The sequence below is a fragment of the Pinus tabuliformis genome, chromosome 9, assembly GCF_031772625.1.
Source record: "Pinus tabuliformis cultivar Carrire ecotype Pingquan chromosome 9, CPIR1, whole genome shotgun sequence".
NCBI classification, from domain to species: Eukaryota; Viridiplantae; Streptophyta; class Pinopsida; order Pinales; family Pinaceae; genus Pinus; species Pinus tabuliformis.
This window is the reverse complement of record NC_142307.1, coordinates 1,088,021,674-1,088,165,852: the sequence shown is the minus strand read 5'-3', so window position 1 is coordinate 1,088,165,852 and position 144,179 is coordinate 1,088,021,674.

Genomic DNA, 144,179 nt, shown 5'->3' with positions numbered 1-144,179 from the left:
CTCACTAACATCCCCTGTAGGACCTTGGGATCTGCCCAACAAGTCCTGCTTTCACTTCATTTTTGTAAAATACTAGGTCAAGCTTTGACTTTCTTCAATAAAAAGAAGCCACATTTCTTGTGTACAAAACATTTCTCCACAGTCCATTCACTTCTTATATCTAAGTTTTCTTTCATAAATTTAGCTTCATGCCCCTGCACTTCCACTCCAAAAAATCATATTAACTTCTAATTTATTTATTCACTTCACATTTTCGGGTTTTGGTTTAAATAGCTGATTAAACAAATAAACATTACCCCCAACACATAACCGCGTTAACCCATTAAACCCACATCTCCAAAGTTTTCAACCCCCTCCCGTCGGCATTTAAATATTATGTTAAACAGGCCCTCCTCCAGAGTTGCACGCCACCCTGATTGCCCCGTCCGCCATCGGATTTCCCACTCCCTAGATCTAAGGGTGGGCGGTCATTTTCATGCCCCAATCCGCCAGAGGTTAGCGTCCGAGGGATGGGTGGTTTCCCTGTCATACCCCCACCACGCGTCATCCTCTCAGCGTGTTCGGAGGCCCCCTCCCCAATACCGCTCAGGCCGAAAGGTGGTGCGGGAGGAAACTAGAAACCACCCTCCGCTGGATGGCATCAGCACCACGTCACCTCCACGTCAACCTGCTGCTCCCCCAAGTCAGTTGCCATGTCATCGCACCATACCCCTACCTGCCGGATGACATCATGCTGACGTCAACCCAAAAAAGCGCCAAAAGTGCCAAAGTCGCGAATTTTCATAAAAATAGGCCAATTCGACCGTTTTAGTTCATTTTTATTGGTCAAGTTTCGAGAGCTACGCATGCTGTTTTATGTCGTTTTACCACCAAAGTTCAAATTCAACCAATTGAGCCGCTGCCGCCTGCGATTTCGCCTGCATTGCTTGCCATTGTACCAGCTTAATTGCCCTCGGCGACTAAAAACTAGGTATTTGCCTAATTTTCACCTGTTTACCCTTGTTCTTGCCATTTTCTCCAGTTCACTCACTCGAATACCTGCAAATTCCCAAATTAAAGTCACTCATGTACCTAAATTCTACCTAAATTCACTAATAAATCTCCAGCTCAAAAGAAACTTTGTAAACATGTGCCCACTTACAATTTCACTATTGAAAACCATTTTTAAGCTTGTATTCCCGGCAAGAACTCCATAACAGCTCAGCATTATCCCCTTTGGCCACATTCCACTGCAAAAACTTCAGTAATTTGCCCAAAATAATCCCCATTCGTTCTGCAATTTTCCCTTACAGTCTTTAATCCATTGAATTCATCAGAGAAGAGAGAAGCCTTTCAAAACTTTGCAAATTTTCCTCTTTTATGATAGCTACAGACATTCAAAGCTATTTCCTCATTTGAACTTAGTTTGCAACTCCTTTTAAAATTTTCCCAAGTAGTTTTCCTCATCTGTTGTTGTTCTAAACATTATTCCAAGCTCAAGCTCGGAAAGACTTTAAAAATGGCCACTCCAATAGCTCTAAACATCACTCCTATGAACCCACCCAACAAAGAGCTTGAAGCAATGCCCCTAGCTGATAAAGATTACCTCATTCAAGATTTGGTTGGGGACAAGAATCACATGCAGACCTTCTGCCAGTTGAGAAACGATTTTTTAAACAAGTGTGACATGTATGGCATATGGGAGTCTAATTTGTCTTTTTACTTCCTCCCCTTTGTTAATATTTTTCCTGATATTATCCATCTATGTGCTGAGAACTATGAGCCAACTCAGAGAGCTGTCAAGTCTCCATCTAGGAGCATAATTTTTCATATTACTCCTGACTCTATCAACCAGATGTTAAACTTCAAACAGACTCAGCTATTGTTTCCTTTCTCAATGAACTACTTGCTGGATGAAGACTCCAAGCTCTCCAGCTCTGAGATTGCAAGAATTGCCAAGACATTCATGAGGGTAGACCACCAACCTACTGAGCCACCTCCATTCCTATATTTCAACTTTAATGAGGTGGGTAAGCTGCTTGTAATATGATCTCCTATTTGCTAGGTTTTAGAACAAGTGAGCACATTGATGAAACAATGTTGGTTCTATTATCTACATACAGCCCAGGACAACACCTGCTATCAAGTATAACTATGCCAAGTTCATAGCCAATAAAATGCATGACCAACTAGTGAAGCTGGATAGGGAGGGAATCTTCAAATACTCATCATATATCTATCATTTGTTCATGTATTAAAAGTCTGAATGCTTCCAATGCCCCATCAAAAAGTTGGATTCAAAGGGTGAAAGAAGGTTTGTTATCTTTTGGTCATCAGTTTTTCATGAGGTTCAAAACTCTCCATATTCCTATTGTGAGTTCATTGACCAATTTGTCTACCCAGTCTCTTGTCTCCTAATGAGAACTCCTCCTCCTAGATTATCAGGGCCCTTCGAATTTCTGACGCTGATTATTTGGATGAAGAAAATAAGCATTTAATCTCAACCTTTAAAGGTTTAGGCTACAAAGAAATGAGATTAAGAAAGCAATTCAGAAAGCTGAGAAAAGGATGTTATCTCATGAACCTAAAGCCTGAGATCAACCTGAGGGTGGCAGGGTTTTTCTTCCTTACATTCATGGAGTTACAGATAAGATTGCGAAAGTCCTAAGAAGGAAAAACATAAGCATGCAATTCTCAGCCCCTGGAACAATTAGGCAAAGTATGAGATCAGTTAAGGATAATATTGATAAACATCAACTTAAAGGGGTCTATAAAATCGATTGCTCATGTGGGAAAAGCTACATTGGTGAAACAGGTCGCTCCCTGCAGACCAGACTCAAGGAACATGGAGCTGATATTAAAAATGAAAGGTCTCGTTCTTCCGCCCTCGCAGAACACTCGTCGAAAACTAAGCACCATGTCTTCTTGGAAAACGCCGCCATTATCGCTAAGGAAGAGCAACACCATAAGCGAAAGATCAGAGAAGCTCTTGAAATTATCAAGCACCCGCATAATCTCAATAGAGACAATGGTATGGAGATTAGTGGAAGCTGGTTTCCCCTAATTAGAGAAAAATTAACCCGATATCAATATAATAATAATAATAATAATAATAATTAATAATTAATAATTAATAATTCTCCATTAATCTTTACAATATTATTTAATTAAGTTTTTAATTTAATCACCCTTATAAATTTCATATTATAAAATATATATATATATATATATACATACATATATATATATATATACATATATATATATATATATAATTTAATTTAATAATAATTATCATTAAATATTTATTCCTTCAAATAATTATAAAATTTATTAATAATCAATAATAATCAATATAATTAATTATTATATTAATATAATTAATTATTATTTTAATTATTATATGAATAATAATTAATAATAATTAATATAATAATTAATTATATTATTTTAATTATAATTATAATTATATTAATTATTTTAATATAATAATCAATTATATTAATATATTAATATAATAATTAATTATATTAATTAATAATAATTAATTATATTAACTAATAATAATTAATAATAATTAATAATAAATAATTAATATAATTAATTACTATATTAATATAATCAATTATTATATTAATCATTATATTAATAATTAATTATTATATTAATAATAATAATTAAAATAATTATAATCATTTCAACTAATTTTAATAATAATTTATATTATTGATTTGATATTACAAATATTACTAATTACTAATCATTATAATAATAATAATTGAAGAAATAATAATCGTTATTTTGATCATTTCAATTAATATTTCTATTACTAATTATTATATTAATAATAATAATTAAAAATGATTATAATCATTTCAAAATAATAATAATAATAATAAATAAATAAATAAATATATTAATAATAATAATAAAAAGTTATAATAATCATTTCAAAATAATAATAATAATAATAATAATAAATAAATAAATAAATAAATGGGGTAGCCGACTTCTCGAAAAATTGAGAGCCGACCTTCCCCTCTTTTCCCTCCTCATTTCTATTTAAACCCTAATAGTCTGCTCTTCTTCTATTAAGCATTCATGTTGTCCTGATGATGGATCCCGGTTGGGATTCGAAACGTTGGCAGAAAATGGTTCTTACTGTGGATTCTCCGGTGACTAAGTTGAAAATCATATGACATGCTGAAGATCTTGCAGCTGTCCAAGAATTACAAAATAGGTGATTGGTATCTCTACCAAAATCACACTGTCATTAGAATCTATGGCTGTGAGCTCTGTCCTTACAGGCTCCCAAGATATGTACCAATGAGACTTTTTGCCTTAGAATATTACAGGCAACTCATCAATTCAGATCTCACTCATTTTCATAGTGCCAAGAAGAAAGCTCGCCTGAAATTTAGAGACCATCTAGGTCCCTTTATTATGAACAAGAAAGAGGGTTGACAAGATGTTGACCAAATATTGGGGCAGAAGCTCAAGTTGAAAAGGAGTTTCTGGGGGGTTCCTTATGACCCGGATGGATTTATCAGTGCCAAAAGAGTTAAATATAGGCTGACAACATATGAGCATTGTAGAGTCCCACAAATTGAACAATATGCCAACCAAGATGAGTGGCTGGCAGGGACACTAGTTGAGGAGTTTACTCAATAAGAAATTATGGAGAAAAATGTCAAAGATTTAGAAAAAACTCTTGACTTGGATTCTTTTGACCAGGTAACTTTCAAACTGCCACAGCAAGTCGGAGAAGGTCCATCTATAGCTGTAGCTTCACAAGCTGCCCAACAACGGTCTACACCACCAACAGGTACAGCAAAAGGCAACGAGCTGATGGATGCAGAACAAGGAAAAATAACAGAACATCCTGCTACCTCAAAAGATCAGGGTCAAGGGCAGGCCCCTCCATAACAGACTGAGGCACTACAAGTGCCAACATTGCAAACTCCTGCTAATGAAGAATGAGGTAAGAAGAGAGACCGAGAAGACTCCACACCTGGTAGTGGGTCTACGCAGCAACCTGAAGCCAAGAGGCAAAGAGTTGATCCTCCAGTTGAGCAGGAAATTAGTGAAGAGATCCTAGAAAGTCCAAGGAGAGAAAGGGAAGCAAGCCAACACACACCTACTAGCTCTTTCCAGCAAGAGAAAGAGAGGCAGCATGGCATGGAGGTGTCCTCCTCAACATAACAGAGCAAGCGGCCACCTAGTATCAAAATTGCTTTCATGGAAATCAAGGCTCAAAATGAACTCTTAAGAGTACAATTATATGATCAGTTCCTCAAGGCAACACCTGCCAAACAACAAATATTGATGGCAGCTTATGATTTCAAAGAAGAAAAAATGATTCTTAGCCATTTCAAGCCGAATATACAGCAGCCACAGTAAGCTACAGATTATGTGAAGACAAATTTAGAGGTCCTTGTCAAGGACATTCACCCCATGGATCAAATAGAGTTGCACAAGCAAACAGGTGAGATGGTCTATGGAACTCTAGCAGATAAGGCCATGTTGGCCCATGAATTGAAGGAATCTTTGAAGAACACAAATACTCAGCTAGATTTGGAAAGAATGTCCTCCTCAGCCAAAGATAATAGAATAAAAACATTGGAGGACATTATTGTGGACCTAGGACATGATCCCAAGGACCCTAAGGGTGTCAGAGCCCTTATGAAAAAAGAAGAAGATGATATTACTGCCCTTAGAAAACAATTGGGGTTCCCTTCTACTATGCACCCTCAAACTGCAGAGCTGGTACAAGAAAAAGATGTTGAGGATATAATGGATCTACTGATGAGAATGAACCAAAGAATAATTCAGATGGAGAAAGAATTGGAAAGAGCAGTTCAAGGCAAGCAGGGAGAGTCGACCTCCCAGCCACCTCAAACAGTTCCAACTGATGTCCCTGTTCCTCTTACACAAGCAGCAGTGACCCCTCCTATCATCCCAGCATCCACAACAGCTTCATCCACCATAGATGCTACAGCAGCAACAACAACAGCAGCACCTGAATCTAGCATGAGCATGGATGAAATGATGAAAGTTGTTAAAGAGCTAGAACTTCAGGCAACAGAGGTAAAAGAGGCCAAAGAAAAGTTGGCCAAATTGGAAGTAAGCTACGATAAGTCCAAGGTGATAGTAGTTGAAAAAAAAAAGGGAAATTAAGGCCTTGAACGACAAAATAAAAGCCTTGGAGAAGGAGATTAATTTGGAAAAGACTCTAGCTGAAATAAAAAAGATTTTGTGGGCCAAAATTGGCCAATCAATCACTGGACAATGGAAATCGATCCAAACCATGCATGAACAGATAGAATTAATAAGCCTAGCTCAATTTGAGAATCAAAGGGCTAGAGCAGCATTAGGGAATATCCCTGAGCAGGCCAATAAAATGATTCATTTCCTGAATACTCATACCAAAGAAGAATTGGCAGCATTAGACATTAGTAACATGATAGATACTGTTCTGATAGCAAAAAAGGTGCTGACCCTAAGAAATTTTGTCCAAAGTATAGAAAGAAAGTGTCAGGAAATGCAGGCAGAAGTGGATGATGTCAAGCTAAAGCTTGCAGCATTGCAGAGCAGAGGATTTCCCAGCCTATTGACCAGTGCTAGAATACTGCTAACCTGTGAACAGTATGTTACCAGGATGAAGAATTATATTTCAAATCAGATTATAGCATCTTCAAGTTCCTCAGAAGAAGCGGGACCTCCATCTGGACAGCCTCTTTATGATAAATTAGAAAACATGTTTTTCATTGAGCATGAAATCAATCACTTGCTTGAGGTCCAGCCCAATTATTACAGATATACCGAGGCATATGAGACATTAATAAAGATACAAAGACATTAGCTACCTAGAGAAGATTGGTGCCAAGCAATGCTGGAAATTTTGCCCATGTAATCTCGGTCTTTTTTCTCTTCATTCAGCTTCAGATTTTGGTCAGCTACAGATCAACTACAGGTTAGCAAAACTGAGTAGCAGGCACCAGACAAAGCATGAAGACTACAGGCAGAGCAAGTCAAAGCAATGACTCAGCAAAGCATTGGGATAGCAGGCCCAAAAAACGCAAATTAAAAGCGCAGCCTTAGCCGACTCAGTTGATCCCAAAAGTCCAAATTTTCTGACAAAATGGACATCTAGCAAGCTAATACTTACTGCAACATTTAATTCTGCATTTACTTCCTTGGAAAAGTTGGTGATGTAATTTATTGCATGAAGACTCATCAACTAGATATTTTCTATCTCATTTTTGTATATAGACCTCCCCATAGAACATATTTGGGGTTGGTGATTTTTTCTCTAAGAGCTGCGCTGTAAATTTTCAGACTTTATAATACAAATGGCTGGTGAAGTTCATGATATCTGCACTCTCTGGATGTGAAAGTAATGAACTACGTTCTGCTACAGAATTCATGTGTTATTTAATGGAACGATAAGTTTTCCAAAACCATGTTTTGTCTTTTCTTTGTTTGCAAAATTTACATATATGTTTCATGATCTTAGAAATAGAGAAGAAGAATAGCTCAAGACTTGTTTGAATGCACCCTCTGCTCAATCTCTATTTCTAACTGTGTTTTCTTCAGAATTGGTCATAAATATGAATTCTTAATTGCTCATGTTTGCACTGATTCTTTCATTATGAATGCTATTTAGGAATTCTTAGTTGCTCCTAGATAATATTCTTACACTTTCCCTCTATCAGCATAGTGAAAGATCCTTGACTGCCTTTCATTCCCTGATTTCATGCCATCGATTCCCAGATTTGAAGAATTGTTCCATAGATGCCTCTTTGGCTCTGTAGCATTACATTTTTCCCAAGAAATACTTTCAGTAGTATACCATCATTGACTCCATTGGCCAATAGTCTAGATTGTTCTGAGACTGCATACCAGTTCTTCCTGAAATCATCATCCAACCAAATTTAAGACAAAACCCTGTACATCATAACTAGCCTAAAATTACTCCAAAACAAAGCTAAAACATAAAGAGAGAGCCCTCTCTGGTTGCAGGTAGGCTAGGACCTGCAGCTAAAAGATTGGTTAGTGGTTACCTTGGCCGTATTCCCTTAGGAGCCAGGGAACAACCTAAGTGATAACATCATTGGTGACTCCGCTGGGGAAGAACGAATTTTTGCAATTGCTGTCTATTCCTTAAAACTAGAGATGAAGCCTGAATGTTAGCTAGGAAGCCTTTGAAACTGTTCTTGCTCTGCATTTACAGGATTAAATAAAAGCTGCTTCAGTCAATCTTCATTCTAGTTTTAAGTTGTAAACAACTGTTCCAAAATTTGACCAATTTCTTTCTAATCTAAAACATTCCAAAAAAAATACCAAAAAACAAATTTGGAAGCTGGCTCCAAAGAAGAAAACTCGTTATACCAGGTTAAATCCTGACCTAGACCCTCAAACTGTTTTTGAAAATCCCAATTTAATACCAAAGATCCTTAGAAAACAGGAGGAACGAGAAGATTTTGCTGATTCAAGCCCTGAAAGAGTTCAACAAAACTATATTCCAACCCCCGCTAAAGCTTTAGCCCGTCCTCACATTTCTCCTACTTCTCCTTCTTCCTCATCCACCTCTCAAAGAAATTTCTCCGCACCTCCATCCACAACACATATTTCTGCTACTATCCTTGTTGTCCCAGCTGTTCCATTCCTTCCTGTTGTCCCATTTATCCCTATCAATATGGAAAATCGATATGCCCCTTTACAGCTACCTGCAAATCCAGGGGCTATGCCTCAGGATTATCAAAGTAAGATCACATATTTCGATGGAACTGGCTCTTACAGAGCCCAACAACACACTAAGAAAATGCAGGACTATTTTGAGAATTATGAGATAGACGATGATGACGTGAGAATGAAAATTTTTGTCCAATGTTTAACAGGTGAAGTAAGAACTTGGTTTAGAGCACTTGCTGCAAATTCCATAGCCAATCTAGATGCTCTTTACCGAACATTTCTCAACATATGGGAAAGGAAAAAGGATCCACTTCACATTTTATCTGAGTATGACACTATAAAAAGAGGCCCACAATAAACTATCCTAGACTATTGTGCAATATTCAACAATGTTTACAATGCCATTCCTCAAAACCTTAGACCTCCACTTGATTTAGCTTTGATGAAATTCCCTGATGGATTTGATTCTGACATGGCATACCAATTGAGGGAAAGAGGCCCTCCAAGCTTAGCGGACATGCAGAATATAGTTGTTAGTGTGGAGGCAAACCTAATTGCTAAAAGAAATAGGGCAAGAGCTGAAAGAAAAACTACGTTTAAAGAAGAACCTTCAGAATTTGAACAAAAGTTGGATGCAATCATCAAAGATATGGACAAACTTGGGGATAGGGTGGAAACCAATGAAAGAAAGTCATCATGGGAAGGTCAACCAAGTACTGCAAGAAGCCCAAACTTTAGAAAGAATCAAATCCAAATGTCGGAAGGCCTGGCCCTGATCAGAACATCAGACCTCCATTTCAAGAAAACTATGTCGAAGCCTCAACATCTAGTGAACCAACAGAGGACCCTCACATCAACTTGATGGGGTTGGACAGTGAACACCAAGTCTTTCTAAAACAAGAAGATCAAGAGGCCCATAATTTCAACCAATTTCAAACCAAATGAGGAGAGTCATTTGATTTTATAGAAGGTTATGATGCAACAATCTATGAGGTTCATAAACAGTACAAATTAAGAAGTAGAACCATAGATGTGCATGAACATACCAAACTAAAGGATACCAAACAGCCAAAGAAAGCAAAAGATAAAGTTTTCCTAACAGATCTCCCTGCCAGAACAGACTTAGATCCAAAAGAAGTCTCTGTTGAGGACATATCAGATGAACAACCCTCAAAAAACCAGCCATACACATCCTCTCCTCCAAAAGAAAATGGAACCAGTCCCCCTGAAAACAATTTAAAAACAGATTTGATTCAAGACAAAATTCAGCATGAGGAGAAATTCATTGAACATCCAACTGAAAAGGAAAAGTCTGTTGTCCATAATACAAAAGTGCAAATAGAAAAACCCTTTAATCTAGAAGTAGAAATTGGTAAGCTGAAAATAGCCATTCCTCTCTCTAAGTTGGCCAAACATGAAGTATATAGACAACAAATAAATAGGTCACTCCAAATACCAGACAATAGGGATGATGTAAATGTTTTAGATGATCAACCTGAATTACTTTTTGGTCCTAAGGTTAATGGAAAAACAGCGAATGGAGGAATTCCACCTTTTTATGTCAGTTTAAACATTCATGACAAGGTGTTACACAATGCAATGTTTGATTCAGGAGCTTCCCATAACCTAATGCCTAAATCTGTGATGGAAAGATTAGACCTGGATATCACAAGACCATACAAAGATTTGTTTTCATTTGATTCCAGCCAAGTCAAGTGTCTAGGCCTAATTAAATATTTGTGTGTGTCCTTGGTCCAATACCCAACCAAAACAATTCTGATGGATGTGGTGGTAGCTGATATTCCGCCCAAGTACGGTATGCTTTTATCAAGGTCATGGGGGGGCAAACTCCAAGGATCTTTGCAACTAGACATGTCCTATGCCATTATTTTGGTCTTTGGATAGCCAAAGAGATTATACCATGAAACACTAATGAAATATGTGGTGAGTAGTCAAGAAAAACCCCAAAACTTTCCCATCTATTCAATACATTCCGATATGGACTCATTCATTTTATATAATGCGGACATGTGTCCCAAAACTGATGTCAAACTCCTGATAACAGCACAACCAGAGGGTATGAATGAACAATCTACTACTCAAGATCAAAAAATGGCTAATGTGATTGATGTAATAAAGGGAAATGATACATCAAAAGACATACAAGATCCAAATCTGCCCATTGAACAAACTTCTAAAACTTTTAAGAGAATTCATAACCAAGAAATCTTATGGTACTTAGAGTTTGATGGCTCAGTAAACAAATTAGGAGCAGGGGCAGGGGTTTGGATACACAACATGCAGAATGACCATGCTGAAGGTCATGCATATAGGTTAAATTTCATATGCACAAACAATATGGCCGAGTATGAAGCCCTTTTGTTAGGTCTCAAACTCATCAAGAATCTAGGTGCAACCAAAGTCTCAATTCTAGGGGATTCATATCTGATCATATAGCAGATGAAGGGAAATTTTGTCACAAATGATCCTAGGTTGAGGGCTTACAGAGGGGCAGCCATGAAATACTTAACACCTTCTTAGAATCTCAGTTAACTAAAATTCCTAGAAAGCACAATTTACATGCACATAGCTTGGCAACCTTTGTTAGCACTTGCAAGCTACCATTTGAGCCCAACCACCATTTCACTGCTGAAATTAAACATAGGCCTATTGTCCCAGATAATGTAAAAAATTGGCAGATCTTTGAAAATGACACACAAATAAATAATTTCTTGACTTTGAAAGAGGAATTCTCCAGCATGAACATTGATACTAGTACTGTGGGTGATCAACAACAGACAGACAGAATTGAACAAAATATTTCAGCTGAAGCATCAAATCTAATCTTGCATCCAACAATTTTTGATGAAAAAAATTTACAAGAACTGAAGCAAACAGACCTTGATGAATTAGCTAAGGCAGAAGTTGAAGTAATTGAACTAAAAGACAATTTTCTGCCCACAGGCTTGACCCCGTTGGAGGATTTATTTGATTTGAATGATATTTCAAGGAAGCTGAAAATGCAACCACTGAATGTTGAAATTGAGGACTGCAACATTGGAACCTCAGAAAATCCCAAAATGGCAAAACTCTCCAAAGCCTTGCCTGCTAATTAGAATTTGAAATACATTGACTTGTTTAAGGAATTCCAAGATGTGTTTGCCTGGAGTTATGAGGACCTCATGTCCTATGATACCTCAGTCATCCAACATACTATACCTTTGAAAGAGAATCAAAAGCCTTTTAAATAGAAGCTTAGAAAGGTGAATCCCATCCTCCTTCCCTTGATTGAAAAAGAAGTTAAACGAATGTGTGAGGCTGGAATTATTGCACCTATGAGGTTCTCAGAATGGATTTCAAATCTGGTACCTACTAGAAAGAAAATGGGAGAGATAAGATTGTGTGTTGACTCGAGAAATTTGCATAAATTCTCTCTCAAAGACCATTACTCTTTACCAAAAATGGGTCATATCCTACAAAGGGTAGTGGGAGCCTCTAGGATCTCATTGTTAGATGGATTCTCAGGATTCAATCAGATTTTAGTCCACCCGGATGATCAAGACAAAACTGCCTTTACAACACCTTGGGGAACCTTTAAATATGTCAAAATGCCTTTTGGACTCAAAAATGCAGGGGCCACTTTTCAAAGAGCAATGGATATAGCCTTCTCCAAAGAAATCCATGATTTCCTAGTAATCTACCTTGATGATCTCACTACCTTTTCAAAATCAGACCAAGAACACTTAGAACATTTAAGGCAAGTGTTCCTAATTTTCAGAAAATATGGCATATCATTGAATCCAAAGAAACCATTGTTTGGCCTAGAGGAAAGCAAGCTCCTAGGTCACATAATCTCAAAATATGGCATTAGGATCGACCCGGACAGAACTCAAGCTATCCTTCAAGTGTCTCATCCAAGAAACATCAAAGAACTACAAGCTTTTCTAGGGAAGATTAACTTCTTGAGAATATTCATTCCTAATTTGGCCGAGCTCATAAGACTGTTAAATAATATGCTGAAGAAAGATTCTAAAGTAAAATGGACCATGGAAGCCAAACAAGCCTTTGAGGCCATCAAAACAGCCCTAACAAAAACACCACTCCTCACCAGCCCCAAGTTTGATAGAGATTTCATCATTTTTTCCTCTGCCTCTGAACATACAATTACTATTGTCCTATTGCAAAAAGATGACCAAGGGTGTGAGAAGCCCATTGCTTTCTTCAGCAAAGCTCTTAGATATGCTCCCTTAAAATATCAAATCATCGAAAAACAAGCATATTCCCTTGTAGAAGCCATCAAGGATCTCAGGGTTTACATTTTATACTCACATGTGATAGCCTATGTTCCAAATGCAGTGGTCAAGGACATTTTAACTCAAGAAGGAATTGAAGGCAAGAGGGGCAAATGGATTGCCAACATCTTAGAATATGACATTGAGATCAAGCCTAAAAAACTGATAAAAGGACAAGGGCTAGCCAAACTAATGACCGAAACCAATTTCCAAGCCCTTGACATCAATGAACTAGACAACGAAGAGGAGATGGCGACTCCACAGATCAATCAAGCCTTTTTACAATCTCCCTGGTATGATGACATATGTTTTGTATTGTTAAACCTGCAAGCTCCTCTAGGGTTGTCTAGGACAAAAAAGAGATTCTTGAAAATGAAGGCATCAAAATTATGCATCTTAGACAATGCCTTGTTTTGGAAAAATCATGAAGGTATTTTGCTTAGTTGTTTAACATTGAATGAAACTGACAAAGTTCTCAAGGAATTTCATGCAGGGGACTGTGGTGGACACTTGTACTGGAAGTCTATAGCTGATAAGATACTAAGGGTTGGGTTCTATTTGCCCTCCCTGTTTTCTGATGTGAAAAAATTTGTTGTCTCATGCCACAAGTGCCAAATCTTTGAAGGAAAAAGAAGGTTGTTACCTTTACCCCTCAAACCTATTTCAACTGAAAGACCATTCCAACAATGGGGTTTAGACTTCATTGGTGAAATTCATCCTTCCTCCTCTGGCCAACATAGGTGGATTTTGACTGCCACAGACTACTTTACCAGATGGATAGAAGCCATCCCTTGTAGGCAAGCCAATGACTCTGTTATCATGCAATTCTTAGAAACCAACATCTTGTCAAGGTTTGGCTGTCCAGAAAAAATTATTACAGACAATGTCGCTGCTTTCAAATCCAAAAATATGATCAAATTTTGCCATAAATACCACATTTCCTTGGGCCATTCCATAGCTTATTACCCTGAAGGTAATGGCCTAGCTGAGTCATCCAACAAAAGCCTCATAAACATCATCAAAAAAGTCTTGGAGGAGAACAAAAATAATTGGCATAAAAATCTAGTGAATGCACTATGGGCAGACAGATTAACCACTAAAAGATCTATTGGTACACGTCCATATGAACTGGTTTATGGAATGGAGGCAAGGTTCCCTTCATCTTTGGGAATCCCTGTAATCAAGTTGCTGCAATAAATACAAGCAGAGCCTAATGATATTAAAAGAAGGATCAATCAAACTATTCACTTGCAGCACACAAGAGAAGAAGTATATCAGAGAACCCAGATTCTACAAGACAAACTCAAAAATGTTTTTGACAAAAGAACAAAGGCTAAAGATTTCTTCATAGGAAACAAAGTGCTCAGATGGGATTCCAGAAGAGAGGATAAAGGGAAACATGGAAAATTCGATTTCCTATGGAAGGGACCATATGTTATTCATGTTGTACAAGGTAATAACACCTATTTTCTGAAGAGTTTGGATGGCACAAATACTCAAGAAGGCCCAGTCAACGGGAGAATGCTCAAACATTATTTTGATTCCTATTGATGAACACAACACAGCTGTATATTGTACATAAATATTTGTATTTCTAGCAGTTTTATTTACAGTAGATTGATAAGGAACCAAATGTAGCAAATTTTGAGGAAAAATCAGGGAACTGCACCATTTTGATATATATTTTGAGTCTATCATAAGAAATCAAGAAAATCACTTGGGAAGTATGAAGATGATGATAAATACTTAGAGAAACCAGCAAATACAGAGCTGTAATTTTGCACAGATCAGCTCATAAGTACTGCATACAGGATACAAAGGTTCAGTTTATTGGTCTCCAAGAGAAGGAAATTTCAGGCTACAGCAAGAATTGAAAAATAAGGCAATCTGACCTGCTGTTCTTGGCCTTTCACAAGGAAAGGCCATCCCAATGTGGAGCCACTGTTAGGTTCCAATATCAATAGGTTTCATTTTTCATGATTGACAGTGGAAGTGCCAAATATGTTCATCTTTGATGCTGAAAAGGTTCCATATTTTGTATAACAGATAGATGTGTAAATATTGTTGTTTATCACTTGATGGGTGTTCCAATAGTTCAATCTGGACCATTCCATGTTTAAATTGCTTGTTGTAGAATAGAGAAAGAATATCTGTCCAAACAGTTCAAGCTTGGCAGATGAGTAGCTAGATAGAGAATGTAAAGGAGCCCAACTGCTTAATCTGGGCCCTTGGAAGAGATAAGGGTAGATTTAGGTAGGAGGGCAGTCAAAAGAAAAGAGGATAATCAGGGTTTGCAAGTCTAAGTGCACCCATTCAAAAGGAAGAAAAAATGCTAGGTGTATTAGGCTGGGTAGGTAGTTTGAGGTTGCAGCAACAAGGTTTGGATCACCTTTGTATTGTCAAACAAGGTCCATCTCATCAATGACAGAAGTGTCAAAGCAGTTGTTTGGTGGCAGTACTTTGGAAGCATGTCTAATTCCCCTATTAGTCCCCCATAAATCACTCACTAACATCCCCTATAGGACCTTTGGATCTGCCCAACAAGTCCTGCTTTCACTTCATTTTTGTAAAATACTAGGTCAAGCTTTGACTTTCTTCAACAAAAAGAAGCCACATTTCTTGTGTAAAAAACATTTCTCCACATTCCATTCACTTCTTATATCTAAGTTTTCTTTCATAAACTTAGCTTCATGCCCCTGCACTTTCACTCCACAAAATCATATTAACTTCTAATTTATTTATATAGCTCCCTAACCTATGTTCCCACCCCTACTTCTACAAAAAATCATATAAAAACCCCCAAAAAATACTAAATATCCTACCCTATAGCATTATAGCTATGTAACATAGTTTTGGGAAATAATAGTCCATTTGGGACTATTATTAACCCTTCCGTGTCCTAAATCCAAAGTTAACTTAGCATTTCGTTAAGTTAATAACCTTCCCCCCCCCACTCATAAACCTTACCATTTTACCCTTCGCGCTTACATTTTCGGGTTTTGGTTTAAATAGCCGATTAAACAAATAAGCATTACCCCTCCCGTCGGCATTTAAATATTATGTTAAATGGGCCCTGCTCCAGAGTTGCACGCCACCCCGATCGCCCCATCCGCCGTCCGATTTCCCGCTCCCCAGATCAAAGGGTGGGCGATCATTTTCATGCCGCGATCCGCCGGAGGTTAGCGTCTGGGGGATGGGTGGTTTCCCTGCTGTACCCCTGCCATGCATCATCCTCCCGGCGTGTTTGGAGGCCCCCTCCCCAATACCGCTCAGGCCGAAAGGTGGTGCAGGAGGAAACCTGAAACCACCCTCCGCTGGATGGCGTCAGCACCACGTCACCTCCGCGTCAACCTGCCGCTCCCCCGAGTCAACTACCACGTCATCGCACCGTACCCTTACCCGCCAGATGACGTCATCCTCACGTCATCCCAAAAAAGCACCAAAAGCGCCAAAGTCCCGAATTTTCATAAAAATAGGCCAATTCGACCATTTTAGTTCATTTTTATTGGTCAAGTTTGGAGAGCTATGCACACTGTTTTATGTCGTTTTACCACCAAAGTTCAAATTCAACCAATTGAGCCGTTGCTTCCTGCGATTTCGCCTGCATTGCCTGCCATTGTACCAGCTCAATTACCATCGACGACTAAAAATCAGGTATTTGCCTAATTTTCACCTGTTTACCCTTGTTCTTGCCATTTTCTCCAGTTCACTCGGTTGAATACCTGCAAATTCCGAAATTAAAGTCACTCGTGTACCTAAATGCTACCTAAATTCACTGATAAATCTCCAGCTCAAAAGAAACTGTGTAAACTCGCGCCCACTTACAATTTCACTATTGAGAACTGTTTTTAAGCTCGTATTCCTGGCAAGAACTCCATAATAGCTCAGCATTATCCCCTTTAGCCACATTCCACTGCAAAAACTTCAGTAATTTCGCCAAAATAATCCCCATTCCTTCTACAATTTTCCCTTACAGTCTCTAATCCAGTGAATTCATCAGAGAAGAGAGAAGCCTTTCAAAACTCTGCAAATTTGCCTCTTTTATGATAGCTACTGACATTCAAAGCTATTTCCTCATTTGAACTTAGTTTTCAACTCCTTTGCAAATTTTCCCAAGTAGGTTTCCTCATCTGTTGTTGTTCTAAACATTATTCCAATGTCAAGCTCGGAAAGACTTTAAAAATGGCCACTCCAACAGCTCTAAACATCACTCCTATGAACCCACCCAACAAAGAGCTTGAAGCAATGCCCCTAGCTGATAGAGGTTACCTCATTCAAGATTTGGTTGGGGACAAGAATCACTTGCAGACCTTCTGCTAGTTGAGAAATAGTTTTTTAAACAACTATGACATGTATGGCATATGGGAGTCTAATTTTCCTTTTTACTTCCTCCCCTCTGTTAATATTTTTCCTGGGATTATCCGTCTATTTGCTGAGAACTACGAGCCAACTCAGAGAGTTGTCAAGTCTCCATCTGGGAGAATACTTTTTCATATTACTCCTGACTCTATCAACCAGATGTTAAACTTCAAACAGACTCAACTATTGTTTCCTTTCTCTATGAACTACTTGCTGGATGAAGGCTCCAAGCTCTCCAGCTCTGATATTGCAAGAATTTCCAAGACATTCATGAGGGCAGACCGCCAACCTACTGAGCCACCTCCATTCCTACATGTCAAATTTTATGAGGTGGGCAAGCTGCTTGTAGATATGATTTCCTCTGTGCTAGGTTTTAGAACAAGTGAGCACATTGATGAAACAGTGTTGGTTTTATTATCTGCATACAGCCTAGGACAGCCCCCTGTTGTCAAGTATAACTATGCCAAGTTCATAGCCATAAAATGCATGACCAACTAGTGAAGCTGGATAGGGAGGGAATATTCAAATATTCATCATATATCTATCATTTGTTCATGTATTACCAGTCTGAATGCTTCCAGTGCCCCATCAAAAAGTTGGATTCAAAGGGTGAAAGAAGGTCTGTTATCTTTTGGTCATCGTTTTTTCATGAGGTTCAAAACTCTCCATATTCCTACTGTGAGTTCATTGACCAATTTTTCTACCCATTCTCTTGTCTCCTAATGAGAACTCCTCCTAGATTATCATATGACATGCTGAAGATCTTGCAGCTGTCCAAGAATTACAAAATAGGTGATTGGTATCTCTACCAAAATCACACTGTCATTAGAATCTATGGCTGTGAGCTCTGTCCTTACAGGCTCCCAAGATATGTACCAATGAGACTTTTTGCCTTAGAATATTACAGGCAACTCATCAATTCAGATCTCACTCATTTTCATAGTGCCAAGAAGAAAGCTCGCCTGAAATTTAGAGACCATCTAGGTCCCTTTATTATGAACAAGAAAGAGGGTTGGCAAGATGCTGACCAAATATTGGGGCAAAAGAACAAGTTGAAAAGGAGTTTCTGGTGGGTTCCTTATGACCCATATGGCTTTATCAGTGCCAGAAGAGTTAAATATAGGATGACGGCATATGAGCAATGTAGAGTCCCACAAATTGTACAATATGCCAACCAAGATGAGTGGCTGGCAGGAACACTAGTTGAGGAGTTTACTCAAGAAGAAATTATGGAGCAAAATGTCAAAGATTTAAAAAAAACTCTTGACTTGGATTCTTTTGACCAGGTAACTTTCAAACTGCCACAACAAGTCAGAGAAGGTCCATCTACAGCTGCAGCTTCAGAATCTGCCCAACAACGGTGTACACCAGCAACAGGTACAACAAAAGGCAAGGAGCCGATGGATGCAGAACAAGAAAAAATAACAGAACAGCCTACTACCTTAAAAGGGCAGGGTCAAGGGCACACCCCTCCATAGCAGACTGAGGCACTACAAGTGCCAGCATTGCAAACTCTTGCTAATGAAGAAAGAGGTAAGAAGCGAGATTGAGAAGACTCCACACCTGCTAGTGGGTCTACACAGCAACCTGAAGCCAAGAGGCAAAGAGTTGATCCTCCAGTTGAGCAGGAAATTAGTGAAGAGATCCTAGAAAGTCCAAGGAGAGAAATGGAAGCAAGCCAACACACACCTACTAGCTCTTTCCAGCAAGAGAAAGAGAGGCCGCATGGAATGGAGGTGTCCTCCTCAACATAACAGAGCAAGCGGCCACCTAGAATAAAAAATGCTTTCATGGAAATCAAGGCTCAAAATGAACTGTTAAGAGTACAGTTATATGATCATTTCCTCAAGGCAACACCTGCCAAACAACAAAGATTGATGGCAACTTATGATTTCAAAGAAGAAAAAATGATTCTTAGCCATTTCAAGCTGAAGATACAGCAGCCACAGTCAGCTGCAGATTATGTGAAGACAAATTTAGAGGTCGTTGCCAAGGACATTCACCCCATGGATCAAATAGAGTTGCACAAGAAAATAGGTGAGATGGTCTATGCCACTCTAGCAGATAAGGCCATGCTGGCCCATGAATTGAAGGAATCTTTGAAGAACACAAATACTCAGCTAGATTTGGAAAGAATGTCCTCCTCAGCCAAAGATAACAGAATAAAAACATTGGAGGACATTATTGTGGACCTAGGACATGATCCCAAGGACCCTAAGGGTGTCAGAGCCCTTATGAAGAAAAAGGAAGATGATATTTCTGCCCTTAGAAAACAATTGGGGTTGCCTTCTACTATGCACCCTCAAACTACAGAGCTGGTACAAGAAAAAGATGTTGAGGATACAACGGATCTACTGATGAGAATGAGATGGAGAAAGAATTGGAAAGAGAAGTTCAAGGCAAGCAGGGAGAGTCGACCTCCCATCCACCTCAAACAGTTCCAACTGATGTCCCTATTCCTCTTACACAAGCAGCAGTGACCCCTTCTATCATCCCATCATCCACAACAGCTTCATCCACCACAGATGCTACAGCAGTGGCAACAACAGCAGCACCTGAATCTAGCATGAGCATGGATGAAATGATGAAAGCGGTTAAAGAGCTAGAAATTCAGGCAAAAGAGGTAAAAAAGGCCAAAGAAAGGTTGGCCAAACTAGAAGTAGGATACAATAAGTCCAAGGTGACAGTAGCTGAAAAAACAAGGGAAATTAAGGCCTTAAACAACAAAATAAAATCCTTGGAGAAGGAGATAAATTTGGAAAAGACTCTAGCTGAAATAAAAAAGATTTTGTGGGCCAAAATTGGCAAATCAATCACTCGACAATGGAAATCGATCCAAACCATGCATGAACAGATAGAATTAATAAGCCTTTCTGAATTTGAGAATCAAAGGGCTAGTGCAGCATTAGGGAATATGCCTGAGCTGGCCAGTAAATTGATTCATTTCTTGAACACTCATACCAAAGAAGAATTGGTAGCATTAGACATCAGTAAGAGGATAGATACTGTTCTGACAGCAAAAAAGGTGCTGACCCTAAGCAATTTTGTCCAAATTCTAGAAAGAAAGTGTCAGGAAATGCAGGGAGAAGTAGATGATTTCAAGCTAAAGCTTGCAGCATTGCAGAGCAGAGGATTGCCCAATCTATTGACCAGCGCTGGAAGACTACTGAGGCATGAACAGTATGTTACCAGGACAAAAAATTATATTTCAAATTAGATTACAGTATCTTCAAGTTCCTCAAAAGAAGCGGGACCTCCCTCTAGGCAGTCTCTTTATGATAAATTAGAAACCTGTTTTTCATTGAGCATGAAATCAATCACTTGTTTGAGGTCCCGCCCAATTTTTACAGATATACTGAGGTAGATGAGACATTAATAAAGATACAAAGACATCAGCTGCCTAGAGAAGATTGGTGGCAAGAAATGTTGGAATTTTTGCCCAAGTAATCTCGGTCTTTTTCCTCTTCGTTCAGCTTCATATTTTGGTCAGCTACAGATCAACTACAGGTCAGAAAAACTGAGTATGCAAGCATCAGACAAAGCATGAAGACAACAGGCAGAGCAAGTCAAAGCAATGACTCAGCAAAGCATTGGGACAACAGGCCCAAAAAATGCAAATTAAAAGCGCAGCCTTAGCCGACTCAGTTGATCCCAAAAGTCCAAATTTTCTGAGAAAATGGATAGCTAGCAAGCTAATACTTACTGCAACATTTAATTCTGCATTTACTTCCTTGGAAAAGTTGGTGATGTAATTTATTGCATGAAGACTCATTAACTAGATATTTTCTATCTCATTTTTGTATATAGACCTCCCCATAGAACGTATTTGGGGTTGGTGATTTTTTCTCTAAGAGCTGCGCTGTAAATTTTCAGAATTTATAATACAATTGGCTGGTGAAGTTCATGGTCTCTGCACTGTCAGGATGTGAAAGTAATGAACTGCGTTCTGCTACAGAATTTCTGTGTTGTTTAATGGAACAATAAGTTTTCCTAAACCATGTTTTGTCTTTTCTGTGTTTGCAAAATTCACATATATGTTTCATGATATTAGAAATAGAGAAGAAGAATATCTCAGGACTTGTTTGAATGCACCCTCTGCTCAATCTCTGTTTCTAACTATGTTTTCTTCAGAATTGGTCATAAATATGAATTCTTAATTGCTCATGTTTTCACTGATTCTTTCATTATGAATGTTGTTTAGGAATTCTTATTTGCTCCTAGATAATATTCTTACACTTTCCCTCTATCAACATAGTGAAAGATCCTTGACTACCTTACATTCCCTGATTTCATGCCATCGATTCCCAGATTTGAAGAATTGTTCCATAGATGCTTTTCTGGCTCTGTAGCATTACATTTTTCCCAAGAAATACTTTCAGCAGTATACCATCATTGACTCCATTGCCCAATAGTCTAGACTGTTCTGAGACTGCATACCAGTTCTGCCTGAAATCATCATCCAACCAAATTTAAGACAAAACCCTGTACATCATAACTAGCCTAAAATTACTCCAAAACAAAGCTAAAACATAAAGAGAGAGCCCTCTCTAGTTGCAGGTAGGTTAGGACCTGCAGCTAAAAGATTGGTTAGTGGTTACCTCGGCCATATTCCCTTAGGAGTGAGGGAACAACCTGAGTGATAACATTGATGATGGAGAGAACACCCACATATCGAATACAGATAGAGACTCAACCTCTCGATCAAGGCTCTAGGGGAGTGCGCTGAGGATATCAGGGGTGCAGATGAGGCCTAGGAGTAGGAGGACCTGGTAGAGATCAAGGACAAGTCATTTGCTATAATTTTGGAGTGCCATGACACTACGCATAGGAGTGTACAAGCCTCACATGCATGTCATGATGATACTGTACTCAGTTAGATCACTTGATAGAAGACTACCCTGTATTGATGGCTACGATGTAGGAGAAGAGGGCATAGCCTCAGTAGCCTACCTAGAACTTGTAGATGATGAGGGCTGAACCCCGCAAAGAAGATCCTAATGTCAATATCGTGTTGCAAATTGGAATGATGACTTGCGAGGATAAAGGAAAACAACATAAAGAAAGTGAATGGGTCCGCAAGGCTCCATAGAAAGAGGTTGGGTTTGATTTGGAGTGCGTGAAAGAAATGTTCATGGAACCGAAGAAAGGCTTCACTAAGGCCTCTATCTTAGGAAGTCAAGATAAGTTGTTTGAAGAAATGGACCCCTCCATGCTAACAACATTCTTGGATACCTGTATGAAGTTGCTACGCAATAGCAAGGCCATGGAAGTATTATAGGAGTTGAGAAATAAATGTGTTAGTAAATAAAATTCTCCTGAAGGACCTCACATAGTCAGAAAAATTGGTAAGCATAACACAAGAATAAGGCATGAGATGAGGCTCACCGTGCAAATAGGAGAATATGAAATGGACCAAGTTATTCTGGACCTTGGGTCGGATGCAAATGTCTTGCCTAAATAAACATGGGAGATAATGGAGAGACCTACGCTGCAGTGGTCTTCGATTCAATTGAGGATGGAAAATCAATATAGGATTATCCCCATGGGAAGATTACAGGGAGTGACAGTAGACATTGAAGGTGTGAGCGCGTTGGACGATTTTGAAGTGATAGAGATATTGGATGACAATGATCCCTACCCCACGCTCCTTGGGGTTGATTGGGCTATCAACATGAATGGGTTAATCAATCTGAAGAAATATACGATGTCATTTGAAAGAAAATCACTCCACGTGATAGTACCTTTGGACCTAGTAGAAGGACTGCGCTATACAAAACCAGTCCATAATTATGAGGAAAGCGATGATGATCTAGACCAAATCTATAAAATAACAGCACGAGATCAAGATTGGGTTAATTTGATAGCTTATGGATGCATTGCATGGGACCGTGAAAGTTCTTGTACATTAGATTCAGATGAAGAGTTGGAGCACTGGCAGAATAGGTTGCATAAAGTATCTACGTTGCATAGTAACATGATGACTAAATCATTGCATTTTGTATCATTGGAGGTAAGAAGTTTTCCTTATTATGATGGTCTAACTGACGTAGATAATTTTTTGGATGAATTTGAGACGGAAGTGCCTAAGAAGCATCGCTTCCAAGCACTAGATTTGGCATTGTGCGCTACACTTGCAAGGTGGTTGGGTATGCATAAAGACAATTTCGATGGATGGCACAAATAGAGAAAATTGATGAGATTGTAGTTTGGTTGCCCAAAAGTGCAACTAACAGAGAAATTGGATGGGAGGAATGATCCACATGATCACATAGCAAAATGGACCGATGTTTACGAAATGAAGATGCAACCTGAGCAGGTGCATTTATTCTGTCACACTTTGGATGTAATACCAATGAATAGGTACCTAGAAACAAATGTCTGCCATGGCACTGAAGAGTGGGACATTTTGAGACAGGTATTCCTGATGACATTCAACTTTGAATATGGGTTTGAATGTATTGACGAGGCATTGGAGGAGGTCAAGGCAGTGATCCTCAGAATACTGCAGGATCCTTTGGACTTGATTCAACTTGATTAGAGCACCAAACTGTGCCATGTGCTGGCATGCTATAATTTGACTACTAAAGAAGAAGAGGAGGATCCAAGGAACATTAACATCCCAGAGGCAGAAGGCTACCCAAAAGTTGAGGGGCCACAGATAGAGAATCCAGATATCACCGCGCCGCTGAAAACCCATCAGGTAAACATTAGCACAAAGTCAGAACCAAAATTTGTGAAGATAGGGGACTACTAGGATGATGCTATAGTGGATAAGGTCACTAAGTTGCTCTGTGAATATTAGGATTTGTTTCCCACAAAATTTTTGGGCTTGAAAGGTATCATCAACGATTTGGGAGTGATGAAAATAACTGTAAAACTGGATGTGAAGCCTATTAAGCAAAGGCCATATCGCCTTAATCCGAAATACAAGGAAAAGGTCTGTCTATAGTTGGACAAGATGCTTTTAGTAGGTATTATTGAACTGGTGGAGGAATCTAATTGGGTGAGTCCAATGGTAATTCAGGAAAAGAAGCAAAAGGATGAAATTAGGATTTGCGTAGATCTTAGGAAGCTCAACAATGCTTGCGTTCATGACCCTTTTCCAACTCTATTCATAGATCAAGTATTGGATAATGTTGGTGGGAAGGAGGCATATTTGGTCACTAATGGGTTCTTTGGATACCATCAGATAAAGATCGCTCCAAAAGACAGGAGTAATATGGCCTTCATGACTGAGTGGGGATGCTTTTAGTATACGATAATGTTTTTTGGGCTTAAAAAGGCATCAACGAACTTCTCACACGTCTTCATCGTGGCATTCAAAGAGTTCATTCACAAATTTTTGGAGGTATATTTTGATGATTGGATAGTGTTTGGATTGGTAAAGTTCCATGTATCTAGTTTTCTCTTGATGTTGGATACATGCCGAAGGTATAAGATCACGCTCAACTTGAAGAAATTCTTATTTTGCATCCCTTTCAGAATCTTGCTGGGTCATGTGGTCTGCAGACAAGGATTAATGGTGGACCCTACTAAGATCATGATTATAATTAATTTGGAGGCACCAAGAATTGTTAAATAGCTGCGTACAACACTAGGTCATACTGGATACTATTGGAAGTTCATCAAGAGTTATGCCCAGATTACCGCACCAATGGAAAAGTTATTAAAGAAGGACGCTACATTCTGTTGGGATGAAGAATGTTAGTGGAGTCTGGATGTATTGAAGGAGAAAATGGTCACCGTGTCGATCCTAGTCTTCCTAGATTAGAAGAAGGAATTTCATGTGCATGTGGATGCTTAATGTATTGCACTAGGAGTAGTACTAACACACGCCGGTGAAGGGGAATTGGATCACCCTATAACGTTTGCAAGCACGAAGTTTTCTAAAGACAAAAATAATTATTCGAAGACAGAGCATGAAGGATTGACTATGGTGTACGTGATCCAAAAGTTCGGACATTACTTTCTTGGCGGACACTTTAAGATGTATACAAACCATTCTCCATTAAGTAACTATTCAACAGCTCCATGTTGGGGGGGGAATATGTGGATTGTTACTATTGTTTCAGGAGTATTATTTTGAGGTAATTGTGAAGCTAGGACGATTGAATGCAGGGCCAGACCATCTATCGCACCCAATTTGGAGGAGGGGCTGCTTGACACGCAGATATTTTTGGTGCACGTAGAAGATAATCACTTTGCAGACATTATCCCCTTCCTGATTACGGGAATGGATCCAAGAGGATACATGAGTCAACAGAAGAAGGAATTGGTGGTGCATGTGACAAAATTTTCTGTTATTGCAGGCCACTTGTATAAGATGGGGTCGGACGAGGTACTGCGACGTTATGTGCTTGACTTTGAATGAAACAGTGTCCTAACTGAAGCTCACGGAGGAGCTAAGGGAGGCCATTTTGCAGGAAAATTAACAACGCAGAAGATTTAGGCATTGGGTTTTGGTGGCCATGTTGCATAAGGATTCCAAAGCATATTGTAGGGCATGCAATGGGTTGTGATGGCCATGTTCCATAAGGATTCCAAAGCATATTGTAGGGCATGCGATGCATGTCAGAGAACCGGAAGGCCATCACGGAGGGATGAGTTGCCTTTGAATCCGTAGGTATCATTGCAACCATTTGAGAAATGGGCAATTGATTTTGTAGGACCGATTCAACCTCCAGGCAAGAAGACAGGTGAACGGTATATCATCACCGTGACCGAGTATTTGACTAGATGGGTCAAGGCACAACCCATGAAGGACTAAACAGGGGCAACAATAGTGAAGTTCTTATTTGAATATGTGTTGACCAGGTTTGGTTGCCTGAAGATTTTGATGAGTGATCGTGGTATGCATTTCCTCAATGAAATGATAAACGCGCCAATAGAATAATTCCAATTTTATCATCATAAGAGTATTCCATACCATCCTCAGGCCAATGCGGTGGTTGAGAAATTTAATAAAATATTGGAGGGTGCATTGACAAAGTCTTGCAATGTGCAAAGGTATTATTGGGACATGCACGTATGAGCAGTATTATGGGCTTACAGAACTACTTGTAAGAAGCTTACTCATCAAACACCTATTAGGCAAGTCTATGGCGTAGAGGCTATGATGCCTATGGAATACATTTTGCCTAGTCTACGCATAACAACTTTTACAGCAATGGAGGAGCCTTAGAAGAAACGCTCGCACAACTAACAGAGCTTGAGGAAGATAGATTTTTTGTTGGATTCCATCAGTAGGTTCAGAAGGAACGTGAAAAGGCATGGCACGACCGGCGGATCAAACTGCGCACCTTCAAGGTAAATGATTTAGTTTTATTATATGACAGTAAGTTTGATAATTTTTCAGGAAAATTTCAGATGCATTGGCTGGGGCAATATATCATCAAAGAGATAACCAATGGTGGAGTAGTTCAGCTCATGAAATTGAATCAAGATCCATTTCCGGGAAAGGTAAATGGAAGGCGCTTAAAGCCATACATCGGGAATCTAGCCGAATGAATACATGACGGTAACACAATATTAACACTCCATGTAGCTACAAGGAGGCATGAGACTATAAACTAGATTGCCGGTTTGTAGAGATGAGCGATATGGGGTTTGCGTGAAATAGAAGGGTGTCACAGTACCAGAAGAAGCACTAAGACAGATGCGCTATAGGGGGGAGACCATGCAGCACAGCCAAAAAGTGATCATTAACATCATTGTTCATGATTTTACAGTGAGGAGATGGTTAAGAGGAGAGGGGGGGGCACATTTAAGGTTGAATTTAAGAATGAAATCTTTGAAAATCTGTTGCCAATCTAGAATTTATGAATAGATTTTTGGGTGAACGATCGAATTTTAATTTGAATTCACATATAAATGATGTGTGGCCATCCAACGAGAAACACTTTGCATCCTGAGAATTTATGTATTGAGCTATCGAGTGTTTATGAATCCTCAACTTTACGCAAATTTGGTCGCTGCCTCTATGTTTGAGAAGTTGTCTGAAGACACTCAGAAATTTATTCTTACCGCAATGTTTGGACCAGCAGAGACCGCTAGTACTAGGGAAGCTATCACCTCTAAGGGAGCTGCTCTAGACATTGTGAGTATGGAGGTCCCAACTATAGTGCTTATGGTGCCAAGGTCACCTAGGCCAAACTCTACGCTAGTGAGGGAGGTCCTAAACAAAAGAAATATAAAAAAAAGAATCTCGTGTCTGTGCGTGAGTCACCAAGGAAGCATGCTACTACATAGGCCTAGAGGAAAGAAAATCCGAGTGCGAAGGAGAAGGGGAAAGTGGTTTATCTGAAGGCTGAGGATGCTGTGGAAGATATAGACATTGAGGGGGTGGACCCTATATCTATGTTGACGAAGTATATCCCCCATGTAGGGGAAAAATGAAGGTCCTAAAGGACCCAGATGCAGGAAAATTCCTCCTCAAGACACCCCTGTTACTAGAGAACATCACCTTTGAATGTCCGTGCTTGGCGCAAATCCCACGTTTAAAGCTCGAAGATTGGGATTTAGCATACCACGAGCAGTTCCATCACCTTGTTACTGACACCTTCATGTAGAGGGTCTTCTACAAAGTGTCTAGTGTCACCACACTGGAGCATGTGGAATGGATTCATGGAGTAAACAAGTCAGGTTTGTTGAACCTGTTGTGTGTGTCCCACTACCACCGGTAAAATATAAACATGATTGTCATTAAACAGTTGTTGTGCCTGGTGCAAGATGGGTGCTTGTTGTTAAATGCGACGATCCCCATCACTGATATGTTAATCCATCAGATAACACTATTGCCACACTAAGGGTTAAATTCGGCCAAGGCATTTGGCAAAAAGACGAGCGAGCGTGACCTTGCTAAGAATATGAAGGACAAGTTTAAACTTGTGAAGAGGTGTTATAGACATATTTGGGCACATCAACCCAAAAATTATATGTCGATGTATTAGGGCTCATTCAACCCATAAAGGAGTTGTTTCATACCCTAAAGGAACATAGTCATCTGAATACATCATTCCCCAAAAGTTCCATCTGAGAAACCATCCAGAAATTGCCTAAATTGAACCATACCGACTGCTCGACTGGAAAAGTGCGATGCATACTGAATGGTACACTGCCAAGGTACAATGCATACTATTTAGGCCTTCTATAGGGTGTGATGGACGAGGATGGACAAATGTCTGAAATAGTTTTCTAAGTGGATGCTCATGGAATCTTTTAGAAACTTCCCCTGTGCCACTTGCCTCTCTGAACTCGCCCAAGGATGAATACGGGATATAAAACCATCTGTTATCTCTTTTCTTATGGAACCAATTGTAACAAGTAGAATGACACTAATCAAACCCCATGGATGACTCACACCCTTGCAAACATTTATAAATGGATCCCTCATCCAAGAGATATAGAGGCTGGAATGTTGTGAATTGCAGGTAAGTGTTGATAGTTTGTAATTGAAGAGAGAGCATTGTATTCTTGTTGGAATGATCTTGCTATTTCATGACGTGAAGAAGGATTGAAGCTCAGAGGATGATGCTGGATCAGGAAACTGGGTTTTAATTCTCCTTTCTATTAATAAAGCTCTTCAAGTTCTCCCATATGATTGTGCAATTGTGAATGTTATCATTTGTGAATGCTATCATTTGTTCATTATATATCTAATTATGTAATGTTTATGTTGTAATAGATCATGATGCTTTGACGATTCTTTGTTGTTGTACTTGTGCAGGTACTCTCCAAGCGTGTTAAGTATAGGGAGGAATTGCAGGATCTGTTAAAGGGGAGAGAGATCAAGCAAGGGATTAAGCGGAAGTTTCAGGTTGGTTCCATTATCTTTCTCTTATCTGTTACACATAGGATAAATCATTGAATTTATTTAAACTGTTGTTTCTAGGGTAGCTGCCAAACCTAGAGGGCTAGCATTCTTTAGGAATACTAGTTTTCCCAGAAACAAATTGGCGGCTCTGCTCGGGAATGAAAAAATGTTTTTTTGTTGTTATTGTTTGTTTTATGTTCAATTTGATAAACTATAGATAGAGTCTGAAGTCAGCCAGGTAGCCTTCGAACTGCTCTTGCTCTATAATTGCATAATAGATGAATGCTGCTTTAGTCAATCTCTAGTTTAGTTTATGAATTAAACATTTGACTTGTAAGCACACCTAGATTCCCTTTCGGTAGCTCAGTAATCTCTCAAGAAGTTCCATCATACTTTGCTCATCTTTGTCCATCAAAACCCACCTTAACTCATTAAAAACAGCTCCACATTTGAGCCAAAACCCATTTCAATTGCGCTCCCTAGACCATCGCACTATCTTCCATTGTGACTTAGTATGCATAGCACCTCCTGAGTGTAGTAAGTGCAATGCATCTCATATTCTGTGAAGCCTAGGTGTGATGATTGACTGAACTCTTTTTCCATCTAGAAATTGAGGGTTTTTTGACCTTGTTTTCAGTTTTGTTTGGTTGTTTTACTGCATATGAACAGTGCCTCTTTACTAAAGCTTACTTGCATCACTTAGATAAGCCTCAATTACATTAGGATTAGTCAATGTTTTTGTGTATTTGTTTCTCATTTATAATCCTTTGTCGAAAAGTTGTTTTAGTCGATTTGTTGCTTTGGTACAAAAAGTGTTGTAATTGTCGTTTTTTATCGAAAGGAGAAATGTCGTAAATTATTCCTTCCCTTGATAATCGATTGAACTTTTCTTGAAGCACTTGATTTTATTTGTTTACATTCAAAGTGTCGAAAGCATTTTTGTTCAAAATTGAAAAGTGTCATTTTTGAGTCTTCCTTTCTCTTTTGAAGAAGAAATTGTCGAAAATGTCATTTTGAGTGAAATATTTCAGATCTTTGCTGTATTTAGTTTTCCTTTTGGCATTTTTCACATTAAGGAGAACGAAAACAAATATATGCATTTGCATCTAGCATTTTTTTATTTGTGTGCGAAAAGATGATTTCTCGAAATGCACTAGTGTGTGCTCTTTGCTCTTTTCTTAAAAGCACTGTTATCTTCTTTCCCTATTAGCTAGGATTTTCATTGCTCAAATAAACAAAGATTGTTTATCATTGTAGATTGCATCTTAGGAATTTCAGATCATCATCAGGCGGTGAACCATTGAAAGGGAAACTCTAAGCAAGATCCACCTTAAAATAAATTTCAAAAGAACATAACAACGCTTTGGAACTTAACGCAACATATCTAAAGGTCTAGGCTAGTGACATGTTCCGGCGTCGTTAAAACTAGTGGCTATTGTTTTCATTGAAGGTTGGGTGATTCCTCCTCCTTGATACGACAAGTGCTAGCACATAATTGTGCTCCCCGTACCGTCGCGCATATATTGGGAGACCACAATAGGCTTAAATCCTTTATCCATAAGAAATTGAGTCTGCTGCATTATTGATCGCAATGCACTAAACACAACATTTGGGAAGATTGACTATTGTACATAAGTCCTTGGTAATTTATTTTTAATTTATCACCAAGGTGTATATTGCATTTTTGCAATTGGTTTGGTAATCCCTCTATCTAGATTTTCTAGAGTAGTCACTTTTGTTCCTTTTCAACTCTCTAAACGAAGAGGTCCATCTGAGCACTTGTCCTTTCAGGCTCATTAAAAATCGAAGGAGACTCGAGTCATCGTTAGTTTTTTATTGACTCTTAAAATCTGAAAAAGCAAAATTGTGTCCAAGCATCATTAAAATTATTTGAATTCAGAATAACATCATTTTCACCTTAATTTTGAGTTGATCAAATAATCTACAATCATGGAAGAAAGTCAATCTGGACAAAGCAGTCTCATCTAACTGAGTCCAATTCATCTAGTTTATTTGAAACTTTTGTTTCAACATCATAAAAGACTCTAGTTACTCTGATTATTTCTGGTACATATGACTTCATAGAAGAAGTTCCGTAGTTACAAGAGGACATTAGAACTAATCCTAATGTAACAGTAGACAGTTATGTCCCTAAAATGACTCCATCTAGAGCTGATCCAGAACCCATCTCAGTTCAAACCGAGGCTACATTTGAACCAGTAGTTGTTCAAGAACCTTCCTTTGAGACTAAAGTTCACTTACCTGAACATCTAGACATTGAGTTTCAGTATTTAGAAGGTGTCACCCATCCAGTACCTGTCACTAAAGAAGCTATACCTTCTTCGGCTCCAAAAATATTTTACGGACCTGATAGTCTACCTCTTCCACTTGGTTTGATTCCTATAGAAGATATAGCAGAGGATCCCCCATCTAGTACCCCATTTCATTTTGGAACTAGGATTCATTTGTACCCTTCTACTCCTGATTTTGGTTCTTTTAACCCTCCTTAATCACAAGTTCCTTTCGAATCACTTGGAAATATTTTCGATAGACTAAACATATTTGAGCAACCATCAACATCTAGGAATGTGTCATCTGATGCAGCTGCGGCAGAACCTCCTACTGCTATTCCTACAATGTTTTCTAGTACACCTGAGTCACATTTATACGGTACACCATCTATTCCAGCTAGTTATCAATCACTAGCTGGAGTCCACTCAGGGGCTAGTTCGGCACCATGTCTGCTCCTATTTGTTCATTCAGAGTCCTATTTGGTCTTTCTTATGTTTAAACTCAGCAATTTGATCCTGCATGCTAGTATCAATTTGGGCAAACCAGTTTTCAAAGACCGATATATCCTTTAAACATTGGACTGCCTCCATATGGAGAGCAATATTCCTTTTCACTGTTTCCTCTTAGGGAACAACCATATGAGAGTTTCCAACAATATTCAGGTCAAGTTGGAATTACATCTGGTGGTTGGATACCAATACTGCCATAAAAACCAAGGGTTGTATATCCAACGCAACAGATCCGACCTATGATGAATATTCTCACTACACCTGGTATTACGACTGTGTTGCAAGCACAAGCACAACCTGTTGTTCCTCAACCTCAACCTACTCCTTCCTTACAACCTCAAGTTTCAAGGTAGAAGACTCAAGTCTCTCAGGTTGTGATACAATAGCCACTTGTCTCTACGGATCAACCGCAACCTCAGGTTTGTGCTTCTTTATCTAGAATGACTTAGGCACCAACGGGTATTGTCAATCTACAACTTGGTCAATCCTGCAGTATTGGGCAACAGCAAATGGTCCAACAACCATGGCTGGCACAATATCAACAACCGCAATTCTAGCGAACCAACCTCAGTTTAGACTTGGCTTACAAGCTCATACTGGATTTGGTCAATATCAAGCCTACCAAGGACCTGGGAAACAAGGCTTTGAAGGTTATGGACAACCACATTTTCAAAACGGTTATCAACAACCACACTATACTGGTTATGTCCAACAACCTTATCAAAGTTTCCAGCAACAGATGTATTATGCTGGTATACAAAGACCTACTACTCAGGCGATTCCATCTTATCTTGGGTATGCTCCACCCAACCTGAACTAGTGATTGCCTTTTGTAGCAACTCTAGAATTACCAAATTTGAACCAGCTAACGAATGATCCAATTGCATACGCCCCTTGGTGGCCGGCGATTCCTCATAAAATCCCCTCTGATATTCCTAAGTTCAATGGAAATCCAAGTGAAGATCCATCGAATCACGTAATGAATTTTCATTTGTGGTGCTCATCTAACACTCTGAATGATGATTCAATTAGACTTCGCCTTTTTCAGAGAACACTCACTGGTCCAGCAGTGAAATGGTATATTGAATTTCCTAGATCTTTGTTTGATAACTTCACCATCCTTGCCACTACTTTTCTAACCCACTTTCAGTTGCCCATCAAGTACGAAACTGGAACAAAACTCCTTACCAATTTTAAACAGACCACATCCACTCACATATCTGATCATATTCATGAGTGGTGGCGTCATCATCAAATGGTAAAAACGTATGTTCCTGACCAGCTTTTAGCTAAGTGGTTTATTAAGTCCTTATTGCCATCTATCACTGAGGACATGGCGAAAGGTGGAGTTGTCACTAAAGAGAAAGTCATTGCTCATGCCCAATATTTAGATTTCATCTATACTCAATCTGACACACTATACGACAAAATTCTTGATGCTCCTAGACCATCTTTTTTTGTTCCACCCCTCCTAAATAGAATAGGGACTCTCATGCTGGTGACAGTGTGATTGGTGCCTCAAGCACGGAAACTACAAGAGGTCCATCTGGTCAAGCTATTGTTGTTTCTAGTCAAAATGAAAATGAAAATTCTATTGCCTCAGATATTAATGTCGTGTCATCTGACAAAGGAAAAAATCCAAAGCAACTAGGGGGCAAGAAGAAAGGGAAAAATAATAAGAAGAAACAAGAGAATTCCACTCCTGAAAAATCATCTGAAAACCCTACTGTGGCAAGGAAACCTCCTCGTTATCAATGTTTGATATGTAACAAGGAGCATTTTACGAGATACTATCCACTTTGATCTGAGGTTTCAAAACTTTTGAAGGCTTCGAATACCTCAGCGGTGTTGACTAATGTGTTTCCAAACCCATAAACTAATATGGTTGCTACCGATAATACTTCTGCATCCCAAGTGCTAATGCCATCCATCGCAAACAAGAAAAATGATGCTTTGGTATCAATAAGGAGTAAAGATTATGGGAATCCATCATCGTCAAACAACCAGGCTACTGATCAACCTAGTGCTTCGAAAACGACTTTTCCAGAAGTTGTTCCACCCATTATTCTTAAATTAACTATAAGGCCACCAAAGTGAGTCGTACATAAATTGACATTTAATCCTTGTGCTCGAGCTGCTTAGAATTATAATATAGTGGAGGATCTAGCTCAATCGCCATCCGTTATGTTGACACTTGAGGTATTGCAAAATTGTCCCTCCCGAAAGAAGACTTTGTTACCAGCACTAGGTGGGATCAATCCAACGGATTCCAATCTTGTGGCCTTTGATCATAAAGGATATACCCCATAGTTACCGGCCCAACTCGTTTTCCTTATATGGATAAAATCCCTCAATAAAAATGTTCATTGAACCATCATTGATGAGGGGGCATCTACTTGTATTATTTCGATGAGTTGTTGGAAAACTCTTGGTTCGCCACCCTTGTCATGATCACCAACAACATTAAAAGCATTTGATGGAAGAACGTACACTCCCTATGGGATTCTAAGTAGCTTGCAAGTTGAACTGGGGGCCAAGACAATAGAGATTGAAGTCGAGGTCATTGATGGACTCCTTGACTACAATATCTTACTAGGAAGGCCCTGGGTTTATGTTATGGCTGTCGTTGTGTCTATATATTTCAGAAAGATTGCATTTCCCTTCCAAGGTGGAATCACAATAGTTGACCAAATAACCTTTTTTGCTAACAGTTCACAAGCTACTAGAAGCATTCCATTGATCAATGGAAGTTCACAATCGCTTCAAAATGTTGGAGTAGGTCTCCTAAAAGACCCTTACTTAATGGGTACTTTTTCCCTCCCGTCTCCATCTAGTTTCGCGGAAGTGGTCACAGTAGAAACCTATCATATGATCTCTTCTACATCATCTGATTTTAAGAAGAGTTTCGACTATTTTGATAGTGAGGATCATTGCAAGGAGTTGTTGCCAAGCCCCATCGAAGCTTTGTAGCAATCAATTTTTTGGGCTTATATGGCAAATATGAGTCCACACTCAACAAGTGTTTGGGTAGATAGGTCTTTAGAATATGGTACCTCTTCTAATCCTTGGTCTCGTATACATTCTACAAATGAAGGAATCATCCAATCAATGATGATAGGAGAGATGCCATGGGAAGAATATCATCATCGTTCCCACATTCAAGATGACAATGAAGATTATTCAAATGACCTCAATCACCCTTCAATTGTTGATTTTTTATTAAATTCTGTAAATACAGTAGATTCCGAGCGAAATTTGTCCAACATGAAAGACACTATCGCAATTAATATTTCAACCAAACCTAATATTGTAGAGAATATTAACGTTGGCAAATCTTGTTCTCCATTAGAACTGGATAGCTACTGTTCTCTTTTTCATGAATTCAGAGATGTCTTTGCATGGTCATATGAAGAAATGCCAGGCATTGACTCGAGAATTGTTGAACATGAAATCAAGATGTATCCATATGTCAAACCAGTATGACAGTGGCTTTGACCTATTCATCGAAAGAAAGCCACTACCATTAAAGCAGAGGTTGAAAATTTTTTGCATGCTGGCTTCATTTACCAATCTCTCATTGATTGGGTATCAAATATTGTTCTTGTGATGAAAAAACAAGGAACGATTAGAGTGTGTATTGATTATAGGGATGTAAATCAAGCATGTCCAAATGACAACTATCCTACACCCTTTATCAACTAGATTATTGATGAATGTTCCAGATGCGAAATATTTTCATTCATGGATGGATTTTCGGGCTACAATCAAATCAATATCCGCCCACAGGACCAGTCAAAAACTGCATTTTTATGTCCATGGGGCACATTTGCATATCGTAAATTACCTTTTGGCTTGAAGAATGTAGGGGAAACATTTCAAAGTACAATGAACTATGCCTTACATGACATCAAACACATCATTCAACCATATCTTGATGATCTTCCTGCTCATTTGCGAAAATGGACTGATCATTCGCAGCATTTGAGAGCCATATTTTTACGTTGCCGACACTACAAGATACGACTCAATCCGCACAATTGTGTTTTTTGTGTTGGTTCTGGTCGATTGCTTGGTTTTGTGGTTTCTAAGGATGGAATTTGACTCAACCCATTTAAGGTTTAGGCAATCCTTGACATGCTTCCACCTTCAAATTTTCTTCAAATACAGAGACTCCAAGGGAAAGCTAACTTTCTGAGGAGGTTCATTCCACATTATGCTAAGCTTGCTAAAGGTTATACACGTCTTTTGAAAAAAGGGGTACCCTTCCATTGGGATAAGGTTGCACAAGCTTCCTTTGATGCTCTCAAAGATTCCCTGATAAAAGCATCATTAATGTATGCTCCTGACTATCAAAAAGACTTCAACTTGTATCTCGTCGCTGCAGATACAACCATCGCTATGGTTTTAGTGCAAGAACATGACAGAATTGAACATCGTATATATTATTTAAGTTGTAATCTTAATGATACAGAAAGCAAGTACTCTTATGTTGAAAATTTTGCTTTAGCAAGCATTCGAGCTGTATAGAGATTTCGACACTATGTACTCTTTCGCAAAACTACCATTGTGTCAGATTGCAACCCTATGACATAAATTTTGTCACATCAATTGCTGAGGGGAAAATATTTCAAATGGATAGCCATTTTGCAGGATTTTGATCTTGAATTCACCAAATCCAAATCAAAGAAGTCTCTTGTCTTTGCAAAGTTACTTTGCAACCTTCCCTCATCCTCTAACGATTTAACATCAAAAGCATCAATCGTGGATGAGACTCTGTTTCTGATATCATCAAGTGATCCGTGGTATAGGGATATATTGGTCTATCTCCAGACCCAAACTTTTAGGCCTAGCACCTCTCACTCTGAATAGCGACATACTTGATCCCAAGCCAAAGGCTATCTGATCATCAGTGACACACTTTACCATCATGGTGTCTATACGATTTTACGAAGGTGCCTCACACATGAGGAGGCCGAAAAAGTTTTGAATGATTGTCATTCAGGTGCTTGTGGGGGCATCTATTGGTTACGCTACTGCACAAAAAATATTACGAGCTGGTTACTTTTGGCCCACCATATTCAAATATTGCATAATTATAGTCAGAAGTTGCCATGCTTGTCAGATTTTTGATTGCAAAACCATATTACCACCTGCACCACTAAATCCAGTCGTTGTTGTTGGCCCATTCGCTAAATGGGGCATTGATTTCATGACATGTAACCCCACCTCGGCCAGGGGGTATGGGTATATTATAGTAGTTGTCGACTATTTTACAAAATGGGTCGAGGCAATGCCTACAATGAACAACAAGGGCGAAATGGCTACTCTTTTCTTTATCAATCATGTAGTTTCTAGATTTGGTGTACCACAAGCTATAGTCACAGTCATGGGTCATGTTTTTGCAATCACATGATAATCGAATTAACTACCAAAGTAGGACTACCCCATGATAGTTCTACTCCATATTATCCGTAGGCTAATGGAAAAGTTGAGGCAATCAATAAATTCCTTAAGCGCATGCTGTAGAGAATGATTGGAGTCCATAAAAGGAATTGGCATTTAATCCTGCACTTAGCTCTGTGGGCATATAGGACTTCGGTGAGAAATGTGACCAGATTTATGCCCTTTCAGTTGGTGTATGGTCTGGAAGCAGTCTTACCAATTCAGTGCGAAATCTCATCCCTCAAGCTTGCAATTGATCTGCTTCCCGAAACTTCTGAAGAAGAGGCTCGTTTCTTGGAATTAATCCATCTGGATGAAACTCGTCGTGATGCCGCGTTGGCTAATGAAGCACATAAGAAATGCATCAAGGCATAATATGACAAAAATGTCAAGCCTCGTGTCTTCTCAGAAGGTGATCTGGTCTTGCTTTATGATCAAGACCCTGACAAATTAGGAGCAGGTAAATTTGAACCATTATGAATGGGCCCTTACATTGTTAAACGTGTATTGACAAAAGTAGCCTATGAGCTAGTCCATTATGATGGGATTCCACTGTCGCATCCCTGAAACAAGTTGTATATTAAATGTTACTATGCTTGATCAAGTGTAGTAAACTCATTATAAATATATTTTCATTGCATTTTTTGAGTGTTTTCTTTTAGAGTTGTCATTTTGGTTAGGTAATACACTTCACATTTTTTGCAGATGTCAAACTTTTTGGAACCATTTTTTGTGTACGCTTTCACTTGGTTGTTTTAACCATTTTGAGGAATAGTTGCAATGAGTGGTCTTATTAGCTAGCCTCTTCACATAAATCAACATGTTTTGAGAAGTTCCAACATCACCGAAACCAATTGCTACCCTAGACACCACTTGTTCCTCAAAAATAGAGTCCTCTTTAAACCTTTTTTAGACTTGTTAAACATGAAAAGGTCGTCGAACGCTTGTCCTTTCCAGCTCGTTATAGTATTGGAAATGTCATCCCTCTTGTATTATTTTATCCTTTTTCAGACCTGAGGGATTACATTACGAAAAAGAACTTGTGGAGTTTTCTTTTCGTCCCTTTTCAAACTCTCTAAACATGAAAAGGACCGAGTTATCCTTGTCATTAAACTCATTAAAACAATAGCGATAGGTTTTCCTGAAGGGAAAATTATAGAACAAGCATATGTTATTCTCCTCAAGCTTGACAAAAATAAAGAGGTACTCGTCAGCAATCACTGTGGAAAAAGGGGAAAAACTTGAAGAATTTATGGTAGCAAGTCACTTTTGAACATGAAACTTTCACTTCATCTCCATTATTGAGTTGGGTTGGGTTATTCCATTCAACGGTTATCATACCATTGGTCTTTCATACCCTCCATCTTTTGGGCTTAACACTACCAATTCATCTCAGTGTCACTGACATGTTCAAGAGAGTCATTCAGTTGAGAAACCACCATCTAGTTAATGCCTCGTACACTACAATACCTTCAACCTTCATTTTTCATGACCACCATTCCTAAACCTTGCGTCGTCAACTCATTTTTCACCTTTAGAAATCATTTGCTTCGTTTCATGTCGTAGATGTGGGATACATCAAGGCGCTCCTACGACGAGTCGCTTCCTGTCGACATCAACTCATTATCCAAGAAGTTGACTTAGAAACAAACCTTTCAGTGCTTTGAAGCTTACATACATCAATGGCAAGTTTCTCACTTCCAGCGACAGGTTGACATCAATGGCCTTCGACCGAAAGATTTTGCTTGGTGTTCAACATTGTATCATATATTCACACCACATGAATTGTACTGTAGTACCTTGAGGATCATTATCATTATTGGTGATCCCTCTCGCGTCTGTTAACAACTCACATCATTGGCTGGTAATGAGGCAATGTCTTTCAATGTTCGACTTCAGAACATCTCTTCACATGGATTGACTTCTACATCGAGCGAATATTAAACAAGTTTGAAGACCCCGGATCTAATTTCATCCATCCGGGCTGCGCTATATTCATGGATATAAAAACATCAAATCTACAAAGGCTCTGCATAGAGGGTCATCCAAATCATGGATGATGACTCTATATCTAAAGAATCACCATTCTATATCTGCAGAAGACTATCTGATCTATGTACATGAAATTAAATTTATAAAGCTGAGCATGGGAATGCCTTCCTTAGCTAGATCATGAAAATCATATTATGATAATGTATTGTAACTGATGTAGGTCACCTTCCAGTTCGAAACTTTGGATCCTCATGATAAAGCATTTCACTCGACATGAGTATTTACGACCTCATGCTTTAGGGGCAACTGTTATAGACATATTTGGGCACATCAACCCCAAAATTATATGTCGATGTATTAGGGCTCATTCAAACCTTGAAAGAGTTGTTTCATACCCTAAAGGAACATAGTCATCTGAATACATCATTCCCCAAAAGTTCCATCTGAGAAACCATCTAGAAATTGCCTAAATTGAACCATACTGACTGCTCCACTAGCAAAGTGCGATGCATACTAAATGGTACACTTCCAGGGTGTGATTCATACTGTTTAGGCCTTCTATAGGGTGCGATGGGTGAGGATGGAAAAATGTCTGAGACAATTTGCTAAGTGGATGCTCATGGAATCTTCTAGAAACTTCTCCTGTGCCACTTGCCTCTCTGAATTCACCCAAGGATGAATAAGGGATCTAAAACCATATATTATCCCTTCTCTTATGGAACCAATTGTAACAAGTGGAATGACACTAATCAAACCCCATGGATGAATCACACCCTTGAAAACATCTATAAATGGATCCTTCATCCAAGAGATCTATAGGCTGGAATGTTGTGAATTATAAGTAAGTGCTGATAGTTTGTAATTGAGGAGAGAGCATTGTATTCTTGTTCAAATTATCTTCCTATTTCATGAGGGGAAGAAGGATTGAAGCTGGGAGGGTGATGCTGGATCAGACAACTGGGTTGTAATTCTCCTTTCTATTAATAAAGCTCTTCAAGTTTTCTCCCATATGATTGTGCAATTGTGAATGTTATCATTTGTGAATGAAATCATGTTTTCATTATATATCTGATTTTGTAATGTTTATGTTGTAATAGATCATGATGCTTTGACGGTTCTTTGTTGCTATACTTGTGCAGGTACTCTCCAAGCATGTTAAGTACGGGGAGGAGTTGCAGGATCTGTCAAAGGGGAGAGAGATCAAGCAAGGGATTAATCAGAAGTTTCAGGTTGGTTCCATTATATTTCTCTTATCTATTACACATAGGAGAAATCATTCAATTGCTTTAAACCATTGTTTCTAGGGTAGCTACCAAACCTAGAGGGCTAGCATTCTTTAGGAATACTAGTTTTCCCATAAACAAGAGGCAATGTGGGTACTCAGTTACTTCAATTACTGACCCCGCAGTATAGGTTGCCATGTAGATTCTGGATGGAAAGGTTATGAGAAAGTGGCGCATGGACGAGGTGCTGACCAGTGGTTTCACTAGTAGGACAATGCGTGGAGGGCGCACAGTTCAACTAGGCACACTACCTGTGTATTGAGTTCCTTGCAAACTGTAGAGAGCCACATGATGAGAGTAAGACATTCCACTATTCGTGGTTGTTGCTCTCGATAGTGCTCATCACATGGGATTTTCCCAAGGACAACCATTTTCCTCTATTGGAGAAAGATTTACCAGAAGCTGTGTAATTTGCATCTCTCTGGGCCATGAAAGAGACCGTGTGTGTCACAAAGAGCAAAGTATATTGGGTGCTGATGGAGGCAAGAATTCGCACAGAAATCAACCAAAATTCATGGTTGTCACCAACTATTTTTGAACAAATCTTAGTGTACATGGACTTCCACCATTTATACATCCAGGGAGGAAAGGATCCTAAGCAAAAGTGGTTCGACCTACTCTACCTTGCTATGGATGATTCTATTGAAGAGGTCATTAAGAACTCACCCACAGAGTGGCATTCTCCTTCCAACCTAGCTGCAGAGACTAGGAGGTCTGCAGAGAAGAAGGATAAGGACGTGGCCAAATAGAAGGTTCAGTAGTTGGCTAAGGAGTGCAAGAAAGAGGCCAAGGAGAAGGCACAGGTAGAAATGGAGCGCACTGCAAAGAAATAGGTAGAGCAGGAAGAGCGCAGCACTGAAAGAAGTCAGAAGTCTCCTTCAACCCAGGTAGAGGAGGAAGAGTGATTAGAGCAGGCTGGTGGTGAGCATCAGGAGAGAAATCCATTCCTAGTGAAGTGATACAGGGAGCAGGAAAAGGAAGGACCATGGAAGAAGACAAAATCCACCAAGTTGTCGCTAGATTCGATTACTTTGACGGATGGCGACCTGGATGAAATTGAAGATAAGGTTTGGGATACTACCATAGAACTGTTGCAGCAGTTTGAGCAGCGTCAAAAGTAGGCACTAAGAAACATCTAGATGGGTTTGCGTGAGCTATGGATCCGAATGACTAGAATCCAGGCAGGTGCAGGACAGAGAAGTGTTGCCTCAACAAGTTTGGCACCGGGAACCACACAAACCATAGAGATGGTTCGATCATTGGATCTCCAAGAAATCGCATTGGCTAATGGATATTTGAGTGCAGAAGTGGCTACTAATAAGGCTATTTTCAGCTCTTTGAATAATATTGGCCTTAACCTGGCTATGCTCCCTAGCAAGTTTCTTCACACACTGCAGGCAAGTGTGATAGCAGAGGTTAAGGCCCAGGAGTAGTGCGCGCTAAGCCAGATCAGAAAGTACAAAGTCAACAATGAATAGATGTTCGTGGAGAAATCAACAACACTAGAGGCCTAGAAGAAAGTTCAGGTGCAGAATGACCAGCTTGTAGCCATGGTGGCCGAGGCATTCAAAACAGTTCCAGAACTACATATCCCAGAGGAAGCACTGTTGGAGGTGAAGATCAGGAAGTTGGCTACAGGTGTGCGTGATGCCAAGACAAAAGTGGCCAAGGTTCAGTTTGAATTGAATCTGAAAATCATAGAGTTAGAGTTGAAGTCAAATCCTTCAACTTTGCCAGAGGTCAGAGGAAACCACGAAGCTACTGTGAAGGATGGAGTCGTAGTAGTGGATGCCGCGGTGGTGGATTGAACTCGCTCTTTGAGAAATCCATGGAGATAGTGATGACTCTGAAGGAAGATCCTAACCTATAGAGGCTAAATACAAAAGCCTTTCAATTACAACAACAGTATGATGAAGCGAGAGTGACGACGCACACCATCACTATAGCACACAGATTGTCCAAGTTGCACGAGGTGAAATAACTTCTTGAACAACTGGAAGAAGCGCAAAGGAAAGAGGTGGTCCTCAAGGCTAGATTGGGGCCTTGCATGGATGAGGACTACATTATCACCACCAACATTAAGGAGAAGTTGGTGAGCCTCCATACCATACAACAAAACATTAAGGAAGACAGTGCGGGACCAACAACAAAGTAGTTGGTAGAGAAAATCAAACAGGTAGCCACACAGAGCACGGTTGAGGTAGTAGTACCACAAGTAGAGTTGGGAGGTCTCTGTAGTAAGATCTTCATACCAGTAGAGTGACTCGAGGGTGAGTCATGATATTTGTGTTGGGGGCCTATTGGGAAAGGGTCCCCTAGGGTCATTTTTGGGGAAAAATCCGAAGTTGTGTTGTATAGAATGTAAAGTCTCCGTAAGTTGTGGTTGGGGAGTGCATAGATAGTAAAGTGTCATAAAGGGTTTTACCCTTATTTTATGAAAGTTGAGTCAGATTTTAAAGATCTACCATGGGCAGCAGACCATGGAATTATATCAAAAGGTGTGTCTTAGGATGTCTAAGAGAGTAGTATCAAGAATGAAGAATAATGTAATGAGTCAGTAGAGGAAAGAGCGAAGAAGTCTTATACAAAGAGAGGATCTACAGTTGTGTGTGGAAGGCCTAGAGTAGAGTCCGCAACTGAGTGCACGGACCCCTGTAGTTGAGTGTGCAGTGAACTATTGAGTCTGTAAGCAGAACTGAAGTATTCATAAAGAGATTTTTCTAGAAATTCATGTGTTTTGTCCATTTACTTCTAATATGAATGAATGTTCTTTTATGCTTTAATGAATGATGGGTTTATAAAGTAATATTGTATTGATGCACGAATTTACATAATTGATGTTGTTAACTGAACATACTTAATATTAACTATTTATGCAAAGCATATATTATTGCATGTTAAAGTTCTCAATGCTTAGGCCGATCTCAGTAAACATGGGAATAGGAGTAATCATAGAGGCATGCAAGTGGTTGATTCACCTATTTAGGGTCTGCAAAAGATAGTCATGGAAATTCATGAAGGTATATAGGTTGATTAAAGAAATTTATATCGATAAGCCCTAAAAGATTATCGATCTACATGAACGCAAGTTTAGGGCATAAACAACATTACACTATCTTTGGGTGTGGAAAATTGGTTCTAGCATCCCCCCATACTACTTTGGGTGAGACTTTAGTCCGCGCTACATGGATTGATGCCAAAAGGGCTAGTAGTGTAGGCATTTGTTTGGAAAAACTAACTTTGAACCTAGGTCAGGGCCCACTAAGTCAACAATGAGTGATCACAGTGGATCAAGATATTTATTTGACCAACCTAATATGAATGCCAAATAAGCTAGATGGTTTTCCATGCTCATTGAGTTTGACATTGAGATCATGTACATTAAGGGAAAATAGAACAGGGTTGCAAATGCTCTTAGTAGAAGAGTGCAGGTAAATCACATACCATATATGAATTCATATTGGATGGATTTATAATATCATATCTTATACGCAAGACAACGGGATGACAGGTATAGGGAGCATAGGTATAGGTTATAGTAGCAAGGTATAGTTGATCAGGATGTGGATTATCATCTCACGATAGATGGTTTGGTCAGATTTAGGGACAAGATCTATGTGTCAAACAACAGTGAACTAAAGAAGCTTATTTCGTGGGAATTTCATGTTAAGCCATATTTAGGCCATCTGAGGTATGAGAATACATTGAAAACTTTGAATAAGTTAACTATTGGAAGAATCTGAAGAAAGAGGTAGTTGAGTTCATTGCCAATTGTTTGGATTTTCAACAAGTAAAAGTAGAGTGCAAGCATCCGAGTGGTCTAGTACATCTAATTACTATTATAGAGTGGAAATGAGAGGCCATTTCCATCGCTTTAATTACAAGTTTGTCGAGAATATCTAGACAACATGATTCCATCATAGTTATGGTTGACAGGTTAACTAAGTTAGCTCACTTCATAGCGATTAAGTCTACTTATTCACCTAGTGAGGTAGCATAGGTATTCATTAGGGAGGTAGTGATATTGCATGGTATTCCTAAGAAGATTGTATCTGAGAGAGATGCCAAGTTCACTTCCAGGTTTTGGAAGGACTTGTTTGTAGGTTTGGGTATAGAGTTAGCCTTTAGTATAGCTTATCATCTGCAGGCCGATAGACAGATAGAGAGGGTCAACAAGATTTTGAAGGACATGTTGAGGATGTGTGTTATGCACTAGTAGAAGAGGTGGGAGGAGTATATTCTAATAATTGAGTTTTCTTACAACAATGGGTAGCAGGTGTTAGGGTCATATGATTCATAGGATCAAATGATGATTGAATGTTTTCTTTCAGTATATCCGTTTGTAAATAATATTCTATATTACAAATGATTTCCAATAAAAAAGATATATAAATAAAAATAAAAAATGAAAAGAGGGTATATATGTAAAAATTGGAATAGAGAAGGGAAAAAAGGATGAAAAGAACCCCATGAAAAAATAGAATTGAAAGTGATGCAAACTCAAATGCCACTACCAGATGATTTTTTTCATTTTATAGAATAGATTGATTGTTGTTTGTAGCTTGTTTAAAGTGCCACAACCCTGAGTCATTGTTTAGGTCATACAGTGTAATCATGAACAAACAAGTTTCAATTTATGCTAATTAGATTAGAGAATAAATTAGCCAAACTGTGTAATCTTGGCTAAAAATAGTTAGGTAGATTAGGTGAATAAATTGATCCAACAATTTAATCTAGATCAATCAATTACTAGGGTTAGGTTGCAGTTAGATTAGATGAGTTTCCTTTTTTTCTAAAAGAAAATGAAAATAAAACAAGGGTTGGCCCCTCTAAATGCACCCTTGGTTAGTAAAAATTTACCATAGCCTAGAGCAAAATGGAGATCAAAGAGGCGGACATAAAAAAAATTAATATTTTCAGTTGTCTTATGCTTGGCACAAAATATAAGTTTATCCAACCATGGATTTTTATCGGCGACTAGATTAACATTTCCCAGGGCCTTTTGCCCACCCCCCCACCACATCTATATTTATCGGTGGAGGGTGGGTCCGAAAAGGAGGTTTCCCCATTTGAGCCCATGCCTCCATGTCACTCCCTTGTTCTTTCACACCCACCCTCACCATATTGCATACTTCTCACAGCCCCCGTGAAAAGCCACCCCACCACCATTCCTTTCTGCCAACGTCCCCTGCACCTATTCTACCACCCCCTTCATGAAACCTGTCCCCCTATCCCCTAAACATTAAGTATTTATTCCCTTGCTTAAATTACCATTAATATCTCTAATGTCCTCGCAACTACAATGGACACTTTCTCAACCATAAAAACATCAGAATTTCTAGCATTTTTTTCCCTTCGATGTTTCTGAACTCTGAAGGTGTTAAACTTCACAAGTTACCCATTTGTCTGACTGGATATGAGCAAAGGACTACCAGTGGCCAAATCATTATCATCATTACAAAAAACTTTGGTTTTCAGGTTTTTCCGATCAATTCCCTAAATTCTCCTATCTTTTTGTTCCTCACATTTCTAGATATGGCTCCCAAAATTCCGACTACCACCAATTTTGAGAATCCCATGATTGACCTAGATCATCTTCCCTTGGTCGACTAAGATTATAATATCTCAGAACCATAGTGTGAATTTTATTTTTTCGAGTTTTAAAATTGGATCAAAGATCTTTATATTAACTAAAGAGATGAAATTTTCCTTTGGGAATCAAATTTTCCCCTCTACATGTTTCCCCAAGCACACTATTTTCCAAAATTCATCCTCAAATGCATAGTTATTACATATCAAATCAGAGATCCATTATATCCCCCACAGGTGAAATTTGGTTTGAAATTACTACTCATTCCATTCAACAGATGATGCACATTCTTCAAAATAGTGCCTCCACCCCTTTTACAATAGAAGCACTAAATGACTTATACCAAAAGCTAGATTTTTCCCGAAGAGCTAGAATTTTTTAGATTTTCCTACTTGAAGATACAAAGTTTCCTAAGAGAAACCCTCCCTATCCCTCTTTAATATTTCTAGAAATAGGCAAACACATCATATCAATTCTCTCCTACTTATTAGTTTACTACTCTGGTGAATGGGTCGCTAAACCCATCTTAGGTTTTCTGTGAATATTTTCCACTGAAGATAATCCCTTAGTTGTGTTTGATTTGGCCAATTTCTTACTGATAGGATCCATGAAGAATTCCTCAAACTCCAAACTGAAGGAATGTTCAAATATGCTTATGTTGTAATGTACCTATTTTTATTTTTCCATGTAGACAAATTCCCATTTGCAGTGCAGAAACTCAATGAGCAGGGGGAGCCACAATCAGTGATATTTTGGACCTCTATTTTATGAATAAATTTAGAAGAGTATACTTTCAAGGACTCCATAGGTGATTTTGTGCATCCAACGACTTGTTTATTGACCATTCAGAAAAAACCCAGGGTCATTCAAGAAATCTAGAAGATCTTAGAGTAAAAAAAGACAAGTGACTAGTACTTGTACCATAATTACACCAAAATCAGAGTATAAGGGTGTGAATTTCCACCCTATAGGCTACCCAGATACCTTACCATGAGAAATTTTACCTTGGAATACATCAGACAAATGATTAATTATGATGAAATCCATTTTATTAAATCCAAGAAAAAATAGCAATTCAGGATAAAAGCACAAGTTGGGCCATTTATTTGTAACAACAAGACAATACGACAAGAACTAGATGAAATTATAAAACAAATGAAATTTCCCCTAAGCTTTACGTGGTCATATGACCCATTTCAATTAATTCCAAAGCTTAGGATGGAGCAAAAGACTACACCATCTATGCATACTCAGAGACCAAAAATTGAAAAATATATGAACCAGGATCAGTGGAAAGAGAACACTTTACAAGAGGAAAAGGAGCAGATTCTACAGAGGACCACTTCACGTACTCATGTTCCTCAGGAAAAGACAGAGAAATGTCCAAGAAAAGAGGACTCACCTTCAATCACAGAGGTATCAGCCAAGGAGTTCAATATTTACACAAAGAAATACAGGAAGAATCCTACAACATGGTTTGCAGAACAAGAAGAAGAATAAGGACCAAATACAATAGTTATGAAAGGTCTACTCTATTAGACACATTCAGCGGATATATCTATAGGTTCCCCAACTTCATCATTTTTACAGGGCAATCCAGAAAATAGTCCAACATCATAAATTGTCAAGAAGCAGAAAGAATTAAATATTTTTGAGAAGTACAAAGAGATAAAGAAAAGAAATGAATCCCTTAAGCAACAACACCTACACAGTTTTGGAAAAAAACTTCCACCACTCAACATAGGCTCATGTCACCATTTGACATAGAAAAAGGGAGAATGTTGGTGAGATTCTTGCAAGCAGAGGTCCCCCATCCACAATAAGCAGTAGATTAATAAAAAAGAACATTTGAGTTTAACGCAAAGTATGCCCATCCTTTGGACCAGATGGACATTCATAGGAAAAATGGAGATATGGTTTACTCCTCATTCACACAGACTGCAATAACTGCTTCCAAATTGCAAGTATCTTTAGGTAACATTCAATCACAGCTAAAGCTTTAGAATATTTATTCTTTGGCTAAGGATAATAGCATAAAATACTTAGAAGATCTAGTTATTAAAGTAGGGTATGATCCAATCAACATAAAGACAGTGGAAGAAATCATCAAAAAGAAAAATGCTAAAATTGATTCTCTCATAAAACAACTAAAACGACCAGCTACTGAGGATCCTCAAGCTAAGGAGATGGGAGAATTTCAAAGTAAGAAGGAAAATATGCTCATGATCATCATGGAGCAGATTGTTGTGATAAAGGAAATGGAAGTAGAAATGGACAAACTCATCAAGGAGAAAGAGCTGATTTCTCAGCTTACTTTGGTACCTCTTAATGCAGTGCCTCTTGCATCAATACTTCAAACATGCCTTTCAACATCAGATACAATAGCAAGAGCATCCACCTCTAAACACCCCCTACTTCAACTACAAATTATTCTATCAAACTGGCCCAATCAATGGAAAATATGTTAATACAAGGAGAAGAAATCAAAAAGTTGCGAGAAGATGTAAAGGTCCTACAGCAACAGAACACTAGATATGAAAATTCTCTCGTAACAAAGCTATAGAAATCCTAGAGGTGTGGAGTACTGAAGAAGGTATGTTTTATTGATTATTTTGTCATCTTTTCTTTAAAGACTTATAATCCTTTTGCATTATGAACTAGGTAATTAATAAGAAAACATTGCAAAATCTATGAGAATTGTATGTAACGCAAGATAACTAATAATTGCCATTTTCTTATGCAGAAAAAAGGAAAAAAAGAAAGATTGCCGCCCCAAGGAAGAAGACAGAGCAGAGTTAATTGCTGTCCTTGTGGCAGGAAACCATATGAAAACACGACAATCCAAACTGAAGCATATCAGCCAAGGAAAGGAAAAGGAGATATCGAATCAGTGCAAGAAAATAAAGGGATAACTGGAATTAACAGTTTGGTGAATCCCTCAGGATCCTCTGATCCTGAGGGATCACAATCTTAACTATTTTTGCATCATTGGCATCTCCGCCCGGCTATTATAAAAGTGGCATCACTGCTAGCCCAAGGGAATGTTTTTTGTTACTTTTATGTAATTCCTCGTTGTATTCAAAACTTTGATCATCGACTCTCATGGAGAAGTGATCCACTGTAACTTTGTTTTAATGCTTTAATATAAATCTGGTTGCTATTCCATATTTGATCCTGGAATAATTTCAAGCGGTGTATCCCTGGGGGCTAAGGGCCCAGCCCTGGTGGAACACTTTCTCCTGTACCATTATCCTTAGTTCATGTGTGGTTTCCATTATCAGCTTTGATCGGTAATCTGGCGTGTTTTTTTATTTTATATCATAGCTCTGTTATATTTACAATATCGTTCTCTGTAACAAGAAGGTCGTGTTGTTAATTCTGACTTTATAACATATTGATTTTCGTTTAAGTCATTAATGTAAAATTACTGTTCTTTATAGAATGCTATTGATGTTCAATTGCAGAGTAACTGAGCTATAATATTCTTAAGCTGGTATTACTGTATTCATCTATGGTTTATACTTCATTACGATTGTTGTTCAATTGACATTGTTGTTCCATTATGAATTGCGATCGCTATCCTTTATAACTGAGATCAATATTTGTGGTATCAGAGTCCGATTACTGTTTCCTTTAATATCAGAGTGTGTTGTGTGTGTTATTCATTTTGGTACTGTATATTCACAATTGGCTCTAAGCGTTGTTCTATATTTCATTGCTAATTGGTTTCCATTCCATTTTGATTTGCTGTCCGATTTATTCTTAGAATACGGAGTGCTCTTTGATTCATGTAGGGTATGATTACTGCCTTCATTTTCTTAGAGAGACTAGTTGCAGTTTCATTTCCTAGTTGCTATTTCAATTATAGTTGCTGATCCATTTCATGTCATTTGCATTGCCATTGCATTGAATGATCCAAGGCTGTAGTGAGAATTGACATTTGTTGTCTAGTTCCTAGATTGACGATCTGTTACTTGATTGTCTTCAGTTACATCAGTTTACAGAGGGATGAGTTATTGTTATTATACCCTTGACTGATAATTTACTTAGTCTTCTGAATGCATGATTTAAGGCTTTAAAGTGCTTTGTTGTAAGTAGATTTTCTTTTAAGCATCTGTTTGCTCTTGTATTCTCTTGAGCACTATACTACTAGCATTACTCTGACAAATGACCGCCTCAAACTGAGTACACTCTTTGAGATAACAAATCCTTCCTGGATTGACAAGTTAATGTGAGGTAATTAGAGGTGAAAAACACCCTTTTTATGGCTCGACATTTTGGCGTCATTGCCGGGGAAGAGTGTAGCCATTTTTTTCCTTTCTAGAGTAGTGTAAGACCCCGTTAGGAAAGAACTGAGTTTTAAAAACTGAAGGTAAGAACCTGCGTGTGGAGTATGTAATAGCCCTGCTCCCCTGCCCGCTTTCCTGTAGATTTGTTGTTGTTTTGTTTGGGTAGAATCTAGCAGTTGATTTGTGTGCATGATTAAGCAGAAAAAGCCAGAAAAGAATCCCAAACCTCTATCCAAGCCTGATAAAGCAAAGGGGCCAGTGACCCTTGGCCAATCGACCTTTATAAACGAAATCCTTAAGAAAGCAGAATTCAGCCTTCAATAGGACCTAGAAAAGTTACTTCTGGACAACCTCCTAGTTCCCTTTAGGCCACAGGATCACCATCTATAGCCTTTGCTCAGGTTCATAGCCAAACTGAAGAGCAATATTTTCAAGAAATTGAAAATTCTAGCCTAATATCATTGTAGGAAAGGAACCTTAGCAATCTCTGTGAAGGAAGAGGAGAAATAGGAGAAGCTAAAGAACCAACATCTCCTCTTAGGATAATTCAGCCATTGAGCAGCCCAGATAAGGGAAGTGCTACAAAAATCATTCATAACGAAGTAGAAGAACCTAAATCTCCCCAGACCTTAGGCACTCTCATCATCCCAGATAAAGGAAGTGTTGTCGAGGCCATTCCCATTAGAGCCATTCCCCCTCAACAACCTAGGAATACCCTCCTAGATATCCCAGAAGGCTATTGGCATATATTTGACCAAATGACCCAGAATCAGCCTAACACCCAAACCTCTACACTGCAATACCCCATTGTGGATACTGCAGCTAATGCACCTATGAAAGAAATTCCTCTTCAGCATATCCCTACATTCCATGGCCTTACATCAGAAGATCCGCATGCATTCCTATTTGAATTTGATGTGCTATGTAGAGGATATGACTATACCACCGATCCCTAGAAACTAAAATTATTTCCCTCTACATTAAAAGGAGCTGCTTTAAGATGGTTTATGGGATTAAGTGGTGGTGTTATAAATAATTGGGATCAAATGAAAGAGTCTTTTCTAAAAAAATATCAGGACTATTGCAGGTATCGATAGTTAAAAGAAGAAATATTTCATATGGTAGCTAAACCAAATGAAACATTAGAAGAATATGTTGAACGTTTCTAGTATAATCTTCAAAGATATCCTTATGCATCATTACCCTTACCTAATAATGTATTAAAAATAGCATTAATTAGGGGAATGAATGAACAATGGATTGAGACATTAAACATTATGGTGAAAGGAGATATTTATCAGGAAAATTTTGCTGACATTATTGATTTATGTATCAGGAACTCGAGAGGTAGCACAAGGCTAAAACTAGCAGAACATGATCGATTTGTAAGAGATAATAGAACTTTTGTAGAAGGAGTAAATCATGCAGATACTGGAAATTTATTAGAAAATTTTAAAACTGACATATTGGCGACGCTGACAACACACCTTCATATTATGCAGGCCAAACAAAAGCAAGCAGAAGCATAACAGAATTTGGCAATCTTCTGTCCCAGATGCAAGAAGAAACACAACCATAAGGAGTGTCCACTAGATGCAGTTCAAGTTTGTGCCATTTGTACAAAAGACCACTCCACGGAGAGATTCCCCTCACTTCCTGGATTAAAAGCAGTATACAAGGAAGCAGAAGAAGAGCCAGAATCAATGTATCTACTTAATCAGTGCCGTCAATGGCAGCCGTGACAAATAGGTATGTTTTTAGAACCAGCTTCTTCTTTCCCGCCTCCGTAATATCATGCTCAACAATATAATTCAATTTGGAAAAATCAACCTCCTTTACCAAATTGGTCACAACAATCAATCCCTTCATCATCTCCATGGCCGAATCAAGAAAGCCAACCCAATTGGCAAAATTTTCCCTATACCCCACCATATTGGCAAAACAATATTTATCCACCACAATGGACCCCTCCTACTTCACAGAGTCAAAACTGGCAGACAAACTGGCAAAGACCAATGAATCAGCCAGTAGGAACCATCCCGCTCCCTCAACCTACACCGCTAGCCCTACAACAAAACCCCTAGTCTAACTTAAGGTCGCAACTCCCAGCCCAACCCAACCCCAATCCAAATAACAAACCGGTCCAGTCCATTCAAATAATCGAAACACCAGAGATAGGAACTGATCTAAAGGAGTGTGATGACCTTCAATTAAGATCTAGGCATATCATTGAAATAGAGGGAGATAAAAGAGTTTAAAATGAAAATCAGTTACCTATAGAACAACCATTACAAGAATAGGACGTGACTAGACAACAAATTCATGATCCAGCAACCACATCCTCTCCTCCATTCCCAGAATGCTTAATTATACCTCGACCTATAGAATATCCTGATTTTGACATTCTAGGAGAATTACGCAACCTGTACATAAAAATTCCACTCCTCCAAGCCATTCAAGACATCCCGATATATGCAAAGACTATCAAAGAATTATGTATAAAGAAACTAAGGAGGCAAATAACAAATAACCCAAAAGTCCAAGTAGTTGGAACTTTATTTGACCTATTATCAGGAAAAGAAACACCCGTTAAATACGAAGACCCAGGAAATCCAATAGTAACCGTACAAATTTATGGTCAAAACTTCTAAAATTCCTTAGTTGATCTAGGAGCTGCAATTAACATCTTAACAACCAATACTTGCCAAAAGCTGGGCATTACATCAGTGGAATCGACCTCCACTTTATTAGAAATGGCTGATTGATCTGTAGTTAGGCCAAAAGGCACCCTCCAAGATGTTATGGTATCCGTTGACTCCTGGGAGTATCTGGCCGATTCCTGATAATAAACCCCAAAAACTAAGTTGATGGACATCCATTTATCTTAGGCAGACCTTGGCTCACAACTGTCGATGCTTATATTGGCTGCCGACAAGGCAATATGACCATTACTAGGGGGGAAGATATTAAGAATCTAGCTTTATACCCCCTAGCACAGCCAAGTGTCACAATAATAAAAACTAACAAGCATCATGTATCATACCTCACCGAAAATATTATATCTCCATTAACCATACAAGAGGCCCCTCATTTCAAAGACCAAACAGAAGATGATGCCATTAATACTTTCATTAGCCAAGCTGAACCCAGATCCCACATACAATGTCACATGATAGAAGCAGCATTTGATAATGAAATAGAAGAGGACCCTCTTTAAGATACACACGATCAAACAATACCTACTACTTCTTTTTCACATAGAAAAATTGTAGAAATTGAGCTAGGAAAGACTTTAAGCATTAATGCCAACCTCTCTTCTGAACAAGAAAAGAAGCTCATCCAACTGTTGAGGAAATATAAAGAAGAATTTGCATGGGAATACCCTGATATGAAAGGAATCGATCCCCAGTTATGTACACACCACATTTACATAGAAAATGATGCGAGACCTGTTCTCCAACCACAAAGGAGACCTAATCCTCATCTAAAAGACGTTGTAAAAGCTGAACTTCAAAAACTTTTAGATGTTAACTTCATCTACCCTATCTCTGATAGTAAATCGGTCTCTCCACTTGTTGGGGTACCAAAGAAGAATGGAAAGTGGAGGATTTGTGTAGACTATAGAAAATTAAACAAAGCAACACAAAACTACCACTTTCCGCTTCCATTCATCGATCAAGTATTATACACTCTAGCAGGAAAGAAATTCTTTTCTTTCTTAGATGGCTTCAGTGGATACAATCAGGTTCAGATTGCTCCTGAAGACCAAGACAAAACCACTTTTACTTGTCCTTGGGGAACATTTACCTACAAAGTTCTACCTTTTGGCTTATGCAATGCTCCTTCCACATTTGAAAGAGCTATCCTCAGCATTTTTTCAGATCTAATAAATGAGGGGATCGAAATCTACATGGATGATTTTACACCATATGGAGATGATTTTGACCCAGCATTGGACACACTGGAAAAATTCCTGCAGCACTACATTGCCACCAGGCTTTGCTTAAGCCATGAAAAATGTTATATGATGATGACTGAAGGACTTATTCTAGGCCATTATATCTCAGCAGCTGGCATACAAGTAACCAGCCAAGATTCAAATAATTTTGCTAATTCCCACTCCTACCACTCAAACAGAGGTACGCAGTTTTCTTGGATTCTCTGGTTATTATAGAAGGTTTATAGAACATTTTTCACATATTGTTGCACCTCTATATGCACTGACAGGTAATGTTGACTTTCTTTGGACAAACAAATGTGACTGTACTTTTCAGGATCTGAAGAAGCTTGTGTCCACAACACCAGTCCTTCAAGGGCCAATTTGGGACCTGCCATTCCAAATTTCATCATATGCCTCAGACACAGCTATTGGAGCAGTCCTTGGGCAGGAAGAAGATAAAAAACCATATGCAATTTATTATATTAGCAAGAATTTATCCCCCACTGAATTGAATTATACTGTTACTGAAAAAGAATTTCTAGCTGTAATACATGCTATCAATAAGTTCAAGCATTACATTACTAGATATTTTGTTATCTTGTATACAGATCACTCTGCCATAAAATATTTAGCAAATAAACCAATCACAAATGGTAGAATAACTAGATGGCTGATTTTATTGCAGGAATTTGATATTACAATCAAGGACAGACATGGAAAAGAAAACGTTGTAGCTGACTTTCTCTCGCGAATGCCAAAACCAGTGGATGCAGCAGCAGTTCAAGATCAATTTCTAGATGAGCATTTGTTTGTTGTCACTGTTAAAACACCCTGGTATGCTGATGTTGCGAATTACTTAGCAGTAGGTAAATTACCAAAACATCTGACCCCCAATGAACGAAAATAGATTGTCAAGCAAAGTGCTCAATTTTCCTGGATTGGGGGCTACCTGTTCCATACAAGTGCAGATATGCACATCAGGAGATGTGTTCGCGAGGATGAAATTTTTTATATTTTGAAATCTTGTCACGACGGACCATGTGGCGGACACTTTTTCAATCTGAGAACTGGACATAAGGTGCTGCAAACAGGGTATTATTGGCCTACGATCTTCAAATATGCAAAGAAGTTCGTTCAAACTTATGACAGTTGTCAAAGAGCAGGACGCCCTGGTCAGTCCGACGAAATGCCCCTGAACCCACAACTGGTTATTGAACCATTCAAGCGATGGGCACTTGATTTTGTTGGTGCGATTAACCCATCCTTGAACCAGAACACATATATTCTGGTAGCAACATAATATGTCACCAAATGGGTTAAAGTAGAAGCATTGCCGAAAGCTACAGAGGATTCTGTCATACAGTTCCTGTTTCATATACTTGTGCGATATGGGCTTCCAAGAGACATAATTATAGATGGTGGACCACAGTTTGCTGGTAACAAGATTTCTACAACACTTAAAACCTATCATATCCAGCATAAAATTACTACTCCATACCACCCACAGGCAAACGGTCAAGTAGAAAGCAACAACAAAATAATAGAAGCAATATTGACAGAAACCATTACGTCACATAGATGCGATTGGGCTGCAAGACTACCAAAAGCCTTGTGGGCCTACAAAACAACATGGAGAAGCACTACCGGCTATTCACCATATCAATTGGTGTTTGGAAAGCAACCCATTTTTCCCATAGAATTCGAAATCCAAATACTGCGGACAACACAAGAAATCGTCTTAGATTTAAACGAGGCACAAATTAATAGATTACAACAAATCAATGAGCTAGATGAAATCAAGTTCTCTGCCGTCCAACACATTGCATTAATCCAACAACAACGAGCTAAATGGCATGACACTTTCATTAAAAATAAAGTCTTCTGCGAAGGAGATTGGGCACTCTTATATGATTCCAGGTTTCAGGATTTTCGCGGGAAACTTTAGACTCGGGTACATGATAAGGGCACCCTTACTCTAGTCACTATTGAAAAATCTGGACATACCTTTAAAGTAAATGGCCATCGAGTTCAATTATACCGCAAACCACTTACTCGCGAATCCTTTTACCAGGAACTACGCGAAGACTCCGATATGAAAATTGTACAGGAGGAGGAGAAATCTTCCTCACCTGTGATTCATTAAGTGATTCACCTATTCTTACACTTTGTACATAATTTCTTTGTTTTGTTAAATCAGTTTTTGTATATATTTTGTATTTGCATTTTTTTTTGTTCCTTTTTCAGAAGAAACAGTACTGTCGTTTTGCTGTACCTTTTCTAAAGGGACACCATTTGTGTGCACTTTTGTCGTTGTTGTTGTTCCCTTTCAAAAGGATAGCATTTTTGTTTGTTGTTCCTTTTTCAAAAAGAACAACACCTTTTGTTTTAGCCATTCCTTTTTCATTTTCATTTTGTTGCTCCTTTTTCAAAAGAACGGCATTCGAGTTTTTTTTGTTCCTTTCTAAAGGAGCAACACTTTTGATTTCTACTGTTCCTCTTCCAAAAGAATGGCATTTGAGTTTTCTGTTGTTCCTTTTCCAAAGGAACAACATTTTTTAATTTTGTTGTTCCTTTTCCAAAGGAATGACATTTGAGTTTTTGCTGTTCCTTTTCTAAAGGAACAACACTTTTGATTTTTGTTGTTCCTTTTCTAAAGGAACAATGGCATTTGAGTTTTTTACTGTTCCTTTTCCAAGGGAACATCACTTTTGATTTTTGCTGTTCCTTTCCCAAAGGAACGAGATTTGAGTTTTTTGTTGTTCTTTTTCCAAGGGAACAACACTTTTGATTTTTGTTGTCCCTTTTCCAAAGGAACAAAACTTTTTCGTTTTTGTTGTTCCTTTTCCAAAGGAACGAAAATTTTTAGCACTTGCGTTTCTACTGTTCCTTTTTCCAAAGGAACGACACTTTCAGTTTTTGTTGTTCTTTTTAGGAACAACACTTGTATTCTTTTGCCCTTCCTTTTTCAAACAATAACATTCTCATATTCCTTTTACTTATGCTTAAAGATACCTGTTGTTCCTCTTATTTCAAGTCTTTTGGAGCACAGCTATATACTCATGCAATGGATACAAAGCTAGAGCTTACTAAAATCAGCAAATTATATAAAATTGCTACTTTTACAAGAAATTGTTGTGAATTGACAAAGTGGAAAGAAGAAAGGACACAATTATTCATCACTTTTGTTGTCATTATCCTACTAATACTGACATGATTTGTCATCTTTATCATGCTGGTTCTTTTCAAATTCCCACAATCTTCTCTGATCATTATTAAGGAATAAGAACAAAGGGTTTATATTTTTCTATTGAGATGTTAAGACTTCTTCCACCATTCCTACTCTTAAGGAGGGCTGAACCACCCTTTGTGTATAAATAGGAAAGCATTTTTAAAGAAAAAAAGAAAAAAGAAAAAAGAAGAATGCTTTGTTTAGATGAATTTTCAAATGCAGGATAGGGGGTATCATTAAGAGCCAGCCTACCATGATCATAAGGAAGAAAGCGAAGTGGCATTCCCACTATGGCCACCACACCAGGGATATGATCCAAGAGGCATATCAGAAAAAATAAAAGAGTCCTTGGAACACAAGGTCTTATCACGAGCCGGCCTGCCCACCTTTCACTCCTTCTTAGTGAATGGCATTATGATTTAATTGGTTACCAAGCCAGCATAATGGCCTCCGTTGTGACATTGTATAGCACTTCCTAAGCATACACAAAGGATCATGGTTCCATGGGTTAAATAAACAACTCCGCCAAGGTTATGGACACCTGTCGGCAGCAGAGCTATGTTAATGGTATTGAAGTCACATTCTTTATACACTAATAACAATCATTAACACCCTTCTTTGTCTCATACCTTTGTAATCTGTCAAATAAGATTATGTATATCACTTCCCTGAACCATTAAACGCATGAAAAATCTATCATAACCAATCATGATAGAAAAGTCGATAATGACCGCATTAGACTAGTTGTGCACGTCAGCTGTCCTATCCTCCTAGCCTCACATCATATTATAGCATTCTCTTATTTGTTAAGAAATCCTATTATATGCCTCGATTTCGGTAACCTATTCCTTTTGTAAACATGGCATTTCCACATACATTGTTCCTTTGTGACTCTATACCAAGCAATTTTGGCACGTCGTTACCTCATTTGACGGCCGAGGATGGCCTATCACATTGCAGGGGGGAGGCTGACCTCATAATTTGCTGGCATACGTGTCACACTATCATTCAGCAAACTTTTACTTGGGAATAGCAAGGCTTAATGGTATCTCGTTTTTCAATTTGCATGCCTTGCTATCCCGAAGCTATTTCTACGTTATACTCTGCAGCAACTAGTAAGATTTGAATGAGTTTTGTTGTTTCATTATTTTCTCTATGTTTTTAACAGTTTGAACGACCCGCTGTTCCATTGTCTTCTCTGCGTTTTACAGTGAGCTAAAAGCATGGGAGGAAGGTCAATTCCAAAGAGAACCATAGGTATTGACTGTTTCTGACGCTCCACGGGAAATCCTGGCAAGGGCAGGATGGTTAGTCTATCTTAATCATTTATAGGAATCCAACGAGATCGTGGCAATAGAATTCTTGCAGAACTTGTAAGAATATCATTCCGCAGTAAGGGGAAAACATATAGAGGTCACCGAGGACGTAATTGCAAAGGTCTCGGGACTGCCAGCCACTGGACCTGTGTGGACTCTAAAGAAGGAGATACTACAAAAGATTATGAAGATCTTCTAGGATGAAGGCCAGAACCTGACAGTCAAAGGAAAGGGAGTCCTACTATCAGAATTAGGAGAGTCGTGGGTAGAATTGGCGAAGATCATCTAGAGCTACATCACCTGTGAAGGCAGGAAAGACGTGGTAAGACCACAACACCTTAAACTTTTAGCTGTATTAAAAGAGAAATGCTCTGTGAACCTACAGGCATTTTTAAATTCATTACTTCATGATGTTGCCTGAAGCATGAAAAAGTCACAACATGTAGAATCAGTAGTAAGTCACCATGGACTAATACAATTGATAGTTAGCCATAGTCTTACTCAGCAGTAGAGCAGCTGGGAAGAACTAATTGCTATGATAGATGGGGCACCGACTCCGCCAGCCCCAAAATGAAAACATACTGCCAGTACATCGGATAGACCATCAAAATGGAGGAAATCAGTTAGATTGGCGCGGATCAAAGGGAGGTTCGAAAATCCCCAAGGGAATACCAACCAACCTGTGGAGATAGATGACTCATGGGACGAGCGACCCCCACATTTGGAAGGAGAAGAGAATGAGAAATAATTGGGAGGAAATGAGTTAGGAGAAATAGAGGAAGAGATCGAGCAACCTGAGCAGGTGGAGGTGGAGACAGAGCAATGCGAAGAGAGTCCATTGCAAAATCCATTGCAAGAGGATGAGTTGGCCAAAATTCTGGCCAATATGGGCAAATATGCCCAACCTCTCAACCCGCTAGGCCTCCAGATTGAGGAAGAACCAAAAGAGCATTCTGCTCAGGATAAAAATGCACCCAAGGAATTGCGCAACGAGGAAGAAAATGAAGAGAATCATTATGTTCATGATGTAAGTATGATAGGAGAAGAAAATGATGAAGATATAGAAGGGGAACAATACACACCCAGCCAGACTACACCGGAAGAATTGTATGAAGAAGAAGGGATGGACAAAGAAGTTACCTAGGAAATAATAGAGCCAGCTATGGTTTCTACTCCTGAGCAACCTGAACAAAGCAGCGAAGGAGCACCCCAAGAGGAAAACCAGGGAATTGACCAAGATAACAGTCCAGGCCCGAGTAAACAGACAACTATTCCTTATAAAGAAATAGAAGAAATTAAACAATTATGAAAAGAACAACAAAGATTACTAAATGTGATAGCTCGACTTCGACAACAAATCAGGGTTTTGGGAATGAGCAAGAGAGAAAAAAGGACTTTAGGGGTAAGACATGCAACCAATCCGGTGAGACCCCCAAGAAAAAGGTTTGGAGGACTCATGAATAGCTTGCTGTTCAAAACCCTATTGAAGAACAGTCTCTTGTTCAAACCGTTGTTGAAGAACGGTTTGTTGTTCAAACTCTTGTTGAAGTGCAAACTGTCGTTCAAAAGCGAAAGGAACAACATTCCACTATTGCCCATGTTGAAGTGCAGATAGATGATATATTAGCCTGTGACAAAGAATTTCAGACAAAGGCACAGTCCTCTAAAGGAATGCAGACTATAAACACGAGCTGATGCAATAAGAAGATTCAAGTAAATCTTCCACTGGCCACTACTACCTAGGACAGTGATCCAAGTATAGTAACCCTACGAGAGGATTTGATGCAAGCTCAGAAAGCAGTAGAAAAACTCATGGAACAAACGGTTTCTAGAGAAAAGTATGAAGAATTACAACAACAGCTAAGGAATGTCAATTTATCCGAAAGCCAGGCCTTTGAAGGATGGCAGAAAGAACAAGAAAAAGTTGCCAAGGTAATTCATAGATTAGATGTAGTTATCAGACATATGGATACCTTATGCTCTTTGTACACTGACGTCCTACCATGTAGAGCCCCTACCAAGAATTATGCCTTGTTTTTAATGGAACGATATTTGCAATTGAAAATTAAGGCCGTCAAAGCAGGAGCCCCTATACAAATTAATACCATTGATGATTTTATAAATTGTTGTAAGCACTATGGAGTAAAGGTTCAAAGACTAATGTGTGAATTCTATTTGCATAATCTCGTATTAGAGTAGGAGATAGAGCAGAACCCCGACCCTTTCGTTGGGGATATCCAACTGTAGGCATTTGTTTCATTTGGAGTTAATAAAATCAAATGGCTTAAAGCCTATACTGCCTTCCAAAGACAAGAAAACTGATTAGACTTATGGGTAAGAGCTGAGCCTAGAGATCCATTACTGTTATGGAATAAACACAGGAGCCTCATGAGACCTCAAGGCATAGTTGATGCGTTAGGACCCATTCATACAACAATCAATCAGCAAGGGATAAAATACTTCTTTACCATTAAGGACCTTGCCATTGCAGCTGCTAAATTTTAATATCAAACCTCTAATTTGAACATCCAACTCAGGGAACCATTTAATTACAAGAACTTTAAGTTAGCCGCTGATCGTTTGAGCCTCTATGGTGAACTTATCTTGAGGGCAGGGCCATCTTGGTTAGGATATAGGTTTCAGAGTCCGATTATTTGGCACCCTGCACCTGGATACCAAGCCCTGTATGAGATGCCTGAGGGCCAGACATGCCATCTTTTTGAACACCTAGTTAGGCATCATGGCTATAGATCACCACATGAGATTCCGTCTCTAGCTTACTCTCTCACTGCCTTACATGTCAACTACAATGTTTTCATGAGGGCATGAAAAAGAGTAAGTAGGGGGGAGTGTGGAGTATTGAAGAAGGTATGTCTTATTGATTATTTTGTCATCTTTTATTTAAATACTTATAATCCCTTTGCATTATGAACTAGGTAATTAATAAGAAAACATGGCAAAATCAATGAGAATTGTATGTAACACAAGATAACTAATAATCTCCATTTTCTTATGCAGAAAAAGGGAAAAATGAAAGATTATCGTCCTAAGGAAAAAGGCAGAGTAGAGTTAAATGTTGTCCTTGTGGCAAGAAACCATATGCAAACACGACAATCCAAACTGAAGCATATCAGCCAAGGAAAGGAAAAGGAGATATCGAATGAGCGCAAGAAAATAAAGGGGTAACTGGAATTAACAGTTTGGTGAATCCCTCAGGATCCTTTGATCCTGAGGGATCGCAATCTTAACTATTTTTGCATCATTGATATCTCCGCCCAGCTGTTATAAAAAGGGGCAGCACTGCTAGCCCAAGGGACAGGTTGTTGTTACTTTTATGTAATTACACGTTGTATTCAAAACTTTTATCATTGACTCTCATTGAGATGTGATCCACTATAACTCTGTTTGAATGCTTTAAAATAAAGCTGGTTTTTGTTCCATCTTTGATCCTGAAATAATTTCAAGCAGTGTATCCCTGGAGGCTAAGGGCCTGGCCCTGGTGGAACACTTGCTCCTATACCATTATCTTTAGTTCATGTGTGGTTTCCATTATCAGCTTTGATCGGTAATCTAGCGTGTTTTGTTATTTTATATCACAACTCTGCTATGTTTACAATATCATTCTCTGTAACAGGAAGGTCGTATTGTTCATTCTGACTTTATAACGTATTGTTGTTCCTTTAAGTCATTAATGTAACATTTTCTTTCTTTTCCTGAATAAAGACTAATTTTATTAAGATAATAAAAGTATAGTACAATCAAGCTTGCATACAAGAAAAGCAGAGAAGCAAGGGAGCCGGAGGTGATAGGCTATCACCCTCGCTCCTTACAGACAGTCAAGGAAAGGGCCATAGAAAACACTGGAATACAAAAAAATAGAACTAAGCAGAGAAAGCTACCTGAAGGGGTTAGTTCCTCCCACACGGCATTTTTTTCCTTTTTTCTTGCCCGCTTTGATCCACCCAATGGAATTTTGCTAACAATTTGTAGACTATTCTGCACTGGCGGCGAAATATCCTTATCATAGTTTGAGGACAAAGATAAATGAGCACGTTTCTGAGAAATCTGAGGGTTAGAGGGGACCGCCGGACCGACCGAGGGAGTGTCCATCGGAATCTCATCATTTTGCATATCAGCTTCAGTTTCCTCATTATTCTGCACATCTGCTTCAAATTCCTCCTCATCTGAACTAGAGAAATCTAAATCGTCCAAAGGACGGGGAGGGTCAAAAGGATTCTAGCTCTTGGATTTGGGTTTGCGATTCAGACTCTTCTTTTTATTGATGAACTGGGAACATATACTCTGGAGATGCCCCATTTGATGACAATGGCGGTAGCAAAAGGCTGTGTTCTCGTAATCCAAGTGCCGAGTCCAGTGGAAATCTCCAAACTTGAGATTAATCTGATCCGACAGTCCTTCGCTGATATCTATTTCTGCACACAGTCTGCCGTAGGTGTAGAGAACATTTACCTTTCTTGAGGTATTTGTAGTCAGGTAGCTTCCTAAAGTATTTTCAATGGCGAAGAAGATAGAGAAATCCCAAAAATGAGCCGGAAGATTCGGGAGCCTGACCCAAATGGGAAGCTTGGAGATGACAACTGTAGAAGGGTCGAAGTCTGGAAACCAAGGGATGAGAAAAAGCCCAGCTGAACCCCAGAACCAAGGGCCTCCCATTAAGGCTTTCTAGTAGTCTTCATTTAAGTCAAAAACCACCAAGAAGAATCCTTTTGAACATAAGTAGATCTTGCATTTTTTAGTCCAAGAGGAATGGACCCATTGGTAAAGATCTGTTGTGCGAGGCCAAAGCCCATTAAATCTGCATATGAGTGCTGATTTTGCAAGTATCTAGTAGCGATTTTCAATCTCAGGATGAGATAGATTGATGGAGGGAATTTCCTCTGATTTGTCTACTATAAATGGCTTTGGAGCACCATTTGGTTGGGCTACCTTCGAAGAGAATTGAGGTTGGGTAGCGTCTTTGCGAGATGCATCTTTGTAAGAGAAAGAAGGGGCAGAGGAGGTCCGCCCAAAGGAACCACCTTTTAAACGGAAAGAAGCCCCAATAGAAGTGTCCTTATGAATGCTGTAAAAGGAGAGAGGAAGGGGATTCATAACTTGCATACCCTTATATAGCAATCTGAGGTAAGAGGAGGGGATCCCCAACTAGTGTTTGAGATTTTGCAGAAGGTCCTGCACCAGATCTATTTCTCGAACCCATTGCATCCTCATCTTGCCCAAGAGTTTGTCTTGGATCTAAAATGCCTGTGATTCTTCAAACAGATCTGGCTGTTTCAGGAGAGGAACCTCTGCAATCATATCTAGCGAGAGCGAGGAGCAGATCTGCTGCTTGCTAATGGCAGAGATGAGATCTGGATCAATCTGGTCGTGGAAATGGGATGAGGAGGAGACAGAGATCCATGGCTGAATCCTTGGCCTGCTGCTTTGGAATTTAAAATCAGCCCTGTTTGTTGCAGGAGAAAAGGGGCAGAGCGGATTCTTAGCATCACTCTCATTTTCTTGAGCTACAGGAGAAATGTCTGTGCACCGAATCACCATATCTGGGAATTTTGTGGAGCAGGTCTTCGATCTCTGACCATCGCCACAAAAATGCTCTCAGTCATCCACGTCGGGCTTCTCGAATTTGCAGGATTCGATCCTGGGGCTGCTGGACGCGGTGTTGTCGGTCTCGTCCAAGCACTAGAACCCGAGAGCTTCTGTGCATAAATGGAGCGCCTCCGACGTTTGGGAGTCCCTCTAGTCTTGAAGGAATCCATGTGATGTAGTGTAGTCGTAGAAAGCTTGGGTTTGCTGTCAGCCATGATCTTCTCGGTCCTCGAGGCAGTATGTTGAACCTCTTCTTATATGGTCAAATTGGATTCGTCATTAATGTAACATTACTGTTCTTTACAGAATGCTATTGATGTTAAATTGTAGAGTAACCAAGCTATAATATTCTTAAGTTGGTATTACTGTATTCATCTATGGTTTATATTGCATTACGATTGTTGTTCAATTGACATTGTTGTTCCATTATGAATTGTGATCATTATCCTTTATAACTGAGATCAATATTTGTAGTATCAGAGTTCGATTACAATTTCCTTTAATATCAAAGTGTGTTGTGTGTGTTATTCATTTCGGTACTGTATATTCACAATTTGCTCTAAGCATTGTTCTATATTTCATTGCTAATTGGTTGTCGTTTGATTTCGATTTGCTGTCCGATTTATTCTTAGAATAAGGAGTGCTCTTTGATTCCTGTAGGGTACGATTATTGCCTTAATTTTCTTAGAGAGACTAGCTGCCGTTTCATTTCCTAGTTGTTGTTCCATTTCCTGTCATTTGCATTTCCATTGCATTGAACGATCTGAAGTTGTAGTGAGCATTGACATTCATTGTCTAGTTCCCAGATTGATGATCTGTTCCTTGATTATCTTCAGTTACATCAATTTACAGAGGGATGAGTTATTTTTACTATACCCTTGACTAATAATTTACTTAGTCTTCTGAATGCATGATTTAAGGATTTAAAGTGCTTTGTTGTAAGTAGATTTTCTTTTAAGCATCCGTTTACTCTTGTATTCTCTTGAGCACTATACTACTAGCATTACTCTAACAAATGACCGCCTCAAACTGAGTATACTCTTTGAGATAAGAAATCATTCCTGGATTGACAAGTTAATGTGAGGTAATTAGAGGTGAAAAAGACCCTTTTTACATCTCGACAAGAGGCTGACCCAAAGAATGCAATAGATAGAGAAGGAAATTTCCATGGGTAATACCCTAGCCCAGGTTAAGGAGAACATCTAGAAAGGGATAAACAAAGCCATGAAAGAAATATGGCCACCTATACAAATAAAAGAGCTGTTGGGTGAAAAACAAAGTGAAGTTGCAGAGCTCCTTAAGTTCCTCAATTTGAAAAACATGCAGGGTCTAGAAGAACTAGAGATTGAGGACACGAATGAGATAATACTAAAGGTAAAAATGGTGCTAACTAAAAGAAACTTAATCAGGCATCTGGAAGAAATTTTTCAGGTTATGTACACAGGTGTACAAAGGTTCTTCAACAAATTAGAAGTCCTCTGAAAAAGGAACTTCCCAATTTACTAGTGATAAATGACAAGCTCAACACATGGCCAGGTTACAACCATAAATTGATGACAATTGCTAAAGATGGTACTAAGTTCATAGGAGTGAAAGGCAACATAATAGGGAAAGCATTTTTAGAATCACTGACATATGATTTAGACATCGAGTATGAAATCAAGCACATATTTATTTCCAAGCCAACTTTTGCCAAATATACTGAGGTGGACGAGGTCTAGAGAAATTTACTCAAGATATCTATCCCTAGTGAACAACGTTGGGATAAATTGTGCGAGTTATTGGACTGAGAATATTATTTTGTTTTTCCAACACAAGGCCAACAACGCAGTAGAAATTTGAGGGCTAGATATTCAGCAGTTCCACAAAGCTAGGGCCACTAATCTAAGCAGTTTTAATTTTCCTATATTTTGTAACAAATAGATAGAATTGGTTTTAGAAATTCCTAAAATACATCCTGATCAAGTTTGATAGGATATTTTGTAAATAAACTTATACATACTTCTCTTTTTGAAGTATTAAGGGTTTAGTTTTGCATTCCAGAAAACTATTGTACTTTTTCCATTTGATGGGTTGATCAATAATAAAAGGGACATTTTTCACAAGATTCACGTGTTGGTCTATTTGGTGAAGTGCTTGTCTCACTTTATATGTGTTTAATTCTTTGTTTCCATACTTATGTGTTCTTAAATCTAAATTATTTTACAGAAAGTTGATGAACATAATTTGTTGAAAGATACACTTTGATACTGGTTGTGGATAATTTAAATGTTTTCCTATGATATTAAGTTAAATAATTATTAACTTCTCTTTTGCTTAATTGAACTTATTTCTTGTATTCCATTACATTTCATTTGAATCTAAAAGATATAGTTAGTTCAGCTACCTTGCCCTCTGAAACTCTGTTGAAAATATGAGACATATCCATGTTAAGTTTGTAGACTCCATAGCCCAATGGAAGTTTTAGGAATTTAATCAACCAAACCAATTTTAAAATCAAACTTTGAACTCTCATAAATAGTATAAAATACAAATACAACCAAGTTAAATATGAAAGAGAGATCCCTCTCTGAAGCTGGCAGGGATAGATCCCAACTTCCATGTGGATTTTTGGTTACCTCTGTGGTTTCTTTCACAACCTTGGAAATTAGAGAGATAACATTCTAGCGACCATACTAGGGACATCAATCCTTCATTTCATTTCTGCAAAATTAACTTCCCGAGTTCATAAAAAAATATTTCAAGAAAAATTAATGATCCAAATTTTAGAAATAAAGGATTGTATGTTGTAAACTATGTAAATAATCAAGTGGTGTCTCTCACATTTAAGATCTGTATCCAAAAAGGATTTATACCAGATCTCATCCTGATCCATAACCCCCCAAAATTTTAGATGATCTTGAAAAGCTAGTAAGGAAAATAAGTTTAGTTGAAATTCAAGGATGTAATAGTCCCCTTTCTAGGGAAAATTCTCTTCCAGAAAAGTCCGTTACCATACAAGACGTTTAGTTTGACTTACCATTTGAATATAGTCTATTGAGGACCAAATGTGAAAGTTTTTTTGATCAAACAATAATTGATAAATCTGTAATCCAACCCTATAAATATGTAGGTCCGTTTTTTGAACCAAATTTTGATCATAAAGCCCTCCAGAACTTTGACAAGTTACAAGATCTTGTATCAATACTTGATCAAGTTGTACATCAAGCCTATATTTAGCAATTTGTTTAACTTTCAACTCTCACTATTGCAACATATTCTCTTACTTCCCAATCCATTCATTATACATCAATTAGTCCCACCCCTTCTGTAATATCCACCACTTCTCCAATAGTATCACAAAAAGTGACCCAACCTATCCCAAGAACCCCTACATCTTTACCTCCCATAAGACCACACATTATTCAACCCAACATGGCTTCTCATTATGTTCCCTTGATCTTACATGGGCAGTTGCATCCTATGCCCCAATATTATCAAACCAGAATTCCTCAGTTTGATGCTACTGGTGCTATCAATGCACAACAACCTATAGATAAGATGAACAATTTATTTGATCTTCAGGAAGTGGATTAAAATTATGTAAAGGTGAGCCTTTTTTCCTAGAGTTTGGTTGGAGGGGTAAGAAAATGGTTTAAAAATTTAACAATAGTTACTATAGATGATCTTGATGCCTTTCATTAGACTTTCTTAAATAGGTGAGAAACCAAAAAGAATCCTCTTTAGATTCTGAATGAATATAAAAACCTAAAGAGAGGATCTAATGAGGCTATGGAAGGATATTGTGATAGGTTTAATAAAGTTTATAATGCAATTCCACCTGTTATTATACCTCCCCCAGGCTTGGACCTTATACATTTCCTTGAAGGATTTGATGTGGATATGGCATATCAGCTAAAAGAAAGAGACCATACTACCTTAGAGGAAATTCAGGCTAATTCCCTTAAAGTCCAGGCTAATTTATTAGCTAAAAAAGAAACATAAAAACTGAAAGAAGGGTTACTATAAAAGAGGAACCCTCATCTCCTTGTTCATCTAATTATAAAATATATAGTCTACTTAGAACCATGGAGAAGATAATGGATAGGATAAGTATAGATGATAGGGATCCTCCTAGAGAAAACCAATATACCCCGCAAGTCAAAAATCATAATTTTAGGAACAACCCACCCCATATCAAACAAAGAGACCAAACAGATCCAAATCAGTAGGTTAGACCTCTATTTCATGAGAAATATACAAACGATGGGGTAGAAATAGTTGAATACATGAATGATAAACAAATCAACTTAATGGGAGTAAATGACAATAATTCTACATTTCTTACTCAAGAGGAATAATAACTTTTCCTACTATCATAGGATGGAATAGATCCCGAGGAATCATAAGAGTATAAGAAATTTTTTGAAAATGCAATTATGGAAGTTCACAAGAAATATGATCTAAGGAGTAGGAAAACACCTGATACTACCAATAAAAAGGTAGTTGATACACCTCAAAAGAAAAACCTTGACATTCTTGCTAAAAATAATGTTGAGGCTCCAACCCAAAAAGGATATGATATTGTATTCAAACCAACTCAAACTGATAATCCCTCCACTAGCCATCAAAGAGATATTTCCCAAAAGAACTTTGTTGAAAAATAAGACACCATCAATTTAAACAAAACTCAAACATCATTCAGTATAGAACATGAATTGGAAAAGCTTAAAATATCCATTCCTCTAACAAAACTTATGAACAAAACTGCATACAGATTGCAAGTAATGAAAGCCTTAAGTATAGAAGAAGATACAGATACAATCAATGTATCTGATGATCAACCAGAAATATTGTTTGGGCCTGAAGTCAAAGGTAAAATCCAAGATGGAGATGTAAGTCCTTTTTACATTAGCTTAAACATTCATGATAAAATTTTACATAACGCAATGCTTGACAAAGGGATCTCCCACAATCTCATGCCTAAGGTTTTCATGGAAAAATTGGTATTAGATATCACTATATGATACAAGAATTTGTATTCATTTGATTCAAGTAAAGTAAAATACCTTGGGCTTATTGAGGATTTGTGTGTCAACTTAGTGAAAATACCATCCAAGAGCTTGGTAATGCACATAGTTGATGCTGACAAACCCCCTAAATATGGCATGTAACTGTCTCACTCATGGAGAGCTAAACTCCAAGGAACCCTCCAAATGGATATGACCTATGCTAAAATTCCAGTGTTTGTTTAAAATAGGAGACTATACAAGGAAAAATTTATCAAAGTTATGGTTACTAGTTAGGATAAACCCCATAATTATCCCTTATATTCGTTCCATTTAGACCTTGATTCTTTTATTTTGTATAATGATGCAAATATACATGAAACAATTCCCAATGTAGAAACTGAGTTGTGTTAGATTGAGGATTCCAAAATAGATATCAGAGAACATGATAAACAAGATGAACCTTTATGGAATTTAGGTTTTGATGGGGTTGTTAGTAAAGAAGTGTTGGGCACGTTATCCCCTAAGGGAAGTTTTGGGGCTTGAAGCCTAGGTTTTGGTCAAAATATGTAAATCCGATGTAAAGATTCCACATTTGGTGGGCGTAGAGCGTGAGATTGTAAATGAGTCATAGGGTTATTTGCCCTCAATTTTGTAATGTAATGTCGGCTTTAGAGATCTACCCATGGTCCACAGACCATGGGATTGTATAAATAGAGCGAGGCTCTAAGTTGTAAAATTAGAAGGAGAGATAATGGAATGAATGAAGGATGAATAATTGAGTCTTATCTAAGCGTAGAGTCGTGTCTTGGGTTGTAGAGTAGGAGAAGGCTCTGTAGCTGAGTGCGTATAGGCCTAGTAGTTCGCAGCTGAGTGCACGGACCCTTGCAGCTAGGTACATAGGGTGAGTCAAGTATGTAACCATTGGAGAAGTAATAAAGAGAAGTTTCATATGATTTCTGTGTATCTTTTTCCTGTTTTTTGCATTGAACGTATTGGGTATAAATTGCAATTTCACTGTTTATATGGTGCACAAACTTATATGATTGTGTTTATTAATTGAATATAAAATAAATTATCTATTTACACGAAGTTAACCAACAGTTATAAGAAGATAAGTAAGATCCGTGGTGTAACTTGGGGAAATAGCATAGATCACTACCTTAGTAGCACGAAAGCACCTCAGCCACTAGTTATGGTTTCACTAAGGAAACTATAATAGATCACGAAGGTCTCGCAGGTCAGGATAGTGTGCGAAGTGACCTACGTGAAGGTATTCACAATTGGACTAAATCAACCACTCAGGCATCTCCAAGGTTTAGAAACTTTGTTCCAACATTCCCCCATACTACTTCGGGTGAGACTTCAATCCACACACCCCAGACTGTTACCGAAAGGGCTAGTAGTGTAGGGATTTGTTTGGCTAATTAAATTTGAACCTAGGTCAGGCCCCCTCAAGCCAACAAATGCTTCGATTGCTAGGACCAGAATCTGCATAGAGATGTCTGATGTTGTATTGTTGGAACCCGATTAAGAAGGAAATTGAAGGTTGGTTGGATAGGAGGATTCATGAATTCACGACACAGGAGAATAAGAATCTGCGACTAAAAAAGAAGAGTGGTTAGACTACTACCTATACATAGAAATCCACGAAATCTTTTTCACATCTTTCCCTACTGAGCTGTATAAGTGGATCGAGAAGCTAGTAGATAGCCAAGGAAGGTGGAAACTCGATAGTCCTATTGTGTGGACCCCGGAGTTGATGTGCAGATTAGAAGCATCGGAGGATAAGATCACTTGCACTGTTAATCACTGGCTCAATCAAATTATAGGAGGATTCATTATTGAGTTCATGTTAGAGACTACAGTTAGCTACAATGAGGCAGAGCGACACTTTCTCAAAGGACCGCAAGGTAAGTACATAAAGTCTCTGGATACTTGGATTAAAATGTTATTGTGTGAAAAGAGGGTTATGAAATTACCTTGATGTTCAGAGGTACACGAAGCGGAAAATCCTACAGAAACTAAGGAAGTAAGGGACCAGATAATAGCTCTTTGACTTCACCTCCATGAGGGGACAAGGAAGAGCTCACGAAGGTCCCTCCACGAAGTGTGATCCATTTGATAAGGTAGAGGATTCCGCACATACCAACCCCCACCCACACCACCACCAGCTACACCACCATCACCTCCATCTTCACCTGTACCACCTCTACGACCACTGTGAGTCAATATGGAAAGCACGATAAAGTTGCAAGTGTTCAAGGGAATGGGAAATGAGGATCCAAACCAATTTTGGTTTGTCATAAGAGTTGTATCGGAAGTTCAGGGAGTGACATATGATAATATAAAGAAAGCACCATTGGTCAGCACTCTGCAACACTATGCGCTGACCTAGTATATTAAGCATTCTAATGACAATCCAAATGCAGCAATCACAAATATCCAAGTAGTGCTAAACATAGAATTTAGTAGGCCGAAGTCTGAAGCATAGTCGATCATTGGGTTCAAAGAAATCATGTTTGTTAAGATTAGGTATGTTCTATTCTAGAGCAATTTATTTAAATTTTCACAGTTAGCAATCACATCGGCATTACGATAAACTGCAGATAGAACATAAATATAAAACGTAGAAGACAAGCCAAGACAAGAGGACACAAGATGTGGCGCGAGCCAGGGACAAACCCCACAATGTGTGGGGAAACCCTTTGATCAATTCTTCTTTTATCTTCAAAGTTCAGCAGAGAAAGAGAGAGAGAGAGATAGTACAACTACAATAGAAGTCAACACTTTGACTTGTCTAGATCTAAGCATAGATCATCTCCTATAACGACGAGATCAGTTGAAGACATTCTGCTTCAACTGATACTTATCATCGCGCTGCATCTCGTCCTCTAGTTGCACTACTGCATATTTCCCCATGCTGTTGTCCAGGTACATGATCTTTCTCAGACTAATGTGCATCATTATCATGTTGCTGCCCCTGCTAATGTATCATTGGGCTGCCCATGCACATGATTTCATAGTGCTGCCCATCATGCTGCTGCCCATGCTTCATGTATTCGTAGCACAGCCCATCTATAGTATATCATGTTGCTGCGCAAGACTGCATTATATATATGTGCCCAGATCATACAACGTTATTGCCCAGATCATAGATGTTGCTCATAGATATACTGAGATCATCATTAGCCTTCTCTGATTTATTCATCCGAAGATATTTCCTTCAGGTTACAGGTATGCCAAGTATCACATATTTCATCATTATGTCAAGACAGTCATATATATATATATATATGTGTGTAAGACTGAGATAATCACTTAACGTGATCTCCATTTAGCTGAGATAGTGTTAGTGGTTTCCTAGATAACATGATGTTGAGAGAGTACCCATATACATTTATGTACATGTGCTTAGGCTGTTTAGAAGATAGGTCCGAAGTGATGTTTCTGTAGTATGGGTTGGAAGGGTTTGATTTTCATCCTCATTACTTCACCAAAACCCTTATCATATATGCTTAACCGAGATAGTATTCTTACGAAATACTGAATCTACAACTTGACACCAAGAACCTATACTCACCCGAGATCAGCGTCATTCTTCCTGCAGTGCAGATTTGCTCCCATGCGAGGTCTTGACTGCACCTCTTCCATTGCTTGACTGTGGCTCTTCCATCTACGGTGGTTTCTCTTCTATGCCTGCGGCTCTATATAACTGTGGTTATGACTGCGGATATCAACATTTCATAATTACAAGTGTCATATATGACCTGCGTTCCATAAATAACAGTGTTGCAATACTGCGGGTGCGTTCCAACTGCGGGTTCCATATATGACCTGTGTTTCATAAATAACTGCGTATATATATATTGTCGCGTTGAGTCATTGCCCGTGAATCTTGGTGCATTGTATTGCGTATATATATCCAATGCATAGGTTTTCTACGTCCGTATATAATCTAACTCCATGTTTCTGGACAACGGTTCTCCCTTGACTACGTTCATTACTACGAGTAAGGGTTTCTGGATAGCGGTGTTGTATTCATTAATTGACTATGAGCTTCAGGACAGCATATGTATATAACTGTGTTCCATCCATGCTGTATTCCTTATCTTACTGCAGCTGACGGCGTATATATATATATATATATATATATATATATATATATATATATATATATATATATATATATATATATATATATATATATATATATATATATATATATATATCATATGAACAACGTGTAAGGGTAACTTCATAACTGCATATTAATAACTTTATGTCCTGCGTTCAGCATAACTGTGTGTAAGGGTTTCCATGACAGCGTATTGACTGCATCTACTTCTATCCCTGCGCCTTAAGTCATAGATTACTCATGATTGTGTTCTCCATTAGGGCATCGTAGATATTAGGGCACTCCTTTTAGATCTCTTCTCCATCAAACCCAAAACAGGATGAAGAGAGATCATGAGAGATTGAGTGTGTCGAATGACTTAAAGTCTTCTTCTATTTATACTAAAACAAGGATGATGAATATACAGGTTGGTTGGGCTTCTAGAGGCTACATAAGAGATGGTCGGCTTGATAATAATTACATAAACAAAATGAATTCATATCTCCATAAATACTTATCAGAATCAGATGATCTTTGGATCAATACTACACCTCTCGACGAGAGGGATCCAGTAAAAATATCAGCTTCCATAAATAAGCCAACCCACATGGAGTTTGGCCCTAGTTGCCAATTTAACACTCCCTCTCAACAAGGGAGAACTCCATCTGGTGATCCATATGTCCAACTGTACTATCTCGACCACTAGTGCCTTGCACTGCTCTGCCTAGCTCTGTTGGCTCGGCTCTGCTCTGCTCAGCGCTGCTGGCTCTGCTAGCTCTGCTCTGCTCAGCACTGCTGGCTCTGATGGCTCTGCTCTGCTTAGCTCTACTGGCTCTGCTCTACTCAGCTCATCTCTGCTATCTTTGCTCTGCTCTGCTCAGCTCTGCTGGTTCGGCTCTGCTCTGCTCAGTGCTACTAGCTCTGCTAGCTCTGCTCTACTCAGCGCTGCTAGATCTACTGGATCTGCTCTGCTCAGCTCTACTGGCTCGACTCCGCTCTTCTCAGTGCTGCTGGCTCTGCTAGCTCTGCTCTGCTCAGCGCTGCTGGCTCTGCTCTGCTCTGCTCATCTCCGCTGAACTATGAAGAAGAAGAATTAATCGAGAACGAGTCATATCATTCGCCACTGACCTGAAGTCAGTCTCAGAGTGCATACCACTAGTCGTAGACCAGTCTCAACTGACCCGAAGTCAGCTTCATAGTAAGTACCACTCCTACCACTGGTCCTAGACCAGTATCGCAGTCTCAGAGAGTGTACCACTGGTCCCAGACCAGTCTCAACAGACCCGAAGTCAGCGTCATAGTATGTACCACTCTCACTGGTCCTAGATCAGTACTGCACTGACACGAAGTCAATCTCGGAGTATGTACCACTGGTCCGAGACCAGTCTCAGCCGACCCGAAGTCAGCGTCATAGCATGTACAACTCCTACCACTGGTCCCAGACCAGTATCATTGATCCCAGATCAATGGAGGACATCCTAGCGTAGGGAGTACGGTAGATACAACGATGCGTCCATCGGTACTACTATGGTCCCTAACTTCATTTCCCTGCTCATTGATCAGATGAGAGGTACATCCCATGAGTCCCAGACTACATGGGTAGGATGCCTCGATAGGAGAACTTAATCAATCCTGTCCTCACAGGAGAACACATCAATCCTACTACAATCGCCATGGAGAACACATCAATCCAGGCTGCCATGGAGAACACATCAATCCAGGCCTCACAGGAGAACACATCAATCCTGCTACAATCGCCATGGAGAACACATCAATCCAGGCCTCACAGGAGAAATAATCATCCTGCTACACAAGAGATCGAATCATCTTGTCCCACAAGAGAGCGAATCATCTTGTCCCACAAGAGAGTGAATCATCTTGTTTCAGTGCGCACCACCAGGGGAGGGTGAGTCGCCCTATGGTCGTATGTCGCTCCAATAGAACTGCAAGCCCCCTAAAGCTCCTAGAGCTCAATGTATGCAACATGCAGGACCCTTTTACAAAGGTCACTCGACGACTCCAAGTCGTTCGGGAAAATCACAAATTTGATGTTTCCTCAGGGCTCTGTCCTATACATCATCTCAGTATGATGGAGCCTCCTTGATCATCGACTTACCATATCCCAGATAAGGCAGTAATTGATGTCTATCTGCTGGAGCAATTGTCAAATACGGGATTCCTCAATAATCGAATCCCATCTCTGGTTGTCAGAGAGATTCACAGTGGTATTCATCATGTGTACAAACAGCTTACTGAAGAGCTTCAGCAACCAGACTGCCTCACTGAAGGCCATACTATCAGCAATGTATTCTGCCTTGGTGATTCTCAGAGTCACCGACTTGTGCTTGCTGCTCATCCAGGATATCAAGGCAGATTCCAAACAGCACTGAGAAGTGCTCTAGTGATCCTCCATACTTCTTGCCCACTCATCATTCAAATAATCATGTGGTTTCATATTTCCGGCAGTGTATCTCAATTCATGAGAGATTGTGCCCTAAAGATATCTTAGAAGATTCTTGGCACCAATCTAGTGAGGCTCAACCAAATATGATCTCACCATGCTAACTGCAACACAGATGTCCGGACGGAGGTTCTTCAAGAATATCAACGCGAATGAGTTTATGAAACTCAGAGGCATTTCCCAAATCTGTTCCGACATCATTACCATATAACTTCTGAAAGTTAAGATCCTCGAGGCAGCCACAAGCTTGTAGCTTATCTTCTCACATTCAGAATCGAACTCCCTCTATCTTCTATAAATGAGAGGGTCTGCACCTGTTAGACATAGGTGCCGGTACAAGAGGTTTATCATCCACAACCTTCGAGTAATGGTTTGGATCGGTTTCACTCCTAGTGAATCTCAGTTGCATTAGACAGCTATCAATCCTCTCATACTATGCCTGAGGTGTTTTCCTTGAAGCCATAGAGGGCTTTCTTCCACCTGTATACATGAGATTCCTTGATCATGATTCTCAAACTCCTCGGGTTGTTCCAAACCTGTGAACCTGCTGCATGAGGGGAATGGTCCCCTTATAATATTTTCCTTCGGTATTTTTCAGATATGTACCTTCATGCTTCTTTTTGAATTCAGGCATCCTAGACACCATCTGAGTCATAGACCTCTGGTGTTGAGTCAATGGACATGGTCCCCAGTGGACTTCCTGCAACTTGATACAACCCTAAACTCAAAAACATCTTTAAAAGATCTATGTTCAAACACGTATCTTTCCATCGATAAGTGCCACCCTGTAACCTTTGACTCCCATTTCCGAGATGGACATCAAGTTCGATCAGGTACATAAAAGAGATTTTGGGGTTCCTTGCTTTCGTGGAAGAGTCAACCATTTCCTTGATGACCTGCATTACCAGTCACTCTTTTGATCATTGAAGATGTCCCAGGAATGATTTTTATCTTCATCAAGAGATGAGTCTCTGCCATTCAGACACTTCTTTTCATAACAACCGAACTTATTTCAACAAGGCATCCGCCTTTCCTTCCACCCTTAGATCCGAACTTCCCAATGAAGTGATTCTAAGATGGACCATCAGAATCTTCCGCTGCGCCATTCTGATAACATTCTCTTCTTTGACTTCACCCTAGGTGAATTATGAGGAACCCATTGATCCTTCTGTCTTGTCCCAACTGTCTTTGGTGATTGCTCTTTCACTCCTGCTTGGGCATTGTCTTCACCTCAGCTCTGATACCATGTTAAGATTAGGTATGTTCTATGCTAGAGAAATTTATTTAAATTTTCACAGTTAGCAATCACATCAGCATTACGATAAACTGCAGATAGAACATAAATATAAAACGTAGAAGACAAGCCAAGACAAGAGGACACAAGATGTGGCGTGAGCCAAGGAAAAACCCCACAATGTGTGGGGAAACCCTTTGATCAAATCTTCTTTTATCTTCAAAGTTCAGCAGAGAAAGAGAGAGAGAGAGAGATAGTACAATTACAACAGAAGTCAACACTTTGACTTGTCTAGATCTAAGCATAGATCATCTCCTATAACGACGAGATCAGTTGAAGACATTTTGCTTCAACTGGTACTTATCATCGCGATGCATCTCGTCCTCTAGTTGCACTACTGCATATTGCCCCATGCTGCTGTCTAGGTCCATGATCTTTCTCAGACTAATTTGCATCATTATCATGCTGCTGCCCCTGCTAATGTATCATTGGGCTGCCCATGCACATGATTTCATAGTGCTTCCCATCATGCTGCTGCCCATGCTTCATGTATTCGTAGCACAGCCCATCTATAGTATATCATGTTGCTACCCAAGACTGCATTATATATATGTGCCCATATCATACAACGTTATTGCCCAGATCATAGATGCTGCTCATACATATACTGAGATCATCATTAGCCTTCTCTGGTTTATTCATCTGAAGATATTTCCTTCAAGTTACAGGTATGCCAAGTATCACATATTTCATCATTATGTCAAGACAGTCATATATATATGTGTAAGACTGATATAATCACTTAACGTGATCTCCATTTAGCTGAGATAGTGTTAGTGGCTGCCTAGATAACATGTTGTTGAGAGAGTACCCATATACATTTATGTACATGTGCTTAGGCTATTTAGAAGATAGGTCCGAAGTGATGTTTCTGTAGTGCGAGTTGCAAGGGTTTGATTTTCATCCTCATTACTTCACCAAAACCCTTATCATATATGCTTAACCAAGATAGTATTATTACGAAATACTGAATCTACAACTTGAAACCAAGAACCTGTACTCACCTGAGATCAGCGTCATTCTTCCTGCAGTGCGGATTTTCTCCCATGCGAGGTCTTGACTGCACCTCTTCCATTGCTTGACTGCGGCTCTTCCATCTACGGTGGTTTCTCTTCTATGCCTGTGGTTCTATCTAACTGTGGTTATGATTGCGGCTATCAAAATTTCATAATTACAAGTGTCGTATATGACCTGCGTTCCATAAATAATAGTGTTGCAATACTACGGGTGCGTTCCAACTGCGGGTTCCATATATGACCTGTGTTTCATAAATAACTGCGTATATATATATATTGCCGCGTTGAGTCATTGCCCGTGAATCTTGCTGCGTTGTATTGCATGCATATATCTGATGCATAGATTTGCTGCATCCGTATATAATCTAACCGCGTGTTTCTGGACAACAGTGCTCCCTTGTCTACGTTCATTACTGCGAGTAAGGGTTTCCGGATAGCGGTGCTGTATTCATTAATTGGCTGTGAGCTTCAGGACAACATATGTATATAACTGCGTTCCATCCATGCTGTATTCCTTATCTTACTGCAGCTGATGGCGTATATATATATATATATATATATATATATATATATATATATATATATATATATATATATATATATATATATATATATATATATATATCATATGAATAGCGCGTAAGGGTAACTTCATAACTGCATATTAATAACTTTATGTCCTGCGTTCAGCATAACTATGTGTAAGGGTTTCCATGACAGCGTATTGACTGCGTCTACTTCTATCCATGCGCCTTAAGTCGTAGATTACTCATGACTGCATTCTCCATTAGGGCATCGTAGATATTAGGGCACTCCTTTTAGATCTCTTCTCCACCAAACCCCAAACAGGATGAAGAGAGATCATGAGAGAGTGAGTGTGTCGAATGACTTAAAGTCTTCTTCTATTTATACTAAAACAAGGATGATGAATAGACACGTCGATTGGGCTTCTAGAGGCTACATAAGAGCTGGTCAGATTGATAATAATTACATAAACAAAATAAATTCATATCTCCATAAATACTTATCGGAATCGGATGATCTTTGGATCAATCCTACACCTCTCGACGAGAGGGATCCAATAAAAGTATCAGCTGCCATAAATAAGCTGACCCACATGGAGTTTGGCCCTAGTTTCCAATTTAACAATGTTGCTACCATGTGAAACTCCTTGGGAGTTGGATCAGAGGTTGAAGTGTATGATTCATGAAGCTAATATGAATCTGACGGATGGACATCGTGAATGGTTTATAGCATCACTAATGCCACATTTGAGGAGTGTGCTATCACAACAGAAGTTAACGACTCAGGAAAAGGCCTTAGAGATTGTAATGAGGCTGCATGAGACTCCGATGCAGGATCCTAGCTTGGGATTTCAGCAGATCCACACGTATTTGAGAATATTATGCCTTGAGATGCAGGGTCTGAAATAGGACATAACAGCTCGACCAGAAGTGTGTGAAGGGGTGTGGTGCATAAAATGCAAGGGTCAATGTCATGATTAGGACCACTGCCTGGTTTTCATGAATTACCTCGCGGGAGGAGGACCGATGCCATTAATACTGGAGACACAAGTAGGACCTAGCACAACGCTTTCTTTGTGGTGTGTGATTTGTCAAATAGGAGGGAAACACGCTATGAACAACTGCCATGTGTTACAAAAGTATGTGAAAAATTCGCAACAATTGTTCTGTAATTTTTGTGGGTTGGTGGGACACGATGAGTGCACTTATAGGAGTTATGAGTTGATGATGGATAGAACTCCCACCTATAGAGTTTAGGCTAAATCATGGCCCCTAGACCTGAATGCAAGGGTGGAGCAAATTGATTTCAGGGGCGCGGATGAGGCCAAGGTGGAGGAGGACCTGGAAGAGGTCAGAGACAGCTGATATGCTACAATTGCAGAGGGCTAGGACATTACTCCTGTGATTGTACGAACCCAACGCATCCATCATGTATGTATTGTACTTTGTTTGATCATGAGATGGAATATTGTACTATGCTGATAGCTAGGATATGGGACAAAGGAGCGCTACCGCCTCCCCCGACTCAGAACCTATAGATGATGAGGTTTGAGCCATGCAAGGAAGATCTGAATGTGAACATTGTGCTTCAAAGTGGAGTCATGACGAGTGATGACAAAGGAAAATAACCTGAAGATAGTACTTGGGTTCACAAAGCTCTGACAAAAGAAGAAGAGTTTGATTTGGAGCGCGCTAAGGAAACCTTCATGGAAGCTAAGAAGAGGTTCGTTGATGCCTCCACTTCAAGAAGCAAAGATAGAACGGAGCCAGAGATGTACCCATATATGCTCATGACATTCCTGGAAATGTGCATGAAGTTACTGTGTGATAGTAAAGTTGTAAAAGGATTACAAGAACTCATTAACAGATGCGCTGGGACTGCACCATGAGAACTGCGTGTAGTACAGAAGATTGGAAAGCATAAGATAGGGACGGGAAGAGAAATGAGGTTAACCACAGAGATTGGAGAATATGAGATGGACCAAATAAATTTGGATTTAGGATAGGATGAAAATGTTCTATAGAAGTAGACATGGGAGCACATGGGAAGGCCTGCGCTGCAATGGTCTCCTATTCAGCTGCGAATGGAAAACCAACAAAATATAATACCCATTGGGCAATTGCAGGTAATCAATATGGATATTGAGGGAGCAAGCACGCTAGCAGACATTGAAGTAATAGATATTGTTGATGAAATCAATCTCTACCCCGCACTCTTAGGAATTGATTGGACCACTGACATGAACGAGGTGATTAATCTGAAGAAGCGCAAGTTGATTTTTTAGAAAAGGTATTTGCACATAGTTATACCCCTGGAGCCTGCTGAAGGATCGTACTGTACAGATATGGTGCGTGACTATGAAATCAATGATGATTTGGACTGCATCTACAAGATAACAGCATGAAACCAGGACTTAGTGAATCCCAACATGGATGGGTGGATCTGATGGGAGCGCAAAGGGTCCTGTACATCAGATTTTGATGAGGAGATAGAGAGATGGCAGAACTGGTTACATGAGGTAACCACAATGAACTGTAATATAATGACAAGATCATTGCACTGTGTATTGACATAAGTGAGGGATATGCCTCCTTATGATGGGTTAAGTGAGATATATACTTTCTTAGATAAGTTTGAAAGGGATGTGCCAGAAAAGCAACGTTTCCAGTCCTTGAATTGGGTACTGCGCGCTACACCACGAGGTGGTGGGGTACCCACAAAGGGAGCTTTGAGGACTAGCGCGGATGTAGAAGGATGATGTGCACATGGTTTGGGAAGCCTAAGATGCGACTAATGGACAAGTATGATGGACAGGATGATCTATGCGCACACTTGACCAAGTGGATGAAGGTTGATGCAGAAAAGCCACAACCTGAGTGGGTTCACCTGTTCGGTCCTACCCTAGATGTTATACCCATGAATTGGCATGTAGAAACGGAGCTCCACCATGGGACAAGTGAAAGGGATATCCTGCGTGGAGGGTTCATGATAACCTTCAATTTTGAGGATAGATGGTGGGGCAACATTTATGAAGTGCTACAAGAGGTGAAAGCAACTATCTTTAGGATACCAAAGGAGCTGGTAGAATCAATTCAGCCTGAATGGGTGTTGGCTTCTTTGGGCTTGACCCCAGTTCAGAAGAGTTATTTAGCTAAACAAATCGTGTAGCTACCGGCCCTTTCGGTAACAGCCCGCGGAGCGCAGACTGTGGTCTCACCTGAGGTAGCAGGGGAGGGTGCTGGAACTAGGTTTCCACACCATATGGATGTCTAGATGTGTACTGGAGGGTTTGTGCACTGGTCTATAACTCTGCGCTTCTTGGCCTTCACGCTGATCCAGGGTGATTATAATTTTCTCATTCATGTACTATTCTACTTGAAGGAAGTAGTTATGATTCAGAACTATTCAACAGGGTCTTTAAGCAAACTTTTGACTAATATAATTTATTTGCATACAAAATGAACCAATATTCGCATACATTCATCACATTTGCATTAACTAGATATAGAAAGGTAAACCATAAAGACAAATGCACGATAATACAGAATTACAGAAACAAACTTATCTTTATTATTATTCTTCACCAATACATCCAGATTTTCCCTACGCACTTAGCTACAGAGCCTCTACCTACTACGTAAGCCTCGACTTGGACTTACAAACACTTTTAGACTATCTTCTTTAAGAACCCATTACATCTCATATTCCAAAAGAACTGCCTTTCCCTCATAGAGCCATGATCTATTTATACCCTTTCTTGGCCCACGATCCCTACGCAGGTTAACTCTATTTACATTACTTTTTATTATTTTTGGGTGGACTACCCTTTGAATTAATCTATTATACTTCGCGCTCTGCATATTGCGGAATTTTTACAATATCTAAATCTTATTTCTTGGACTTTCTTCCCCAAAACCCTTACGCGGGACCTCCGCTACCCAACAGTCCCCCAACACAATCATGGTGACTCATCCCAAGTCACTCGTCAGTGCAACTAGACGCTCTGCCTTGTCTTCACAGTTTTCCTCCCCGTGAGTGATGATCGTCATCTTGGTACTCCTTCCTTTTCTTCTGCAATGCTTCATTCGTCTCCTTCTTCAGTGTTTCTACCACATCTCGCAACTGATGATGCTCATTCTGCTCTGCTCGGTTAACATAGAACACCCCCTTTGAGGATTTTAGCACGAGCGGGGAAGCCACCTACGGGACTACCCAGTACTAGCGCAGCCATTTCCGACCTTCGTTTCCTCCCTTCGCATCATCCGCTACAGCTTGTGTTACAATTTTGCAAGACCGTGGCTACTCTCCGCAAGATCCCAAACTTCAAGGGACATCAGAGACGACTTATTAAGTGCATATCTACCCATGGTCCCCATTTTTCCAGGCTTTCATTGTTCTGTTGTAGTGCACCAGCCTGCCCCTGGGCAAGGCGACGACTTCCAGACCAATTCTGCTCGGTGTTCCCTCCTTTTCGGTACATCTCCTACTGGTGATGCTGCAGTTGTCACTCCCCTACTCCTTAGAGAGTCCTGCCTCACCATTTGCCAAATTACTACCTTCGGGTGCATGAATTGTGCATGTATAATGAACAGCTCCATCGATGTTTTCAAACTATAGGCCACCGAGTGGACTTCCCTTGATAATTTATAAGCCATGTGAAACTCAAATGTAGTGATTGTCGCTCGTTTCCATGCATGTAATCGTCCCATGTGGAATTGGTGGCCTTTTGTTCCATATCTGGCTCGTACTATATCTCTTAATGTTCTGCCACCCTCTCCATTTTTCCATATTGCCGACATCTTGGCATGAATAGTGATGCTAACGGTCCTCTCTAGATTGGTTCATGTGGTAACGTCGTCCCTTGGACACTGCTACAATTGGGGGGGAAATGCTTCACCAAACTGGCTTTTTGCAGCCTTGTTTATAGTCCCACTCCTTCTTTCAACTACTTGGGGTGTTGATACTGTAGTGTCCACCCTTAATCAGGTGTTCACATCACTGATGCATCATTGTAGTGTCCCTACTAGCCTAAGTTGCGAGCACTGCCTAGTCACTTGAGTAGCCATTTTTGCACTCCAAAGATGTGTGCACAGACATGACAACAGGGTCCTAACTCGATTGTCCCTGTGCGATCCGACTTGCCTTGGGTGCAAAGGGGTTACACTATTGTGCGTGTCATGGTGTGACATTCTGTTGAATCCATTCCCACATATCACTCTTTGGTCTTTCGACATTATGCAAGGTCTGCAGCTATCTGGCTTCCTCTGAGTGTTCTTCCATCACTGACTCTAGATCCATTTAGGTCATGATATTCACAATTTCCACGAGGTTTGTGTCACTGGATGATTGTGATGTGGGCTACCCCTTTATTTCCTGTGGATGTTGCCATCGGCCACTAGCGACCCACTTCGCTTTAGGCTGCTTCGCTTAGCTCGTTGGGCCGATTGTTCCTGCACCTGTCCGCGACCTCCATGCTTTCTCCTTTTCTTTAGTATGACTACCCTTTTTGCTAAAGGGAAGGTCATTTGGGGAGCTATCGTAGACAATATCGGTGCACCTAGTTGCAATCTCACTGGGGCAACCAATTTTTCAACTTCCTTTGCAAATGGTTCTTTAGCTCCCATTGCAACCATCCGATTGCAATTTAATGTGGTTAGTTCATGCAGGCGGTTCTGCCATTGTTCAATCTCTTCATCTGAATCCGACGTGCAAGAGCTATCGCGGTCCCATGAGAGTCGACCGTCCACTGTTGGATTCACCCTGTCCCGATCTAGTGTCGTGAGTTGATAGATACAGTCCAGTTCCCCATCATTGTCGTCATTGTGCACAGGTTCAGTATAGCGTGTGGCTTCAGCTGGGTCTAATGGAATTACTACTCGAAGAGAATTCTTTTATAAGATCATTTTTCATTTCTTAAGGTTGATGATTCCATTCATATTTGTTTCCCAATCTATCCCTAGTAACGCTGGATATGGATTACTGTCATCCACAATTTCAATGACCTCAAAATTTGCTTGCGTGCTGGCGTCGTTGATGTCTATATAAACCCCTTGTAGCCTTCCCATAGGTATAATCTTTTGTTGGTTGGCCATTCGTAATTGGATTAGGGACCATTGCAGCATAGGCTTGTACATGCATTCTCAGGTTTGCTTTGGTAGGAGATTTGCATTGGACCCCAGATCTAACACGACCTGATCCATCTCATAGTCACCAATCTAGATGGTCAGTCACATCTCCCAACCGGTACGTAAAACCTGTTTGCCCAATTTACAGATTAGGCACGGTTCGTCTACCCCATCACATCTATTTATTAATTCTTGTAACCCTTTTACCACATTAACATCCCTTAGGATCTTCATATAGGTTTCTAAGAAGGTAGTTATCAAAGATTGTTCCTGTTCCAATTCTGGTTGCACTTTACTACCTGAAGTTGATGCTTCTGCAAAATTTTTCTTAGCCTCCAAAAATGTTTCCTTTGCTTGCGCAAATCGAATTCTGGTTGTTTTACAAGAGTCTTCTGAACCCACATATCCTCTTCCAGCTTCTTCCCCTATAGTTGCGTCGCTACTGAGCATCATGTTTATGTTAGCGTCTTCAGTGTGGGGTTTGGCTTTAATCATCTAGACATTCTGCGTGGGACTGGATGGGAGCACTCCTTTTTCTCGTAATTGAGCTATCAATGTAGGAAAATCGACTGCATCTTGATCAAACTAGTAGCATGACGAACAACACGCCTTATTTGTATTCACGTAATTTCGAGTGTAATGTCACTGTTCACCACAATTATAACAGATCAATTGTCCACGACCCCGTCCGGGCCCCCATCCCCCACAGCCCCATCCGCACATCAGGAATCCCTTGCATGCAGATGGTGCAGCCAGGTCCTATCCGTGCGTTTCTATTTACATCATATACATATGAGGTCGATCCATCAACATGCGGCAATCGCTTTCCTCGTGACCCATCATTCTACAGAAGTTACAAAATAAGTGTTGAGGGGGTTGTCGTAAGTTTGTCAATAAGTGGCAAATGTCTGTGGCATGATTTCCTCCTACCTAGAAAATTGCACACCCAAGTACAAGCAAATCACTTGTCCTTGCTTGTACCTCCACCTTTAATAGCATCAGGCATCCTTCTGTCAGGTAGTTCAAGAAAACCAGAAAATGGTCCCTATCATCCGTTTGGCTCTTACATTTGATACAGCCTACCTCCGAGCATACCTTTGGTTAGGAAATTCTTCTGTGCTTCAGACTCCACACTTCCAAGCTCATGTTTTGAAGTTTCATGTGGATTTGCTGAACTCCCAACCCTGGGTCTAGTATTTGGGTCACATGTAACCTCATTGTTGTTTCCAATGCCTCGGCTTGGGTTGAGATCTTATGTTGTAACAAAGCCATCCTCAACTGGGGCATCAAGGACACCACAAACCACGTGCAATGCTACCCATCTGTTAAAGTCATGTTAGCTTCGTGAATAGTATTTTTCAATCTCTGGTCTAGATCCCACAGAGTTTCGCCAAGCAACATTTCTATCTCCTTGAATCCAATGACCGACTGGGCTTCAAACTTTGGCCAACCAAACTCTTTATTTAGTGCATCCTAGATTGCTGCTATTCCCTCACCTGGATGGTTGGTTGAGTATTTTATATACCATGTTAGCATGCAGTATTGTAGTGCACTGACCATTGTAGCCTTCTTGATGTTTTCATCTATTATACCTTTCGTATCCCATAAAGATTTTATCATAAACAAGAACTGACTTGGCTCTTCATTCCCTACACCCTAGAATGTTGGTACCTTGATTGCAGTCGCCATCCCAGCCTTTGGTGGTGGAGGAGGTCGCGAAGGTGTTGGTGTGGATGGAATCGACAGGGGTGAAGCTGGTGGTGGTGTAGATAGAGGTCGTATCAGTAGGAAGCGTTCTTTAATCAATCGAACTGCACTCCTTGGTGAGAACCTAGCAAGATACTCCTCACTTTCCCGTGAGATAGAAGCCAACAGACTGTTTTCTACTTCTTTTTTTCTTCGATAACCCTTTCTGCTCCATGTTCCCGCAGACATCAGTACATGCACAAAGACTGTTTCCCAAATAACAACATCTTAATCCAAGTATTCAATGATTTGATGCACCTAACCCACGGTCCTTGGAGAAAGTGCCTTTCTGCTTCAATGTAACTTACAGTTGTATCTATCACGAATTTAGTGATAAATCCCCCAATGATCTGATCTAACCAGTGGTCTATTGCGCGCTAGTCTATCTTCGGTGGCTTCCAGCATTCGCACTAGTTCTGGAGTCCACACTATTGGCTGGTCCAACCTGCACCTCCCCACGCTATCAACTAACTTCACGATCCACTCATATAATTCTATCGGGAATGTTATGAATAAGATCTCATGTATGTCCATGAATATATAGCAATCCAACCATTGTTCCTCTGATATCCACAAATTTCTATTTTCTTGAATCGTGAACTTGCGAAGCTTCAGATCCCACCAATCTTCGAGTTCTTTCTTCATAGGATTCCAATATTCCCACATTAGACACCCATTAGGAAGATCCCTGTCCCGGCAACGGAACCATTTGTTGGCTTGTTTGGGCCTAACCTAGGTTCGGAAGAGTTACTTAGCCAAAAAAATCCCGTACCTACCGGTCCTTTCGGCAACAGCCCGTGAAGCGCGGACTGAGATCTCACCCGAGGTAGTAGGGGAGGGTGTTGGAACCAAGTTTCCACACCCTAGGGATGTCTAAATGTGTATTGGAGGGTTCACAAATTGGTCTATAACTCTGTGCTGCTTGGCCTTCACGCTGATCCAAGGTGATTATAATTTTCTCATTCATGCACTATTCTACTTGAAGGAAGCAGTTATGATTCAAAACTATTCAATAGGGTCTTTAAGCAAAATTTTAACCAACATAATTTATTTGTACACAAAATGAACCCAGATTCGCATACATTCATCACATTTGCATTAACCAGATATAGAAAGGTAAACTGTAAAGACAGATGCATGATAATAAAGAATTACAGAAGAAAACTTATCTTTATTATTATTCTTCACCAATACATATAGATCTACCCTACGCACTCAGCTGCAGGGGTCCGTGCACATAGTTGCAGACTTTCCAGGCATCTGTGCACACAGCTAAAGAGCCTCTTCCTACTACCTAACCCTTAACTTGGACTTACAGACGCTTTCAGACTATCTTCTTTAAGAACCCATTACATCTAATATTCCAAAAGAACTTCCTTTCCCTCATAGATCCGTGCTCTATTTATACCCTTTCCTGGCCCGCGATCCCTGCACAGGCCGACTCTATTTACATTACTTTTTATTATTTTTGGGTGGACTACCCTTTGACTCAATCTATTATAATTCACACTCCGCATATTGTGGAATTTTTACAATATCTAAATCTTACTTCTTGGGCTTTTTGCCCCAAAACCCTTACGCGGGACCTCCGCTACCTAACAATGGGCTACTTAGCTGAGCTACACGCTGCAATGTTATAATGTAAGTGCTGAAGAAGAAGACAAAGATCTATGGAAAATTAACATTCCCCAAACAGAAGGCTATCAGAGGTTCAAGGACCATAGATTGAGAAACCTGACATAACCACGTCGGTAAAAACGAAGCAAGTGAACATTGGTACAGAGACCGAACCTAAGTTTGCAACGCTCGACGACTACCGGGACGACGCAATGGTGGATAAGATCAATGAGCTATTCCATGAGTACCAGGACATATTCCCGACCAAATTTATGGAATTAAATGGAATCATCAGAGATTTAGCAATGATGAGGAGCACATTAAAACACGACGTGAAACCAGTTAAGTAGAGGCCTTACCGCTTAAATCTGAAATACAAGGAAAAGGTCTGCCTAGAACTAGAAAAAATGCTCACAGCCCGAATAATTGAACTGGTGGAAGAATCTGATTCGGTAAGTCCAATGGTGGTTGAGGAAAAGAAGCAGAATGATGAGATAATAATATGCATGGATCTTAGAAAATTGAATGATGCTTGTGTGAATGATCCATTCCCAACTCCATTCACAGATGAGGTGTTGGACAATGTAAGTGGGAAGGAAGCATATTCTTTCACTAACGGGTTCTCAGGGTACCACTAGATCAAAATCACGCCGGAAGATAGGAGTAAGAAAACCTTCGTGACTGAGTGGGGTTGATTTCAATACACTGTCATGCCATTTGGGTTGAACAATGCGCTAAACATCTTTTCGAACGTGGTTGTTGCAACATTCAAGGAATATATTCACAAGTTCTTGGAGGTTTGTTTTGATGATTGGACTGTATTTGGGCTGGTTAAGCACCATGTAGCGAGCTTATGCTTGATGCTGGATACTTGCCGAAGATACCAAATCACACATAACCTCAAGAAGTGTATGTTCCTAATTCTTTTTGGGAACCTATTGGGACATGTGGTTTGCAAACAGGGACTGATGGTAGATCCCGTGAAGATTGTGGTGATTTTGAATTTGGAAGCACCGCGAAGTGTGACACAACTGTGTGCTACTATGGGACATACAGGGTACTATAGGAAGTTCATCAAAAGCTATGCCTAGATCACCGTGCCAATGGAAAAGATGTTGAAAAATATGCCACGTTTTGCTGGAACGATGACTGTAACAAAAGCCTGGATGTATTAAAAGAAAATATGGTCACTGCGCCAATTCTGGTCTTCCTAAACTAGGAGGAAAAGTTTCATGTCCATGTTGACGCGTCGAGTATAGCACTGGGGGTAGTATTAACACAGGAGGGTGGAGAAGGCTTGGATCGCCCTATAGCGTTCGAAAGACATAGATTATCTAAAGCAAAAAATAATTATTCCACCACTGAATGCGAGGGATTGGCTATGGTGTATGCGCTCCAAAAATATCGGCACTACTTGCTAGGGGGACACTTCAAAATATACACAGATCATTCTGTGCTGAAATACTTGGTCAATAAGCCCGTGTCAGGAGGGTGCATATGCGAATGGATTTTATTGTTCCAATAATATGATTTTGAAGTTGTTGTGAAACCTGGACCATTGAACGCACGACCTAATCACCTGTCGCGCATTGATACATGATAGGAACCTACTAGTCTGGAGGAAGGATTACCTGATGCACAACTCTTTGTAGTGCATGTAATGGATGGAATTTTTTAAGATATAATCCACTTTCTCATGACTGGAATTGTGCTGAAAGAGTACTCCATCCAGTAGAAGAAGGAACTAGTGGTGCGCATGACATATTTCTCTGTCATTGTGGGGCACCTATATAAAATGGGGAATGATGAGATACTATGAAGGTATGTACCTGAATTTGAATGAAGCAATATCCTCGCAAACACTCATTGGGGTGCTGCGGGAGGACATTATGCAGGGAGAGTGACCGCAAAAGATTTTTCGTGCAGGGTTGTGGTGGCCGACCCTTCATTAGGATCCAAATGCACATTGCAAGGCTTGTGATATATGTCAAAGAACAGGTAAACCATTATGGAGGGGTGAGATGCCTTTGAATCTACGAATGACGTTGCAACCCTTTGAGAATTCGGCTATCAACTTCGTAGGACCTATCAAACCTCAAGGAAAAATGAGCATGGGATATATTATCACTGTGACAAAATACCTAACTCGTTGGGCAAAAGTGTAGCCAGTAAAAGATTGCATGGTCACAAGAGCTACAAAGTTTTTTTTTGAACACATATTGAGACGATTTACATGTCTGAAGATCTTGATGAGCAACCATTGTACACATTTCCTAAACGAGATGATCAACGCACTAACACAAGAGTTTCAGGTGTATCATCAGAAAATCACACCGTATCACCCACAAGCTAATAGGATAGTAGGAGCGTTTAAAAAAGTACTGGAGACTACACTGACCAAGGTATGCAATGCACAGTGAAGTGATTGGGACCTACACGTACGTGCAGTATTATGGGTTTATAGGATGACATGTAAGAAACTAACGGGACAGACACCTTTCCAGCTAGTCTATGGAGTGGAAGCCATAATTTCGATGGAATACATCGTGCCTAGTCTGCGCATAGCAGTGCTCACAGGCATGACGGACCATGGAGCCCTAGAGGAGAGGCTCGCATAGTTGGAGGAACTTGAGGAAGAATGATTTTTGGTTGGCTTTCACCAACATGTACAAAAGAAGTGCGAAAAGGCCTCGCACGATCGACATATTAAGTTGCGCACCCTCAAGGTGAACGATTTGGTTTTATTATATGATAGTAAGTTTGATAAATTCCCAGGAAAACTCAGAATGCATTGACTGGGACCGTATGTTATTAAGGAGGTCACTGACAGAGGTGCGGTGCAGTTGGTAAAGTTAAATGGAGAACCTTTCCCAGGAAAATTGAATGGTAGTCAGTTGAAGTCATACATAGGTAGCCTGGCTATTTGACTATCCGATCAAAGCATAGTCTTAGCACGCCAGGCAGCTAAAAGGAGGAGTGGGACTATAAACAAGAGCAGGGCAGCAGTTCAGCTACAACAGTCTCTAAATAGCGCATTCAGGAAGTACAGTAGGCGGCTACTCAGTGTGACGCCTATCTTGCAGTGGTCCAGGCAGAGTTGGATGGTCTTCGCACGAAGATCTCCACACCAACAGAGTGACTCAAGGGTGATTCACAATGTTTTTGTTGGGGGTCTGTTGGGCACAGGATCCCCCAAGGGAATTTTTGGGGCTTAAAGCCCAGATTTTGGTCAAAATATGTAAATCTGATGTAAAGACTCCGCATTTTGTGGGTCTGAAGTGCGAGCTTGTTGTTACACTAAAATTTGTCACCATGACTATTTGCAGTCAGTATGGCTCCATCAATAACCATACTGTCCTCCTTGGCAAGTCTTATACCTCTGCTCCTCATGTCAAACTCCAAAAAAGAGAGAAAGCCTTTAAAAATCAATATAACTCTGGTTCCGCACTTTCTCTTACTCTTATCTGCGTGTACGCACCTCAAGTACATAATACCTGCGTACTTTTACGCTCTGTCTGTAAAGGGGTGGGTGCGTACCCCTGTAAAATTCAAGAGGCGCAAGTTTTACTTCAAAAAACTTACTTGCGGTCGAATCTAGAGCATTCTAGAAGATGGTTTGACGTGGATTGAGCACCTCCATATGGTTCATGCATCCCAATGAAAGAGGAACTTATCCCATGAAGACGGGAGCTATCCCTTCTAAAGAGGGGCTTATCCCATTGATGGTGGACCTGTTTAACTTCCTCCAAAGCATTATAAATACAGGCATTGGGCCAGAAGAAAAAGAGGTTGAAAGCTGAACATTCCTAAGGGTAGATGCTGCTGAAATTAGGACTCCCTTATAGAGCTTGAGAGGAGAGATTCCAATCCTTTCTTAGCTTCATTTGGAAGTGGGTGAGCTGATCAAAGTAGAGGAGAACTCTTGCTGGACCCTGGGAGGGACCTGCACAACACCAAGGCACTGGTTGTAAGGTTTCTTTTGTTTCCAATTAATACAATTAAGTTCATTTTTCTCAACAAATTGTTATATATAATTTGTTTCATAAACTCCTTGGTCTTTATGATGAATATGTTTTATTATATGAGTTATTCAGGTGCTATGTAATTATTTGCTTGTTAGTGAACGTAGGCTTCAAGGAGAAGGAGCTCATCTGGATCGGAGAGGCTTGGCTGCTACAAACAACGTTGGACTAAAGGTAAGCCTTAAACACCTGGTTGCTTTTATTTTAAATGCATATTTAGGGAAAGATAGTGCTTTATTGTTTTTTTTGTCACTAGAAAAGCCTTGTTTTCTAGGGAGTTCGGTTTTGTCCGCAAAATCGACTCTTTCCGCATGACACTTGTAAATGAGTCATAGGGTTGTCTGCCCTCAATTTTGTAATGTAATGTCGACTTTAGAGATCTACCCATGGTCCACAGACCATAGGATTATATAAATAGAGTGAGGCTCTAAATTGTAAAATTAGAAGGAGAGTCGATAGAATGAATGAAGGATGAAGAATTGAGTCTTATCTAAGTGTAGAGTCGAGTCTTGGGTCATAGAGTATGAGAAGTCTCTACAACTGAGTGCGCAAAGGCATAGTAGTCCGCAGATGAGTGCACGGACCTTGCAGATGAGTGTGCAAGGTGAGTTGAGTCTGTAAGCATCAGAGAAGTAATAAAGAGAAGTTTCATATCATTTCCGTGTATCTTTTCCCTATTTTTGCATTGAATGTATTGGGTATAAATTGCAATTTCATTGTTTATATGGTGCAAGAACTTATATGATTGTGTTGATTAAGTGAATATAAGATAAAGTATCTGTTTACGTGAAGTTAACTAATAGTTATAAGAAGATAAGTAAGATTCATGGTGTAACTTGGGGAAATAGCACAGATCACTACCTTAGTAGCACAAAAGCACCTCAGCCCCTAGTTGGTTACGTGAAGGGAATTATAACAAACCGCGAAGGTCTCACAGGTCAGGACCATGAGCAAAGTGACCTACGTGAAGGTATTCACAGTTGGACTAAATCAACCCCTCAGAAATCTCCAGGGTGCGGAAGTTTGGTTCTAGTATCCCCCGATACTGCTTCAAGTGAGACTTCAATCCACGCACCGTGGGTTGTTGCTGAAAGGGCCAGTAGTGTAGGGATGTGTTTGGCTAATTAACTTCAAACCTGGGTCAAGCCCCCTCAAGCCAACAAGAAGGATCAGGGGCAGGCATATGGGTTTCAAATTCACAAATTCGTCATTCAGAAGGAAATTCATATAAGCTAAATTTTCAATGTACTAACAACATAACCAAGTATGAAGCCTTAATTTTAGGGTTGCAACTTTTAAAGAAGCTAGGTGCCAAGAGAATTTCAATTCATGGAGATTCTAAAGTAATTATAAAATAGATTAAAGGGGAATATTATGCCAAACACCCAAGGTTGAGGGCCTATAGGAACATTGTTTTCGATTTTTTGGAATCCTTCATTGAGTATAGCCTAGTGGTGGTCGCTAGAGGTCAAAACATCCTAGCTGATGGTATTGCTAATTCAGCTAGTACCTGTAAAATGCCATATCGTCCTAGTCACCAATATATTGTTGAAGTAAACAACAAACCTTTTGTATCAGACAATATTAGATACTGGAAAGGAAACGATGCAAAAATTGAATGTTTTTTATAGTCAAAAGATGAGTTTGAGTCTGCTAATATAGACACAGAAGTTTACTTAGAGGATATTGTACATAATGGTGTGACTAAATTAGAGTTGAAAGAAACAGATCAAGAAAAAGGAATAAAATTTTTTAGAGTTGAAAGACAACGTTTTAACTAGAGGATTAGCCCCCTTAGAGGATTTATTTGACTTTAATGACATAGCCAAAAATCCTAAAATCGAACCTACTGGAGCTAAACTTGAAGAATGTAACATTGGAACTGACCAAGAACCCAAGATGCTTAAATTATCCAAATCTATAACCCCCACTAGAAAAGAAAAAGTACATAAGATTTTTCAAAGAGTTCATACATGTGTTTTCATGGGGTTATGAAGATTTTAAATCCTATGACACCAACATTATACAACATAAGATTCCCTTAAAAGAAGATCACAATCCTTTCAAGCAGAAACTAGGGAGAATCAAACCAAAGCTTATGCCTCTAATTGAAAAAGAGGTCAAAAGAATATATGATGCCAAGTTTATAGTGCAATTGAGATATTATAAATGGGTATCTAATTTAGTTCCAACTAGGAAAAAGACTGGAGAAATTAGACTTTGTATTCATTTATGAACTCTTAATAAATCCTCCCTGAAGGATAACTACCCTTTGCCTAATATGGATCATTTTTTGTAGAAGGTGGTTGGATCTAGTCTAATTTCTCTTTTAGATGGCTTTTCTAGTTACAATCAAGTCCTAGTACATCGTGAAGAACAATAAAAGATAACATTTACTACTACTTGAGTAACTATCATGTATGTGATACTTACTCATGAATTTCTTGGGGCCACGCACTATCCATTTAAATGTATCAGAACCCTTTCCATATCCTTCCATCTATAGTTTTAGATTTTTAAATGTAGTTAGAATTCATACATTCAACCTCTGAAAAAATATTTAATTTCCTACATCACAATATTCCCATATATTATTTTTTAAATACACTTATAAAATAAATAATATCGTTACTTGTTGTTTTAGCCAACTAGTAAAATAATGGGTGTGGAGTTTCTGCAATAGAGCTTCATCTTTTTTCATTTGGGTAATTGAGCTGGCAATCTCCATTTTGTGCATCCTAATTCAACAATTATGGACAATAGATATGGTGGTTAATGTTTTTTGGTAAAATATGAATAAAATATTTTGAAAGGTCAAATATGTTAATCTATCCATGGATCTATATTTTGTTAAACCATAAGCAAACAAATAAAAAATTACAGGCCAAATATGTTACTTACTCTATCCATGGATCAACTTTGTTTGTGTGAAATAGAACCCACCTATGGGCTTGTTCCCAACTAATTTCATCCTGTTTTGAAGGAATTGGAGCAGATAATGGCTTTCCATAAAGGATAACTTCTTCAACTTCCTCATCCCACACTTCATTTTGACCATGTGTGGATCCAATAGCTTCCATACCTTCCAAGTATCCTCCACAAAACGTTATTGATTCCTCCACAGTATAGCTTTCAGCAATGTGCATCATTCAAGCCTATTTTTGTTCTTAAAATAACTCTTGTATACTTTCATGTTCCTAGAAAATGAACAAAATAGAATTAGGTAATGTCCAAAGCTTTCAAAAAAATTCATCTTGTTGTTGTGATTGATAAAAGGTAATGTTTCACGTACTTATCAAAGGGGTACATCCATTTATATGCAACCATGCCACAATATCGAAGCTCACGTACCAAATGTACATTAAAATGCAACATTATATCGAAGAATGAAGGAGTAAAGTATTTTTCAGGAAAGCACAATGTCTCGATAATATCATTTTTCAACTTGTCAAGACTCTCTACTGAAACTGATTTTGCACAGATTTTCCTATAAAAGTAACAAAGCTTACAAAGCGTCTTTCAGACAACAATTGGCAACACATGACGCAAAGCTACTCGAAGGAGTTGTTAAATTAGAACATGGAAATCATGTGCTTTCATACCATGGAACTTAAGATCTTCCATAGATATATAATTTTTGGGATTAGAGTTGTAACCATCTGGCACCTTTAACATGAAAAGAACATGAGATAGGGTTTGTTTATCTTTCTTTGAAAGAGTATGTGGTGCAGGTGGAAGGAATATTTTTTTCCAATAACTTTTGGCCATAGTGTTTTCCTCAAACCCATTTTTTGCAAGTCATCACGTGATTTTTTTCCATCTTTGGACTTCCCTTTTATATCCAAAAGAGTTCCAAAAATTCTTTCACACACATTCTTCTCCATGTGCATTACATCTAAATTGTGGCATATCGAGAGTTTCTACATTTCAAAACATCAAGAATATCATAACAATATTTAATAAGGACAAATAGATAAACATTAAATTCAACTAAGACATATAATCATAATGAGGTCAACTAAGCAAGTTGCATCTAATAATCAGGCATGGTTGATGGGTCTACATAACTCCCAATATGGTAGATTGAATAGAATTGATTGTTTCTTCCACACCCCAACATCAGCTTTTCCACCTATTTTATTGTTTCTTTTCCTTTTATTTGATTCAATCTTCCCCCAAATTGATTCCTTTCCTTTTGTTTTCTTCAAAATATTTGATACTTTTACAAGTGGAGGGGCATAACTATTCTCCAGCTTATTTTCTATACTTGTAATAGAAAGAAGCAAAACATTTCAATGACATTTTTGTCACTTCAGAAGAAACCTCCACATACTAAGGCAATAGGACAATCCATGTCACTAAAATACTCTCCATCTCATAATCTACATCTCAAATATGGAGAACGAGATCTCAACCAAGTCATCATATTTTTGAGAGACCTCCCATATTAATTTGTTTGAGTAAGCAAGATGGAGAATCTTCACTCATTAGTGTCCAGCAAGCAAATAAAAAATAAAAAATTGAACTTACTCAATTTCCAATCCTTTAACAACCTAAGCAGGTAAATTACTAATCAATTACATATCTTAAGCTGCATTTCACAATTTATGTGCCTCTTTAGACACCGTCTTTCTTGGTGTACTTTGAATTCCACGTGCATATGTTTTAAGTCCATATTATGACTATGTTAGTCACTTTTAGCATAATCCTAACATAATATAAGTGAGATTCAATGTGCACATTTTACTTATCTGAGCCACCCGAGACTAGTTCCCATTATGATTTTTCACTTTAAGGGCAAGTTATATAGGGCTGTTACTTTGTTTGACCATCATAGGCTACTCAAGAGGTACTTTCAAGTACATCTAGGAAACTATTGTAATTCAATTTGCTATTGTAGAGCAACCTTTACTACATGAAATTTGTCATCAAGCATATAGCTTCTTAGAGAATTTATTTGATCATTTCAACTTGTGTATCATATTTTGTCTATTTCTTCAAACATGTGACAACTATCAAATCTAAAAAATCCTTCTAGTATAACTCTCTAAAATTTAGTTGTCGTCATCTTTGTCTTTATGAAAACAAAGTTATGGATCAATGCAACATGTAGATCCATGTGCATACAATAATTTGTGCTATCATGAAACAGATATGAAGACATGTGCTTGACCTCCAAATTGTTCATTTTACCTTGTAGCTTTTACATGAAAAATGAAATCAATATTCTCTATGCCAATACAGATGTAGGAAGAAAAAATCTTAATGAAGCTAGTAAAAAAACCTTCTTATAGAATTATCTACAATAGGCATGTTTCATACTCTGGATAATCTCTCAATGAAAATTATCTTATATTCTCTTATAGATGATTATAGACTAGTACAATGGCTTAACTTTTATGTATTAGAAGGTAGCCGATGTTGCATGTTTATCAGAATTTGAATCATGGGATTCATCCTACAACTAAATTAACATCAATTTTATCTAAAATCAAAATCAAGAAAATGCTTTATAGAAGCAGTAGCTACATTGTAGCTGTTTTTTGCAACCCACACTATGGTAAATAAAATAAAATTAATTGTGGATGCATAAGTAGCTAAGATGGTGTTTAAAATAATTAATGAAAGTTTTCATAATGGAAAAGAGACCATATTTGTCTTAGAAGGCACCTCACACATGGATCATTGACCTCCAAGTCATTCCAATGCAATTGAAGGTCATTAGTATAATGACAAGGAAAGTTTCAAGGACTCGTTCCCTTGCTTTTGAGTAAAGGATTTTATAGAATGGTAATAAAATTACAGATTTGGAAAGAGGTTTTTTAGCTGCTTTAATAGCCTCTATTTTAGCCTAAAGCCTTGATGCAAATTAATTCATACTTGGGTTGTGGCTAGTCTGGAAAATACTACAAACTTGTTCAATGAAGACATGCTAGTATGGTGCTGCCATGCTACTGCCTTTTACACTAGCAACTAGAAAAGAGATATGCCTAGAACATGTGATGAATGGTCAGGATTATGAGGTCCTTACTCCTAAGTCCTGACCAGTCATGTTTCTTCTTTTTGAAGCTTAAGGAGCCATGAGTAAACAGTCCCATTGATGCCAAGTAATAAAGCAATGATCCAAGTTCTTTGACAAGAAAATTCGTGCATATCCATGTGAGATGGTAAAAACCGCCATTTTTCCCTTTTAAAGGATCCTTATTTATGTTTCATATCATTGTAGTAGTGACAAGGACATTGCCTTGTTTGCAACAAGAAAAATTTCTCATTGATGATAAATTGACAAAGATTTTCTTACCTCAGAGATGTCGTTGTGCAGGCATGGCATGTTATAGAAATAGTCTTCTAGCAGGAAAGGATCACAAGGATCCTTGATGAGAAGGTTCTTCAATATATGGAAGAATCTTGGAAAGAATATATTCCAGTAGAAGTTTATGGATGTAGTATGGAATTTTATGGAATGAAGAATCAACGAAGTTTAATAGTTTATTTGCACCATGAAGGCATAGTTGAAGTATTTTATCATCTTGAGAAAGGAGCCTCATCATAGACATTTTCTTCAAAATAAGAGGTAGTTCATGAAAGAAGTGGACTAGATGACAAAATGAAGGAAAGATGTATGCACATCTTTAGATAAGAGCTCTTATTTAGAAAGTAGAATTCATGTATTTAGAGATATGGTAGAAGAGTTAGACGCAAGAAAATGTATTTGGAATCATATGCATGATATGTCTTGGTTAAATACTAGATGAAATAAGGACTCTTCCATATGGGTGCTCGATGTATAGAAGCATGACAGTTGTGCATAAAACTTGGTCATATTGATCAACATCCAATATGGTCTCTTGAAAATGGAAATGATCCATGATAACTTCAGAGGGAGATGCAAAGACCTTGATGGATACGATGTTCAATCTTACTAATTGACACGCTTCAGGAACATATTGATTGATGTTTTCAATCTAAGGAACATGGAAAATGGAACTCTAAGTATTATGTGAAAATAAACCAAGTAAATGGATGTTGATCTTAGAGGAACGAATTAGTAGTATTTGATATCATGACTAAATGTTTTTATGATTTGGTAACTCTAATATTGATGGTTTTTTTGAGATGTGATGTGGCTACATGTTGTAGGAGTACATGCTAGAAAGATAACACTTGAGATAATATATCTGTAGTTGTTTGGATTAAATCTTAAGAAATGCAAACTCAAGTTTTCTAAAATTAGAAACCTTGGATGCTTGAGCTAATTCATACCCATATTCTAGAGAAACAAATCACTTAAATTACGCTATGATTGGATGGGTTTGTGGAGCAGTGTGAATTGGAGAAAAGTTCTCTTACTCCTAACCATACAAATTCATGCTATGCATCATAGTGCATGGCATATCTTCAATCTAATATGTTTAAAGCCATGTATGATGTAACTATCCAGCATAACAAAGTTGTCATTTCAAAGGACCAAAACAAGAAAACTTGTTGATTTCTTACTTGACATAACTTGCAGAACTTAAATAATTGGTTGTCTTTGTTAATGAAATGATGTTTTTATTTATTTCCAAGTGAATTACTAACACATGCTAGACAGTTTCAAGGCATGATAGGCATGCTAGGATGTGCCAGTGCCAAGGTGTGGCATGAATGCATGCTAAGGAGTCTGAGGGCCAAGTGCAAGGGAAACACAAGGGATCACTCATTTCAAATTATTGGAAATGAATTGCCATCAAGTTCTAGGTGTGCTAAGGAAGGAGTGAAAAGGTATGCTAGCCATTGCCAAGGCATCATAAGGGAGAACTAGGTCAAAATGCTTGGAAATGAACAAATAAGATTGTAGTGTGCCAAGGAGTGTCAATGAATTTCAGGTTTCCCAAGGACGAAGTGTGTTAGGAGAAGTTCAAAATAGGAATTGTAGGAGGCAAGCCTATTGTTGTGATAAGGTGTGTACAAAGTAGTTTTAGACAAAGGGATAATTTGGGTTGGGCACAATATTGTTTTGTCAATGACTTGTTGGGTTCCCAACTCGCAAAAAAATGAAGTCTATCAATGAGAGCATGACAACTAGGGAGTGCCAAGGTGTTCCAGGGAATGTGAGGACGTACTAACACATGCTAGATAGTTCCAAGGTATTTTAGGCATTCCAGGACATGCCAAGTGCTAAGGCATGCTGAGAAGTTCCAGGCACCAAGGTGTGGTGCCAACACATGCTAGGGAATGTTAGGGCCAAGTTCTAGGGAAACACAAGGGAGCAGTAGTTTCAAATGCATGGAAGTGAATGAATAAGAGTGTGAAAGAGGGTGTTAACTAGCAAGTACGAGGTGTGCTAAGTGTCAGGGAGTGCTAGGATGTTCTAGGGAGTGCCAAAGCATTCCAAGGACTGCACGATATGCTAACACGTGCTACATAGTTTTAAGGTATTGTTAGGTGTGCCAGGTGTTATGGAATGTCAAGATGTAAATTTTTATGTTTAGTTGTTTAATTTTATGACCACAGTTGGATGTGAGCATTGTCTTTGTAGCTTGTTAAGCTTGATAAGTTGAAATTCTACATGAGTAGCCTAAGAAGAGTTATAGGAAGTTCTTAGGTGAATAAGGCATAGTATAGTTGTAGTAATTGTAACTTGGTCAAGTTGTTGTTATAGTCAAGCTGTTATAGTTGAGGGAGGATTTTTTTGGGTTCTCGTGTTGCAAAAAATGTAAGGGTAGGTGTGAGGGCATGATAGCTAAGTGTTGAGTGCGGGATCCCGCAAGGGTAGTTTTGGGTCTTGGAGCCAATATTTTGGTCCAATTTTGTAATTCCAATGTAAATATTCCACATTTTGTTGGCACAGAGCACGTAGATGTTAACGAGTCATAGGGTTGTCCGCCCTTATTTTGATAATGTAAAGTTGGATGTAGAAGATCTATAGAGCTAAGCTCTAAGTAGTTGGAAGCATAATATATGGATAAAGATTGATGATGTATGGGAGATAACTCTAAAGTAGAAGTCTAAGTTTTGGGTCACAACATAGGTAGAGGCTCTGCAGCTGAGTGCACAGAGGCCTAGAAGTCCGTAGTTGAGTGCACATGGTGAGTCGAGTCTATAATCATCTAGAATTATCAATAAAGAGAAGTATTCTACAATTTCTGTGTCTTTATTTCCTGTCTATGCATCTAATATATTGGGTATGAATTTCACTTCTAATGCTTATATGATGCGTGAATGTGTATAATTGTATTGGTTAAGTGAACACGAGAAAGAACATATGTTTACATGAAGCTAACTAAAATGTGTTAATAAGATAAGTAAGATACTTAGCATAGTTGGGAAAATATCATAGTTCGTTGCCCTAGCAACGCGAAAGGACTTCAACCCCTGATTATGGCTGTGTGAAACTGATTGTAACATTTCGCGAAGGTACTGAAGGGTAGAGTAGAGGGATAAGAAACCTACATGAAGGTAGGTATAGTTGGGATAAATCGACATCAAATCAATCTCAAGGGTGCGGAAAATTGGTTCTAGCATCCCCCCATACTGCTTTAGGTGGGACTTCAGTCCGTGCTCCATGGGCTGATGCCGAAAGGGCCAGTAGTGTAGGGATTTGTTTGGCTAAGGAACACCGAACCTGGGTCAGGCCCTCCTCAAGCCAACAAATGGTTCTGTTTCCAGGATCAGAATATACATAAGAGATGTGTCATGTTGTATCACTAGAATCCAACTAAGAAAGAAATCGAAGGCCGGTTGGATAGAATAATTCACGAGTTCACGGCTCAGGAAAACAGAAATCTGTGACTATCAAAAGAATAGTGGCTAGACAACTACCTACATACAGAGAACCATGAAATATTTTTTGCGTCCTTCCCTACTAAGCTATACGAGTGGATCGCGAAGCTAGCAGATAGCCAAGGAAGGTGGAAACTTGACGGTCCTATTGTGTGGACCCCAGAGCTAGTGCGAAGGTTGGAAGCATTGGAGGATAAGATTGCACGTGTCGTCGATCATTGGCTCGATCACATTATAGAAGGATTTTTTACTGAGTTTGCGGTTGACACCTCAGTCAGCTGTGTCGAGGAAGAGCGATGCTTTTTCAAAGGACCGCGAGGTAAGTATGTAAAATATTTGAATACTTGGATTAAAATGTTGTTGTGTGAAAAGTGGGTTATGCAACTACCTTCATGTTCGAGTCTACATGAAGCAGAATAATTTGCAGAAACGAAGGAAATAAGGGTCAAAAGCATATCCCCTTGATTTTACCTCCGTGAGGGGACAAGGAAGGGATCACGAAGGTCTCTCCATGAAGTGTTATTCATCTAATAAGGCAAGGAATTCCACGAATACCACCTTCACCCACACCATTGTCAACTTCTCTGCCATCAACTCCAACTTCACCTGTACCGCCTCCACCATCATAGCGATTCAATATGGCGAACACAGTGAAGTTGCCTTTGTTCAAAGGCTTGGGAAATGAGGACCTGGACCAATTCCAGTTCATAATGAAGGTTGTATGGGAGGATCAAGGTGTTACAAATGACCATATAAAGAAAGCAACACTTTTTAGCGCCCTGGAGGATCGCGCGCTAGCCTAGTATATTAAGTACTCCAACGATAACCAGATTGCAAAAGTAGCAGACATCGAAGCAACACTGAATAGGGAATTTAACAGGCCTAAATTTGAAGCCCAATCGATTGTTGGATTCAAATAGATCATGATGCTACCAGGCGATATGCCTTGGGAACTAGATCAGAGGCTGAAATGTACAATTCGCGATGACAATATGAATTTGATGGATGGACAGCGTCGCGAGTGGTTTGTAGCTTCGCTACTACCACACTTAAGGAGTGTGTTGTTGCAGCAGAAGATAAAAACTCAGGAAGAGGCCTTGGAGATTCCATGAGACTGCATGAGACCCTAATGCAAGATCCTAATATTGGAGTTAAGTAGATCCACGTGAAACTGAAGAATCTGTGCCTTGACATGTAAAGATTGAAGCAGGACAAGACGGTTCAACTAGAAGTGTGCGAGGAAGTATGCTGCTTGAAATGCAAGAGTCAGGGTCATGACAAGGACCACTGCCTAGTCTTTACAAATTACCTTGCAGGAGGAGGACCGATGCCTTTAAGGCCAAAATCTCCTGCAGGACCTAGAATGACACCTACTTTGTGGTCCGCTATCTGTTAAGTAGCCGAAAAACATGCCATGAATAATTGCCACTTGTTACAAAAGTATACACAAACTCCGCAACAGTTGTTTTGTAACTTTTGTAGATCGGTGGGACATGACGAGTGTACTTACAAGAGCTATGAATTGACGATGGATAGACCGATTGCCTACAGAATTGAGGCTGAAATTCGACAACATGACCAGAATGCATGGATGGCACGAATAAGGTTTCAAGGGCACGGAAGAGACTGAGGTGGAGGAGGACTTGGTAGATGTTGCAGATAGTTGATTTGCTACAATTGCGGATTGCCAGGACACTATGCCCGTGATTGCACTAATCCAATGGGCCTGACATGCGAGTATTGCACATTGTTTGATCATGAAACAAAATATTGTCCTATGCTAATAGCCACGATACGGGACAAAAGAGAACTACCACCTCCCCCAACTCAGAACCTACAGATGATGAGGTCTGAGCCACGTGAGGGAGATCCGAACGTAAATATAGTGCTTTGAAGTGCAATCGCAATGAGAGATGACAGGGGAAAACAACCAGAAGACAGCACCTAGGTTCACAAAGCCTCGATGAAAGAGGTTGAGTTTGATTTGGAGTGTGCTCAAGAAACCTTCGTGGAAGCTAAGAAGAGCTTTGCTAAGGCCTCCACCTCACGAAGCAAAGATAAGCCTGAGCCGGAGATGGACCCCTCTATGATCACTACTTTCTTGGAAACCTGTATGAAGTTACTGCGTGACAGTAAGGTTGTGAAAGGGTTACAAGAACTCATCAATAGATGTGCTGGGACCACACTAGGAGAACCACACACAGTCTAAAAGACCAGAAAGCATAAAAAAAGGACGGGGCATGAAATGATGCTCAGTACGTAGATCAGAGAATATGAGATGGATCAAATCATTTTGGATTTGGGATCAGATGCGAATGTTTTACCGAAAGAGACATCAGAGTGAATGGGATGACCTGTGCTACAGTGGTCTCCAATTCAGCTGAGGATTGTGAATCAGTAGAAAATAATACCCATGGGGCTACTGTAGGGAGTGACCATGGATATTGAGGGAGTGAGCACGCTGGAGGATTTTGAAGTAATAGAGATTTTTAATGACAATAATCCCTACCCTGCACTCCTGGAAATTGACTAGGCTACTCATATGAATGGGGTAATCAACCTGAAGAAGCGAAAGATGATATTTGAGAAGAAATCACTGCGCATAATAATACCCATCGATCCTATTGAGGGATCACGATATATAGAACTAGTCTGCGAATATGAGAGTAATGATGATCTGGACTGCATCTACAAGATAACAATGTGAGACCAAGACTGGGTGAATCCCACCATGAATGGGGGGATTACATGGGAGCATGAGAGTTCCTACACTTCGAATTCTGATGAAGAAGTAGAACAATGACAGAATCAATTACACAAAGTAACTACGTTGAATTGCAATATGATGACCCGGTCGCTATGCTGTGTGTCGTCGAAAGAGATGAATCTGCCTACTTATGATGGTCTAAATGATTTAGATACCCTCTTGTATGCATTTGAAAGGGAGGTGTTGGAAAAGAAACACTTCCAAGCCTTGGACTGGGTACTGCGCGCTATGCCGGTAATATGGTGGGGTCTGCACAAGGGGAGTTTTGATGATTGGTGTGAATGTAGGAGAATGATGCGAGTACGATTTGGGAAGCCTAAAATGCAACTGATAGATAAGTATGATGGGCAGGATGATCCGCGACACATCTGGAAAAGTGCATGCATGCCTATGAAGAAAAGCCCCAACCTGAGCAGGTTCACCTGTACTCCGCACTAAAGTACCTGGTCAATAAGCTTGTGTTGGGGGGTAAAATTTGCAGATGGCTCTTATTATTCCAAGAATAAGATTTTGAGGTTATTGTGAAACTTGGATGATTGAATGTGGGACCCGACCACCTGTCGTGCATTGAGACAGGGGAGGAACCCAGTAATTTGGAAGAAGGATTACCTGATGCGCAGCTCTTTGCTGTGTGCATTGTGGATGGACATTTTGAAGATATAATACACTTCCTAACAACTGGAACTATGCCAGAAGGATACTCTATCCAACAAAAGAAGGAATTAGTGGTGTGCCCAATTGACTTCTCCATCATTATTGGGCATCTATACAAGATGGGGAATGATGAAATACTGCGAAGGTATGTACCTGAGTTTGAATGAATTAGCATCCTTGCAGACGCTCATGGGGGCACCACTGGAGGAAATTATGTAGGGAGGGAAACCACGCAGAATATTTTATGTGCAAGATTGTGGTGGCCAACTCTTCATCAAGATTCAAAAGAATATTGCAAGGCGTGTGATGTATGTCAATGAATAGGTAAGGCATCACGAAGGGATGAAATGCCTTTGAATCCACAAATGACATTGCAACCTTTCAAAAAGTGGGCCATAAATTTTGTAGGACCTATTCAGCCTCAAGGAAAGACATGTGCGAGATACATTATCACTACTTCGGAGTACTTGACTCATTGGGTAGAAGCGTAATTGATCAAGGATTACACAAGCACAACAGCCGCAAAGTTTCTATTTGAACATATACTGACACGATTTGGATGTCCAAAGATATTGATGAGCGATCATGGTACACACTTCCTGAATGAGATAATCAGCGCACTCATGGAGGAATTTTAGGTGTATCACCAGAAGAGCACACCTTATCACCCGTAGGCTAATGGAATAGTAGAAGCGTTCAACAAAGTACTGGAAACCGCACTAGCCAAGGTATGCAATGCTTAATGAAGTGATTGAGACCTACACATACCTGCAGTATTATGGGCTTAATGGACAACGTGCAAGAAGCTAACGGGACAGACACCCTTTAGGCTAGTATACGGGGTTGAAGTTGTGATGCCTATGGAATATATCATGCCTAGTATATGCATAGTAGTGCTCATAGGTATGATGGATCACGGGGCCCTCGAAGAGAGGCTCGCACAGTTGGATGGGCTGGAAGAAGAGAGTTTTTTGGTTGGATTTCACCAGCAGGTCCAAAATAAGCGTGAAAAGGCATGGCACGATCAACATATTAAGTTGCGCACCTTTAAGGTGAATGATCTGGTGTAGTTGTATGATAGTAAGTTTGATAAATTCCCCGGAAATTTTAGGATGCACTAGTTAGGGCCGTATATTATTAAGGAGATTACCGACGGAGGTGTGGTACAACTGGTCAAGTTAAATGGAGAACCCTTCCCAAGAAAGGTGAATGACAATCACATGAAGCCATACGCCAATGATCTGATGATGTGACTATATGGAAGTGGCACAATCTTAGTGCCCTAGGCAGCTGAAAGGAGGCCTGGGACTATAAACTACACTTCTCGGGAGCTGCGCAATGTCAGGACTGCGCAAAGAAGTGAAGTGTCACAGGGTCTACAACAGAGCGAATATAGCTGTGCTGGTGCAGGTCTGCCAGAAAGTAATCGTTGAAGTCACTATTCATGATTTGACGGTTGGTTTCAGGCCAAATGGAGCAAGCGACAGGCATTTAATGCGCAATTTATGGGTTAGATTCTTGAGAATGTGCCACCAATCTAATACTAACAGGCCAAATGTGGGAGGAACAATCAAATTCAAATTCAAAAGGCCTTAAAAATTATAAGTGGCTGTCTAGCGAAAAACACTTGGCATTTTGAGAAATGAGTTGTTGCGCTATCAATTGTATATGGACTTGTTGACCTTTGAGTCTTTGAGAGAAAGTTCAGTGTTTGAAACATTTCCAAAGGAGACATAGGACCTTTTAGTGAGACTGATGTTGACACCCACAAAAGAGGCCTAGGAAATTACCGAAGTAGAAGCCCCATAGAGCACCAGAGTGATAGTAGAGGTCCCTAAATCACCTTGCACACTGAGACCTAAGAAGGATAAGCAGGCCATGATCGTGGTGTTCATCTCACCTAGAAATCCACAGAGGACCAAGCTCACCTTGGAGGAAAAGGGAAAGGCCATTAATCTAGATGCTGACAAGGAGGAATGTGAATAAGTCCTTGTAGAAGAGGAGGACGAAGAGATGGAAGTTGAAACCCAGGGTGCAGACCCTATTACCTGGTTACCTGAATATGTTCCTTCGCACAATGGAAAAGCTAATGTACCAAAGGACATAGATGAGAGCAAGAGCTCTTTGTAAACTCCACTGCTCCCAAACGATATTGTTTTTGAGGAACTACACTTAGGGTGGGTTCCTGGTTGGAAGTTTGAAGATTGGGACCTCACAGACCATGAGAAGTTCCCACATTTAGCGACTGAGAAGCTAATGCGCTAGAAGATGGACATGATGGACATAATGATTGAATTGGAGCAACACAAATGGCTCAAAAGTGTATAGAAATCCGTATTGCTAAATTTTATCTGGGTGCCGCATTACCACCGCACCCTAGTGACCGTCTTTGTCATCAGGCAGCTGCTCTACTTGGTGCATGATGGGTGCTTATGGCTGGAGGAGCCCATCCCCATCACAGGCCATCTGATTCATTGGATTACATTGCTACCTTAGTCAGGAGAAGATCCGACCAACATTTTAGATGGAAAAGGTGACAAGTTGGCCCTCACCGAAGCGATGAAGAAGAAGTTCAAGCTCGAGAAGAAGAAGCAAGGGTATGCCATCTCCAGCATTAACAACCCTGCAGTCAAGTTTGCGACACCAATATTGGTAGGGAAGGTGATTCGGAAGTGCCACACAGATTAGGTGTGCACACCAATGGTTGGACTAGTGGCCCAATGCGTAGAAGGAGCCCAGTTCAACTGGGTGAACTATCAATGAAGCAAGTTCCTTGCGAACTTTCACGAGGCAGGGAGCAGGGCAACAAAATTCATTATGCATGGCTCGTGCTATCAATAGTACTGGTGCCATGGGAGTTGCTCAAAGATAGATAATTCCCTTCAGTCATGCCAGACCTTCCAGAGGCACCGAAGTACGCTTCGCTGAGGGTGACCAAGGATGCGCAACATATCAAAGAAAGCAATATTTTTTGGGTATTAATGGAGATGAATATCTGGATGGGGATTAATCACAAGCCATGGTTATCACCCACAGTCTGCAATAGTTTGTAGATTTCAAAGTAGACTCCCGCCATGTCTTCATCGGGGCATGCAAGGACCCTACAAAGACATGGCATGATTTACCATACTTGGCGACTCACGATGTGATATTCGCAATCCTTAAGCCTTGGGTGCTGGAGTGGTGCGCTCCATATGGCTCTGTTGTGGAAATAGATAAGTCCACTGCACAGTGCAACAAAGAAGAAATAAAACTTCGAATGGTGCAGCTGGCTGAGAAGCGAAGGAAGGAGGAAGTAGCAGCTAAGACCCAGGCAGTGCGCGACGCTACAAAGTGGGCCGAACAACAATAGAAAATAGGGGAATAAGAGCATGAAGGACAGAAGTCACCTTCGCTCGAACCATAAAAAGACACAAAACAAGGTGGCGCGGACCTGTAGACAACATCCACCCAACTCAAGCATCCACAACCACGAGAGAAGATAGTGTCGCGAAAGAAAACAAAAGCATCAAAAACATTGTTTGACCCAATCACCCTCACTGAGGGGGATTCGCACAATATCTGTGAAACGATGAGGATGTCATCGCGGAGGCCCTCCAGTAGTTTGAGGAACAAAAATAGTTGGTATTGGGAGATCTTTGGACATAGTTGCAGGAGTTGTAGGTTCGCATTCCACAGGCTGGCACAGTGTCCACTAGCCTCACAGTCGACACTGCAGTTGCCGAGGAAATGTTGCGCACAAGGGTGACCAACATGATAGTGCTACTAGATTGGGCACTTACTAGAGAGAAGGAGGCTAACAGAACCATGGTGAGCAGTTTGAAAGGGGTAGGGTTGAACAGGGCTGCACTCCCTTGGGAGACACTCTACCTCTTATAGGATGGAGTCAACACAAAACTTCTGGCCAGGGAGAGTCGTGCTCTATAGGTAATGACCGAGTAGTGCATCAACATTGAGCAATTGTGCCTGCAGTGCAATGAGGTAGTGGAACAAAACAAATAGATAATGTAGGTTGTAGAGGAAGCCTGCCAGATGGTCTCGAAGTTGGACATTCAGGTAGAAGAACCAGTGGAGGCGTGCATCCATAGATTAGCCACAGGGGTGTGCAACTTAAGAGCAGAGATGGCTAGGGTTCAGCTGGCACTGAACCTTCAAATCGCAGAACTTCAGTTGAAGGCTCAACCTTCAACTCCACTAGGGGTCAGAGAGTAATGTACCACCACAGTTATGACAACAATCATGATGATTGACAGTGCAGTGACAGACTGCATGCATCTCTTTGAACAATCATTCGAGGTCCTAACCACCCAGCAGGAGGACCTGAATGTAGAGTGCCTAGAAACAGAGGCGAGCAAGCTACAACAAAAGTATGATGAGGTAAAATGGACCACATAGATGGTTTCCCTTACAAAAAAGCTTGCACGGATGCAGCAGGAAAAGATGCTCAAGGAACAGGTGGATGCCGCTCGGCACAAAGAAGTGGTCTTAAAAGTGCGCCTACGGCCATGGATTGACGAGGCTTATACAATTAAAACCTCCATTGAAGCAAAGCTCGTGCAACTGCAAGCAACTCAGCAGAGGATTCAAGGTAGTAGTTAAACAATAGTAGTCATTAAACAATGCGTGGAAGAAGTACAATAAGTGGTCGCTCAGTGCGATGCCGAACTTGCAGGGATCCAAACAGAGATGGGAGGTCTTTGCGCTAAGATCTCCACACCTCCAGAGTGACTCGAGGGTGAGTCACCATGTTTTTGTTGGGGTCCTATTGGGCCCAGGATCCCACAAGGGAAGTTTTGGGGCTGAGAGCCCATATTTTGGTCCAATTTTGTAATTCAATGTAAAGACTTCGCAGTTTGTGGGCGCGGAGTGCGTAGATGTTAAAGAGTCATAGGGTTCTCCGCCATTATTTTGATAATGTAATGTCGGTTGTAGAAGATCTACACATGGTTTGTGGACCATGGGATTGTATAAATAGAACTAAGATCTAAGTAGTTAAAAGCATAATCAATGGATAAAGATCGATGATGTATGGAAGATAGCTTTGAAGTAGAAGTCTAAGTTTTGGGTCGTAGCATAGGTAGAGTCTCTTCCGCTGAGTGTGTAGAGGCCTAGAAGTCTACAACTAAGTGCGCAGGGTGAGTCCAGTCTATAGTCATCTGGGATTATCATTAAAGAAAAGTATTCTACAATTTTTGCGTCTTTATTTCCTGTTTATGAATCTGATATATTGGGTATGAATTTCACTTCTAATGCTTATATGATGCGCGAATGTGTATAATTGTATTGGTTAATTAAACACAAGTAAGAACATGTATTTATGCAAAGTTAACTAAGATCTGTTAATAAGATAAGTAAGATACTTAGCGTAGTTGGGAAAATATCACAGTTCATTGCCCGAGCAATGCGAAAGGACTTCAGTCCCTGATTAGGGTTGCATGAAACTTATTGTAACATTTCACAAAGATATTGAAGGGTAGAGAAAAGGGACAAGTGACCTGTGGGAAGGTAGGTATAGTTGGGATAAACTAACATCACATCCATCTCAAGGGTGCGGAAAATTGGTTCCATCATCCCCCCATACTGCTTTGGGTGAGACTTCAGTCCGCACTCTGTGGGTTGATGCCAAAAGGGGCGGTAGTGTAGGGATTTATTTGGCTCACTAATACTGAACCTGGGTCAGGGCCCCCTCAAGCCAACACTAAGAAGTGCTTAGGCGTGCTAATTATTGTTCTTGTTCCTCGTAGGCAATCCTTGGCTACAAAAAATACGCCAGGAAACTAAACAACCAGCCTTTAGGCTCAAGCTAGCCCTTGAACAAGAGGGGGTGATCCGAATTGGATCCTCAAAAAATTCCATGATTGTTAAGAATGGATGATAGACTTCAAGAAATCTTATAGCTATCAGAAATAACCTCTGAATAATGGTAATATGTAGCCAATACAGAGTAATGAGGACCTTTGGTCAAAGCGCACTGACCATTGGCCCATGGAGATTCCGCAATGGCACAAAAATGGTAGTTGGCAAGCTCAAACCCAGAAATGGAGGCTGTTTTTGAAATGCGATTAGCGCTTTGCGCTAATTTCGTATCGCTAGGAAAAACCCCTCGAGAAGGAAAAGCCCCAGGTGCTTGGTCACAAGGGAAACTAGAAAACTATGGGAAAGCGCTAAAACTGATAGGCAGGTCCCGCACTCAAAACTGGTGGAATATCAGAGGCATTTCGGGTAGTAAGTGGTTTTGGCTGAAGACACAGCGATTCCATACACCGAGTGATGCATGTCCGGTGGGGAGAGAGAAAAACCACTTACATCGCGGACTAACGATCAAGAAACTCAATCGCACGATATAAGCGAAGAACATAGGCTCTAGGGGCTCTAGATAAATGGTGGAGGTTCAACCCGATGGATGACCAGACCGGAGGGAGAAAAATCTACAATGCATAAAGATTTGAAGTCTGATTTGACCAATGAGTTGGCAGAAGGATCCGTTTCATAGGCATCTAGGAAATAACGAAAAAAAATGAGCATTCAGGAAGAACTAACACTAAATTCACGAGAAGATAGGTGGCCACCTCTCTACAAAGCATTACACAGCAATGATGATGCAGGGTAGAGGAGTCCCAATGGACAGAGGTAGGCAATTCAGAGAGCTGGGAAGACGGAGTGAATAGTCGAAGAAACGAACTGGCTTTAAAGCCACGAGCTGATAAAGACAAGACAAAGAGACAGTGAAGCAGAGAAGAAGTGAAGAAGCTGAAGGCCAAGAGACACAGAAAGAAATGAAAAATTACAAAGAACAGAGAAGCTGAGCTGACCATCAGAGTAAGGACAACATCGAGCAGACAAAGACCAATTGAGTTTGAAATTCAGTAAGGGGAGTCTGTGAACTTAAGGACTTGGGAATTCCAAGTGCCATCATACTGATCATCCTCTGTCAAGTGAGACTCAAATTGAGCTCCTTATTGTAATAATTTGCTTTAAAAACATAATAAAAAGGCCACCACCGAAAGCTGGACCAGGAGACGTAGCCCAAGAGGATTGGGTGAACTCCTTATTAAATTTTGTTGTGTTTTTGTTTTGATTACTGTGATATCTTACTGTTTCAAGTGTTTGTTTATTTTGCAATCTTATCGATCCATTTCCTAAGTTAACATAGACACACATACCAACACATGTGTCTGTAATACCTTCTATTATGGCCTAAATCTACCTCAGGCAGAGAAAGGGAGGTCTAGGGTAACATCAAACGACGCTTAACCTGGTAGCTAGCCCTACCAGGTCGAAAGAGGGCTCTCTCCTTGTCAATCTCAGGAAAATATGGCAAATAATGCAAGAGATGAATAATATAAAGACTAATTTTAGGCTAGGTATATGCTCAGAGGAATTTTATTGAGTTTAAAGTTGCTTTGTTGGATCAAATGAGGAAGGCAGTTTTGGGTCCATGGAATGAACTCAGATTTGCAGAGGTTTTTGTCGGGTGAGGTAGGCAAGTGTTTTAGTAGTTTAAATTAGGTCTAATTATGAGTCTAAATACTAGTGAGGAGTTGGAGAGGGCATGCAAGTGTCATGAGTCCTCTTCAAATAGTAGAAATCATGTAAAACTAAATAAACCCCAATGTAGAGCACTGAAACACCAATGAATTCCACCTTTACACTTGATCCATTTAGTTATGCAGAGAAAAAAAGAGATAATGTAACACATAAACATATGATAAAATGAATCACAGAGTTGAAAACAATACTAATTCACCTTGCCACAAGAATCCCACAAAATGTTGCAAAACCCTAGTCTATTTCTTTGCCAAACTGCAAAAGTGATGTACAAAATAGCTCAATGCATCCACAAGAGTCCAACCTTGACAAATGACTGAAAAAACACGTGATATAGACATCCAAACCACCTGTGCTATCCATTAGGGTTCAAATCCATGAGAAAAGGGGTGGTTTCAACCATATCTAAACTAGGAACACAAAAATAGGCAGTGGAATAGCTTGCCTCTAAAACTTAGGAAACCAATTCATTACAGCTCAAAACCACCTACAACTGATGTATCTACCTCCTTAAGTCAATTTTCATCACTTTTACATCATAGTACATCAATTTACATCATATTACATCATGAATTTTACCATGAGAGAGAAAAAGTGAAACTGTAAGAAAACCATGCGAAATTCTGAGCAAACAGGCAAAATTGGCAATTTTTCATTTTATGCATAGCGCCATTTTTATTGTGCGCAGTGCTTTTTCCAGATCACTTTTGGAAAACTTCCCGAAGTCCAAATCAGGTGCAAGATAGATTGCTCGAAATCCTGGTGAGTCTAATTTCTGGAACAACTTGAATTTTTTGATTTGGAGTCCATTTGCCCCTACAAAAATGCAATCTCCCAAGACTGCTTCCTGTGTGGCCAAAAAGTGGCAGAAAGGGCATTTTTAGGGTGTTTTTAGCCCTTTTGGAGGCCCAAAACTTGTCAAAACTTCATAGCCATTTCTGAGCAAGCATAACTTTTCATGATGAATCAAAAAATACAAAGTTTTCTATAAATGGAGGTCCCCATCAAAAAGCGTAGCGCCAGTGGCACTACGCATGTTATCACCTAGAACTACAGTCACATGTATATAATTTTTGTCCAAAGTTCATTGTCAAAAATGGGTGTCAAATGGTTTTTGTCCTATGTTTCTTACTTAGGGGTCATGTTTCTAAAAGGTTTTGATGTGAATCATTCTCAAATACCGTTGGTCATCCTCCATCATGATTGTATAAGCCATGTCTTATCTTGTACATGTCACTGGTCCTTTCCGTATTTTCGCAGCGCAGTCTTATTGGTTGATTTTGCAGCGCAATGATGTTTTAGCCTTTTCGCAGCGCGTCAGTATCCAGCCATTTTGCAGCGCATTTTGCTAATTTATAACTATCTGCGCTACGAAATTGCAGTTTTGGGCATTTTGCAGCGCAGATTCCTAAAGGGTCACATCTGGGGGTGAGTCATTGTCTCCGTCCGATTATTTTCAGTTGGCGTACCTCCCAAACACTTATGAGCCATCACTCCACCAATAGATCCATAGGCATGCACATAAAAAATCATTCTAACGGTTTTGTCATGCATGAATGTTTTATGATGTTTGTAAATGATGCATAAATTGGTCAGCTTGTGTGATAAGATATTTGAATTGCAAATGAGCCCGAGTTTCTTTTTCAAGCGAGCCTGCGTTTTAAAAAAATTTGAATTTGCCATTTGAGTTGAAGCTGGTGGTGATTCTCTGTGCAAAAATTTCGAAAGCGGAATGGAGAGGAAGGAGCATCGGTCTGGAAGATGTCAGAGAATAGAGCCTGAAGGATTGGATCTTGCATTGAGAGACGAAGGGGTCAGGAAAGCTTTCAAGGATGCTGGCTGTTGGAATTTCTGTGAGAAGCTGCAGGGTGGCCATGCTGAGGTAACAAAAGAATTTGCCTTGAACTTTACAGGTTTAAATTCTAAAGTATCTATGTTAGAATTTCAAGTATCTCCAGAGGCAATTGCTAATGTAACTGAAATTCCAAGAGGAGGGCTGGAGTGTTTTAAGAACTTTAAATTTGATTTGAACCCCTGCAAAGAATTTCTTAAAGAGGCATATGTGAATGAGGATTTAACAAAGGCTGTGCCTAGGAGTTATGTTAAGGAGCACTATGCTCTGCTTCTTACATGTATTCAAAAGTATTTAACCTGTGAGGGTAGATATAACAAGGTTTACTCCTATCACTTTAAGTTGTTGTTGCATTTTACTGGTAAAGCCTCTATAGATATTCCATTTTACTTGTTTTGTAGTCTCAGCAAGATGTGTGATAAAGTTCAATTAAGGAAGGATGACTGTGAGACATCATTATTTCACCATGGTCTAGTCAAACTGTTAGTGCTGGATGGTCTTCAGAAAATTGGCAGGGATTGGAATTCTTTCATCTATATGGCTGGTTTCCAGAGTAAGACAGGCCTCACCCCACAGCCGATTAGAGAAAGAGAAGAATCCGTGAAGGAACCTACAATAGCTGAGCTTAGAAAGGAGGCTAGGGATAAAAAGAAAACCAAGTCTCAGTTGAACAAACCAGTAAAGCCCTTGGTTCTTAAAGAGCCACCTCAGCCATCATCAAAGGAAAAGGTTAAGCACAAGAAAGATGTACCTGGATCAAGTGGGTCTGAGAGAGTATCAAGAGTTAAAACAAGAAGTCAATTAAGCAAAGAGAAGGGCAAATCAGTAGCTGTAGAGGAAAGTCCAATATCAAAGGCCAGCTTAAGTGATTTGCTTGAGGCCATTGAGTTTGAGCAGGTAGAACCGGTGCATGTTGAACCCCTGCATATTGATTTAACTCAATCATCACCGGAGAGCAATAAGAAATCTAAAGCTTCGAAGAGACTAAGGTTTGATGAACCTAGTGAGGAGTTTATTTTCAAACCACGAAGGCCGGTTACAAGGAAACAAGTTAGCGAAGCTGAGAAAGTGCATAAAGGAGAGAAAGTTGTAAAGATGCCCAGAACAGAGGTAATTGAAGTATTGTCCAAAACAGTGGAGGCAGTCAAGCATAAAGACAAGAACAGAAAAGTTATTATTACCTAAGGAGGAAATGTGATAGCCATAAAGAATCAAGCGGGGACAGCAAAAGATGAAATTGCCAAAGCAAAGAATGTCATTAGAGAGCGTGCAGTCAGGTATGCCAACTATCGAAGAGCTGAAAACAAAGCCCTGAGGAGGGAGATTGCAAATTTAAAAGCACAGCTAGGTTAACTGGCTGCTCATTGATGGTGAGAAAGGTCATATTTTAAATTTTGTCAAATTTTGTTTAAGTTCCAGTATTTTGAAGGCATGTAGACCCTACTATACATATCCAAGGTAAAAAGGAGTTTTGCAATCAGGTGGCAGAGCAGTAAAAATCTCAAGGGACATGGAAATTGTTTAAAACAGTTTCGCAGTTTCGTAGCGCACTACGAAATTGCGAAACTGCTGTAGGTGTTGTTTTTAAAAAAAAACGCAGGCGAACAATTTGAAAGAAGAATCAGAAATTTGCATAGGGAACACCTCAGTGATATGAAAGGGATCAAAGGAAGCTGCTACAGCCATTCAACATGTGCCAGGTGTACCTTTAACAAAAGGTGAAATCTTTTAACCTAAGTTTAAGATTTTTGGTTATAAAGTCACTTTATTCTCGGTGATTAGGGTTTTGAGGGAGCTGCATACAAGAGGTTGGTTGGCACACCTGTCTATCAGAGAAGCTTCCAGCACATTTGGGAATATGGTGATGCTCGTTATTTCTGGGGTATTAAAGAGCTGGGAACATGCTGCTTAATTTTTGAAGAATGGTGGGAGACAAAGACCGGAAAAATAGGGGTTTTATCCTTATGATTAATGAACCATCAGCGCATTCAGCATCCAAGGCTAGCTTGTTCATTGCATCCTTCTCTCAGCTATCTCGACCAAGCTTTAAGGAGACAGGTGTCAAGGATCAAGAAAGAATCATGCGACGAGGAGAATAAAATTAGAGTTTTAGTTTAGTTAGGACTCTTTGTAATTACAGCTCAGCACTTAATGTATTTAATGAGTTAGTTAAATGGTAGATAGGGGTAATTAGTAGCAGTCATCGAGCTCCCCTCATGCTGGAGGAGGAAGCTCAAATTAGTTAAGGGTGTACCTCTATATATAGATCAAACTTTGATGTAATGAGGGTTGGATGTTTTTGAGAAACAGAGTTTATTTTGGCTTATGTAAGAACTTGTTTTCAGTAATACAAATGGCTGCTTTTTCTTCTCAGGATTCATACATTGTTCCAGATGCTCAAGATATATGTGTTTTGTTTTATCCTTTATGTTTTACAGCTGTATGAATACACAATCACTCAGAATTCACATTGTTGCTATGACTTCCTGTGTGTATTTGTAAGTTGAGGTTTATTTGAGAGGTGTCTTGAGTGTTTAAACATTACATGCCCTGACTTCTATGAATGAGTGGTTTTATAGTTTGATGAAATAATGATTAACTCCATGAGCCCAATGGAAATCTGTGTAAGGTTTGTCCAGCCAATTCATATGTTAAATTTACTTTTCAAGAGTTAGCCATCTCATCAATATTTAAAATCAGTAACCGCTTTGAGAGAGCCCTCTCAGGCTAAGGAGGCTAAGCCTTAGTCAAAAGTCTGGTTTGAAATAGTTACACAGAATCTGACTGATTAGCAGCCTTCAGTGCTTGATTTTGTGATAACAACGCACATGTCAGAAAAACCTGTTTTTTTCCTGAAAATTTAAAAAATGCTAAACATTTCACCAAATTTCTTGAAATTTTACATGAGTGATCTTTGTTAGGTGCTATGCTGGTCCAATGATGCTTCAACCAAAATCTTGAGATTATCTTGCTCTTTTTTGCTCCTCAAAGTTCTCTTTAACTTGCCTTTTAGGCTTCTTATCCTTATCTTACAATTTTTGTTCCAGGCCAAATAGTGATAAGCCATGTGGTGCAACATTTTCTTCTCCTTGTTAGCTTTCTCAAGCAATTTATCCAAGTGAATGTTTACCCTCTCTAGCCATCATTCCCAGTCAGCCTCGATTTCTTGCTCAAGAGGTGTCAATTTGACTTTCCTTCTTTTTGTTTCTTGCCTATTTTCCCGAATGGTTTGCAGCTCCACGGTTGTTTGTTTATCCTCCAATTGCTTGTTCTATTGCTCAAGGAAGTTAATGATCCACTTGGCCCTCTCAAGGTCAAGTGGTAAGGCATGGATGTCAACTTCCTTCTCTTTGATGACCTCCTTGAGTCTTGAGCTTTGGGATCCCAAATCAATGTCCTCTTCTTGAATCACAATAAAATCTCTATCCCGACCTTCAAAAGGCCCTTAATCATGCAAAGGCTACTTTCCTTTATCCTGTACCTGTACTGTTGAAGAAGAAGGCAAATCCCCTTTCACCCCAGTTGAAGATAGAATTTTCTTGTGGTCTGATGAAGGAAACAAGACCCCTTCCACCCTAGGTGGAGATAATACTCATTTGGCAGTTGAAAATAGTCTCTTTATGCCCTTTTCATAAGTGACAAACACTGGCACACTTGTTGTTTCAGTCTCATGACCCTCTGGCTGATTTAAAGGCCCTCCTTCCTCTTGAAACATTGATGGGGTCACTTGAGGGATTTTGAAAACCTCATGTGAAATGAAGGTATGCCATGAAATATTCAGCAAGCTTAGTTGATGCAAAACAACAATTTTGATCAATGATAAATGATAAATGCTACTGAGCTACTGAGGAAGAGGTTTCCTTTGCACATATGTAGCCATCTTCTTAATATTTGTGCATATAAAATATGGGAGGTTCGTCATCCTCACTCTTATGAAATGCATCAACAATCTAACATGGTAAGTATACATACGAGAAAACCTCCCTTCACACGTGAAATATTTGATAATGAGCTTCATTAGTGGAGCATAAGTGTCTTGTAGGTATCTGAAAGGAAGACCCTACTGATTTGCCTTTGATAACTAGCCTTGATGTAAGGCTCATAATGCTCTCTGCCCACATGATGTCCCTTGTTCCACTATTCTCCCACATTAAGAATGCCTGTTGCTGCTGCAATAGTTTCAGGTGTCAAAGTCAAAGAGACACCAGCTAGATTCACTTGGCCATTATGAAGATGAAAAACAAATAACCTAGCAAGTTCATGGTGATATTTCACCCTCTCCACCATTTCACAAAACTGGTAACAAGACTAATGTTTAAAACATGTTACTGCGAGAGGGCAAGATAGTAACTCTATGAGAGTGGTGGGCTCCTCCCGGATGTGTTTTCCTCCTTTATGTAGTTTTCTTGGTGCATGAGCTTCTTGGGAAGAATCACTGGCAGTTTCCTCATCCCTCTCATATGCTGAATCTATTTCCATACTTGCAAATGTAGTGAAGAATGATGAGTATGAAGAGATTTCTCAAATATAGGGAGACTGATATTTTTATTTTGGGGATAAAAGGATTGACTAATAGTAGGACTGTGAATGAGGGTTTTGATGATGGCAATAGAGTTTTAGGGAATGATAGGGTTTTGGAAATGAGAATTAGGGTTTGGGGAGTGGATAGGATTAATTCTTCGGATTTATGTATAGGGCTTAGGGTTTAGTGGTAATAGGGAGTAAGGTGAGTTCCAATAGGAGGGAAAGAGGAAGGGATTTAGGGAAATTTAGTGGTAGCGGGATGGGATATAGGAAAATAATGACAAGGGATCTAAAACAACAAAAACCCTAGACAATTTTTGCAAGACAACTTTGAGAGCAGCTAGGGTTTCATTTTTCAACATTCAAATCACCACCATGGATGAAAAAATCTCTTGCCAGGCCAAATGGGAGGGTGTACTTACTTTTTGAGAGATTATTTGCAAATTTGGAGGCTTGTAAAATCAATGCAATGCGTTTTGGAGCTCAGCCAACAGATGCACCACGTCAACACCCAGGTGCGTAGCACACTTTCTATGCATAGTGCCCATTCAATTTCCTTTGTAAAACCTACACCTGGTGCGTAACGCCAGGCAGGTGCATCACGCCAGTGCCCAGATGCATCGTGCCAGTGGAAACTTATGATTTTGCTACAAATTTCACTCTTTCTCCTCAAAATGTGATTTTCTCCCTCTTGCTCTCTCTTTTGCACAAAATGAAGTTTTCAAACCCTAAGGAAAACTTTATATCCATCTTGACTTTAATTTTTCATTTAGAAACCCATTTTTCTAAAGTTCCTTTTGAAATTGCTTTAAAAACTCTATTTTTTGCAGTTTGGTTAATCTTGATCATTTGATGAACTGATTATTTGATGTTTTTGTTTCTTGCAGTGGTTGGAGTGCTGGAGTTGGCAAGGTGACCAAGGGCTATAGCTGAAGCTTTATTATATATGAAAACATTAAAATTACATAAAATTTGTACATGAAATAGAAAAACGTTGTTTTCACCTCAAAATAGAGTTTTGAGGTAAAAATCCCTTATGAAGCAAATCATCAGTGAAATTTGTGATTTTATGAGCTTATTAGACATCCTCATGTGATTGCTGACCTCTTATTGAGTTTTTGAAGACCATGGTGGCAAACCCTTGACCTAATGAGACCTAAAAACCCTAAACTAAGTTTTGCAAATGGAATGAAATAAAAATGACAGCAAATGATATGTACATGTGAAAATAGGCCCGCAGATGAATGGCATGAGGGAAATTGACAAAGAACCACTACCACCAGTTCATCCATGACCTAATGGAATGCAACTGATTGGATGAGACACCTAATATGCATGCAAAAAGAGAAATTTGATCACTGATGAAGGGATGAAGATACCAACACTAACACCTTCATTAATTTCCTGAGGTCACCTAGAGGTGATTTGAGATCAAGTGGTATCAGAGCTATACGTTGTTAAGGTTAGACAAGCTTGTGTTGGATTTAGCTGTTGAATGATAACTAGATCAAAGCTCAAATTAGGAGAAGGAGAGTTGGTCGAAACTAATCCTGAAATTGGAAGAGTCTATCCTCAGAAGAAAATGTCGGAGGAAGGTTCTGTGGGGTTAGACCCTCAGTTTATAGATAGTTTCTTGGCCATAAGGCCCATGGTAGAGGAAATGTATAAGGACTTTAGAAAACATAAAGATGAAGATTCATCAGGCTCCAAACAAGATAAATTAGAAGAAGAGTCTCTCCTCCATGAGCACTCAAAACGCAAAGGTAAAGAAGAAAATTTTCTCACACCTCATAATAGCCCTGAACATAAAAAGAAGACATTTTTTATTAAACTAGATGTTAACTTTGATTTACCTATATATGATGGAGAGTTGAATGTAGAAAAGTTGGACAATTGGATCAGACAAATTGATGTTTATTGCAGAGTGCAAAGTATCGATTCAGACAAGAGAAAGATTTAGCTGGCTAGCCTATGCCTTGGAGGCACTCCCTTGGTTTGGTGGGAAGGCAAGACCCAAGCTGACATGAAGAGACATGGTAAGACTCTTTCTGTCTGGAGTGAATTTGTTTTTGCAATAAAAAAGCAATTCTATCCACTGGCCTACATGCAACAAACCATGATGAGTTGGCAAACTCTTCGACAATTGAAAGGGCAAAGTGTACAAGGTTACACCCAAGAATTTAGGAAGAGACCTTTGATTCTAGGAATCTCATTAGACTCACCTAAGACTTTGTTGAAGTACATCAGTGGTGTACACAGCTACATGAGGCACACTATCCTTATGTTTAATCCCACTAGTATAGATGAGGTATTTGTTTAAGCTACACATCTAGAAGCTAGAGGAAAGAATGGGAACCTAGAAGTTGGGGATAATCCCAACCCACTGCAAGCAAGAATAAGGAGAAAATAAAACAAAAATGGAAAGTAAGGAAGGCTAACACTGCACAGAAAAGAAAGTCTTCATGCACTCACTGTAAGAAGGATGGGCATGATGATGAGCACTATTGGATTTTGCTTTTGGAGCTGAGACCTAAGAAGTTCGAGGGCAAGAAGAAGAAGACTGCTGAAGCTATTTAGAAAGATTTGGGGTTGGACTCAGGAGATGAAACAACCATTGCAACCACAGGTATAAAAGGTAAGAATTCTGAAGCATCTACTAGTAATTCTGCACAATCTACTATTGATGAAGAAAATGAGAGAAAAAGACATGAGCTTTTCCATATCTGAGTTATTTCCAAACATCAAAAGATTGATACTTTGTTTGATAGTGGCTCACAAGTAAATTTAATTTCTAAAGCAATTGTAAGGAAGTTGGGATTACTTAATACACCTCACAAGAAACCATACCCATTAGGATGGTTATGTGATAAAGCACAACTACAAGTGACTAGACAATGCAAACTCAAGTTTTCTTTTGGGTCAACTTTTGTAGATGAGGTTGAGTTAGACATAATTCCTTTGGATATATGTGGAATTGTTTTAGGAAGTACTTACTTGTATGACATAAAAGCTATTTTCTATAGAGCTGAGAACAAGTATCTACTCGTTAAAGATGGAATCGAATACTTTGTAAGAGCTCATAAGCTCAAGAATAATTACACTCTCATAAACTCAGGGCAAATGAAACGAATTATAAATTCATGCAAACAATTTTTACTGATGGTTGTAAAGGAAAAGAAACCTGATAAAACCAATGTATTTGAGGGTTGTGATGCTAAACAACAAGTTGATTTAGAAAAAGTTGTTTCAGAGTATGATATCTTGTTTCAAGAACCTAAAGGTCTACCACCCAAAAAGGAAATAGTGCATGATATTAATTTGCAGCAAGATGCTCCATTGCCTAACATTGGAATGTACAGGTTGTCCACTTTAGAGAATGCAAAATCAAGAAGAAGGTGTAGGATTTGCTCCAGAAGGGGTTCATCAGACCTAGCACATCACCATGTGGATCTCCAATCGTTTTGGTGAGAAAGAAAGATGGCTCGTGGAGAATGTGCATTGATTTCCGAGCACTGAATAAAATAACAATAAAAAATCATTATCCCCTTCCTCGCATAGATGATATATTAGATCAATTGAAAGAAGCTGTTTATTATTCCATGTTAGACTTTCATAGTGGATATCATCAGGTCAGAGTTGCAGAACAAGATGCATGGAAGACCGCTTTCAAAATAAATTAGGGATTGTATGAATGGCTAGTTATGCCTTTTGGCTTAACTAATGCTCCTGCTACTTTCATGAGAATAATGAATGATGTACTCAGACCTTTTATTGATGATTTTGTTATTGTATATCTAGATGACATTTTGATATTTAGCAAATCATGGGAAGACCATTTAAAGCATGTTAAGAAAACACTAGATGTTTTGAAAAGAGAAAAAATTTATGTTAAACTCTCAAAATGTGAATTTGGCAAAACATCTTTGAATTATTTGGGACATATAGTAGGGGATGGTGAGTTGAAGATAGATCCCTCTAAGATGGTAGTCATTGTGATCCAGGTGGATATTGGTGGCCACCTGCCAAGTCCACCTGGACCCCCACCATTGTCTTTCTCAGCATTTTCAGTTGCCTTAATTGTAGCACAACTTACTATTTTTAGCAGTTTTTCGGGTCCCGAACTTCCGGAGCCGTTTTTTTGAGGCCCTAGTACTCGGATAGATCTTTCTAACGAGCTATCGTACGCGTCAAACGGAGATCGTATGCCAAAGTTACGACCCCGAGAAATTGATGTACCAATTTACCCAAACGGGGCCCACAATTTGGCGTTTCATCTTCTAGGGTTAGGTTTCGGGATGTTAAGGGTTTTCCATTGTTTCTCAACAATAAATAGGCCTTCGAGCCTCATTGTAACACAGAGTTCAGAGGCATGTAGCCATCACATCTCTTCTCAGAGATAAGCTACCATCGCCCTAGCTAGTTTATTTCCATTTCTGATTGTAAGCATATTTCAGTATTTCCTATTAATGAAATGAAGTATTATTTCCGCTGCATCTTTGTGTATATGGTTATCTCTGTAATTTGTTGCGTTCCTGTTTAAATCCGGATCAGTGGTATCAGAGCGGTCTGCTTTTTCTCTGTTTTTCTTTGCATGTCCCCAACAAGGTCGGGATATAAGGAGTTAGGGCTCGAACTGGTTGAACCTTTGCAAGACCAGCCTCGCAAATCCCGACGGCCTCCCATGGCGGACGAGAAGAAAGACGAGGGGGCAGGAGATCCCATCAAAATCTTGCTCGAAGAAGCGCTCGAGCGACAACGGAATGCGATGATGGACAGCTTTGCGCAGATCCTTCAGCGGCTACCCAGAAGCGGCGCATCGGCTTCCAGCAGCTCCTCTGGAAACGCCACACCCTTTAAGGTACAAGTTAATTTTGAAATCCCCATATTCGAGGGTCAGATAGACGCCGATGCCATAGATAAATGGTTAAATCTGCTAGAGGGTTATTTTTCTGTTCATGAATTTTCGAGTCGGGAAAAGATTGTTTTTGCCCTTCTCAAAGCAGCCCCCCACGTCAAGGACTGGTGGGAAACCTATTGCGAGCAGAAGGATGAAAGTACTGGCTCACTATTTTCAGCCGCACCCACCTGGGATTCATTCCGGGATGCCATCAAGGAGCAGTACTACCCTGTCGGGAGCTATGAGGATGAATACATAAAGTGGACCACGCTGCGGCAGGGAAGGGACCAAGACGTGCCGGAGTTCACCAATCTTTTCCATACCCTTCGCACAAAGTTGGGTATCAAGGATTCGGAGCAACATTTGATACTCAAATACCGTGGCTGCCTGCACAAGTACATTCAGGAAGAAATACAGTTCCTAAACATCCCCTCGCTCGGCGCAGCATACCGGTATGCCGTCAAGTTCGAGCAGAAGTTTAAACAAAAGAAGCGAGACTTTGGATCTGTGAATCCAAAGCAGGGGAAAGGTGCCCCTAAACCACAGAACAAAGGACAAAGCCAAGGCGGGACAGCCCAAGACAACCAGCCGAAGCTGCAAGCAAAGAACAGCGCCGCGAAGCCGAGAAAGGACACTGGAAAATGGTGCGAGTTCCATAAGAGCTCCACTCACAACACAAGTGAGTGTCGGGCCAAGCAGTCACTGGTGGCTGAGCTAAAGGTTTCAGAATCAGATGCATGTTCCGACTCTGAGTCAGAACCCGATAAGGGGTATGAAAAAGGGAAGCAGATCATTGATGCGGACCCCAGCGCCACTGTTGCTACCGCAAAGATCCAGAAAAATGAACCCGAAGATCCAGAGGAGGAGGAGCGTCTCTTTCACTCCCAGATGTGGGTAAAGGGCTCCCCGATACAGTTCATTGTTGATAGCGGGAGTCAAAAGAACCTCATTTCGGCAGAGGTCGTGAAGCGGTTGGGCTTACCGACCATAGCGCATCCACAGCCATACACCATTGGGTGGCTTCACCAAGGACGAGATCTTCGCGTGAGCCAGCAGTGTCGCCTTCCGTACAACATCAAGCCCTTCACGGATGAGGTATTGTGTGACATTGCTCCCCTTGAAGTTTGTGATGTATTACTAGGACAACCATACTTGTGGAAGCGACATGCTGTGTATGAATCAAGGCCCCGTGCTGTTATTATCACATTGGGAAATAAGTTGTTCAGGATACCAGAGGTAGCACCACCTGCCGCCATCTCTTTGATTACTGCAAAACAATGCAGTAAGATCATTTCCAAAACCAGGAAATTTGTTTTCCTGATGATACGCCCTCAAGGGAAGAAGAAGACAGTGGCCGCGGCCTCCAAACGGGGTCCCTCTGCACGGCAGCTGCAGATGGACAAGATTGTGGAGGAGTACGAAGACATCTTCACCTCCCCGGCAGGGGTTCCTCTGCACTGTCAGGTCAAGCACTCCATCGATCTGACCCCAGGTGCGCCGCTACCCAATGGACCAATTTATCGGCGCTCCGTTCTGGAGAACAATGAAATCAAGAGGCAGATTCAGGAGCTCCTGCAGAAAGGTCACATCCGTCCGAGTTCTTCGCCCTGTGGGAGCCCGATAGTGTTGGTACCGAAGAAGGATGGGACGTGGAGACTCTGTATTGACTATCGGGCGCTGAACAAGATCACTGTCCGTAATAGGTACCCGATCCCGCGGATTGATGACCTCCTAGACCAACTAAAGGGGGCGAAATATTTTAGCAAGATCGATCTGAAGTCAGGATATCACCAGGTACCAATCAAACCCTCAGATGTGTGGAAGACTGCCTTCAAATCCAAGGAGGGCCTCTTCGAATGGTTGGTCATGCCTTTCGGATTGACGAATGCTCCTGCAACCTTTATGAGGCTAATGGATGACATCTTGCGGCCATTCACCAACTCCTTTGTAGTAGTATACTTGGATGACATTCTGATCTTCAGCCAGAGTTGGGAAGAGCACCTCCACCACATCCGACAGGTTCTCCAAACACTGCGGCAACACAAGCTATGTGCCAATTTGGAGAAATGCACTTTTGGCATGACCGAGGTTCAGTATCTGGGATACATCATTGATGAACAGGGGGTGCATGTCGATCCAGCCAAGGTCCAAGTCATTCGGGATTGGCCCTCTCCAACCACTCTAACAGAGCTCCGCAGCTTTCTAGGTCTTGCCAACTTCTACCGCAGGTTCGTGTTGGGGTTTTCTCATATTTCTTGGCCCTTGAGTCAAGTCACCAAGGGCGGGGCGAAAGCAAAATTCTTTTGGTCTGAATCTCAACAGAAGGCATTCAGGGAGCTGAAGGATCGCCTCTGCACGGCACCAGTGCTCGCGTTACCAGATTTACAACAACCATTTGAGGTCGAGACAGATGCCTCTGACTATGCTATTGGGGCAGTCCTTACTCAACATGGACATCCAGTGGCATATCATAGTGAAACACTTTCAGACACAGTCCGGAAGTACCCCACTTATGATAAAGAGATGTATTCCATTGTACAGGCCTGCCGACAATGGAAGCATTACATTTTGGGGAAGGAAACGGTCATCCACACAGACCACCGACCTCTGCAGTTCATACAGACCCAAGGGAAATTGCAGAATGATCGCCATCAGAAGTGGTCTACATACCTGCAACAGTTTCACTTGAATATCAAGTATAAAAAGGGCAGCACCAATAATGTTGCAGATTGCCTCAGTCGACCACCGATCATGGCGCTAACCACCGTGCTCAACTCTTGCGGGCACGAGACTTCTGATTGGCCACTTCTCTACAAAAGCGACCCAGAATTCGGCCACACATACCAGACACTCTTGGAGGGTCGACAGGTTGCAGATTTTCACCTCCAGGATGCCCTATTATGCCACCTCGGTCACCTTTGTGTTCCTTCAAGCGAGCGTGCCAAGATGATTTGGGAAGCACACTACAGTCGGGCTGCTGGGCATTTCGGGGTTGAGAAAACAGTGGCAGTACTGCAAAATTACTTCTATTGGCCGAATCTTCGACAGGATGTTGGGAAGTACATCCGATCATGTACTGCCTGTGCCATTGCCAAACCGACCATTAAGAAGCAAGGCCTCTATACCCCGTTGCCTACCCCTAGTCGACCTTGGGAATCCATCTCCATGGATTACATGTCAGGCCTTCCTTCCACTAAGCATGGAAATGACTGTGTTTTTGTGGTCGTCGACAGGTTCTCCAAGATGGCCATTATGATGGCCTGCAAGAAGAATATCACAGCAGAAGCCACTGCTAAACTCTTCTTCGAACGAGTGTGGGTGCACTTTGGGATCCCACAGTCTATCATCTCAGATCGGGACAGTCGGTTTCTCAGCACATTTTGGTCTAGTCTCTGGTCAATGCTGGACACCAAACTCACAAAGTCCACAGCCTTCCATCCTCAAACTGATGGCCAGACAGAGGTTGTCAACAGGATGATTGTGCACATTCTGCGCATGTATAACTCAAAGCATCCACGCACATGGGATGAGAGCCTCCCCTATGTTCAGCACAGCTACAACCGAGCTCTTCACAGCTCCACTGGCCATAGCCCTTTTCAGGTGGGTTTGGGATTCCAGCCACTATGCCCCATTGATGTGGCCATGCCCCTTGCAGCTACTCACATGAATTCAGCTCATGTCCAGTCCGAAACAGATAAGGCCACCAGCTTCATTGAGCGCATCCAACATATTCGCCAGCAGGTCCATGACATTCTTGAGAAATCAAATGCCAAGTACAAGCAGCGACATGATCAACACCGGGTGCCACACAAGTTTCAGGTGGGCGACAAAGTCTGGTTGCATTTGCAAAAGGAACGCCTTACTGGAGCCTATCGGAAATTGAGACCACTCCGATATGGTCCTTACACCATTACTAAGGCTATGGGAGACAATGCATTTGAGCTCAGCATTCCCCCATTCCTTGGCCTGCACCCAGTGTTCAATGTGGACCGCCTTCGGCCATACTTTCCACCATTGCTAGACACATCCGACATTGCAGAACAGCTCAAACCCACAGAATTGAATCCAGATTGCATGGAACAAGCTGCAACTGATCGGATCATGGACACACAGATCAAGCACACTCGCCAACAGAATATCCAACTGTATCGAGTTGTCAAAGCAGGCCAACTCCTTCAGCAGGGCAAGTGGCTCACCAGGGAACAAGTTCAGCAGAAGTTTCCTCATCTCATGGAGGAGCTCAACGCAATGGGGACCATTGCTTCCTAAGGGGGGAGGAATGATCCAGGTGGATATTGGTGGCCACCTGCCAAGTCCACCTGGACCCCCACCATTGTCTTTCTCAGCATTTTCAGTTGCCTTAATTGTAGCACAACTTACTATTTTTAGCAGTTTTTCGGGTCCCGAACTTCCGGAGCCGTTTTGAGGCCCTAAACGACGTTTTTTTGGGATTCTGGGGCAACATGGGTCCATGGACCCATGTTGCCTCCCAAAGTGGTAGTACTCGGATAGATCTTTCTAACGAGCTATCGTACGCATCAAACGGAGATCGTATGCCAAAGTTACGACCCCGAGAAATTGATGTACCAATTTACCCAAACGGGGCCCACAATTTGGCGTTTCATCTTCTAGGGTTAGGTTTCGGGATGTTAAGGGTTTTCCATTGTTTCTCAACAATAAATAGGCCTTCGAGCCTCATTGTAACACAGAGTTCAGAGGCATGTAGCCATCACATCTCTTCTCAGAGATAAGCTACCATCGCCCTAGCTAGTTTATTTCCATTTCTGATTGTAAGCATATTTCAGTATTTCCTATTAATGAAATGAAGTATTATTTCCGCTGCATCTTTGTGTATATGGTTATCTCTGTAATTTGTTGCGTTCCTGTTTAAATCCGGATCACATTGTAAACTGGCCTAAACCCAAATCTACTATAGAAGTTAGGAGCTTCTTAGGAGTAGCACAATATTGGAGAAATTTCATTTCTAACTTTTCCTTAATTGCAACTCCCTTACATGCTTTAACAAGATTGAACAAGGTGTTTCAATGGGGAGGCAAACAGCAGAAAGCCTTTGACACCTTGAAAGAAAAGATTAGTATAGCACCAATACTAGCACTACCAGATCTTCAAAGATCGTTTGAGATCCAAATGGATTCTAGTGACTATGCCATGGGAGTAGTATTGATACATCACGGTAAACCCATATGTTATCATTCTGAGACATTTAATTCTGCAGTAGTTAACTATCCCACATATGATAAAGAATTGTGTGCATAGTACAGAGTGTGAAAAAGTGGAAACATTACTTAATGGGCAAAGAAACAATTATACATACTATTCATCAACCAGTTCAATATCTACACTCCCAAACTAAACTGCAGCAATCAAGACACTATAGATGGATGGGTTTTCTACAACAGTTTCATTTAGTCATCAAATATAAAAAGGGCATACATAGTAAAGTTTCTAGTATGTTATCTAGACCCATTATAAATGCATCTACTATACTTAAGAATAATTCTGTGTTACATGAGAGCTACATTGAACAATATGCTAAAGATATAGACTTTAAATATGTATATGCAACTTTAAGTCAAGGAAAACGAGTAGAAGAATTGGATTATCATATTAAGGACCGACTCCTATATCATTGTGGGAAGCTATGCATTCCACAAACTGAAAGAGTGAAGATAATCCGAGAAGCACACACTTCTCTAATATCAGGTGACTTTGGGGTAAGTAAAACAGTTGCACAACTGCAAAGATTTTGTTATTGGCAAAAAATGAACGAGACAGTTTCTAGATATGTAAGAGGGTGTACTATGTATGCTAAAAGCAAGCCCAACAATAGAAAACTAGGCTTGTACACTCCATTACCAGTTCCTTCTCATCCTTAGGAAAGTGTTTCCATGGACTTGTTGGAGGACTACCTAAATCTAGGAAAGGTCAGGATTATCTATATGTTGTTGTGGATAGGTTCAACAAAATGTGTATTTTGGTACCTTGTAATAAACAGATTATAGCTAAACAAATTGCAAAACTATTCTTTCAACATGTATGGGTTCATTTTGGATTACCCACTTCCATTATATCTGATCGAGACACCCTATTTGTGGGAAAGTTTTAGTCAAGTCTGTGGGAACTGATGGACACCAAACTGGAGAAAAGCACAACTTTCCATCCACAAACTGATGGCCAGACAGAAGTAGTCAGCAGGATAGTGATCCAGTTGCTCAGGGGATATTGCAGCACGCATCCTAAGCTTTGGGATGAACATTTGTGTTATGTGCAGCATGCTTACAATCGAGCCAAGCATTCTTCCACATAAAGATCTCCTTTTGAGACTTGTTTTGGTTTCACACCAAGGTATCCCTTGGATTTTGTCTTTGGTAAGGGCACAATAGTTGAGGGACACAACAATGTGGACAAGGCAACTAGGTTCATTGAACAAATCCAAGAGATCCATCAGGTAGTACAGGAACAACTACAAAAGAGCCAAGCCAAATACAAGGCAAGGCATGACAAGCATCGGATAGAGCATAGTTTCCAAGTTGGTGATCAAGTCTGGCTATATATCAACAAGGATAGGATGTAAGGTGAAGGTAAAAAGTTGAAACCAATAAGGTATGGACCTTTCAGGATCCTTGAGAAAATTGGTGAGAATGCTTTTCGCCTTGATTTTCCAGTTTATATGCACATCTACTCAGTTGTCAAAGCAGATAGCTTGAGACTATTTGAACCTTCGTTAATTGAATATCATGAAGAACAGAGTCAATTGCGTTCTATTGATGACCTGATACTTGAATATCTTAATGAACTACAGGAAGACACAATTTTGGATAGGAAGGTGAGAATGATGCACAGGGGAGATGTTGAGTACCTCAAAATTGGGTTCAGGGGCTCAAATCCAAGCAGTGCAAAATGGATAGAGATTGGACAGGTGAGAAAGTTGTATCCTCACTTAGTCGATGCTTGAAAACCAACTTTTGGTGGTCCAAAATGTTTTTCAGTGGGAAGGCCGTGATCCGAATTGGATCCTCAAACAATTCCATGATTGTTAAGAATGGATGAAAAAATTCAAGAAATCTTATAGCTATGAGAAATAACCTCTAAATAATCATAATTTGCAGCCAGCAGGGAGCAATGATGACCTTCAATCAAAGTGCACTGACCGTTGGCCTATGGAGACTGTGCATGGCACACAAATGGCAGTTTGGAAGCTCAAACCCAAAAATGGAGGTTGTTTCTGATACACGATTAGTGCAGAGCACTAATCACATATCACTGGGCAAAACCCCTTGAGAAGGAAAAGCCCCAAGTGCTCGGTCAAAAGGGAAAGAAGAAAACCATGGGAAAGTGCTAAAACTGATAGAAAGGTCCTGCACTCAAAATCGATGGAATATTGGAGGCATTTTAGGCGGTAAGTGGGTTTGGCTGAAGACCCAACAATTCTATACACTGAGTGCCATGTGTCCTGCGGGAGGAGAGAAAAACTGCTTACGTTGCGGATTAACAGTCGAGAAACTCAACCGTGCAATATAAGCGAAGACTGTAGGATCTGGGGGCTCCAGATCAAACGATCGAGGTTTAACCTGATGGATGACTGGACTCGAGGGAGAAAAAAGCTACGGTGCATAAAGATTTGAAGTTCGATTTGACCGATGAGTCTATATAAGGATCCGTTTCATAGGCATCTGGGAAGTAAAGGAAAAAATGACCATTCAAGAAGCACTAACACTTAGTTCACAAGAAGATAGGTGGCCACCTCTCTGTGAAGCATTATGTAGCAACGATGATGCAGGACAGAGGAGTCCCAACGGACAGAAGCAAGTGATTCAGAGAGCCGGGAAGACAGAGTGAATAGTTGAAGAAACTAACTGGCTTTAAAGCCATGAGTTGACAAAGACAAGACAGAGAGACAGTGAGGTAGAGAAGTAGTGAAGAAGATGAAGGCCTAGAGACACAGAAAGAAAGGAAAAATTGCAGAGACCAGAGAAGCTATCTGACCATCAGAGTAGGGACAACATCAAGCAGACAAAGACCAATTGAGGTCGAAATTCAGTAAGGGGAGTCTATGAACTCTAAGGACTTGGGAATTCCAAGTGCCATCCTACTGATCATCCTCTGTCAAGTGAGACTCAGATTAAGCTCCTTATTGTAAGACTCTACTTTAAAAACATAATAAAAAGGTCACCATTGAAAGCTAGACGAGGAGACGTAGCCCAGGAGGATTGCGTGAACTCCTTATTAAATTTTGTTGTGTTTCTATTTTTCTTACTGTGATCTCTTACTATTTCAAGTGTATCTTTATTTTGCAATCTTATCAATCTGTTGCCTAAGATAACATAGACACACACACGATCACATGAGTCTATAATACCTTCATTAATTTTCTGAGGTCACCTAGGGGTGATTTCATATCAGGGGGCTCCCTCAGTGGTTATGAGGATTTGTTTAACATTGTTCAGCTGTCACTGAACAACAGGCTTTGAAGCACAATGGCAAGATTTATGGTTTTAATTGGGGGTTGTTGGTGATCAATGACAATACCTATCCATGATTAAAGGCCTCTCTCACAGGTCCCTTCAAAATGTGTCAGAGGCGAGCTTGACAGAATGACTTAGCTTTCCAAGGATTATGATAGGATAATCTAAGGAGATTCCTAATAATTTAGCAGTCAGATAGACTTCTTAACAACTAGGGAAATTTGGATACATGTAGAAGATTTCTATAGCCCAACAAAACACATTGCAGAAGATTAAAAAAGGCCAAACTGGAACCAATTCTAAGAGGATCTCTTTTAAACAGATGGTCCAATGAGCTAATCTCTTTTAATGGCTATTAGAAATCATAAAGAAAAAAACATTCAAAGAGGAGATATCTTGGACAAAAAATCCAATAAGCTAATCTCTTTCTAAGCGTTATGATTTGCAGGGGATTTCAGAGATATTAAGACTTAATCTACACTTACCCAAACCTTCTATGCAAACTTGACCATGTGCAGAAAGAGAGTATGAAAGTACTAGAAAGACATACTACAAAACAAAAAATTCTGTGAAACTAGAGCCAGAAGGCTTTCATTAGAAATCCTATAATATAAGCTATTACAAATTGAAGAGCCTTGGCATAAAAATCCCATACCTATCATCTCAATTGATGAAGTATTTATACAATTTATTACAAAATATCAAGATTTGCTACAAATATATCAAACTATGTTACACAAATTGAATTGAAATAGAGGACATTCAAAACTAATGAATCTACTTGGCACTATCTTTGTGGATTTCTGGTGAAAAATAAGAGAAATTCGAATTTTATAGCAACTATTATTTGACGAGGTGGCCTCCAAGTCACTAATTGTCTTCAAGTTTTTTCTTCCTGAATTTCTAAAAAATAGGGTCTCGTAATCCATTTGTATATCCCAAACCATAATATCTCTTAAAAAACTGAGAGAGGTTTTTGTACACGAGGATGTTGGAAACAAAATTACTTTCAGTTTGTGAAAATTAATTTCCACCTGCTCTGAAGCCGCATTTGAAAACACTGACCAAAAACAGGAAAACGCGGGAAACTATGGCTATAAAGATTCATCTGAATGTCTCAAACCATAACAACTATTCGAAATACGAGAGATTTTTATGTACATGAGAATTTTATCAACAAAAACCTCTTTCCTTTTTTGAAAATTTTTTCTTAGTTGTTTGTGTTAGTGTCATTCTTGTTAGCATATCACCTAGATCAAATATGCTTTTACTATGTTTTTCCAGACTTTCAAAATCAAATTTTTTCTACTACTAGGTTTACACAACAAATTTGGTCATCGTTTGGTCAGTCTAAAGATGAATTCATTCTTTGGAAATTCACTCATGTTGGTTGCCTATCACACTTTATGAAGGCATCACAATAGAAATGGGTCAGTTATCATCATCATTCCATTTGGTCTTAGGTCCTCCATTAGGTCGCTAGGGTTTCCAAGGTCCATCATTTTCATGAATAAAACCAACAGTGAATAAAACATGACAAAGCAACTTTTGGGAGTTGATCTTGATTTTTCACACACTCCTCATACTCTCATGTTCCAAAAGTTCTAGAAAAATAAGCTTCAACACTCAGGAAAGTAAAGGACATCTTAGGTTTGCAATGGTAAAGGTAACTCTGTTTTCATAAAGTGAAAATCAGTTTTTAAAGGAGGGTGGGTCCCATTTCTTTTTTAAAAAGTGAAGAAAATTTCCCTATATAAACTGAAAAGCCCCAAACTCCTTCATTCACATCCTATTCACTCTTTGTTATCAAGCTATCTCGTCCAAAAAATCAAAAAAGTAAGTTTTCCTAGGTGAAATTGGAAAAAAGCTGCAGGTGCTGTGCTTAGAAGCAATGTGCTACACTTAGAAGGTAGGCATTGTGCTTATAAGAACTGCGTTTCACTTTCGTGTTGCACTCAAGAACACTGCACTGCCTGCAGGAGAGAGTGCCCTGAAATCCTTCAAAACTTTCCCAAACTTCATTTTTTCACTTGCAAGCTTGATTTTACTGACTTCTAAGCTAACGAACAAGTAAGTACACCATCATCCTCCATATTTTTCTTTTCCAATTTCATCTCATGTCAATGATTCTTCAAGTTAGATTTTGTAGTGAAATTTGCATGGGAAATGATAGGGTGAAAATGGCCATCATTATTTTTTATTTCTAAATCATGTAAAATGATATCCTACACCTGCATATATGTTTAATGAGCCATTTTAACCATTTTACCCACCTCAAAACAAAGTTTAAACACTCAAAAAGAAAAACCCTAGCTCATTCCTAGAGGTTTTTGGGCAAGTTTCATCATAAACCCTGTTGTTTCCACCTACAAGAAAATCATCTTCCCACTATTTCTCCACTAATTTTCAACAGATTTTGAATTCCTCTCACCTTTCCCAAGACCCCTACCATGATTTTGTAAAAAAAACTCACCTTCATTTCCATTCACACCTCACATTTTATTTTCGTTGCCTGCTGCTCGGGATTTGTGTCGTCATGGAGGAAAAATTTTCGCCAGAAAGAAAAAGACAACATAAATGAGGGAATATCCTCATATATGAACCATCAGACTATAATACAATGAACTCCTATCCTTTCATCAAACAATGCTTTGAGGATATCCACTGCTTGGAATTTTTCAAAAGGGTGAGCAAGGTGGGATTTCATGAGCAACTAACAGATTGGGTGGCAACTCAACCAAAAGGAGAAACTATTGTCATTCCTAGTGTTGAGTTTAGTTTTCTAATGGCCTCTATCTCAATTGCAACTGGGTTACCAGACAATAACGAATATTGGTACAAAGGAATGAGCCTAGATCTTGAATACTACAAGCCTTTCTTGAAGATGCCATACAGAGATACACATACTCATCTCATACCTTTCAGATATATATTGGAGAAATATGCCCCTTTGATGAAAACCGACATGAGGTTCTTCACTTGTGAAGGTAGATTCTCCAGGTTGTATGCCTATCATATTCGCCTCCTGATGCATTTACCTCTCAAGAGCCACTCAACATGTGTAATTATCTATTGAGGATCATTTCCAAAATGTCTGAAAAAATACAATTAAAGGACAAATAGCACTCCCCAAGCTTGTTCCATCACAATCTCATCAAAACCATCATCCTTCACTAGCTGACAGAGAAGGGTATGGATTGGCAAGCCTTTTTGGAAGCATCCTTGAAATGGCATGATAAGAATGCAACATCTTAGTCTACTAGTACGCAAAAACAACAAACAAAGGTGGGGTCATCAAGAAGAACAATGGAGAAGACTCAGCTATCCAAACCTGAGGTGACTAAAGTGTATAAGAAGGGGCAGAGGCTTGTGCTTTCTTCTCACAGAGAGAAAGGGTCCAAGCCTTCTTCATCAACAAAGCAGGAACTGACATCAAAAGAGAAAGACACAGTTGAGCATGAGTTTGAACTAATTGATCCAGAGACTAAGGATCAGACCATAAACATGCGATAGACAATCAGGGATAAGGACTACCAAATCAAGGAGCTAGCAATCAATTTGGAAAGGGAAAAGTATGTTATATCATTCCTTGAATAGGAAAACAGTCAACTCAAAGCAAAGGAGTTGATCCTAGAAAAGGAAAAAGCCAAGTTAATATGGAAAGTTGGCAAAGGTAAGGAGATCATGAAATCAAGCAAGCCTGAAGCATCAAATGGGAGAGGAAAAAGGAAAATACCAAGGACAAGAGGCCTCAAGAAATATTTTCAAGAGGAGCAAGAACAAATTCTGCTGAATGAGGACCTTGACCTAGAAGATACGATTGCCCTAGAGGTTCATCAAGATAATGAATATTCGCTCAATAGGGTGAATGAACACTTGGAGAAGCTCCTTGAAAAGGGAAGCAAGGATAATCAGTTACTCAGAGACATGGCACATCACTATCAAGCTCAAAACATGATTGCCAATGTCAAAGTAAAACAACTTGAAACTAAGCTCAAGGTGGCCAAAAAATACCAAAAGGATGAGGGAAACTTGTAGATGCTTGCTAAAGCATCTATGAAGGTTTAAAAAACATATTTTTGCACCTTCCCTCCAATTTTGAGCAAATTCTAAGCATTTTGAGTTTGTGGAGAAATTTTGGTCTAAATTCTGAAATTGACCTACTCCAGAAGCGCGGCACCTTGGTGCTACGCTTTTTCCTCAAGCCTCCATTTGAGGAAAGGTCTATATTTTTGGAAAGATCTTGCCATCCTCTAAAAACCCATTTTCTCAGATTTTGTAGAAGTGGCTTAGTTTTGGAGAAAAAGGAAAAAAAGTGGCAAAAAGCTAGCATTCTGGACCATTTTTTGACAGGCGCTATGCTTCTGGAGCGACCTTGGGAGAATGGATTTTTGAAGGCTTTACCATGATCCAAATTCAGAAATTCAAACTGTTCTAGAAACTATATTGGAAGGTCTAGTTAACCGTTATCTCATTTATTCATTTTAATCCTTGTAAGGCACCTCAAAATAAGTTCAAAGTCGGCGCTACGCTTCTACACGTTTTTGTGTTCCGAATTGTAAATTTCATTGTGTAAAATTCTAGTTTCTAGTTTTACTTCGTCAAAGTCAATATTCTCTATGTAATGGCACTAGTTACAAGGCTAGGTGATATAGGAATGAATGAATATACATAATAGGTTGTTTTTTACGTTTATTAGGCCTCAAAAAAGAAGCAAACTCCTAAACAAACTCTCCATGAAGTGTTTGAGTTTCACCTTCTCAATCTCACCTATTGGTTGAGAGAATCTTGGAGTCAGTTCCTCCACCAAGGAATTTGACTCCTAAAGGAAAGTGGTCTAGGAGAGTCTATATGTATCATTTCTCCTCAGGAGAAGAGGTTTAACTTTTTGTGAAGGAAGCTTGCATGTAATTATCTTTTCAGCTAATACAGAGACAGGTTGTAGCTATTTTCAAGGAACTCTAGCCCAGTGAGTTCATGGTGCTTGTACTTCATTCTTTTTGTTTTCTCATGGTCTAAAAATATTTATCTACATTATATCTCTTCTTTCTATGAATTCCTTCTAATAAAATACTGAGAATTCTTGTTTTTCAAGCTCTGTTATTTGGTTTTCATAGTTATGTGTATGTCTTCCTACTCTAATGAAATCATGTTTATTTATGCTCATTAGCTTCTTCCACACTATATCCTCTATACTACACTAACAAATACTCAATTTACACCATGGATTTTGATATCTATCTCCTTCTTATGTTTGCTCCTGCACTTCCACAATCTAGACCTACTTGTGGCTCCAAACCCTAAGTTTAGGAAACCCTAAAAACCAAACTTTCACAAACAAACAAACAAATACACATATCTAGCCTAAAATTCATTTTCTTGAAAGCCATATCATTGACAAGAGATTTAGAGAGATCCCTCTCATGCTTAGTAGGGCTAGCTACTGATCTGAAGTGGTTTGGGGTTACCCTTCTCGATTTCCTTTTCAGCCTAGGAGATTATGAGGACTAACATTTTTGGCACCATTGCCAGTGAACAACTGTTAGATCCTTCCTGGGAAATATTTAAGAGCTTTCAAAGAACCGGTTCTGTACTTCTCAGTTTCCACTATTCAAAGATAGGCTGAGTTCATAAACCTCATCAGTTTAGGGTGTATACATTCTGGCTTCCAAAAGGCATACCAGGTCAAACCGTGACCCAAATCCACCCTTTATTGTTGAAGATCTGGAAATACTACTCAGAAAACTTAGATTACCCATCACCAAAAGTGTAGTTCGTAAAATTAAAAGAACAACTTCTCTGCCTAAAAATTTGTTCACCTTTGAGAAAATTCCTTTCAAAGAGTAGATAGAATTATCACTTACAAGGTCCAAGTCTGACTCCTGTATCTCTGAGATAACATTAGAACCTTTAAAGGTTGTAACTCACTCTATATCTTCAGAATATTTGGTTGCTAAAACTGATCATGAACTGTTGTTGAATATTGATAAGCTTCAAAGCCTTGCTGACCAACTCCTGATCACTACTGAAAAAGCGTTTGTTAAATATCAACTTGAATACCTGGCCACAACTTCATCTTCTATTTCACCTCCAAGCACATATGCTACATCTCCCAAAGATTCATCATCTTTCATACCTCCCCCATTCATTCCATCTTTTCCTCCACAACAAATTTTAGTAGTTCCATCATCCTCATTAGCATCACCACCCTTACTTACACAATCCATTGTAGCACCTTCACTATCTCCAGTAATCATGGAGAGATTTGCACCTCTTTTACTGCCTGCTCAACTTGCTGCTTTGCCTTAGAATTATGGTCAAAGACTCCCTTTGTTTGATGGAAGTGTAGAAATTATAGCTCAGCAGCATGTTGACAAGTTAATAGATTTCATTGATTTAGAAGAAATTGATGAGGAGAATGCCAAGATGAGGATTATAGCTTAGAGTTTCTCAGGAGATGTTAAGAAATGGTTTCAAAGTATGGTTGCTAATTCTATTAATAGTTCTCAAATATTGATTGAATTATTCTTAGCTCATTGGCAAGAGAAGAAAAATCCATTACAGATATTGGCTGAGTATAATTCAATGAAAAGGAACCCAAATGAAACAGATCAAGAATTCACAGCAAGATTTAATACAGTGTACAATTCCATACTCGATGATATGAAGCCTCCTCCTAGTTTGGCTCTTCATTATCCTGATGCTTTCGATCCAGATATGACATAGCAACTTAAAGAACGAGACCCACTACTCTTGAAGAGATGCAATGGGATGCAATCAGTGTCAAAGTCAATTCGCTCATTAAGAAGTCAAAATCAAATCCAGAGAGGGTGGAGAAGAAATTTGTCTTCAAAGAAGAGTCTGCATCATCTTCTGATGCAAATCTTGACAATCTAATAAAAACTATGGAGAGGATGATGGATAGAATAGCCATAATTAATCGACAAGCTGAACCTTTATTGAGGAATCCTAACTTTCACGGACAGCAACAACAACAGTTCAGAAATTGACAGAAAGAGTAGCAAAACCAAGATCATCAAGGCCAAGTAAGAGCTCCATTCGAAAAAAATTACTAAAGGTCAGGAAGAAGATGAAGAAGAAATTGTAGAAGCAAATCACTTCTTTCAAGAAGATGAGCTTCCTACTTTCCTAATAGAGGAAGATCAGTTTTATGAAGACCCTCTCATACCAAGTGATCAACAATTTGTGTTCGTAAGCAAATATTTGTGAGTTGCTTAGACTGAAGAGTACCAAAGAGGATATCAGAATTCCCTTAGTCATCTCCAAAAGTAGTACAATTTGAGGAATAGACATGTACCTGTCACTCTAACTTAGAAAAGACAAAATCTACAAAAGGACACACCAAGCAAAGAAACCACTCTTGTAGGCTAGAGTAAAGACAAGGACATTATCATACTGAATCAGGATAGAACAAATGAAGCCTCCACTAGCGATGTGAAGAAAGGTAAAGAACTGAAAACTAAAATTCATAAGGAACCTCAAGCTAAAGGCCAGAAAGAATGGAAGGACATTACTTCAGAAGAGGTAGAAAAGAAATCTAATCTTTTTAGTTTGGAGAATGAAATTTCTAAATTGAAAATCACCATTCCCCTCACCTAATTGCTAAGGAATGAGAAATATAAATTTCATATTGCAAATATGCTTAAGGCTGACCAGATGTCTAATACCATTAATGTGGCTGATGATGAGCCAACAATCCTTTTTGGTCTAGCCTTAAAAGGATCTCCTCGAGATAGTGAAATTCCTCCTTTTTATCCGAGTATTAAACTTCATGATTTTATCCTTCATAATGCTATCCTAGATTCTGGTGTCTCCCCTAATCTGATGTCTAAAGCCATCATGGATAAACTAGGACTAAGCATCTCCCGACCTTACCATGATATTTATTCCTTTGATTCTAGAAGAGTTAAATGCCTTGGCCTTATTAAAGACTTGGTAGTGTCCTTAGACCAAATCATGTCCAAAAATGTACTCATGGATGTTGTAGTTGCTGATATTCCTCCTAGGTTTGGCATGTTTCTTTCAAGGTCTTGGGGAGCAAAATTAAAGGGCACTCTGCAGCTTGACTTTTCATATGCCACTATCCCTGTTTTTGGACAACTCCAGAAACTTTATAGAGAAAAGAAGATGAAATTTATGATCAGTAGTAAGGAGAAGCCAGTCAATCATCTTATACATGTTGTTCATACCGATCTTGATTCTTTCATTCTGTTTAGTGATATAAATTCTGTCGATGATGAAAATCAACTAGTGGAAATTTCAGAAGTTCCCAAGGTAATGGGTAACATACATGAAACTATTACAGCAGAAGGTAAAGAGGTTGGTGAAGAATGTAGGCAACCTATAAATCCTATTGAGGAAATTCAAAGAGTAGTGTAGAAAACAAAAAGTTTTGAGATAGTTGTTAAAAATCCTAAAAATAAAAAAATTTAGTCTTTAGAAATCCTTTTTCCGGATGAAGAAAATGGTCTTTGGACCATGGCGTTCGATGGTGCATCGGGAAGAGAAGGAGAAGGAATCAGTGTATGGATACATGGTCCATTACATCAATCAAATAAAATCCCTCGAAATGTGAGAATGAGCTCTTACAGGTTGGCTATTGAATGTTCAAACAATGAGGCGGAGTATGAGGCATTGATTGCTAGCCTCAAAATTCTGAAAAAGTTGGGAGCAAAAACGATTTTTGTTTATGATGATTCCAAATTAGTGATCAAGCAATTCAAAGGGGAATACCAGGCCAAGCACCCAAGAATGAGAGCTTATCGCAATGATGTACTTCATATTCTCAAGACTTTTTCAGAATATATTGTATCTCTTATTCCTAGAATTCAGAATGTCATAGCTGACTCACTCGCCACAGAAGCAAGTATGGTGAAGATCCCTATTCATCCTAATCATAAGTACTCCAACCATGTCAAGCATCACCCAGCTGTCCCAGATAATATGAGGTTTTGGTAAGTGTTTGGTGATGATACGAAAATAGACAGTTTTCTGCAATTGGAGGGATAATTTCAGAATTCTCATAATGATGATGCATACAACTTTGATGATCCAAACATCCACTCAGTTGACAATGAAGTATTACAACTGAAGTACAACAACATTCCAAGAGGCTTGGTGCCTTTGGAAGAGTTATTTGACAGAGATGATGTTTCCATGAAGCCCACCATGTTTCCTACAAAAAAGGGAGTTGAAGATGTAAACATTGGCACAGCTGAAAATCCTAAAATGGTCAAGTTATCAAAGTCCTTATCTCCTGAAACAAAAGGTAAGTATATGTATTTAATGAAGGAATTTTTTGATTTATTTTCTTGGGACCACTCGGATCTGAAAGTTTATGAAAAAAGTATCATTCAGCACACCATTCCTATTAAGCCCGATCAGAATCCATTTCGCCAGAAATTGAGGAGAATCAATCCCAAGTTGCTGCCATTGATTGAAAAAGAGGTAAATAGACTTTATAAGTCTAGAACCATAGTCCCCATTCAGTTTTCTGAATGGACGTCTAATCTAGTACCTATGAGAAAGAAGACTGGGGAAATTCATCTATGTATTGATTTCAGAAATATCAATAAGGTGTCCTTGAAAGACAACCATACCTTGCCTAAGATGGATCACATACTATAGAGGGCGTTTGGATCCTTTAGGATGTCACTGATAGATGGATACTCTAGATACAATCAAATTCTGGTACACAATGATGATCAGAGCAAGACAAGCTTCACAATGCCATGGGTAACATTCATGTATGCTAAGATGCCTTTTGGGTTGAAGAATGCAAGAGCTACTTTTCAATGGGCTATGGACATAGCTTATGCAAATGAAAAATATGTATTTTTGGTTATCTATCTAGATTATCTTATAGTATTTTCAAAATCTGATGAAGATCACTTGGATCACTTAAGGATTGTTTTTCAGAAATGCAGATAATTTGGCATCTCACTTAACCTAATGAACAGCTTGTTCGCCATGGAAGAGGGTAAGCTACTAGCACACATAATCTCTAAAGATGGCATCTGCATTGGTCCTTCAAGAGTGGAGGCCATTCAACAACTAGACTTCCCCAAGAACAAGAAAGAGATTCAATATTTCAATGGGAAAATTCATTTTTTGAGAAGATTTATTCCTAATCTAGTTGAGCACTTGAAAGAAATGACAAGCATGTTGAAGAAAGACAGCAAGGTAAAGTGGTCTTTGGAGGCTAATAAATATTTTCATGCTGTAAATTTTGCATTATCTATTGCTCATATTTTGATTAGCCCAGATTATACTTCAGATTTCATCATCTTTTCTTTTGCTTCTGAGCATACATTAGCAGCAGTCCTAATGTAGAAGAAAGATCAGAAAAATGAGCAGCCTATAACATTATTCAGTCACACTATAAGATATGTAGTTGGTGAGCACCAGTATTGCAGCAATAATGTTGCAACTCCTGGGGCTCCCTACTTTACTTTTATCAACCCGGTAGTTCATAACAAACTTGGAAGCGACGGTACTGTATGCACAAGTACTAGCTCTTACTGTAGGCTATCACTTGATCAACGGGCACAAGTTTGCTAGGATCTTAAGCAAACTTCTATGAATTCTCAGAAGAAGCTTTTAACTGTGATGAAAGAAAACTAACTCTAAAGATGATATTCTACTTGTAGAAAGAAAAGGAAAATTGAAATGTAACACAAACCCTAGCAAACCCTAATTTACCCACTAAACCTACTATTGCAGGAAAAGAGATCAAAACTAATGAAATGAGTGTCATTGACTACTGAAAAGTTAAATTGCATTTATTCAAGCTACTTCTGAAATGAAATGAGAAGGAAACATCTTTTTGTGCTTTTGAGTATTTTTATGTGAAATTATTATGCTTTTGATTTACTTGGTTGTAATTATGCAGAGGTTGGTGGCAAAGGGAGATGGAGTTGGTTGTTGCAGAGGTGGAGGAAGGTGTGGAGAGGTCCTAAGAAGCCCCTAGTACCCTTATAAAGGCTTCCATAGTGATCGGACTTCGAAAAATCACTCACAAGAAGTTCTACAGGAGGCTGCAGGGGATCTACAGGAGGATCTACAGGAGGTTCTACAGGAGGAGGCCGAGAGCTATTTTTGGAGTTTTGAAGGTGGAAAAATGATGGGAAAGG